At 33.3% G+C, this 144,179-nt stretch overlaps 6 protein-coding genes and 1 long non-coding RNA gene across 8 annotated transcripts; 5 read left to right on the forward strand and 2 right to left on the reverse strand.

Annotated features, from left to right (window-relative positions):
* Positions 1 to 4,319: 4,319 nt before the first annotated feature.
* LOC127719640 (uncharacterized) lies at positions 4,320 to 9,496 on the forward strand. Its single transcript, XM_052225864.1, has 5 exons — positions 4,320 to 4,497; positions 5,845 to 5,958; positions 6,429 to 6,519; positions 7,871 to 8,124; positions 9,408 to 9,496. The coding sequence occupies exons 1-5, from the start codon at positions 4,360 to 4,362 to the stop codon at positions 9,438 to 9,440; spliced, it is 630 nt and encodes a 209-aa protein (XP_052081824.1). The 5' UTR covers positions 4,320 to 4,359; the 3' UTR covers positions 9,441 to 9,496.
* Positions 9,497 to 12,603: 3,107 nt separating this feature from the next.
* On the forward strand, positions 12,604 to 20,390 carry LOC127719639 (uncharacterized). The gene is made up of 5 exons (XM_052225863.1): positions 12,604 to 12,838; positions 16,330 to 16,443; positions 18,180 to 18,270; positions 18,978 to 19,231; positions 20,207 to 20,390. Exons 1-5 carry the CDS (start codon positions 12,701 to 12,703, stop codon positions 20,237 to 20,239), a joined length of 630 nt encoding a protein of 209 aa, XP_052081823.1. The 5' UTR covers positions 12,604 to 12,700; the 3' UTR covers positions 20,240 to 20,390.
* A 4,836-nt stretch (positions 20,391 to 25,226) lies between these two features.
* On the forward strand, positions 25,227 to 34,843 carry LOC127719638 (uncharacterized). Its single transcript, XM_052225862.1, has 5 exons — positions 25,227 to 25,452; positions 30,848 to 30,958; positions 31,705 to 31,780; positions 32,416 to 32,687; positions 34,378 to 34,843. The coding sequence occupies exons 1-5, from the start codon at positions 25,303 to 25,305 to the stop codon at positions 34,423 to 34,425; spliced, it is 657 nt and encodes a 218-aa protein (XP_052081822.1). The 5' UTR covers positions 25,227 to 25,302; the 3' UTR covers positions 34,426 to 34,843.
* A 7,510-nt stretch (positions 34,844 to 42,353) lies between these two features.
* LOC127719636 (glyceraldehyde-3-phosphate dehydrogenase-like) lies at positions 42,354 to 65,924 on the reverse strand. 2 transcript variants are annotated; one of them, XM_052225861.1, is made up of 11 exons: positions 65,868 to 65,884; positions 65,128 to 65,251; positions 64,368 to 64,408; positions 63,275 to 63,371; positions 60,407 to 60,513; positions 59,558 to 59,648; positions 58,855 to 58,970; positions 51,250 to 51,483; positions 50,967 to 51,045; positions 47,906 to 48,087; positions 42,354 to 42,608 (listed from the first exon to the last, which is right to left on the reverse strand). In XM_052225861.1, the coding sequence occupies exons 3-11, from the start codon at positions 64,391 to 64,393 to the stop codon at positions 42,533 to 42,535; spliced, it is 1,008 nt and encodes a 335-aa protein (XP_052081821.1). In that variant the 5' UTR covers positions 64,394 to 64,408; positions 65,128 to 65,251; positions 65,868 to 65,884; the 3' UTR covers positions 42,354 to 42,532. The 2 variants fall into 2 exon arrangements, with proteins under 2 accessions (XP_052081821.1, XP_052081820.1); XM_052225860.1 differs by lacking the exon at positions 65,128 to 65,251 and having other exon boundaries at positions 65,868 to 65,924.
* Positions 65,925 to 120,782: 54,858 nt separating this feature from the next.
* On the forward strand, positions 120,783 to 123,881 carry LOC127719634 (uncharacterized). Its single transcript, XM_052225857.1, has 2 exons — positions 120,783 to 121,104; positions 121,245 to 123,881. Exon 2 carries the CDS (start codon positions 121,894 to 121,896, stop codon positions 123,361 to 123,363), a length of 1,470 nt encoding a protein of 489 aa, XP_052081817.1. The 5' UTR covers positions 120,783 to 121,104; positions 121,245 to 121,893; the 3' UTR covers positions 123,364 to 123,881.
* Positions 123,882 to 123,890: 9 nt separating this feature from the next.
* On the forward strand, positions 123,891 to 128,780 carry LOC127719633 (uncharacterized). Its single transcript, XM_052225856.1, has 2 exons — positions 123,891 to 127,183; positions 127,324 to 128,780. The coding sequence occupies exon 1, from the start codon at positions 125,107 to 125,109 to the stop codon at positions 126,820 to 126,822; it is 1,716 nt and encodes a 571-aa protein (XP_052081816.1). The 5' UTR covers positions 123,891 to 125,106; the 3' UTR covers positions 126,823 to 127,183; positions 127,324 to 128,780.
* A 10,858-nt stretch (positions 128,781 to 139,638) lies between these two features.
* LOC127719641 (uncharacterized) lies at positions 139,639 to 142,215 on the reverse strand. The gene is made up of 3 exons (XR_007990439.1): positions 142,085 to 142,215; positions 141,683 to 141,746; positions 139,639 to 139,921 (listed from the first exon to the last, which is right to left on the reverse strand). It is a non-coding gene; the product is annotated as an uncharacterized LOC127719641 (long non-coding RNA).
* Positions 142,216 to 144,179: the final 1,964 nt, after the last annotated feature.

The raw sequence follows: 144,179 nt of genomic DNA on the forward strand, positions 1-144,179 counted from the left end.
TCAAATAATCAAAACAATATAGGAGATTTTACCAAAATATAGTACGTCAACATCAGAAGAAAAGCTCTCTTTTTCCTATTAGTATAAATATTTGATGCTTTAAAAATAAGTATCAGAATTCGCCAAACAAAACTAAAGTTTTGAGATAAGATGAAATGACAATATTTCAATTAACTGAACTGAATGTGACTGGTATATTGTATGACATAGTTTGTGCATTAAAAAGACACATATACAAGTACAATTAAGTGGATTCATGACCTTTGAAATCGTTACAGTTTGTGCTCTATGACATAACGTAATATACTTATTTTTCTGTTTTTTTTATCATTACAATATATAATTGAAATAATATCATGTCAGGTTAACACTGTAACATTGTCGGTTAAATGTTTCCTATTTTGTATAATTACAATTATTTCAAAATATACTGTTTAATAGCTTACACAATTATGTCTGTTTGGTGAATTTCATTCTCACAAGAGTGAAATGTACTGCTTTTAGTTTTTTGCCTTTAACCTTTTCCCGCTTCCATAGCTTTGTTACTAATGCCGCTATCACTGCGTCGTCGTCGAACAGCTGTTGTTCGAATACCCTTTGATACTTTGGTGTAGGCAAGATTTAAAACATCCTCATTTCTCTTTTTTTCTGTTCATAACCTATGCATTCTGCCAAAGAAAGGTTCATGATGTTCTGGTTAGTCTTTCTGGTGTGATATATTTGGCTTAAGAAACTTTGGTCTCAAATGCACCTGAAAAAGTGTTTTTTTTTTTTTACAGTTTCACGTGTCATCCTACTAGTAACTAATAAACATATAGAACGTTTACATTTTCCCTTTTTTTTCTAGATGCAAAATCATCCTGGTTAATCAAATATATATAAATGAGATTCTTGTTACCGTGAACTCCTTCCTACAGCACACCATGCAAACTAGAGTCAGGAGCCTGTAATTCAGTGGTTGTCGTTTGTTTCTGTGTATCATATTTGTTTTTCGTTCATTATTTTGTACATAAATGAGGCCGTTAGTTTACTCGTTTGAATTGTTTTACATTTGTCATTTCGGGGCCTTTTATAGCTGACTATGCGGTATGGGTTTTCCTCATTGTTGAAGGTCGTACGGTGACCTATAGTTGTTAATTTCTGTGTCATTTGGTCTCTTGTGGAGAGTTGTCTCTTTGGCAATTATACCACATCTTGTTATTTTTATAGATGTTGTTTGCCATGTTAAACCCCCCGTTACATTTTTGATTTTTTTTAAAAACTCAAATTTAGAAATGCACTTGTCTATTTTCGATCGGCATCAAAGTAATACCATTTGTTAATGATTGAAAATATAAAAATAAGGCGATGTGTTATGATTGCCAATGAGGCAACTGTCCGACAAAGACCACATTACGCAGATGTAAGGTACGGCTTTTGACATGAAGCATAGCAAGCTATAAAAGGCCAACATGATAAATGTTTAAAATTCAAACGAGTAACTAACAAGAAACTAACGGCCTGAATTATGTACAAAATAACAAACGAAATTCTAAAACGATAAACAGTATGTATGGTTTTAATTGGTTCATTTGGTACTTATAAAAAAAGCAGATGATAATAAAAAACAGACAGACAGCCTTTAAGTCCCAAAATATTTCCCCCTTGATATAAGAATAAGGAGACATGGCATGGTTGCCAATGAGACAACTATTTACCAGAGTTCAAAGAACGAAGACATAAGCAATTAAAGGTCAATGTACGATCTTCAAGAATGAGAAAAACCCAAATTGCATAAAAAAACGCCCCGACATAAAAAAAATGTGAAACTATTCAAACGAAAAAACTAACGAACCTAATACATAACAATACAATTTACTAAATAAAAAAAAACAAATTTGACAGACATGAATCTACAACCACCACTAAATAACAGGCTCCAGACTTACGGACAGGCACATAAAGATTGTCGCGGGATTAAAATTATTTATGAGCGCTCAATTCTCCACTAAACTGGGACAGTAGTGTAACAGCATAACATAAAAACAAACTAAAAACATTCCTTTCCAGTCGGTCTGAACAACTTTCTAATTCGACATGAAAGTGAAACAAACACAGGGAAAGTTTGTCATACCACTTTATTCTGAAACTTATCTACGTCAATCTCAAAACACATATGTTTCCGTTATTACAATGTCAAATTAAAATGCGAGTGTGACAGTCCTACGAGGTCATCGAACTTCCTAAATGGTCGTTACAAATTTCAACATTTTTGCTTTTTTATTTTGGATTGAACCAATAAAATTTCCGTTAGTGACCACTGAGAAATTCTTGTTCATTTGAATGCCCTTAAATCATTTAAAGAAGTCGCAATTGCAATAGCGCTAATTCTTGTATTAATGTTTGTAGGCCTTTTCCAGTAGATTGAAATATAATGTATAAAAATAAGGAGATGTGGTATGAATGCCAATGAGACAACTATTCACAAATTAGTGGATATAAGCAATGATAGGTCACCGTATGGCCTTCAACAATGAGTAAACCCATTATCGTATAGCTGGCTATAAATTAAAAGACCACGACACGAAAAAATGTGAAACAATTCACACGAGAAAGCAAACGGCCTAATTTAAAACAATTTACGAAAAACAAATATGACAGACATGATCCAACGAATACCAATTACAGGCTTCTGACTTGGGTCAGGCACATAAATAATGTGGCCAGGTTAAATATGCTTATGAGCGTTCAATCCTCCCACTAATATGGGACAGTGGTGTAACAGTACAACCTAAAAATAACTGTAAAAATCAAAAGATCCATACGACGAACAAAAACAACTAACATAAAAAAAATAGACACAAAGCAACGATGAACGAATTATCGCAGTCACTGAAATTAGTTCAAAGCCATTTACAACTCATAAATAAATCAAGTTCTCCAAGACTTTTAAAGTATCAATCAGTACACATCCAACGAATTTAGTTTTAAAACGTCACAAACAACATAAGAAACGAATGACCTTCTGCAAAGCGAAACTATAAGTAAACAGTATCGACAGGGTGTAGGATCATGAGTTCCCATAACTGTATATACATATATATATATATATATAGATATATATATATATATACTTAGTTATGTTTAAATTATTAAAAACTCAATGTAAGTACCGATAAAAACAATATTTAAAGATCTTTCTACTGTTTTAAATCGATAACCTTTAAGAATAAGATTATTCAAAAGATCAATGAGTTTACATGGATCGTATCTAAATTTACGGGCTCTATAAGCAATATCATCGTATTTGATATTTCGTTTTTGATAAGAATTCTACAGACACAGCCAAACTATATGTGTCAATGAAAGAGATAACGAATGATACCGACTAAAATGTTACCATGTTAACATAATATGCTTTTTTGGTGTGGTGTCTTAATAATAATCAATCAATGATATTTTGTTTGCTGACAAATCACTATATTTAGGTGTGAAGCAAATAGAAGACCTTCTACATATTTAAGACATGCGCAAATCGCGGTCATGTGGATTTGATTAGTAAAGTTTATTTTCCAAATTTCCAAAGTCAAGTGCATTATAGTAATTACTAATGTTGCAAGAAGTAGGTGAACTACTTTTCTATTGCCTTATTCCGTTTTCATGCATCAAATTTTGTAAGTCTTAGACGTGTTTTCTTTCCGTTTAAGGTAGGTATGATGCGTTGTTGTTTGAAATTTTAGGTACGTTAATTCATTGTTTTGCATTTTTGTTTGGATATGTTGTTGGGTATTGTCTACACAGACATCTTGCTTACCCTTGAATTGAATCCAAATCGGGGCTAGGACACGGCATTGTTTTGTCATAAATCATGCCGTTTGATTATCTTTCGTTTCACATTTTTGCGATGTCGAGGCCTTTTATAGTTGACTATACGGTATAAGGGTTGTTCATTGTTGAAGGCCGTACGATAATCTATCGTTTCTTTCATGGACGTCCTATGTATCTGATGGATAGCTTCATCATTGTGGCTCATACCGCATCTTATTTTTATATTATTTCAAGTTTGACAACTGTTAGCCGTTAAATGAAGGCCGTACTGTGTACTATAAACATCAACTCACAATAGATACAAGAGAAAAAAATAAAACTGTTTCGGTAGTTTACAAGTTATTACTAGTGAATGAACTATTTGTTGTTTTGAGAGATTGTTCGTATAGTTAAATAAAATTACCCGAACTATAAACTAAATAATTTGAAATAATTTGAAATATCCGTTTTAATGTTGACCAATAGAAGTTAGAGAATTTATAACTACATTTTATTTTTAGTATAAAAACGGTTATCGTATTTGGTCTAACTACAGTATACTCTACAGTTATTATGGAGATATATGTTCTTGTATTGAGTCTGGCTACACTTGGTGGCCAAGCGTATTCGTGCTGTCTGCCACAACAGTTAGAGGGAACGGTTGGGATGTCAATCGGTCTGAAAAATAATGGTAATCCGCTGGCAATTACGGTAAGTGCGAATTTCAAAATGTATAAATCAGACCGTTAATTTTCCTGTTTGAATTGTTTTACACTAGTCATTTTGGGGCCCTTTATAGCTTGTTGTTCGGTGTGAGCCAAGGCTCCGTGTTGAAAGGCGTACTTTGACCTATAATTGTTTGCTTTTTATACATTGTGACTTGGATGAAGAGTTGTCACATTGGCACTTATACCATATCTTCTTATTTATATTTGGAACTTACATATTTCATGTTAGAAGTCTTGATTCTAAAAACAGGTCAACTTAATAAGTATTTACACCAAGATGTCGTTAAATGAAATTGGATACCCTGCACTTATCATGCTTTTCAATAACATATTCGATCAAATCGGTGAAAACCACCTATTATCGTTAAATATCATTCTGCATTGACAATAATATATTGGTGTTAATTAGATACACCCATTGGGGCTAATGTCCTAAAGGTGTATCTAATACTTATAGTTGGTTTTGTCAAACCTGAATATAGTATACTCTACTATTACAATTTAAAGGATGATTACATTATTTCTGTAAAGTGGAACGTCAATCATAACGTGTCGTATAAACAATATTGACGTTTTAATCGATTGTTTGTGAAGTCGATGCCACTGTAAAAAACCGACGAGAACTAGAGTCTGGGGCCATTTTATTAATCTTAAAAAATAGTAATAATGATATTAAAGCTTTGTTTTCGTACGATGTTAATTCTAAATAACACAACAAGATGCATGTCTCATTCCTTCACGTTCGTTGCTGGAGAAAGATGATTGTATCTCTTGAAGATAAAGATTTTATTCTTATCCATTTTATATAAAAAAAAATATTATAATATCATAAAGATTGATAGTGTGGCCCATTATGGACCTTACAATCAGAAGAGGCAAACGATTTTTCGTTTCTCTACTAGTTTGCCTTGGTAGTAGATATGTCTATTCAAAGTACGGAGACATACTATTGGCCAAAAAAAAATGAAATATACCAGAGGAACAGTAGCAACATAATCATATTTCTGCAATATGAAGTTCTCGACATTTTTATATCGGAGTCTATATATGTGTCTTTAAGAACATAACAACAACGATACCAATTTTACTGCATCAGGTGCTCATTTCGAGAATATCTCTTCAAAATATTAAAAAAAAAAACAAAGCCTAGTACAGATGTTGTAGAGCTGATATTAACATAATATATCCTCGTAATATGGGTTTTCGTGCTATTAAGATGGCATTGTGACGTTATAATTTCCATTGAAAAAGCATGCATAGTACGAATTCATATGACGTACGAAAACATATGATCTGACCATAAATAAATCATTATCCTTTGTATTTTTAGGCTGTGTATGACAAGTGGGCAATGGATACTGCTAAAGGAAAAGGTTACCTTTCTGGAACAGTCTTCGTTGGGGGTCATGCAATTCACCAAGAAATTGTTCAGGATTTCAATAATGTAAGTCTAGGAGAACCTCATATTTTTGTATGCAGTTTTTTTTTTTTTTTAACATTTTGGTTCATTTAAAACACCTGTTGCGAATTTTGCAATTAAGAAGTGGATTACAAGATAAATGGTCTTTTTATTTCAATTTTATTTATGAATTCAACAAATCAGTAAACCATCATACATCATACATGTATAGAAGGTTATAAAATGAAAAAAAAAGCACATCATGAATTCCGCGCGTCCAAAGTGTTTTTTCAGGATTTACCTTATCAGGAACCCTCAAACCTAAGCATTTGGAAGCCTACGACTCATTTCACAAAACAAATTGATGAAAAATACTCGTAAGTCATGACCATTTCAGTATAACTTAAGATCTATTTTAGTCGTAAGATCTTTTGTTGTTTCCAAGAATACGTAGCGATTTTGTGTTATAAACAGTTACTGGTACACCTAACAGTATCCTTTCTCTTCCTTTTCAGCAAATACAGTATGAAGCTGCTTTGGGAAACTGTACAGTAAAACCTTTACCATTTGAGTTTCGGACCGAAGGAGGAATGATTTGTTTGCCACGTAAGTGCTATAGATGATAATGATGACACTTTAACAAAATACATACGAATTTGATCGATAATGCATCAATGTCACTCCAATGAATAACCATTAACGAATCACTACGTGTATAACCAATCACATCTACTTATAACGATTTTGTAGTTTTTTTCTACCGTCGATGAATTAAATGAATTTGAAGGATGGTACATGAATGCATAAATAGAAAGAAATGAGGAATACCACAGGGTAAACTGAAAATATAAGTCGAAGAATCAAGAATAAAAAATACCATGCTGGACGACAACAAAGAAAGAAAAAAAAATTAACGATGAGCATGTGACACATAAATTTACTATCAACCAGGGTTAGATGGCTCCGGATTAGTAAAAATTTCCGGTTCTACATTTGGCACCTGTAGATGTTTTTCTGTGTACGTACTTTGTATACTTTTTATTCCTGCAATACTTGTTTATACTCAATAACCCACACTCAGTAATATATCCCAGTGAACTTGAGATTAAGGATACATTTACTACAGAAACTAGAAGGTCTGCTTCATATCTTGATCTTATTGTTCGATATCGACACGGACTTCAAACTAGAGTCTATGTACAATGTGATTATTTCAACTTAACAATTGTCAACTTTCCATTTCTCAGCAATATCAAACAAACCGTCTATTCCATCGTATGGTGGTGTTAACATATCTCAGTTGATACGTTACTATCGTGTTCACACTATATGAACTTCATTTGTATGAGTTGCTCCTTACATAATAACTTAGTTAGGAGGAAGAATGACTGAAATCGACACTACATAAATATTTTGTTCGGTCACCATCACGAATGGCGGGTGAAGCACGCACAGCAGGATACACTCACCCTGTCGATGCACCCGGTACCGTTTCTTTTATAGTTCCTAAGTCTTTGTTTGTTACATTGATTTGTCTTCTCAAATCGATGCATGAGATTTGAACATCAGTAAACTACTGGTCTCTTCTTATATATCATTACTTTATCATGGTTTCTTTGTATTTTAATGGTATATACAAGGGTCTGGATAGGGGGTCCTTCAATTCTTAACTCTTTAATTGTTTATAGCTCTATTGCTCTATTCTTCATAAATTTTGTCCATTATCATCTATTCTTTATATTTTAGCGCTCAATTATTCCCTATTCCTTATATTATTGGCCTTTTTTCTCTATTCTTTATTTTTTAGCCATTTATTTTGCACTTTTCCCCATTATTCTCTATTCTGGAAACCCTATCTAGACCCTCATATACATCATGTCTTTTCCTATATATAAATACTTAATCATGGTTTCTTTGTATATTAAAGGTATATACATTATTTCTCTTCATTTTACAGCTAGCTCAAAGGTAATGTCGAGCTATCATGGTTTAGGAGAGGACACGCTCAATGTTGACACGTACTATATTCCATTTGATGCAGGACATTTGACCATGTCATTGACTACGAAAGGATGCGCACCAGTATCCGAAGGTTTCCAAACAAACGATGGCATCTTCAATATTGGTTTCATGGGACTAACTAGTGGCATAACAGACCAATCTGTGTTCGAATTGCCTTCCCCTTGTAAGGAGGAGTCGATGAAAAAGAGAGTATGTATTAACATCAGCATCCTTCAAAGGATCGAATTTTATTTAATCAATCCCTCCTAAAGTTCAACATATGCCAGATCATTACACTGTCCCATTTCTCAATAATATATAACACAACATTTAAATTAAGTGGAAAATATAGATATCGTTTAGAGAGCCATTTTGTACAGAATTATAAGAGACTGTAACATTGAAACATTATAGAAAATTTGTTTATTATAAAACAAATATATAAGTACATTATTTACAGTATAAAACACTTCTACGTCTTTTTGAAATTAGATAACAAAATGTCATGCTTTGACACAGCTACCAATCATATTTACTAAACATTCTTGACATAGTAATATTAACAACTGAAGTACTAACAATATATTCTGTAATGTTAAACAAATATTCTACGTTGCACGCAGAAAATGTTTTCCTTACATGATAATTTCATATTTATTTTATACTTGTGTTTTCTACTCATTTTATCTGCCCATATGAAAACCTTTCTGTTTAACCGATTATAACTCATATTAAAACGGAACCAAAGTCGAATTAAACATTGTCATTGTTTTTTAAAATAAATATCCACCCAATACCCCCAGCAACTGCAGTATTTGGAGTATATTAACCGACACTGGAAAAAATCTGCTAGCTCTATAATTATGTATAGCATTAATAAAAGAAAGATTTTATAACCCCAATACCAGTACCATATTCAGCATGTGGGAACACCAAACTTTCAGATAGTTTTGAAAAGACTGTATGAGGAACATAATAATAACATGAAAAAACCCACAGATACAAATGTAATACGATAAACCTAACAAGTAAATATTTGGAGATAGCTGATTTCTGTTAGATTTATACAATATAATGGAACAAGAAGAACCAATTACACATGCGCAACATGGAAAGCAGGATATTTTTACCCTTCCGGAGCACCTTGTGTTGGTCAGGTCTTGTCTTGTAGTGTTTTGTGGTCTGTTTATCTTTTGGTCGTTGTTCGTGTTTGGCTTTGACGTTGTCAGTTCATTTTCGACTTGTTTGATTATCCGCCTTTCTTGTAATCTTGTGCTGTCCTTATGTAACATATAATGTGTTTCTTTAGACTTACGCACCCAAAGCGATTGGCAGCCATTGCAAATAAAAGCTGAATGCTGATACTATAAGTTTTTCTTCTTTTTGAAAGTTATATCAAATGCATACTATTTAAAATCCAAAGGCATATGTATGTGTGTTGTATATACGTTGATAATGATTCACCAGAACTGTCAGTTTATTTTCTTTTTCAGGAAATACGACAGTCGCCATTCGTTCCCATCTGATGTCAAAGTAGTTTCATTTTCATTTGTATAGAACAATAATAAATAAATCAAATATGTTTTTCTCTCAATAATTTACTATCAATTTAATCGATTCATTTATTATACATGTACAACGAATGACAACACAATGACATTCATTTATAAAAGTGTCTTAAAAATTCATTAGTTTCGGAATTTATTTTTATGATATAAATACACAAATACAAGTTTTCTTTTAATGCAAACCTATTTTATATAATATATGAATCAAGTTTATATATACAAGGAAAAAAATAAAGCACAATGGTAAAATAATTAATATGGATCACCATATGTAAAAGATGGGAATACAATCTTTTGAAAAACTTTTAGGAATTTTTCGTCCTCAATGATCCTAAACTTCGTACTTCATTTGGCATTTTTAACATTTTTTTATTCGAGCGTCACTGATGAGTCTTTTGTAGACGAAACGCGCGTCTGGTGCAAATACAAAATTTTAATCCTGGTATCTATGATAAGTTTATTATATATATTTCAAAAGTCACAAAACGTTATATTCACAAAGTCACAAATAACAATATTTTACTAAGTTGTTCAGTTCAAATGGAAATGATGGGATGCTGCGTCAGAGTAGTCTATTACGCTGATGAGTCCTAGTTGGTATGTGCCTTTCAATAGTTGGAGTCTGTAGTCTATTACTCAGTATCGTCGTCCTTTTTGGTTGGCGGGCTCCTCCTGCTGCATACTGGATAATATTACAATCTGTTAGTGCCTGGTTGATGTCTCTTCTTTATTTTCTTGTGCCATCCTTCCTGGTGATTGGTGGCACGAGGTCCTTCTGTGTAGAGGTGGTTCGGCCTAGAAAGCGGTATCCTTCAACCCAGAACTCTTGTCACGTAATCGATAAATGACGTTGTAGCGGCCGGGTATCATGTGTTGTCAGCTTTGCCAATGTTTTCTAAAGTTGTAACCCAAACATCAACAACAAGGTGGGGTGGAAAAAGAGTAATACCGCGGCTCGTCATATAAGTCAAGTGATGTCTTCATTTTCTTCATACTACTACTGTAGTCATCATGTCTGTGCCATTCGCTAAATACACTGGGTAAAGTGGAAGAAGCGGCCACTCACGGTTACCACTGGGAACACTGTCCGTGCTGCGTTATTGGTTGCTGTCTCGTAATCAATAAATACTGTTTCATGTTGAAGTTGTATCTGATGTAGTTGAGCGATGTAACATATGTGGCTGAAGAAGCGTGAATAGATGACCTGGTCTTTTCCCTGTAGTAGAGCTAGTGGGAACATCTACATGAACTGTGTACATCCGATGGAAGAGAGTTGAACATGAGTAGAATGTGCCGTCGTAGAAGATCGTGTTGGCAGCAGCAAGGTGTGTCAATTTGTTTGTTGTTGAGAAGATCAGCATAGGTGGGTAGATGTTGTCCGACGTGAAAAGGAACTGTTGTCTTGTAGCAGTAAGGCACCATTCATCCTGCAGGTCAATGTCACTAGTTGTCTTGTGTAGGAGGGGTCTGTTGAGTGACCTTTGGTGGTAGAGTGATGTCTTGCAGGAGTAATATGTTGGTAGTTGCGTCATTTGTAAAGCTTAGCTACTAAACAGTTGCATTTATATTCGTTAGAATTAATTGGGTATTTTTTTATATTAATTTTCAGAACAGTGTATTTATTACAATAAAAAAAAATGATGAATTATAAATAAAAAGTAATTTAAATGGCATTTATTCTAATCTTTAGTTTCATTATTTTATTTTTTACTTTTTTTTCAGAACAATTAAAACTATTTGTTGATAATTTTTAAAATAATAAACATTTGTGTACACATTTTTGTCTATTTTTTATACTTTGTCAAAATCAATATATCTTCCGGCTAAAAATATATCAAATATAAAATATTTTTGCACATTTGTCTTGTTTTAAATAGCAGAATGTAGTACTTTTTTTATAAGTTTTACAGGTAGAATAAAAGGTAAAAAATATGACTCTAATTCAGAAATAAACTATAATTGTTAAAATAACATTTCCCCCTATGTTTACATATGCATGGAAGTAAAAGTGGGCAAGCCAGGATGAGACCAGATAACCACATAAGTATGCTAATTTATGCACATCCATATACGGTAGTGTTCCCGACCTGTTTAAAACATGCGCAAATCGCGGTCATGTGGATTTGATTAGTAATGTTTATTTTCCAAATGTCCAAAGTCAAGTGCATTATAGTAATTACTAATGTTGCAAGAAGTAGGTGAACTACTTTTCTATTGCCTTATTCCGTTTTCATGCATCAAATTTTGTAAGTCTTACACGTATTTTTTTTCTGTTTAAGGTAGGTATGATGCGTTGTTGTTTGAAATTTTAGGTACGTTTAAGGCTCAATTATGAATTAAATTCATTGTTTTGCATTTTTGTTTGGATATGTTGTTGGGTATTATCTACACAGACAGGGCTTACCCTTAAATTGAATCAGAATCGGGGCTAGGACACGGCATTGTTTTGTCATAAATCATGCCGTTTTATTTTTCTTTTATTTCACATTTTGCGATGTCGGGGCCTTTTATAGCTGACTATACGGTATAGGGCTTGTTCATTGTTGAAGGCCGTACGATAATCTATCGTTTCTTTCATGGACGTCCTAGGTATCGGGTGGATAGCTTCATCATTGTGGATCATACCGCATCTTATTTCTGTATTATTTCAAGTTTGACAATTGTTAATCGTTAAATGTAGGCCTTACGGTGTACTTTAAATACCAATACACATAAGATACAAGAGAAAACAACTACTGCATACTTAGTAAAAGTGAGAATGGAAACGGGGAATGTGTCAAAGAGACAACAACCCAAACAAAGAGCACAGCAAGAAAATTCCGCATCCGGAGGCGGTCTTCATGTGGCCTCTAAACAAAAGGGGGAACTAGTTCACAGAAAATGGACGTCACACTAAAATCCAAAACTCATGAATGAACCACAATTTGAAAAAATAACACATAGGTAGTTTACAAGATATTACTAGCAACTGAACTACATGTATTTGTTGTTTTGAGAGATCGTTGCTCCACTCATATATTGAAGTTCGTAATTACTATAATTCTATAATTAAATAAAATTACCCAACTTAAAAGTAAATACTTGTAAATAATTTGAAATGTCCGTTATTCGTTAAAATGTTTAACCACTAGAATTAAGAGAATTTATAACTACATTTTAGTTTTGATATAAAAACGGTTATCGTTTTTGGTCTAACTACAGTATACTCTACAGTCATTATGGAGATATACGTTCTTGTATTGAGTCTTGCTACACTTGTTGGCCAAGCGTATTCGTGCTGTGTGCCACAACAGTTAGAGGGAACGGTTGGGATGTCAATTGGTCTGAACAATAATGGCAATCCTCTGGCTATTACGGTAAGTGTTTATTTCAAAATTTGAACTTTGGAACTTACATATTTTATGTTAGAAGTCTGGATTTTTAAAAACGGGTCAACTTTATAAATATTTACACCAAGATGTCGTTCACTGAAATTGGATACCGTGCACTTATCATGTTTTTAAATAACATATTGATCAAATCGCTGAAATAAAGACTTATTTGTAGATCTTTCTTTGCTGAACAATTTTGCTGTTTACAGTTTATCTCTATCTTTTTTAATATTTAAGATAATAACCAAAAAGTGCAAAATTCCTTAAAATTACCAATTCAGGGGCAGCAACCCAACAACAGGTTGTCTGATGCGTCTGAAAATTTCAGGGCAGATAGATCTTGACCTGATGAACATTTTAACCCATGTCAGATTTGCTCTAAATGCTTTAGTTTATGAGATACAAGTCAAAAACTGCATTTGACCCCTATGTTCTATTTGTTAGCCATGGCGGCCATGTTTGTTGACGGATCAAAAATTCGGATATAAGTCATAAACTAGATTCCTAAAGGAACATTCATTTAAACTTTAGAAGTATTAGGCACAGTAGTTTCAAAGTAGAAGATTTTCAAATGTTAGCAAACATGAAGAACAAATTGTGTAAAATTGTCTTTAAAAGGCAATAACTCCTTAAGGGGTCAATTGACAATTAAGGTCATGTTAACTTTTTTGTAGATTTTACTTTGCTGAACATTATTGTTGTTTACAGTTTATCTATATCTATAATAATATTCAAGATAATAACAAAAAAACTGCATAGTTTCCTTAAAATTACTAATTTAGTGGCAGCAACCCACAAGAGGTTGTCTGATGCGTCTGAAAATTTCAGGGCAGATAGATCTTGACCTGATGAATATGGTCAGATTTGCTCTAAATGCTTTAGTTTATGAGATATAAGCCAAAAACTGCATTTGACCCCTATGTTCTATTTTCATCCATGGCGGCCATGTTTGTTGATGGATCAAAAATTCGGATATAATTCATAAATTAAGATTCCTAAAGGAACATTCATTTAAAGTTTAGAAGTATTAGGCACAGTAGTTTCAGAGAAGAAGATTTTTAAATGTTAGCAAACATGAAGAACAAATTGTGTAAAATTGTCTTTAAAGGGCAATAACTTCATAAGGGGTCAATTGACAATTTTGGTCATGTTAACTTTTTTGTAGATCTTACTTTGCTTAACATTATTGCTGTTTACAGTTTATCTATATCTATAATAATATTCAAGATAATAACAAAAAACTGCAGAATTTCCTTAAAATTACCAATTTAGTAGCAGCAACCCAAAAAGGGGTTGTCTGATGCCTCTGAAAATTTCAGGGCAGATAGATCTGACCTGATGAAATTTTTTTACCCATGTCAGATTTGCTCTAAAAGCTTAAGTTTTTGAGATATAAGCCAAAAACTGCATTTGACCCCTATGTTCTATTTTTAGCCATGGCGGCCATGTTTGTTGATCGATCAAAACTTCGGATAACTTTTAAAAACTAGATACCATAAGGAACATTCAGTTAACGTTTGAAGGTATTTGGCCCATTAGTTTCAGAGGAGAAGATTTTTGAAATAGTTTACGACGACAGAGACGACGACAGACGACGACGACAACGGACGACGGACGACGACGGAAGCCAAGTGATGGCATAATCTCACATGGGGCCCTTCGGGCCTCGGTTAGCTAAATAAAGGGTTGAGATGAAAAACAATATCAGAAAGATAACCATAACCTTGGACAAAATGCCGCCAAATAAAATAATATACACAGGTAAATAAAAATAATTTTGTTGTAAGATATACATGAAGTACGGAAATATTTTTTGTTTCTATTTGAAATTTAAAAAAATGCCGAATACAGATGTTGTAGATCTGATATTAACATATATTGTTAATTGCATATTTTTAAAGATTTGTGATTCGTTAAAACTTTATCACATGTGCATTTGTGTTTACTCAGTTTGCACGCCAATACTGTTATGTTTAGCTTTTCGTTGGTCAAAAACAGCATATTGCACAAGGCATACTGCATGTTAAAGTCATATGAAACTTCAAATTAAAACAAAATGATGCATATAAATGTTGTTTTTTTTGGACTAAATGGCTAGTTTTTATTATAAAACTTTTGTACATATACTTTTTCTGAACAAAATTCTTTAATTTGTCCAAATTTAGAAGAAATTTACTTTTTTTAATTACTGGCTTCCCACACAATAATTCGCCGACATGTTTCCCGTATGCAGTTTCCTCAGCGTGACCTTTCTCGTAAAAATCCGGTGATAGCAACACGAAAGGGGAAAACCAAATTAGCAGAGAGAGAGTCAGCAAGCGTAAACATCGCTCCCTCATCGAAATAAACTATTATATCTTATTGTACATGTTATACACGTGCTCACTTCAATATCCATGCTTGTATTAGTTATCCCATAAGGACGCGGTGTGTTAGTGTAAGATCATCCCGATGGCCGGAGGCCAGAGGGTGATCTAACACTGACACACCAAGTCCGAATGGGATAACTATTTTACATCCCAGCTGTTCTAGATTAGATAAAAAAACCATTTACGCTCCATAAAATCTAGTTTAGAACGCCACACAATCATTACTATATACTTTATATATTACTATATTGTATATACCTTTATGAGCCCCGGACACAATGTTTAAATATGTTAAATTAACATTGATTTGCATCCACACGTGCTGGTGTAGGGGTATAACTTGTGTGTCTATATGCTAAAGGTCTTGAGTTCGATTCCCAGCATAGACACTGAAATTTTCAACATAAATTTTGATATTTAGTCTCTTCCGTATAAATATTTCTAAGTTTTAGTATAAATTTGACATTCCCGCCAAAATGTTACAGAACAAAGGAAAGCATGCAGAACAAAGAAACTCAAGCTAGGGTGATCACCACTGGTAGCACAAAGGAGCTGGGATGTAACTTTGTTGATTGTTTACAAAGGTGACAATCGGTAAACTTCGGCTTCAAAACACGACCATTAATTAGCTAACATATTTTCACAACACTGACCGAGTGAAATATTTTTTTGACGATTATACGGTGTGGATGCGTAAAAAAATATAAATAAACAAAATCGTGCACAGAAGACTAAGTTTATGATATATGCATGCATTGGTTCAAGAATTGGATTAACATTATTTTTCACCAGTCACTCGTTTCATATGACTTTAATTAATAAAATACATTCTAGAAATCCCCAATTTTACATTGTTCTTGGAATAGTTGTTGATTAATAATATAACAATCATTGTAGCCTTTGGTTGAGGTCAATACGATGTTATATCGACCTCATACAAAGGCTATAATTGTATAATTTCCTCGTATTATGGGTTTTCGTGCTATTACGATGGCTTTGTGACGTCATAATTTCCATTGAAAAAGCATGCATAGTACGAATTCATATGACGTACGAAAAAATATGTTCTGACTATATATAAATTATTTATATCCTTTGTATTTTTAGGCTGTGTATGACAAATGGGCAATGGATACTGCTAGAGGAAAAGGTTACTTTTCTGGAACAGTCTACGTTGGGGGTCATGCAATTCACCAAGAAATTGTTCAGGATTTCAATATTGTAAGTCTAGGAGAACCTGATATTTTTGTATGCAGTTTTTTGCTTTTTTTAACATTTGGGTTCATTTAAAACACTTGTTGCGAATTTTGCAATTTACGAGTGGATTATCGGAGTAGTGGTCTTTTTATTTAAATATTAAATTTATGGAAAATTTCAATTATAAATTCAACAAATCAGTGAACCATCGATCGATCACATATCAATTGTAAGATAATGAATCAATCATGAACAGAAGGTTATGAAAGGAAACAGCTATTCATAAATTTCGCGCGTTCGAAGTGCTTTTTTCTGGATTTTCCTTCTTAAGGAACCCTCAATCCTAAGCATTTGGAAGCCTTGGTTGTACAAATATGTAGAAAAGTTCTGTGATGTATGTCCAAAGGGAACTTAAAAATGGAGTTGAATCTTAATTTATAAACTAAATACATGGTCATTGCACTATCTCGGATAAGTTCTATAATGGTGGCCGATCGACTCTTTTTAAAAGAGAAATGCCCCTTGGAAATATTAAATTTATGGAAAATGGCCTCGTTAGCGCTCTCACTGGTACAATTCTTTCCAGGTTTTTATAAAACTTTTACTATAGGATAATATCAGCAATATTTCGGACAAGTTCTATAATGGTGGCCGATCGACTTTTTTAAAAAGAGTTATGCCCCTTGGAAATATTAAATTTATGGAAAATGGCCTCGTTAGAGCTCTCACGTGTACAATTCTTGCCAGATTTTTATGAAACTTATACTGTAGGTTAATATCAGCAATATCTCAAACAAGTTTTATCATGGTGGCCGATCGACTTTTTTAAAAGAGTTATGCCCTTGGAAATATTAAAATTATGGAAAATGACCTCGTTAGCGCTCTCACGGGTACAATTCTTGCCAGATTTTTATAAAACTTATACTATAGGTTAATATCACCAATATCTCGGACACGTTCTCAAATGGTGACCGATTGACTTTTTTAAAAGAGATATGCCCCTTGGAAATATTAAATTTATGAAAAATGGCCTCGTTAGCGCTCTCACGGGTACAATTCTTGCCAGATTTTTATCAAACTTATACTATAGTTTAATATAAGCAATATCTCGGAAGAGTTTTTAATGGTGGACGATCGACTTTTTTTTAGTTATGCCCCTTAAAAATATTAAATTTATGGAAAAATGGCCTAGTGAGCGCTACAAAACAGTGTTTTATTTAGTTATTGCTCTTGTACCTTGGATAGATAAAATATGTGCAACGCGGGGGACATTGGAACTCTGTTCTTTTATCCATACATCTTGCCATGCCGATGTATCTGAGAGATATAATGATATGCCCAGTGATTGTCATGCCGATGTATCTAAGAGATATAATGATATGCCCAGTGATTGTCAAAATGTTTAACTTATTAATTATGTTATGGACTCCGAACATGTAGCAAATAGTTCTCTGAAAAAGGTGCTTATATAAAAATAAGTAGATGTGGTATGAATGCAAATGAGACAACTATCCACCAAAGTTCAGATGAAGTGGAAGAAAGCAAATATAGGAAACCGTACAGTTTCCCAAAATGTCTTCTTTAACTCACAGTGATGTGTTAGTCCTTGTTTTGATTGAAAGGTCTCAACGTTTCTTCGAACTGAGAAACAGAAATTTGAGCTTTGTCTCGTTGTTTTTGGAATTGTTTACCAAAGAATAAGTAGAGAATTTGTGCTATAAACTGGTTCACCTAACAACATCCTTTCTCTTCCGTTTCAGCAAGTACAGTATGAAGCTGCTATGGGAAACTGCACCATAAAACCCTTCCCATTTGATTTTTCGACCGAAGGAGGAATGATTTGTTTGCCATGTAAGTTCTTCATAACATGATTAACGAATCACTACATTTAGTAGTCACATCTACACTGTAACGATTTTGTTGATTTTCTTACCGTCGAAGAATTAAAGCAGTGTTACATGTAGGACTTTAGATAGAGTCGTCAAATCTGAAAACATATTGTGTCCGATTCTCGATTGGGACATTTTGACTAAGTGTGGATTCGCATGGAGGGTGAAGCATGCATAGCAGGATACACTTACCATGTCGATGCACCTGGTAACGTTTATTTTATAGATCATCAGTCTTTGTTTGTTACTTTGATTTGTCTTCTTTGAACATCGGTAAACTACTGGTGTCTTCTTATACATAATTAATTAATCATGGTATCTTTATATTTTAATGGTATATAAACAAGGGTCATAAATTGAATTAAGCGGGTCCTTCAATTCTGAATTCTTTACTTTTTAGCTATTTTCCTCTATTCTACACAAATTTTGTGCGTTATTCTCTATTCTATATATGTTAGCACCGAAGTATTTCCTATTCCTTATATTATTGGCATGTTTTCTCTATTCTTTATATTCTACCCATTTATTTTGCACTTTTCCCCTTTATTCTGTATCAGGAAACCCCATCTAGACCCGCATATACATCATGTCTCTTTCTATATATAAATACTTAATCATGATTTCTTTGTACATTAATGGTAACATACATTATATCTCTTCATTTTACAGCTAGCTCAAAGGTAATGTCGAGCTATCATGGTTTAGGAGATGACACGCTCAAAGTTGACACGTACTATATTCCATTTGATGCAGGACATTTTACCATGTCATTGACTACGAAAGGATGCGCACCAGTATCAGAAAGTTTCCAAATAAACGATGGCGTCTTCAATATTGGTTTCATGGGACTTACAAGTGGCATAACAGACCCCTCCGTGTTCGAGTTGCCTTCCCCTTGTAAGGAGGGGTCGATGAGAAAGAGAGTATGTATAACACCAGCATCCTTCTAAGCATCCAATCTTATTTAATAAATCCCTCATAAAGTTCAACATATACCAGATCATTAAACTTCATGTTAACAATTCAATTCAACTCAATACTTCATCTAAGTCTCATTTCTCAATAATATATAATACAACATTACATCAAGTGGAACATATGGGTATCGTTCAGAGAACCATTTTGTACAGAATTATAAGAGACTGTAGCTCTATAATTATGTATGGCATTAATAAAAGAAAGATTTTATAACCCGATACCAGTACCATATTCAACCAGTGAGAACACCAAACTTTTCAGATAGTTTTGAAAAGACTGTATGAGGAACATAATAATAACATGAAAAAAAAAACCCACAGATACAAATATAATACGATAAATCTATCAAGTAAATATTTGGAGATAGCTGATTTCTGTTAGATTTATACAATATAATGGAACAAGTAGAACCAATTACACATGTGCAACATGGAAAGCAGGATATGTTTACCCTTCCGGAGCACCTTGTGTTGGTCAGGTCTTGTCTTGTTGTGTTTTGTGGTCTGTTTATCTTTTGATCGTTTTTCGTGTTTGGCTTTGACGTTGTCAGTTCATTTTCGACTTGTAAGTTTGATTATCCGCCTTTCTTTTACAAAGGCAATATAAAAAAAAAATGCATTAAAACCATGTTCTTACTAGTATTTGTCATTTACTCGCAGGTAGATGTTAAACAAAAGTACAAGTTTAAATGTAATCTTGTGCTGTCCTTATGTAACATATAATGTGTTTCTTTAGACTTACGCACCCAAAGCGATTGGCAGCCATTGCAAATAAAAGCTGAATGCTGATACTATAAGTTTTCTTCTTTTTGAAAGTTATATCAAATGCATACTATTTAAAAATCAAAGGCATACATATATGTGTGTTGTATATACGTTGATAATGATTCACCAGAACTGTCAGTTTATTTTCTTTTTCAGGAAATACGACAGTCGCCATTCGTTCCCATCTGATGGCAAAGAACGACGAAGCTTGCTTATTCAACATTGTATATAACTTCTCTGAAATCAAATGGACCAATTCAATACTTTTTTCCTTTTCAAGTCTACAAATTATGAACACTTTAACCATGTACAATTAAAATAAACAATCATTTACGTTTTATCTGCACACTACTTTAGTGTATTTCAATGAGTTATTTTTAATGTAATAAAACAATAGTATTTAAAACTTGATGTAAACGCAATTACGTCCAATTGTCATTTAGCAGTTATCCTAGAAAAATAAAAAGCTGTATTAAACAGGAAATTGGTTCAGGAACATAGTTATTTATTAACTACGTCAATGTTATATAAATGTATCTCTATCTGTTCGGTTCGGAGACTTGTAGGCGTTAAACAACAACCAAAAAATAAGATTCACCTAAGTGTACACAATGTACGCAATTAATATTCAGAGGTAACGAAGTGAGATACAAGTCAAATTGATTAACTTTTTAGAGGAATTTAAACCAATAGAAATAAGAAGATGTGGTATGAGTGCCAAAGAGACAACTCTCCATCCAAGTCACAATGTGTAAAAAGTAAACCATTATAGGTCAAAGTATGGTCTTCAACACGGAGCCTTGGCTCTCACCGAACAGCCAGCTATAAAAGGCCCCAAATAACTAGTGTAAAACAATTTAAACAGGAAAAATAGCAGTCTAATCTATATAAAAAACGAGAAACGAGAAACACTTATAAACCACATCAATTAACAAACGACAACCACTTAACATCAGATTCCTGACTTAGGACAGATGAAACGAATGCAGCGGATTTAGGTTTACTTTTTTTAACAGGCGCTAATATCTTCACCCTAACCTGAAGTAGTAGTGTAACATTGCAACATAGAAAGACACACTATAAAACATCAATTGAAATGGCTTAACTCAATCAAATAAAAATATATAATCAGCGCCATGCACTTTCTACATCTTTACAAAACAGAAATTCCATACAGGACCACTAACACAGTATGTGACCTCTCTAACAGCTGAGTTAAAGAAGATCTTCATATGAACAGCTATCGTATGGCTATTTAGAATCTACAAGGTATGAGGATGCACCACGACGCTGCCTCGCCTCAATAGACATTTGATATTATAATTACTATTTCCACCATTTTAATATATAGCACAACTCCTTTATTCAATGTTAGTTTTTCAGTCGGGCGCCCAACGTAACAGTAGTAGGGCATGTTCGCCTGCTATCATTAAGACGATTGAACTCAAGACCGCCAGAATAGTAAGCTAGCGTTCTCACGACTTGGGTAAACATGTTAAAGGAGCTAGCACTTTAAGTGCATGATTGAGGGCTGTTATACAATTACTTGGTCGAAGAAAGAGTGCGTACATTATGTTTAAATAGTGCAATTAAAGCTTTTTATCGTTTCAACACTATGAATTACGTTATATTAACATTGAATTCAAAATGTCAAATATTTGGTTAATGATCAAATCACTAAATGTCAAAACCTGTAACGATATACGTAAATATGTGTTATGACATTCACTTGACAGTATAGTTTCATTATGATTATTTTTATCATCATCATCATACCGTAAAATTTTGGTTCAACTAAAAATTATTAAAGGTACAAATAAAACAGATATATCCAAAATGCTACAACGATTTTTATGCTGAATAAATCAATTAACCTAACCCGAATAATTTAGGCCCTCCCCTTTATCGTGGGTTTATGAAGTAATTGTAGATTAGCGGCTGAATATAAGGACTGAATTATTCGGGTTACAATTATATATATATAAAAGTCTAAATTGAAAACAACGTTCAAACCTATGATTGCGTTGGATAAAAACCGCAATTTTTATACGTGTGCATGTAAAACAAATTTCTTGGTAGAGGGGTCTAAATACAGCACAAACAACAATTTCCAAAAGACCAAAAAAAGTGAAAAAGTCTATTTTAACAAAACGCATTTGACTAACAGGTCGAACAACTGATGTTCTTAAACCCTGCTGACTGCCATTGGCGATTGCCAAATAAATTGATCACCAGATCTAACAAAATGGATCTTAATATTAATTTAATACCAAACAGAAAACAATAAACTTGTGGAAAAGATGGTATACCACAAACATGAGGTGCAAAAATTTGTACACCATATCCGGATTTCGACACTTAATGTCTCTTCAGTGATGTTAGTGATCGAAACGGTATTTTATATATACTAAAGCAACAGTTGTTTAACAACGCTATTTAAATCTCTAAATTGATTAAAAAGACAAACCAATGTATAATTAATAAAAAAAAATGAAAGAATCCAAAACGAGCGAGATCGGAAACGTCGGGAGTGTAAAATAGGAAAGAATCCAAAACGAGCGAGATCGGGAACGTCGGAAGTGTACAAAAGGAAAGAAACCAAAACGAGCGAGATCGGGAACGTCGGAAGTGTAAAAAAGGAAAGAATCCAAAAACGAGCGAGATCGGAAAAGTCGGAAGTGTAAAAATGAAAGAAACCAAAACGAGCGAGATCGGGAACGTCGGAAGTGTAAAAAAGGAAAGAATCCAAAACGAACGAGGTCGGGAACGTCGGAAGTGTAAATAAGGAAAGAATCCAAAAACGAGTGTGATCGGGAACGTCGGAAGTGTAAAAAAGGAAAGAATCCAAAACGAGCGAGATCGGGAACGTCGGAAGTGTAAAAAAGGAAAGAATCCAAAAACGAGCGAGATCGGGAACGTCGGAAGTGTAAAAAAAGGAAAGAAAAAGAAGATACCAGAGGGGAATCACAAGTCTAATTAATAACATGACCAGAAATTAAAGGGGCATTAGCTGTCAAATTCATGTTCACCGATGTGACTCAAATTTTCATATTTGATTTATAATAACTTACTAAAATTATATCCAAATTACTTGCAAGTGAATAATTCATCACCGATGTTTCTTTGCTTAATTTGACAAAATTGAACCAAATTGGCTGCTAAAAGCGAATTATTATTTACATTATTTTACTTTTATTAATGATTGAAACAAACAAAATCATATTCTATTTTTTTTTCATATCTCGTAGCTAATGCCCCTTTAAGGACGAAAAAACAATCAACAATAACAAAATATTAAATACAAAAGAAAACTACAGACAGTTCGCGAGCAACACGAGCATGCAAGTAAAAAATATCATGAGATGCTTTGACATTCCCAAGAAAAAAACGTTTCAGTAATATAACGCTACATTGGTGAACAGAAAAAAATTAAATATATTACAGTGATTTAATTATTTTTTTCGTGGGTTGTTACCCTATGTATATTCTATGTATAATCTATGTATAAATAAAAACTGAGATAATCGAATGATCTCCAAAAAAGAGCAGGGAACGTCGAGAGTGTAAAAGAAAAAAGAACGGGATCTGGAACGTCGAGAGTGTAAAAAAGGAACGGAATCGGGAACGTCGAGAGTGTAAAAAAAAAGAACGGGATCAGGAACGTCGCAAGTGTTAAAAAAGAACCGGATCGGGAACGTCGAGAGTATAAAAAAAGAAAAAGAAGATACCATGGGGGAATTAGAAAATCACACGTCTGTACAAATCTCCTCTGAGGCACTTTCACCACTACTGCGCTATTTCGTGGCGGTAACTTTGTATCAGTGGAGGAAGCCGGGATGCTCTCAGAGAATCACCGACCTCAGGGGCGGATCCAGCCATTTTTAAAGGGGGTTCCAACCCAGGATTAAGAGGGGGTCCAACCATATGTCCCCAATCAAAAGCATTTATCGTCAAAAAAGGGGGTTCCGGTGGTCTGTGGATCCGCCACTGGACCTTCAGTAGGAAAACTGACAATTATAGTCAATTAAGGCTGGAATCGAACGTACCTGCTACATGACGGATTCCCACTCACAACGTCAGTGTTGACAGGCTAGTGATACAATGGTTCGCCTACTTAGACCAACCTTCACCGAGGCCCCGATTGTGACTTTGACTACCCTTATTATAGGTCTTCAGAGAAAATGGTGTCCGAAGCACTTTGGAATCGATATCAGACATTTATATTCTACATAAGTCAAATGAATTTGCTTGAAATTAAATTGCTTCACTATTTAAATACAATAATGAAAATTCACTCGAATATAATGATTAGGTAGCAAGATATATTTTTCTCTTCGTTTGCAGAGATAATGAAAACCATAAAATAGTTTTTTTTAATCATTTTACTACTGTAAACCTAAAGTTTAACAAAAAGCACAAAAAATTAGTAAAACATTCAGACTCTTTGTCTTTCCAACAAACATCGCATTAAATACCCAAAACTGACAAAAAATGGAATTGGGAATTTTCAACCCAGTCAGCCTCAACATAGCGGTTACAAATATCAAATCACTATACAATAACACAAGACATTTATTCTGAATAATACTTCTTTTTACGAGGATCATAAGAAAACACAAAGATGAACATAAGTGAAAAAGTCAAATATAATGTTATTGGGAATATCCGTATAGGAGGGTCTTCATTTAATTTGTTGGAGATATTTTCGCATTTACAAACAGTATCTGCGAAAATAACGCATATTCTGTAAAATTCTCAGATAAATAATTTTTTGCTTTTAAATTTATCCTTAATTATGGAATTACTTTATTTTGTACACCGTTCATTTCTTTAACAGTACTGTATAATCAATTCTTTTATTATCCAGTTATTGTTTATGCTGTTCCACCCAATTATTCTCTATACTTTATTTTTGTATTCTCAGTTTTCTCTATTCATTGTTTTTTTTTTTTTTTTTTTTTTTGTGGGGGGGGGGGGGGGGGGGGGGGGGCAGTTATGTTCTATTTTGTAACCTCCATCCAATTCCTCATAAAGTTAATATAATTTCAATTTACAAAAGAAGTAGCATTAGTATGCAGTACAAAATGCTAACGGTTGAAAAAATAGGATGATCATGCATATATGTATTGAATATTATTACTCACCTGGAACTTACACCATGTGACTAATCATAAGACATTTACCGGTATTTCTAAATATAGAGCGAGGAAGAAAATATACCGGGTCGATTCGTAAATCTGGCAATACACAAGATGGAAGTTAACATGTGGAGTGTACTCCTAGGTTTGCTTGTTTTCACAACAACTCCAGCAGAGACATCAACATGTTGTTTACCGCAAATGGAAGGGACATTAGGCTTCTCAAGCGGATACCAAGTAAAAGACAAGGGTTTCCTAACAGAGGTACGTTCCTTAAACACAGGTAGTTAAGGCATAGCCCCCCTTTTTTTGGCATTTAAAATTCTTCTATAAAATAAAATTTCTTTAGCAACTTTGTATTTATACAATTATCAGTAAAGATATAACAGTTTCTTTAGAAAATCCCAGGCTCTCGCGCATAAAATTAAAACAATAAGGGCAATTAGAGACCAAATTTAATCTTGAACGCATTGGTATGAACAAAATGTAGATGATCGAAGATTATGGAACGCCACAGCTGTCTTATGTGGAACTCTGATATTACGTTATGTTAATTTGTTCTGTTATTACTTGATGATAGTTTGTCTTTACATAATATGATTTTGACATTACGCAATGATGTTTTTATCGATATTACATGATATGGATTCGTATTGACTTGATATAGTTTTGTCATTACTTAGTATGGTTTTGTCTGTAACCGGAGAGCATGATTCTACTTGCAAAATCGCATGTCTCCACCGGGACTCGAACCCGGGACCTCTGTGTTACAAGGCATCGCGTTAACCGACTGAGCTAAAGAAGTACTTCCTTAGCTCAGTCGGTATACGCGCTGCCTTGTAACACAGAGGTCCCGGGTTCGAGTCCCGGCGGAGACCTACGATTTTGCAAGTAGAATCATGCTCTCCGGTTACATTGTCGCCCAACAATAAAAACCCATGGTAGTTAGAGAGGATTTCTAGCTAGGGTATGTGTGTGAGAGTCATAATGGTAACTATGATGACTCTTGAGGTGGGGGAAGTGTGACGGGATTGCTTCCCTTCATTACTCGATGTAGTTTCACCATTATTTAATGTGGTTGTGTCATTAGGCAATGTGGTTTTAACATTAAATGATGTGTATGTGACTTGACGTGATGTAGTTGTTTCATTACATGATGTGGTTTTGTTATTTCGTAATGATGATTTGCCGATTATTTATATGGCTTTAACATTACGTAATGATGTTTCAAAATTTGACGATTTTACACTACATGATGTGTTTGTTTCAGTATTTGATGTGGTCATGTCATTCTTTGATGTGGTTATGTAACAAAAAATTTGTTCATGCAATAATCATAAATAGTTTCTGACATACGGTTCGACATGCGACCCCCCCCCCCCCCCCCCCAACCCCCTTTTTAAAAAAAAATCAATATCTCTACAATTTTGAATCAAAACCAAAAAGTATACAGATCTTTAGATTAATATAACTAAGAAGTGTATAAAATTTTAAGCAATAATCATAAATCGTATTTGACTCCCCCTTTTTTTACAAAATACTCAATAACTCAAAAATAAAATTTTGAATCATCACCAAAAAGTATACAGATCTTAAGATTAATATAACTAAGAAGTGTGTAAAGTTTTAAGCAATAATCATAAATTGTTTTTGAGATACCGCACGACATGTGAAAAAAATACACACACCTGTTTTAGTTACTAAGTCCCATAACTCAAAAATTTTTAATCTTATTTTCACCAAAAAGTATACAGATCGTTTGACCATCATTAGAAAGTGTTACAACTATGTTAAGTTTCATGAAATTTGGATAAGTCGTTCTCAAGTTACGGTGCGACATGTTTACATCGGACAGACAGACGGACAGACGACATTTGTATACCATAATACGTCCCGTCAAAATTTTGACGGGCGTATAAAAACAAATATGACACACATGAAACAACGACAACCATTGAACTACAGGTTCCTAACTTGGGGCAGGCATTTAAAGAAAGTGCACGCGGCGGAGTTTAACATGTATGTAAGCGCTAATCCCTATCATAACCGAGTGTATCATAGCACAGCATAAGAAGAAAATGTAAAGACAGTTTTGATTGGCTCAACTAAATAGATCAGTATGACTTGATAACATAAATCTATCAGTTGGATCTCGGATGCTTTGGAAGGGTAAGCGGATTCTGCTTAACTTGTGGCACCCGTCGAGTTATTCGTGAAAGTACAAACCCAGTGATTTTTTTTTTGGTAGTTTACATTCGAGTAAAAGATGACGGGATTGTGGTTACGACAACTGGAACCTATTCGTCGTCACCTTTGAAACAGATATTTCAAAAAGTTTTTTTTTTCAATTAGTGCGTGGTAAATCAGAAACTGCAATTAATAAAAAAAAAGTTTAATATTCATATGTTCAAATGAACATACACGCTAAAAAAAGCTGGAGAGTTCTTATTTTATAGAATTGATGCTTTGTTGCTTAGCACCCCCCCCCCCCCCCCCCCCCCCCCCCCCCCCACACACACACACACACACACATTTCCCTTTAACTTTATGTTCCAAATGTGCATAACAAGAGGTTTAAAAAAAATCTGCAAAATATGAATGATTCGATAGTCCAGGCTGAACACCTGAATTTTTTTTATGTCCAGCTATTATGTAACAATTTAAAGAAATGACGTTTTAACGCTATTTTCTGAATAGGGTCCACGACATAGTCGCTTATTATTTCCATTACACTGCTCTTAGCATATATTTATTTATATTTCCAGAATGTGCATATGCTGCACTTTGATGTTAAAAAATAAGAAATATGTTGAACGTTTATGTTTAAAGCTTTGTGATAAACTAAGTGTCCAGTGTTTTTGTTACGCGTTTGTTTTCTGGGGAAAAATGCCGACGTCGTAAATGATTGAAGTAATTTGAAGACGTTACGTTTGTGGACTCAGCTTTATGCACACATCAAGTAATGTTAAAACCACATTGCCTAATGACATAACCACATAAAAAATCGTGGAACCACATCGAGTAATGACAGAACCATATTAAGTAATGACAAAACTATATCAAGTTAATACGAAATCATCTCATTAAGTAATGACTATTCCATATTGAGTTATATCAAAACATCATTACGTAATGTCAAAACTATATTATGTAAAGACAAACTATCATTAAGTAATAATAGAACAACATAACGTAATATCAGAGTTCCACATAAGACAGCTGTGGCGTTCCATAGTAGATGGTTACTATTTCGCTGTTGTGTGACGATAAATACAAGGCAGCCCAAGTCTACATTTTAGATTAGCTATATGGGTCATTTTCAAAAAATGTCGAATTTTAAAATGATTTAAAGTTACTTATTCATACAACCCTCGCTATAAGCAAATCAAAACAAACAGTACTTATAGAACAACATATAAAAAGATGCAATCTTGATAATGTCATACAAGAATATATTGAAACATTTTTTGATAGGTGGTGCAATATTTTGTCTCTCCTGTTACCATGTTCAAAAGAAAATTCGGGTTATTTAGAAAAGGTTCCGATAAAATTTTAAGCTGGTTTTTCGTAGCCAATTAGATGGTTTTCAAGAGTAAAAACTTCTCTATATATTCATTCTGTGAAATAATAGATTATTTGCAAAATCTCCATGTTGTACTGAAAAACGCCTCTAAACATTGGTTTTAAAAGGTTATAAAAATAACCACCAGTAATGCAAGTCTAAGATAGCAATTCATAATATTCAGCTTTTTTCCTCTCTTTCAAGTAAACCCAACATCAAGTATATCCCTCACATGTTGGTTCACTTTTATTTTATTGGTAACAGGAACGTACGTTAATGATATATCACTGTATTAAGTTCTCTCCTGTTACCTTTTTGTCTATCCTTTTACCGATAGCAGTATTGCGTCTGCAAATGCTAAATTGCGAAGATTAAGAGTTAACACGTTATAAACTTTAGATGAGTTCAAACATATGTTATTATAAACTTTGTAAAGACGTTTCTGTCTACTGTTGTCTATCATGTTACTGTAACCATAGCAACCATAGTAACAGGATACAAATTTCTTCATTTTTGAATGCTGTTGTGAAATAACTACTCTTCCTTTTGACAAAGTGATAATGTTTTTCTGTTGTGATTTTGGTTTCGAACACGTTATTGCACTTTTTACAAGTATATTATTGGTGTAATTAATCAATATGTTGGTAACAGCATAGACATGAAAAAATTAAAAGTACGCGTACCCATTTTTTTTCACTAAATGTCTTAAAATTTCTTTTCTCTACACTGATATACAAGAAACGTGCTGTGTTAAATGTTTAGGTTACTTTGCGCTTTAGAAATCAACACTGATTAGTTCAATATTCACTGATAGGGAGAACAATTTAACGGTTGATTTAAATAGCGGTAACAGGATGGACATGAACTTCTTGTACGCTGATTGAATTTAGTTTGTAGAAAAAAATGTTACATATAATAATAAAGAAGCTGCGATTTCTAGTTAGAGTTATTAACGTTCTAAAAAAGTCTTTTTTTGCAGATATCAAGTCGATCAGAAAAAATAAAAAAAACATTTGAAATGTGTTACTATGACACTGTACGCAAATAAATTACGCAAAAATCGGACTTAAATATATATATTATAATCTAATCAAAATAGATCTAAATCGTGTTTATTATTAATGTTCTGACTCATAAATCCCACAAACTTTCATTTAAACACTTACAACTGCATTTTCCATTAGAAATAAAAAAAATTAGCATGGGTGTACCGAAAATTCGACATTTTTTTAAAATGACCCATATGATCTGCATCATGGATCATCATGGGAAGTCGTCAACATTTTATTTATATTTATCAATCGGCAATCCTGGGCGAATCCGCTACTCTCGGCCGAGTTGTGACGAATGTCTATTAATAACTCTTGGGGTGTACAGGTTTACCTAAATTAACTCTTATAGAATTCTGATATACAGTTACTAGATTATAAGGTATTTTTGTCAATAAAAATGAGATACGCAAAATTTAATCGACCAAATATTGAATTGGTTACTAGTACAGTACTGACACATATGTTTAACTATTATACATAATTATCATAAATAAATGACTTAAAATACATCTTGGGGTAAACGTCTCTATTGTTTTACCCAAACTTGATTACTATGGTTTCTACTTAAGCTTTCTAATCCACTAACCTGCAATTAAAACGGAAAACAATTTATTGCTGTAGTTTTGAAAAGTTTGCACAAAGGATTAGATAAGACAACAGCATCAAGGACTATACAAAGTTTGACAGAGATTGAGGAAAGCCGAACATGTGTGTTGTGGCGGATCCAGGAATTTTCATAAGTGGGGGCCCACTGTGACTGACTGCCTATGAGGGGACCCGCTCCAGTCATGCTTGAGTGATTCCCTATATAATCAACTAAATTTTCCCCACAAAGCCCCCCCCCCCTAAATCCGTCTGTATATGTGTGACCTACGGTTGCTAACTGTAACGTCATTTCGAATCTGGTGGAAAGTTGTCTCATTGGCAATCACACCACACCTTCATATTTTTATATGTGTCTAGTTTTAGTTTACTTGCTATGTTGTTTGACGTTCACTTAACGTGCGTCTGGTCATTATAATATTCACTTGCTAGTAATTTGCAGGCCATATTTCGACTTGCATATGATGTGAAAGGAAAAAGACAGTCCACTCTAGGGGAGGGACAAACTAATGGAATACCATTTAAAACTCATCAAATTGACGATTATGCGGCGGTGAGTAACAAATACTATAGTAAAAAATATATCGTAGCTTTGTAATAAAATTTGTCATTTTGATTCTTCTGTAGTGGTCGTTTTTATTCTTATGTTTCAAAGAACACATGTGCAGTTTGAACGGTTTTCTAGAAAACGTGTGGGCTAAGGAACTAGTATTAATTTAGTTAATCTAAAATTTTGCTGGTACAGACAAACATATTAAATGTTGATTAAATGAGCTTTTAAAAAATTTAAAAACATGGACATAAGAATCCTTAGAGGTAGCCAAATACATGTAACACATTGAAAAAAAATCGCGAAGTTATTGTTATGAGAACATTAAAATGTGGGTTTGGCTCTAGTGCATGGCCAATCATTGTCAATCCACACCATCTTTTTATTTTTATGCCCTGACCGTTAGTCTGTATTAGTTAATGTTATAACACAATAATAACAGTTATAATATGTATGAAACGGGTGCTTTATGGTCCTTTCACACAAAGTATAGATTTCGAATAACTAAGATCCATGTTAAGTTACGTCTATTCGGTTATCTTATTAAAGTAAGAATATTTCATAAACTAATGCCAAGTAATTTGGCGTATTAAGCGACGTAAACAACATATCATGATATGTTTTAGTTGGATTTATGAAAATTAGTAGAAATACGGGATGATTTCATGATGAATGATATATAATCGGAAAACATTAATGTTTTAAACCATATTATTTTGAGATATATCTTAATTTATATTTTACAACAGGGCAAGAAGTACACAGTGACAAATGGAAAGTGCGTTATTGTACCTTTAAAAACTGAGATGCTATACTGTATTCCATGTAAGTGTTTTGAATCTTTATATATGAAACACGCTTTCACCGTGGTACCATATCACTTGTGCAATCAATGACAAACCATCCAGGGTTTAAAATGTTTGAAGAGTAAGCTACTCCGAGTCTCCATATTTATGTCCTACTTAAATTCATTTAACTTGTTGCGGCTGCACCTTATCTTCAACAAATAAATTTGAGAATGGAAATGGGGAATGTGTCAAAAAGACAACAAACGGACCAAAGCGCAGAAAACAGACCACATTACCCATGATTCTTGACAGTTGTTACATGTGTACCCTTTGAAAATCCTTGAATGCTATGGCTTTGATATATTTCTACATCCCTATTTCAGATCTGAAACAGTAGATCTATAACTAGAATCTCAAAGGACTAAATCTAGCCTCAGTGGAACATAGCAGAATCTAAAGCACCCACAAAAAAAATAATACATGTAGTCGCTATATTCCATACTTTATTTTGATTATTCGAAGTAGTTAGCTCCTATAGTTTGGTACACATAGATTGAAAGATGTTTATATTGCATTTGTCATAGTAAGACCTACAGGCCTACTACATAAATACATTACTACAAAGTACACCATTTTTGTATGTGCTATTATACTTAAATCATTTTTCCACAGCTGATGCGAAACTGGTGATGTCAACCTTTATTGGATTTGATGACAAGAAAATTGATGTGGACATGTACTCATTCTCATTTCAAGGAGCCACTGTTACTATGTCCGTCACAAAAGACACCTGTGTACCGGTATCGGAACACGTCACATATCCAAATGTGTTGGTTGATGTTGGTTACATGGGAATGACCAGTGGTATTCAAAACACTACTGTCTTTGATATTCCAAAGCCTTGTCAAAAGGTTGGACTTATGGGAGTTCCTCATGAACAAAATGTAAGTATGATGACCACGAAGGTGATTTTTAACTACCTTGACTAGTCTACCCATGAGGCCAGGTCTTGCCTTGGTCGGTAAATTTAAGAATCATTGAAATGATAGGCATACACAAAAAATAAACAAGTCGTAAACATGGGTTATTATATATCAACGATATAAGTAAGATACAATACATCACCAAATAATGAAATAATGTGTTTTAAAAAATCACATCTTAAATCATCTGGTCTCAGTTAAGAAACTGTTAAATGACAAGTAAGGGAACCTAGCTTGTAACAGACCATCAGAATACAATTGGAAATGTTCTGATTATACAGGTATAATTCTGCGAGTATTCAATTTGCTTGGCAATACATAATCCCCTCCCGGTTAAACATTCATTGTACTGGAACAAAATGCTAACTTGATCTATAACTTGTCATGGTGTAAACTATATAACAAATATCAAGTCAATATCTTCCTTCAAGCATGACGAAAAAAAATGTGAAAATTGATTATTTGAGTGAATTTTCTAAGTCCAAGGATCATAACTCGGCACAAAATCATTAGACCGGAAAAAATTCGAATTTGATCTGTAACTCTTCAAGATAAAACTAACGAAAAAAGTGTGGAAAACTGATTATTTGAGTGAAATTTCTATGTTCAAGGACCATAACTCTGCACAAAATCGTCAACCAGGAACAAAATTCGAACTTGATCTATAACTTGTCATTATAAAACAATACACCAAATATCAAATCAATATCTTCAAGCACGAAGGAGAAAGTGTGGAAAACTGATTTGCCGGACTGACAGATGGACAGACAGACAGACAGACAGGCAGACGGATGGAGTGCAAACCTAAAGTCCCCTTCGTCGGTAGGGGACTAATAATGAGATGTGGTATTATTGTCAATGAGACAACTATCCACAAGATATATTAGTGATCAACTACAGGTCACCGTACAGCCTTCAACAATAATCAAAACCCATACCAAATCCTACGAAAATTATAAAGGGCCTTAGAGGTGTAATACCACCATTGATTTTCCCCTATTAGTCTTTGTTAAATTTGTACTTTTCAAAAAATTGTGCAGAATTTATCTTTGTTTCAACAAGAAATACTTGGCATGAGTAAAGTTTTATCCTGTCCAGTACTATAGACAAAATTTTACATAACATTTCATTGCATATAAGAAAATAACCTTCACTGAAAGTTAACCAATCAAATTTCACCTCATTTTTATCCGTGTACAAGCTTTAGTAACCATGTAACCTCAAGTTTCCAAAATATTCTATAGAAACACCAAATAAGAAAATAATGGTGCTTTGAAACACCCCTTAGATATATGTTTCTGACCCATATTTTTTTTACTGCAATGAAATGTAGGATTAATTACCTACAACTGTCAAATTCAAGGGAATATTTTTTTTCGACCCTTTTTCGTATGCAACCATGCAACCGGATGTGAAGTGCTGTGATTTGGTGGTATTACACCTTGATTAAAAAACGTATAATTCAAACGAGAAAACTAATGGCCAGTTTTATTTAGAAGAGAACCTTAATTGTAACACACCCAATAGAAAGAAAATTGGAATGTTCTAACCAGTTAATATTATTACATTTATTTTACTTTTTTTCAAGACCATAAATTAATATGCTTATTGTTGAGAAGATTTAATTCGTGCTTAATATTTTTTTTTACAGGATATTGAGCACTTGAGACACAGAAGACATTCTCCTTTGTTCCTTTAACCATCTTTTTTTCTGTGTGATGAATCTCCGTGTGGTTTTCGTGTCGAAGTCAACTTTAATTCAACAAATGAATTTATCACTATGCTATTTTTTAATGAGTTACTCAGTTTTGTTTGTAATTTAAAGAAAAGTCTAAACGACTTTTCCAGATCAATAATAAGCTCAAATAAGAGAGGAAAAATTAAAGTGTTTTTTATGGTATACCAAATTATTGTTTGTAATCTAGATCTGTATCCATGATATAGACATATCGTACATGTTGATGGCAAAATGTTCAAATAGTTTATAGAATCTATAAAGTTTTACTCTTGTTTTAGTTTGCAACTTTTAATGCGAAATTAAGATTGACATTTTCTTTTATTTAGTTTGGAACTTTTTGTAGAAAGTATATCAAAATAATTAAAATATCTGTCTTCAGTTTGTTATTTGTTTCTATAGTTTCAAATTTTTCAGTGGATTTACAGCTACAAGAATTTTAACAATGTACGTAATTTCTCGAGCATGCAATATACTTCAGATGTGAAGACAAAATGAATATAAGGAAATGGTATACATCAATAGACAGCAACTAGTCAATGCAATATAGTATACAGGTCAACATAAAATTTTTATCACTAAACAGATGTCTATACTATGTCTAGCTCTAAACTGCCCCTTATCTTATAGATGTTAAGATCTGTAAAAATTATATGAAATCCCCTAAATATCAATCATTTAGATCCAAGAAATGACAACCTCTTACAAGACTGACTTTAGACCATGCAGGGAGTAAACTTGTTTTTGAGATGTAAACCTTTTAGCCTTGATCAGTGGGGAAGAAAAGGTACATTGAAGAATGAACCAGACAAAAAAAGTATACATAGGATAGCAATTAAGCTTGATTACAATATAATAGATCTCAAACAATAATAACCTATCACATTAAAGGAACCTCATATTTACTGAATGAAAGCTCAGGGTCAGCTGATAAGAAATCACTGAAATAAGTTATCAGTGGCAGATTCAAAAGGGGGTGGTGTAGATGGTTATATATGTACCCCACATTTTATCTGAAAAAAAAAATTTTTGGTTTAAAATCATCAACTGTTTTTTTTTTCTTCATTTTTGTTGAGCCTGCGACTTCTGTCGCAGAAAGCTCGACATAGGGATAGTAATAATAATAATAATAATGATTTATTTTATTATAGTGTCACATATTTGATCAGACATATATATATATATACACAATTACATAAACAACACAAAATAAAATGACCAAATATCCAGCCTTATGTAGACTTATGAGACACTTATGTACAAACATTTCTAAAATCTAAAAGTTAAAAGACTTCACTAAACAAGTCATTTTACTCTATATGTGTAAAAATTCAAATTCTAAAAATCTAAAAAAAGATTTAAAAAGATTTACTTATCATCACACTGAGCTTTAAAAATAAGAAATAAAAATAGAAATATTAATTATCACAGTCAAACTTACAAAAAAGTAAAAGGTTTTCCAAAATGACTAAAGTATTTGAGTTAAAATCACTGTTCATAAATATAAATAGAAAAAACATTAAATATTATTGCTTGATAAATTCTCATGTGCTAAATAGTTTTCGTCTCTGAAAAGATTTAAAAATTGCATATGACAAAGAAGTTTGTATATCTTCACAAGACATTATTTCGATAAATTTACTGTCCATATCAAGAGTATCAAAACCATCAATTAAAGTTCTAGCTTTAGCAAACAATTCAAATCTAATATCGTCATATAATGGGCAAAACAACAAAAAATGTTTTTCACTTTCAACACCGTTCCTATTACATAGTCGGCATAGTCTTTCATCTACTGGTGTTCGCGGTCGGGCATATCGACCTGTCTCGATCGCCAGCGGCAGAGACCCGCTACGGAACAGGGAAACAGTTCGACGCACATTTTTTGGGAGTTGTAGCTTAAGATATCGTTCAGTTTTAACGTTTGTTTTGTATAAACGGTATGTCCTTAATTTATTTCCGTTTACATTGTTCGAATCATCAAACAACTCTTGTTTGAATTCATCGTTATCAACGACATCAAAGCGTTCCTTTATTGTTCGCATAACAGTTTTTGTAGAAATTAATGTAGCATTAAGAATAGCAGTGGCATCAACGGTTTCCGCAAAACTTTTCACTTTAACGTACCATCCTTTACGTCGATTTTTAGTCCACTCGGTAATCTTTCGAGTTAAACGCGTATCATCAGATCGCAATATCCGACTTAATAATCGTATACATGCAGTTCTTTGTTTCGTAAAACACGAGGTCCAACCCATATCTCCTCGAATCGCAGTATTTGCAGTGTATCTTCCAACAGACATGAAAAATTTTGATGCTTTGTTCTGAATAGAGTTTATTACTGAATGCACTTTTGTGCCCCATATTCCCGAACTATAAAATAACACTGGTTCAACCATAGTAGAATACAACTTGGAGTATACGGAGTGTGTCATTCCACCTGCGCTTATAAATTTGCCATACAACGCACCGAGTGCTCTGCTCGCTGATTTTGATAGTTCGCGTACGGCTTTGTCGAACGTTAAATGTTCATCTAACCACATGCCTAAATATTTATATGATGTAGCATAGGTAATGTTTTGTCTGGAACAAGTAAAGTTAAAATTACTACGATCGATAGATGGATTTCGGAAATGCACTACGTTACTCTTGGACGGATTAACATCAAGCTTCCACTGAATACACCAATCTGAGACAACATCCAACATTTTTTGCAGACTATCTTCATCGGGTGCAATAAGCGCTATATCATCGGCGTAAAGAAGGATACTTAAAAGATCATCTCCTATTCGAATGCCGCACTGTAGATTGTTAATGCGTTCGGCCAAATCATTAATATAGATCGCAAACATTGCCGGTGATAACAAACACCCTTGTTTCACACCACAGTCAACATCAAACCATGGAGTGTATCTATCATTCACGCGGACTGTACATTTGACATTCTCGTAAAGTGACTGTATGGCGGACAGGAATTTTCCGTGAATACCTGCACGTCGGAGTTTATACCACAATAGGCTTCTAGATACTGAATCAAACGCCTTCCTCATATCTATAAAACTGACGAATGTAGACTGTTTTGATATTTTTCTGTTTGATATAACTGAAGTAAGGCTATATATATGCTCTTCACAACTACGTTTCGGACGAAAGCCATTTTGTTCCTCACACAGAATATCGTTGTCCTCTAACTGCTTACATAAACGCGAATTCAAGACACTACAGTAGATTTTGCTTGGTACGGATGTAATCGTAATTCCCCTGTAGTTTGTTGGGAGGCGTTTATCGTTTGTTCCCGGTTTTAATATGGGATTTACAATTCCAGATGTCCACTGTTCAGGCACTTTACCCAGTTCAAAACAACCGTTGCATATAACATGCAGTAAGACGATCGCACTTTCATTCTTTAGCACCTCTGGTGGAATTTCATCATATCCAGCTGCTTTGCGTAATTTCGTATGTTCAACGGCCTTGACTATTTCATCACGGGTTATGTTATTGTTCAGATCAGGTAAATCAGTTATGTTTTCCTCATTGACTAAATTATCGAGATCGTCAATGTTATCATTTCTTGCGTACAATGTTTCAAAATCGGACTTCCAAGTATTGAGAAATGCATCTCTGTCTGTATTTACCGTACCATCCGGGTTCACGATTTCCCATGGTATATTTTCCGTTCTTTCGTTTGCAACACCCAGTTTTCCTATACTTCTTCAGAAATCACGCTTGCAATTCGAATTCAGCTGCTCTTGTAAATCTCTTTCTTTCTGAATGTTGAATTTTCTTTTAAATTTCCGGTTAAGTTTGTCGAAAGTTTTCCTTTCGTTGCAATATCTATCTTTCATGAGTTTTTTACGTTGTGGAGATCCATGAAATTTCAGCCATTGTTTTTCATATTATCAAGCAATATTCCACTGATTCTGTAGTGTTTCGTTCCAATACGGTTTATAAAAGGATTTCGACCTTTTGCTTTGTATTTGTTTCACCACTGGTAATCTATTGCTCATTTCACGTTGGACAAGCTCTTGAAATTCGTTGTAAGCACTTTGAATATCCTGGTCGACGTGAATAAAATTTTCTATTTTCGTAATTGTGTCTCGAACCATTTGTTGCACACTTTCGTCTGAAAGAAAATCATTTGGAACGTTTTTGGTATTGCGCTTGATCCTTTTACTGACTTTACAATCGTAATTTTTACTATTTTGTTTCATAACACATTTAAGATCACATAATAGGATGGAATGATCTGGGATACTTTCGGGGTGATAATTCACAGAATCAATTACATCTGACATTCGTAATACTTTAAAATCTAAAATACGGTTTAATTGCTCATACGGCACACAAATATAATCCACAACAGACTTTCCGGCTGGTGATATATAAGTATAATCGTTAACGCCTAATCGACCATTTAGCATAGCAAAATTGACATCTGATAAAAAATCGCTAAATAGATCTCCGTTATGGTTTTCGATAGAATCAATAACCGATCTAGGTATAACATCGTCAATACCTTCAATATAATCCGTGTTAAAGCCACATCTAGCATTAAAATCACCACAAATAATCGTATTTCCTTTCAATTGATTACAGTAAACTTGGTGTAAAAGATTTTCAAAGAATTTTTCTTGATCATTCAGCCGTGTCGATACACTTGGTGGCAAATAACATATTCCAAGAGAAAAAATAAGATCACTATATTTACAATTAAAATATATCCACAATATTCCTTCAACACTTTTATCTATTATTTCAATATCAAATGAGTTAAACAACTCTGAACGAATAAAAGCACCCACTCCACCAGATCCTCGTACTTCGTTTCTATGCAGATTCGTACGGTTATGACCTATCCATTTATATCCTGGGACACAAAGTTGCTCTTCCTCTCGTAGAAACGATTCACAAATCGCAAGAATATCACAATTAGAGTGTTCGAGAACTAACTTTCTGAACGTCGAATTGTCGTTTCTGCGCGTTGACCATCCTCGACAGTTCCACACACCTAACCGCAATCTATCCTAGTGACGTTTATGTACCAATCTGTTACCGACAAATACCATGTCTTGTTCCTTTCCCATTTCTTTGATGATTATTCTCATGTTGTTTTGGACAATTCTTGTTTCTAGAGGCAAGTCATTGTCAATATAAACTTTCTTATAGGCGGCATTGTTCTTTAGTTTACGTTTCTGGCTAAATATTGTTTTCTTCTGAGCTGCATCATCTAATTCAACAATGATTATGCCATTGTGATTTTCCCTAATCTAATTAAAATATAGATCTCGGATTTCGTTATACTACGTTAATCCGAGATCTATATTTTAATTAGATTGTGATTTTCCCTTCCCTGCTTTCTAGAGGCGGACTTTATCTTAACGTCGGGAATTGTCATACCATCTCTAAATAGGGCTTGCACTGTGTGTACAGTTATTTGATTGTCATCTTTCTCGCGGGCATCATATTCTAAATTCTTAATCACAAGATTTGCTGCTCTTGCAGAGTTTATGGTTCCATTGTCTTTATTCTTGGCAAGATCGTCGTATGATTTCTGTACATTGTCGATTTTATCATAAATACGATCAAAATCTTGTTGTATGTCTTTTTTTCATTTTCCCAACTTCTTCCTTGACCTTAGTTTCCAATGCAGACTCGATTTTTGCAGATATTTTCGCTTCAATACTCGATTCCATTTGGATCATCCTATCATTCAGCATGTTAAAACTAACAGTTATATTGGTTGCCAAATTCTGGATTGCAGAAAAAAGAAACTTCTCGGACTCTCCCATTACAGGGATTTGTAGTTGTTCAGTTACTTTCAGCTTTTTATTTTCGATATCGTCCTTTTCCGAACTTTGCCTTTTTCTAGACGTACCTGGTTGTGTATTGCCGTCACTGTTTGAAGTATTATAATCCAGCTGAGTAGGATTTACTTGGCTGATCATGTTTATTTTATTGACGTCGCTCACCTGCATTGTGTATTTTCAACTCACTTTATATCGCACAAAGACAAAATATTTCTATAAACTTCTTTTGCTTAATTGTCTCCAAAACTAAAATAATCCTTCAGAGCAAAAAATAATCCACAGAAATAGCACGAAATTACTTTAAAACTAAGTCTTTTTTAAGACTAATATTTCTATGACTTTCACTTCTTGCACATGCGCACAGTCTTTAATCATAGTGATACAGCAGCAGCGGCGTAAACTAACTTCTTCAAAGCTTTATATTTTAGAAGGTGGAAGACATGGATGCTTCATACTTTGTATAATGTATATAGATGCCTTATGTTATGAAGTTTCCGTCTATCATGTCTATTGTCCTTGACCTCATTTTCATGGTTCAGTGACTACTTGAAACAAAAATTAAGATTTTTTGTAATGTTAATTTCCCTCTTACTATGAGTAGTAGGATAACTATATTTAGTATGTGCGTACCTTGCAAGGTCCTTGTGCCTGTCATATAGTTTTCATATGACCTCGACCTCATTTCATGGATCAGTGAACAAGGTTAAGTTTTCATGGTCAAGTCCATATCTCAGATACTATGAGCAATAGGTCTACTATATTTGGTGTATGGAATGATTGTAAGGTGTCATCTCATTTTCATGGTTCAGTGGTTAAAGTTAAGTTTCTGTGTTTTGGTCTTTTATTCGCATACTATATGCAATAGGTCAACTATATTTGGAGAATGATGATGTTTATGTCAGTCTGGCAGGTTTTATTTGAACTTGACCTCATATTCACAGTTCATTGCTCAGTGTTAAGTTTTTATTTTTTGGTGTTTTTTTTTAAACTGTAAGCAGGTCAACTATATTTTGTGTATGGAATGATTGTAAGTTGTATATGTCTGCCTGACATGGTTCATCTGACCTTGACCTCATTTTCATGGTTCATTGGTCAATGTTAAGTTTTCATGCTTAAATTTTGCTTCTTAGATACTATAAGCAATAGGTCAACTATATTTGGTGTATGTAATGATTGTAAGGTGAACATGTAATTCCGATTTGGTTTTTCTGACCTTGACCTCATTTTCTTGGATCATGTTACTATTATGTGATACTTGGACTCTGGTTGTGGTTTTTCAGATTTTATACAGCAATGTATTTCAAGTATTGACTCAAACTAGAAATCAACAAATTTACCCCTTATACCAGATGCAAATATTGAACAACAGCTTATTCATAACCTTCATCAAAGTGTAAATATCATAATCCATAATCACATACTTATACCATATACTGGTGTCTGTCTGAATTTATTTCCACAAAGGAAGATGCTTTCTAATAATTTGATTTCAGATAAGCAGCAATACAGGTAGGTGGCCATTTAGACAATAATCCTATTTTGACATAAATGTTTATGGAAGTCAGTTTGGAAAAGATTTAGGCGTAGACTGCAATTCGATTCAAATACAGATCCTCTAGCCACGCTTACAAGAATCTGACACAACTCTGTTATACTTCTGTTTTATCAAACGTTCAGAATCCTCAGATTTTGTTATAATGACACACACCTTCAAAAATTTAAAGGCAGACATTTCATTGGTTGATTGAAAACTTAAAGTACAATGGAGTAGTGCGAGATCCTTGAAAGCGTAGCATGGACAGAGGATATGTATTTTAATCCGATTGATCAGTCGCAACAAAATGTATTAAGGGCTGTTCCATAAAAACATACATGGGACCCAGGGAAGGCACTTTGAAATCGCAACTATGGGTGGGTGTTAAAATTATTTTGAACAATGAAAATGTAAAGAAAAGTTTTAAATTGCCTCTATAGTTGGTTACTTCATTTTTAAAGTGCCTTCCCTGGGTACCATGCATGTTTTAAAGGAACAGCCCTAAAACTCAATTCATGCTGGCATAAATGAAATAACAGTTAACTACGATAAATAATTTATACTTTTATTATGTCAGTAGTATTAGGAGTAAAAAGACCTAAGGTCTGTAAACAAAAACAAATTTCCAAAACTGGAACTTAAACACCCAACAATTAGCACTAAAACATGTCCATCCAAGGAATTCAGTTTGTTCATATTAAAAGCAAAGGGATTTATAAATGTTGCATGTTTATGCACTGTCTACTTTATTCATGTGTAGTAATAGATCAATCACTCTACAGCTGTATCCATACTCATTGTCGTACCTGGAAATATAAATAATTACATTAAAGGTATCAAACATTATAATGCCTAACTTTGATTGGCTGACAACAATTGCAAGACACTCCCATATCAAATTTTATTTCTGTATAACAACACCAGCTGTAACTGCAGGTGCTATCCATGACAATGTTAAAATAATGTATTGAAAAACAAACCCAAAGCTTGATATAACTCTTAATCTCATGGTTGTACAGTACGCACAGAGAGTTTGTAATCGCGAACTCTTATCACGGATTTCGGAGTGTAGCGGTGTCACACCGCGAATCATGGATTATACTCCCAATTTCCTCCAAAGATTCTCTCCCAACACCGCGTGGCTGTTAATTGGTTTATTGCCCATCGGGTGTACTGAAAATTAATGACGTGTGACAACATAATCGGATTAGCCAGATTTATTACCTTTGTACATTTAATCGATCTTGATTGCACCTGTGTGCTTTAAAACACGGTATTAAAATTTCCTTTCTTTGACAGATAAAAATGTGACATTTTCATTCAAAATAAGATAATTATTCTTGTATGTATTTGCCCCATGTCATTGTCATTTGAAATAAAACGTACAAACGTATAAAAATACGAATAAAACACTTATTTTGTATTATTATTATAGTCCGGTCAGGTCATAATTTTTGTTTTTTCAACAAAGACGATTTTACTACAATTAGAATCTTTTATGACCTACTCAGTGAGCAATATCTGGTTCATTAATTTTCAATATATAAATAACAACTGGCTTAAAACAAAATGATGTTTTTACGGTAATTTGTCCAATCTAAACCCAAGAGTTAATTTATCGGATCAACAAGTGAACTCTGTTACTTTCAATTTATTTTGCAATGTAAAAATTTAATTTCACTACCTCGGTAGATTACCGACTTGAAATATTTGAACTCAGAAAAGAAACTGTAAAGTGACAACTCTGTTGAACGAAGGGAAAACGTTTTGTATGCAATGTGCCCTATATTCATAAAAACACAACACTGAGAGAAATTCCCCGTCCAGACACAACACAATAATCACAACCTTATTTAATTATATGAAGAAAAAAAATCATGTGTTGTTTATCTCTGTTATGATCTGTTATTGATCCTTTATTATTTAAAATAAAATTGGATGGGCGCAATCCGTATTTTACTGCTCGTTAAAAGTCCTTGGCGAAATTTAAAAAAGAAGTATTTCAACAATTAATACTATAGAATATTTAAATGAAATTATATCGTGTTCCACAAGAAAGAAATATGTGAAAAAAATGTGGATCGGATTTTTACGATCTACACATTTTCACAGAGGATCTCTACCAACGCCCAACAGGAACTGAACGACATGCATCCTGTTTTCATCTACCATTTATGTATATTGTTGACCATGAACGTATAAATAATGTCCAGGTTTATGTCCTGTGTTGACTGAGAAACGTAAAATTAAAAGGCTGGTGTTCGTTTATTCAGAAAAGGATTATATTTTAGATTCCGGTTAATCAATTGTAAAAGGACCTTCTAGAGCCTCAATCTTAAGGCATACAAATGTTACTCATTCAACAGCAAATTTAAACCCCGAATGAATTTTCCCAGGGTCATCCAGAAAGGTCACCTGAGTTTACTGTTACGTGATAATATTTCCCGCCAAATAAAAATCTCGTGGACAAAATTGATGTCACTATTTTTAGCATTCAATATTGTGAGCGAAGTCAAGTTCAAAGTTCAACCACGGACTGTTGATCACTGAGATGTGTATCGTCTTCCCACGGCAATTAATTTATTTTAAAAAATTTAAAAATCACTGTCCTTTATACAACACACAAGTTTACATTTATTGTGCGTAAATGAATATTATGCAACGACGAGTTGATGCAGCTATAGAAGTATTCCTGTAAATAAAATAATTTACCGATGAACTTAAACAAGGTCAAAATCAAGTATAGTTTTTGTTATAAAACTTTAATGCAATTGAAAGAATTAACAACAACATTCTGCTTTTAAATCTTTAATTTGTTTCAAGCAATTATGTAATAGGAAAATGAAAATGGCGTGGACTTATTAGCATAACGAATAGTGAATAATATTTTCTTTTTTACTTGTAAACAAAACTTTGAGACATGTAATTTTCCTTTAAACTGCCCACATTTATTCAGCCCAAGTCTCCGTTTATTTTTACACAAGTATATCTCTTTTGTAAATTAAATATTAATTTACTGACCAGAAAAAAACGAGGTAAAAATCAAATATAGTTTTTTTTTAGTAAAACTATTTTTAAATGTACAGTGAAATTGAAAGAATTAACAACAACGTTTTGCTTTTAAATCTTTTATTTGTTTCAAGCAATCAGAAATATAACCTGATTATCAATAGACAGGAAATACAATTGTTTAATTACATAAGTAATCTCACATACCTTGACTGTCGTGTGCCGGTATAGATCAGAAGGATTAGGGCAATTAATTACCTGGTGTGACACCGCGTCACACCGGACTGGGAGAGATGTTGCTAATACAACAAGAAATGATTGTAACAGGATGCTGTTATGAAGTCTCCCAAACGAAGCTCCCATAATTCGTAATTCCCAGGGTCGCCTGACATTGGGCAACGTCCAATGAAAATTGGTTTGGTCCAGTAAAGTTATATGCATTAGTGATGCCTGGGGACTAACCTTGTATATCATTCAAATCATCTTGGCATGACAAACCAGAATATATATGGTTTAGGGGTGGGGATCTCGACCATTTACAAGATATTAGTACTTTCTCAAATGGCAGGGGGTCCGGATGACCCCTGGGGACTAACCCTGTATATCATTCAAACCATCTTAGTATGACAAACCAGAATATATATGGTTTAGGGGTGGGAATCTTGACCACTTACAAGATATTAGAACTTTCTTAAATGGCAGGGGGTGGGGTGACCCCTGGGGACTAACCCTGTATAACATTTGATGTGCTTTATCATGACAAACCAGAATATATATGGTTTAGGGGTGGGGATCTCTACCATTTACAAGATATTAGAACTTTCTCAAATGGCAGGGGGTCGGGATGACCCCCGGGGACTAACCCTGTATAGCATTCAAACCATCTTAGCATGACAAACCAGAATATATATGGTTTAGGGGTGGGGATCTTGACCACTTAGATATTAGAACTTTCTTAAATGGCAGGGGGTGGGGGTGACCCCTGGGGACTAACCCTGTATTTCATTAGATGTGCTTTATCATGACAAACCAGAATATATATGGTTTAGGGGTGGGGATCTCGACCACTTAGATATTAGAACTTTCTTAAATGGCAGGGGGTGGGGTGACCCCTGGGGACTTACCCTGTATTTCATTTAATGGGCTTTATCATTTAGAACATTTTCAATTAAAAAGATTGTGTCTATCACAAACGGTTTTCAATTTATAATCATTTGAAAATTTAAAAAAATAAAATCCCATAGGGTTCTATAGTAAAACCCTCTTTTCTTTCTGCCCCTCAAAGTACCCCTTTATAAACCCCATTGCACAAACAAAACCCTGATTGCACCACTAGACATGTTAGTCTAACATATTGTGAAACCCTAAGTTAATCTGACAAGCGGTTTTGGAGAACAGGTGCGGACAAGTTCAAATTTAAAAGCGGCGGAGGAAGAAGAAGAAGAAGAAGAAGAAGAAGAAGAAGAAGAAGAAGAAGAAGAAGAAGAAGAATAAGAATAATAATAATAATAATAATAATAAGAACTGAGCAAAAACAATAAGTCTTCCCAAACTTCGTTTGGGAGACTTAATAAACAAAAGGTAGCGAATTTACGCGGAAGTCGGAGGGAATACTCCCAAATTTCTCCGAGAATTTAGGGAGGGATGTCGGAGTTTCCTTGCGTCACACCAAGAAAAAACTTGTTCGGAGTTTGGGAAGGCTTTCACGAAATTTGTACTGTAGCATTAAAATGTAATTATAAGAATGGAATGCTTTCTTTTATAATTTTATAGTGTTGTAAAAGCGTTGATCGTGCTTCATACAAAGTATGCTTCTGTAAATGCTTTTACACCCCAATAAAATTATAAAAAGAAGTAAACTTGGGTGGATAGTTTGTCTCATTAGCAATCATACCACATCTCCTTATCTTAAATAAGCTTTCTTTAATCATTTGGACATTCAGTAGCTGTAATTGATTTAAATGTCCAGAGAGTAAATTGGAAGAGAACACTTTAATAGTAAACATAGCTTGATTAAGACCTATATGTAATTTTGATATCAATTTGAGTCTATTAGAGCATATTTAGCAGCATGTACTTGACTAATATGGTTCTGATTTATTGAAATCTGTCTACTTTATGTAACTGCAGCCATCTATCAGTCTATGCCGCTTGATTAGCAAATAAATGGGGAATGTGTCCATGGGACACAGAATATGCCCCTGCTTGCAAAGAACGTTATAAAGGGACATAACTCAATGGTTAAAGTGACGCTAAATTCATACTTGATCTGAGTTTTGTGGTAATAAGCATTGTGTATGAATTTCACAACATTTAGTTGAGGCAAACTTAAGTTTGAGAATGGACATGAAAAATTCAGCAATTTTTTCCATTTGTAAAGGGGTATAACTCTAGAACGGTTAAAGTGACGCCACCAAAATTCAAACATTATCCATTTTTTGTGGTAATAAGCATTGTGTATAAGTTTCATAACATCTGGTTGAGGCAAACTTAAGTTATAGAATGGAAATGAAAAATTCAGCAATTTTTTCATTTGTAAAGGGACATAACTCTAGAAAGGTAAAAATTCACAAAAAAACAACAACATAAAAAAAGTTAACAGGAGTAGCAAATAAATCCTTAGTCAGGAAATTATAAAATTGTGTTACCAAATGTATATCAAGACTTGACAATGTTGGCTGGATGGCTGTTTAACATTCAGTGGTAAACTGAATGCATATTCAGGACAAGAACATGATGTGATATGAATATAGACCATGCTTTGTACTAGACCTACACATGGAGCCAGAATAACAATGTGGTAGTTCACAAAGCAACAGTCAGTATGACTATGTCTCAACCTACCAAGAGACATTATTCCAACCCTGAGCAGACCAGTCTTTGCTCTTATTCTTAAATGTCATGTGATTGGCAGAGAAGCAAGAAATACAACTATTCAAGTCCTTGGTTTGCCTCGACCAGTGATTGAAACCCACAACCTCCTGCACTAGCTACAATGCCACAAACCAGACCACCAAGGAAGTTATGTCAAGACATGTGAACTCAATTTCAGCTCTTACAATGTATAAGAAATAAATGGATTCTTTCTACATACCATGAAACAAGTTTTACAAAGTTATCATTAAGAGCGATGCCAGCTTTGGCATCAAAAATGCTGCTCCTGTTGTCACCACGGAAATCTTCAGAGACAACATCATCTTCTGTGTATCCCATAACACCCTTCATTGGACCCTCAGATGCTGCTTTGATGGCTGCCTTAATGTTATCATAAGATGCCTGAAATAAAATGTGAAATTTTGTCAATATGTCAATCTTGGATCTTCTACAAGAATACTTCAACAAAGTAAGAAAAGTGGTTCTCATAAGCTACTGTCAAATCCACTGTTGACTTGCTGAAATCAGTAAATGTGCGAATAATGCAATAGAAAAGTAAATAATAAAATGCTCCGCTGGGGCGCAGCTTCATACGACCGCAGAGGTCGAACCCTGAACAGTTGGGGCAAGTATGGACACAACATTCAAGCTTGATTCAGCACTGAATTTGGATTGTAATTAAATATTTGACACAGCATAGGTTTCTGACACAGAATGAAAGTGGTCTAAGAACTTAAAATTTTTTAATTTACCTATTCAAACCATATCATTATTATTTGCTTTTATATATAAATCAGAAATAACCAATCTAAAATGGAAAATTTTAAAGAAAAAAAAAATCCCCCCCCAAAAAATTTTTTTGAACCCCCTTATGATTCATCACCCCCAAACTCAATCTCAGCCTTCCCTTTGTGGTATGGTACCTTGCAGTACAATTTCATAGAGATCCATACACTTGAACACAAGTTATTGTCTGGAAACTAGAAAAATGCTTGTTTTTTGGCCCCTTTTTGGTTCCAAATTCCTAAACGTCTAGGGCAATTACCCCCAAACTCAAAATCAACTTTCCCTTTGTGATATGGAACCTTGCAGTACAATTTCATAAAGATCCATACACTTACACACAAGTTATTGTCCTGGAACTAGATAAATGCTTGTTTTTTTGCCCTTTTATGGCCCCTAATTACTAAAATTTTGAGGGAATTACCCCAAAAATCAATCCCAGCCTTCCCTTTGTGGTATGGTACCTTGCAGTACAATTTCAGAGAGATCCATACACTTGAACACAAGTTATTGTCTGGAAACTAGAAAAATGCTTATTTTTGGCCCCTTATTCCTAAACTTTTTGTGCAATTACCCCCAAACTCAATTCCAGCTTTCCCTTTATGATATGGAACCTTGTAGTACAATTTCATAAAGATCCATACACTTACACACAAGTTATTGTCATGAAACTAGAAAAATGCTTGTTTTTCACCCTTTTTGGCCCCTAATTCCTAAAAGTTAGAGGCAATTACCCCCAAAATCAATCCCAGTATTCCCTTTGTGATATGGAACCTTGTGATACAATGTCAGAGAGATCCATAGACTTACACACAAGTTATTGTCATGAAACTAGAAAAATGCTTGTTTTTTGCCCCTTTTTGGCCCCTAATTCCTAAAATTTGGAGGCAATTACCCCCAAAATCAATCCCAGCATTCCCTTTGTGATATGGAACCTTGTGGTACAATGTCAGAGAGATCCATACACTTACACACAAGTTATGTCTGGAAGTTACAAAAATGCTTATTTTTGGCCCCTAATTCCTTAACTGTTGGTACCATAACCCCCAAAATCAATCCCCACCTTCCTTTTGTGGTATTGAACCTTATGGTAAAATTTCATTGAGATCCATTCACTTAAACTAAAGTTAGAGTGCGAAAACTATTGTGTCTTCGGATAACGACAACGACGATGTCAACGCCAACGTCATACCAATATACGACAACAAAAAATTTTTTGTGGTCGTATAAAAAAATACCTACCTCAAAACTCCATTTTAATGCAATATTATCCGATTTAGGGGAAAAACCTTCAGCTTTTGTGTTTTCATTCGTATGACGTCGTGTTTTGAAATGACTTTAATGTGCCAAAAACATTAATGGAATTTTGCGGAATTTTATTTTATTTTGATTTTGTACATTTTTCTAGCTCTAACAGAGTTCGCGAAAACTTATTTTGACCCGTCGGTCATGGGACCGACAAAGCATGATTATTTGTCAGTCCTACAAAATTTTAGCCAGTCCTACAAAATCTCTCAATTTTATCCTGAAAAAAAATTAATAACATATTTTATCGAAAAATAACTTTATTAATATTAGTTTTATTCTTCGCACCCACAGGCAAATTAACAATGGAAGACCTGTTCAGGTCTTCTGATTGTTCTTATTTAAAGTCATCTTCACTATCCATTTCATCATCTGAATCACTTTCTCTGCTGTTACAGTATTTGTTTGCTCCATTGTAGGGTTCAATCGCTGATTGTTTGCCAGGGATGGCTCTATGGACAAATTAAGTAGGCCACGTGTAAGTCGCCGCTTTGGTTTGTTTATAATAAATCCGTAAACCAGTACCGGAAATTGGCAGCGGATACATCTGATAACCAATGTAAACACTTATTGGAAACAGTTGCGGTACATCTAATAACCGATGTAAAAAAGTGCCGAAATATGCACTACAACGGCCGTTTTTACATCGGTCATTGGGACCGGCACTAGCCTTCAAAATACTGGTCCGAGCCTCATTTTGACCGACAGGACCGACCATTTTCGTGAACTCTGCTCTAATGCATTAATACTTTTTTTTATGCCTCAGAATAAGAATAAAGGTTCTGTAGTTTTTTTCAATTGCAATTTTTAACACATCGAAATCAGCATAGCGTTTGCACACAGATTAAGATACATGTGGATTTACGTGGGAGGTACATTGTAACAGCTATAATGTACATCTTTGAGTCTGCGCTAAGTATAGATATATCGAGAATTTTATCACAGTGTTGATTACAAACGAAAGAGGCACGTCATATTAGAATATGAACTAACTAACCCCTGTAACCCTTCTAAATTATTCCAGATATATGCATAACAAAATTTCATTGGCCATCTACCCATATAAAAATAAGTTGAATACAGTATATATATTCAGACCGACTTCAGTAGCTTGAAGGTTATTCCTGTTAATTTATTCCTATAAAGACTTGATATAGAAAGGGAGATAACTACTATTTTTAGCTATAACTTACACCATTCTTTATTCTAACTGTTAGATCTACTACTGACACATCTGGTACTGGTACCCTGAAGGCCATTCCTGTCAATTTACTGTAAATATACACAAAAAATAGGTTGTCAATTTACTTGAATAAATGCCAATATGATCATTGCAAGAGAAAAAAGATAATGTTTCATGGGTTAAATTGAAAAAAACTGCTTATGCAATTATTTTGGAAAACCTAGAAAATCAAATCTATGGATTTGATGGATATACAGTATAAACATGATAAAACTTAACCATAAAATATTTACCCATTGAGTTCTGGAATGACTTTACCGACAGCTTTAGCTGCTCCTGTTGAGGATGGGATGATATTTTGTGATGCACCTCTGCCTCCTCTCCAGTCCTTCATGCTTGGACCATCAACAGTCTTTTGTGTAGCTGTCATTGCGTGAACTGTGGTCATTAATCCTTCTACGATACCAAATTTATCATTGATAATTTTGGCGAGAGGAGCCAAGCAGTTGGTGGTACAAGAAGCATTGCTGCAATAAATATGTTGTATTTAAACAAACTCTTCAAATTCTCTAATTTTCCTATACCAACTTAATAATCAGTATTATAATAAAATGCTTCGCTGGGGCGCAGCTTGATACGACCGCAGAGGTCAAATCCTGAACAGTTGGGGCAAATATGGACACAACATTCAAGCTTGATACAGCTCTGAATTTGGATTGTTATTAAATATTTGACACAGCATAGGTTTCTGACACAGAAAGAATGTGGTCTAAGAACTTGAATTTTTTTAATTTACCTATTATGGTCCAATGTCCATAATCAAAATACATGGTTAGATTCTGCATATCAAAGAACCCCATATATTCAATTTTTGTTAAAATCAAACAAAGTTTAATTTTGGACCCCAACTTGGACAAACTTGAAAACTGGGCCCATAATCAAAAATCTAAACACATGTTTAGATTCAGCATATCAAAGAACCCCAAGAATTCAATTTTTGCTAAAATCAAACTAAGTTTAATTTTGGACCCTTTGGACCTTAATGTAGACCAATTTAAAAAAACGGGACTTAAAATTAAAAATCTAAATACACGGTTAGATTTGGAATATCAAAGAACCCCAATTATTCAATTTTTGATGAAATCAAACAAAGTTAAATTTTGGACCCTTTTGACCTCAATATGAACCAATTTGATAGCGGGGCCCACAAATAAAAAATCTAAATTCATGGTTAGATTCAGCATATCAAAGAACCCCATATATTCAATTTTTGTTGAAATCAAAAAAAGTTTAATTTTGGACCCCAACTTGGACCAACTTGAAAACTGGGCCCATAATCAAAAATCTAAACACATGTTTAGATTCAGCATATCAAAGAACCCCAAGAATTCAATTTTTGTTAAAATCAAACTAAGTTTAATTTTGGACCCTTTGGACCTCAGTGAAGACCAATTTAAAAAACGGGACCCAAAATTAAAAATCTAAAAACACGGTTAGATTCGGCATATCAAAGAACCCCAATAATTCAATTTTTGATGAAATCAAACAAAGTTTAATTTTGGACCCTTTTGACCTCAATATGAACCAATTTGAAAGCGGGGCCAACAAATAGAAAATCTAAATACATGGTTAGATTCAGCATATCAAAGAACCTCATATATTCAATTTTTGTTGAAATCAAACTAAGTTTCATTTTGGACCCTTTGGACCTTAATGTAGACCAATTTAAAAAACAGGACCCAAAATTAAAAATCTAAATACACGGTTAGATTTGGAATATCAAAGAACCCCAATAATTCAATTTTTGATGAAATCAAACAAAGTTTAATTTTGGATCCTTTTGACCTCAATATGAACCAATTTGATAACGGGGTCCACAAATAAAAAATCTAAATACATGGTTAGATTCAGCATATCAAAGAACCCCATATATTCAATTTTTGTTGAAATCAAACAAAGTTTAATTTTGGACCCCAATTTGGACCAACTTGAAAACTGGGCCAAAAATCAAAAATCTAAATACATGTTTAGATTCAGCATATCAAAGAACCTCATATATTCAATTTTTGCTAAAGTCAAACAAAGTTTAATTTTGGACCCTTTGGACCTTAATGTAGACCAATTTGAAAACTGGACCCAAAATTAAAAATCTAAATACACTGTTAGATTTGGCATAACAAATAAATAAATGTGATCAAAGATTTTACAAGTCTAATGTGCCATACTGTGCAATTAAAGACTTCTTGAATTTTTCAATATTTGAAATTTGAAAAAAAAAAAAAATTTGAAGAATAATTCTTTTTAATTTCTGAAATCTGAAATGAGAAAAAATTGACCCCCCACAATTTCTTTTTATCCCCCCCCCCCCTTTTTTCCCCCAAAAAATTCTTTCCCTCAAGATATGGTCATAATCTCAATTCAAATTTCCAATGGAGTTGGCAACCATAATTACCCATTTAAATTTACCATAGTGCTAACTTAATCTATTTTATAATATGCCAGCTTTAGCTGGCACTTATGGTAGAAGCATCGAATTGGAATAAAGAACGATAACTCTCTCTACATGATCAATCTAAAAAGTTTCGTCACTCTCGTAAAATCTCGTACAATTTTTTTTTTTAATTTTCGAAGTTGATCAAGTCAAGTTATCTAACTCTTAACAATATTTTTTTTCTTTTTTTTTCTTATATTTATTAAATAAACATTGTATTCTTGCTTGGCTCCAAATATAAGGTCAATTCTTCAAATAATGAAAACGAAATTAGCATTGGAATATCCGTAAGGACAATTTCTGGACATTAGTTTAACCCTTATATTCTTAATGGCTGCCAGATTCTCGTTTAATCGCGATCTTGAAAAAACGGGACAAAACGGAATAATTCGATGTTAAATACGACATGAATTTTTATTTGTTTACAAAAACAAGAATTTAGAAATTTTAGTAACTTGTGTAGTTTATTTAAATTTTATTGTACCACGGAAATAACCGAAGTTTGGACAACATCTTACGTCATGTGTCATCGTCTGCTTCATCTTTCCATTATCAGTGACAAATTTCCTAAATATCCACAGGTACTTCATTTAAAAGTTACAACATCATAATTTATGATAACATTTGTAGTGTAAAAGTTCCGTCCAGCCATGGGAACACAGAAAAACCCTCTGCAAGCAATAAATTTTGGGAGAAACGTAGCCGGAGGCGGAGGTGAAGGTAGTAAAATCTGCTACAGAATTTCCCATATCAAGTTACAGTGATAATGAAGTTGTTTATACTGTGGAATGTGGTCACTGTTATTCCTAGCTAACAGACAAATGCAGGTGAAATTCAAAACTTAACAAAAGTTTAAACAAAAAATATATATTCAAATTCACAATCTTCTAATTTTGTAGACTGTACTTCCTTTGACAAACTCTCAACAAATATTGTCATTAATTATGACACATATCTACCTTAAACAGTCCCAGGAGATGGAGACTGTTTTTTTTTCACTCTTTAAGTTTAATCATAGTAAAAGGAGACTTGAGTCTGAGTGATACATTTAGCTTTAGGTATATATTGTACGCTCCCATATTGTCCAAAATTGGATTTTATGGGAATTACAATGGAGTTATGATAACCCATGATAATACCATGAATTTTGATAGGTATAGAGCATGTTACTTGGAAGTATGTGGGCTACATACATCCTTTGAAATTCAAGCTGCAGACACATTATTTGGAGGCAATATAAATATTTGCCTCCCGCAGTCACCAGTATATTTTATGCGTCAGTTTAAACCTGATCAAAACATTTTCACTTTACCGAATATTTTTATCAGGTGCACATTTTAACCTATTAAAGCATGAACAATTATGGCTATAACGTCACAGTACCCAAATTGCACCAAGTACCCAATTTTCACCCTATGTGTATGTATGTATTCAACAAAAATAACTGCAGAACTCTTACAAGTTTTTTTTTGAGACACAAATCGTTCACAGTGAGAATATACATGTATCAACAGATGAAGCATTCCTGGGAAAAAGTAAATCTACGAAAACATCAGTGTCGTCACCATGCGAAGTTATCTAATTATCATCTTTTAAAAATGTTAGCAACTTCACAACTACAAGTTAATTTTCATGACCACAATAAAATAAAGTACAAACAAAACAGCAATAAAATGCTTCGCCAAGCACAGCCTGATACAACCACAGATGTAGATTTAGCATATAAAAAACACCAAAAATTTTATGTCAGTTGAAATCAAACATATTTTAATTTTGGACCCTTCAAACTTTAATATGGACTAATTTGAAAACAGGTATCAGGTGAGCCCAAACATTTCTATTCAGCAGCAGTCTCCAACTACATATCTCCTTAATTTTATATGATAGTCCCACAAAAATGTTGAAAATGTGTACATTTAATTTTTTTTCTAGATTCTCTCATGTCATGCATGTGAAAGCGGTACCTTTTTGGTCACTATTTATGTGTTGCGTCTAAATATGAATTGTAACACTTTATAGTGACTGACCAGGTCAAACAAATACTTCTCAAGAAACATGCAGAGAAAGAAGACAACTTGGAACAGCACCAGCCATGCCAGACTATGTAGGAATAAAAACTCAAATCGGAATAGCATGGACGATATGTTAGTGATATGTCCTTGTGAATAGTAAGGAAAGCTATCAATAATTCCGCAATTTTATCAGGTTTATCGTACATTTTCTGTTCAAATTTTCACACAATCAGTGAATCGTTCAAAAAGGCTAAACTAACGTTTTATTACCAGCTGATTCCTGAAAGTTTCAAACAATGACAAGTGTTTCATTCATGAAATAACGTGTGCGTTTCTGTGAAAAAAATCATGTGCAATTTTGTGAATTAAAGGGAAAGAAGATCCTTTTGCGGTGCACTTGTGCATTTCAATTGCGAACTAACCCAATATATTTTCTTTATCATGACCAGTCAACTGATAATGACGTCGACATTATCAAGGACAAGGAGTACATTTAATTACACATCAAAGGAAAAATGCACAAATTACTGATAAAATAATTTACACACACTGTTTCGTGTGTATCACCTGCCATATCAGTATTTGTTGCATTTATATATGATCATATATAAATGCGAAATAATCCATGTAAAAATGGTAAAGTTTTGGAGTAAAAACCTAAAAATTATGGAAAAAAACAACCCAAAAATGATGTTTTTGACCACTGACTCCTAAACTGTTGGTAACATAACCCCCAAAATCAATGCTAACCTTCCTTTTGTGTATTGAACCTTCTGGTACAATTTCATACATTGTCATAGAGATCCATTTACTTAAACTAAAGTTATTGTCCGGAAGCAAATGTGTCTTTGGACAGCAACAGCGACATGATAGCATTACTCGAAAGCAAATTTTTGACATATTCCCCATTTCGATTCTCAATTTTATTTTGCCGTTGTATAAAAACTTGAAAAGTAAGCTAATAAAACAAATTATGCAAGAAATGACATAAAACTGACTCTGAATTAGTACATGAAATTGATGTAGAAACCCACAAAAAGAAGATGATCAGGAATACATTTATACTGCTGAGCAGTGTTCTCCCCTCAAATTTTAAATAGCATCCTAGAAAATAGCAAAATCTTTAGATTATCAACTTAACAATCCTATTTATGATTCCTTATATGCTTAGATGAAAATGAAAAAAACTGATCAAAACATTATTCTAAGCAGGCTCACTGTAAATTCAAACTCTTCTTTTAACAATCAGAATGATCCTCTTGCTGATCACATATATATGAGATGCAGGAAACTTGGAATACAATATGAACAACCAGCTAATTTAGAAAGTAAAAATAATTCAACAAACAGAAAGCGTTGTTTGCAATACTAAATAAAAAAAACAGCTACAACTTGTAGATATTGATGAAAAAGATATTCCAAATCCTCCACCTTTTCATGAAAATCAACAAAAAATTAATTTAATAAAGTTATGGATTGTATAACAGTATTCATAGTTTTGATATTAAACAAATGTCTTATTGTTTTAAATTTTGTAAAATTTGCAAAGAAAGAAAAATGGATATGAAAATGCACAAGATAATGCATGTAAGCATTGTCATTTATATAAATCACCAATAAATTCATTTTCAGCAGAAAACAATAAGGGAGCAACCATTTAGCTTCAAAGGGGGGAGGTATGGTTTTTTGTTTGAGTCAGATTTTTTACACGTGAAGCACTTCAATGCTATCAATCAAAATTATTTAGTCAAAATATAACACTAGAAGGTATGGGGAACATCTGGATTCAGAATATTTTTTTTTGTCCTCTGCTTGAACAGAGTATTTTTTGTCATCAATTTTTAAAGAAAAATACTAGTCCAAATAATTATGACGTCCAGGAAGGCTATTTTAAATTTTTGCTTTGATGCTTCCTGCGACACACCAAAGCAAAAAAAAATACCATACCCCCTTCTGCCTTTTGAAGTTCAATGATCTTTCCCTAAACTTATTATTTTATTTTAGACAAAAACTATATGTAGGACATTCGTCCTGAACATGCATGAAATATTTGCCAATGGGCGTTAAGCAAACCAACAATCAATCAATATGTAGGACATAGTTTTGGTAAGCTGGCATTCAAGGTAGCGCCTTCCTCATATTAGAATTAAAAATATAGTGTCAAATCTTTCATATGGATTTTTTTGTAAAAAAAAAAGATGCAACATTTGCAGATATTTTTACTGGTCTTCCTTTATAAATATGCATTTCTTTAAACATAATTTAAAAGCAGTGTAAGGGAAGTAACCAAAACGTTGTATTTGGATTACCTCCCTTACACTGTTTTAAATTATCTTTATTGTTCATTAACCATTACTTTATACATAATTTAAAAGCAGTGTAAGGGAGATAATTTCAATGATGTATTTGATTTATCTCCCTTACACTGCTTTAAATTATGTTTTGTACTAAAGTATTTGTCCGTTAACCAGGACAACCCTGTTTTTCCCCCTTTTTTGCCCCTAATTCCTAAAGGGTTTGAGCCATAACCCCCCAAAGCAAATCCTAACCATCCCTTTGTGGTATGGAAACTTGTAGTATAATTTCAGAGAGATCCATACACCGTTCCACAGTTATTGTCTGGAAACTAGAAAATGCTTATTTTTGGCCCCTTTTTGGCCCCTAATTCCTTAACTGTTGGTACCATAACCCCCAAAATCAATCCCAACCTTCCTTTTGTGGTATTTAACCTTATGGTCAAATTTCAAAAAGATCCATTCACTTAAACTAAAGTTAGAGTGCGAAAACCAATGTGTCTTCGGAGGACGACGACGACGCCAACATCATACCAATATACGACCACAAAATTTTTTTGCGGTCGTATAATAATAATGAATTAACAGTATTAAAATCAAATATAGTTCATTCAAACAATTATAATAATCTTTCTAAATACATTTTTTTAGATTGGACAATAAAATCAAACAATATGTTTAGGATTGCTTGCCAAAGTATTATTTGACAACATGTCAAGTTTTTCTTGGTCAAAAGACAAAGTATCATGTCTTCAATGTGTGTTTCTAGTATTATACATATCAATTCACTAATGTTCTTCAATTGTAATCTCACAATGAAACAAACACAATCTGATCAAAATACAGTTCGTGTGTCCATCCCCCCCCCCCCCCCCTTTTTTTTACAAGTCAGTAAAACCATACCATAAAGACATTAATAAATTTTGTCAAGCAGATACTGAGATAGATTAAATCAGCAGTTACATCTGATATGTTGGTGAAAACATAAATTTGAGTGAGCTTAAAAACTAAGCCTAAACACTCATACCTAATTTAGCTTATCTAAAATCTTTTTTTAAATAACTGATTTACATAATGAACAGCACATCAATATAATCATACCTGACAACAGTAAGATCTTTTGTGTACTTTTCCTCATTGACACCCATTACAAACATTGGACTGTCACTTGATGGTGCTGAGATAACAACTTTCTTGGCACCTCCTTTAAAATGGGCCTACAAAATAAATTGTAATATTAGATTATAACTGATCTAATGCAAAGAAGCTTCTAAAATCAGTTTAACCTTACCACCTTTATATACGCCAGTCCAAAGCCTTGTCAGTTGTCTTTACGTAATATCTCTATATTTGCGGTTAGTTTGAAAATTTGATGTTGATACCTAGATCTTTCTTTGAAAGTTGACAATGTTACATTTATTCACAACTCATTTGTCTCAGGCGGTAGAGAGTTCGACATATTGTTACTTTTGGAAATCATATGTTATCTATGTTATTTGTGTTGTAGGGTTGCCGTCTCATTAACTTATACCCCAACTCATTATATTCAATATACATATATATTGACAAATTATGTATTGTTTTTTACCAATTAAGTTAAAAGGGCTATTCTAGGAAAAAATGTATGTATAAAAACATAGGATGTTGTATGGACAACACTTTATTCATATCCCACCACCCATAGTTTTATTCTTATTTATAATAGAATTGTGTTTGCTTCTACACAGAAAAGTTATATGATGTAGTGTCCAACCTTCCCATACATTTTATGGGACTAGCCCTAATTGTATCTGGAATAACTTACAGATGCTTTATCTTTGGTTGTAAAGACACCAGTAGACTCGACAACATACTCTGCACCAGCGTCTCCCCATTTGATAGCTGTTGGATCTCTCCTGCAAAAAACAAACATTGTGTTACTACACACACCTACAAACTATGTCTTTGAACTTCCGACAGCTTAGAGTATATCTTACTGTAAGTTAAGTACTAAAAATTCAATGTACTGATGACAAAAAGTATATTAAATAAAGTCTTTTAAGATCCTTTTACTTACTAAAAATCTCTAAAAATGTTTTCCAAAAGTTTTCTACAATAACAAGTGACTAATTTTGAGTGCCTATTGTGTAGATTTTTTTCTCTTATTGACAGCTTTGATGACCTTGAAATGTTTTTGGGTTTGTGTATACTCCATGTTTCTTTCAATCATGTTCAATCAAAAATTTTCAAACGTTAATCTTAAAAAAAAATATCGATATCTGTACACAAACTAATCTACATATCTTTGTATCTAAACATTCTTTTAAAAAAAAATGACAGTTCTATTTTCTCCTTCCCTGCCAAACCACAATACATTCATTACACTACATGCCAATTTGCACTTCATCAGACTGACAAAAAATAACCATTTATGAGAACTCATCAACTTTACATACTTTTTTTTTCAGTAATGGTCTTGGTAGTCTTTAAAATTTTTTCTTAAAGACAACAGCACGAGTTTAAAGCTACAATCACATCTAAAGTTGGCCAGCATCATACAAGAGTGTCCTTAACTTTGCTAGTTTACCCTGGACCCTTCATTTTTGGTCTACTTATTAACCTATTAAACAGGTCTCTATAATGCTACATGTAAATAACAACAATACAAACATACTCTCCAAAAACAGTTATAGCATTTCCATTTATCACAAGTTTTCCATCCTTTGATTCAACTGTTCCTTTAAAAGGTCCATGTGTGGAATCATATTTAAACATATATACCTGAAAAAGAGATAAAACTATCAAGTATAATATACCTGGTGTTATGTTTACATCTAACACAAATCATATCAAATTTTTTTAATAGATTTTTTCCTGCTATAACATCATTTTCTTGTCTAAAACATAATAAAATGCTCCGCTGGGGCAAAGCTTGATACGACCTCAGAGGTCGAACCCTGAACAGTTGGGGCAAGTATGGACACAACATTCAAGCTTGATACAGCACTGAATTTGGATTGTAATTAAATATTTGACACAGCATAGGTTTCTGACACAGAATGAATGTGGTCTAAGAACTTAAAAATTTTTAATTTACCTATCAGAGTTCGCGAAAACTTATTTTGACCCGTCGGTCATGGGACCGACAAAGCATGATTATTTGTCAGTCCTACATAATTTTAGCCAGTCCTACAAAATCTCTCAATTTTATCCTGAAATAAAATTAATAAAATATTTTATCGAAAAATAACTTTATTAATATTAGTTTTATTCTTCGCACCCACAGGCAAATTTACAAAGAAGGACCAGTTCAGGTCTTCTGATTGTTCTTATTTAAAGTCATCTTCACTATCCATTTCATCATCTGATGCTTTTTCTCGGCTGTTACAGTATTTGTTTGCTCCATTGTAGGGTTCAATCGCCGATTGTTTGCCAGGGATGGCTCTATGAACAAATCTAGTAGGCCACGTGTAGATCGCCGCTTTGGTTTGTTTTATAATAAATCCGTAAACCAGTACCAGAAATTGGCAGCGGGTACATCTGATAACCGATGTAAACACTTATTAGAAACAATTGCGGTACATCTAATAACCGATGTAAAAAAGTGCCGAAATATGAACTACAACGGCCATTTTTACATGGGTCATCGGGACCGGCACTAGCCTTCAAAATACTGGTCCGTGCCTCATTTTGACCGACAGGACTGACCATTTTCGCGAACTCTGACCTATTCAAACCATATCATTATTATTTGCTTTTATATATAAATCAGAAATAACCAATTTAAAATGGAAAATTTTGAAGAAAAAAAAAGAAACAAAAAATCCCCCCCCCCCCCAATATTTTTAACCCCCTTATGATTCATCACCCCCAAACTCAATCCCAGCCTTCCCTTTGTGGTAAGGTACCTTGCAGTACATTTTCAGAGAGATCCATACACTTGAACACAAGTTATTGTCTGGAAACAAATGCTCGTTTTTTTGCCCCTTTTTGGCCCCAAATTCCTAAACGTTTAGGGCAATTACCCCCAAACTCAAACCCAGCTTTCCCTTTGTGATATGGAACCTTGCAGTACAATTTCATAAAGATCCATACACTTACAAGTTATTGTCCTGAAACTAGAAAAATGCTGGTTTTTTTGCCCCTTTATGGCCCCTAATTCCTAAAATTTTGAGGGAATTACCCCCAAAATCAATCCCAGCCTTCCCTTTGTGGTATGGTACCTTGCAGTACAATTTCAGAGAGATCCATACCCTTGAACAAAAGTTATTGTCTGGAAACTAGAAAAATGCTTAATTTTTGGCCCCTTATTCCTAAACGTTTTGGGCAATTACCCCCAAACTCAATTCCAGCTTTCCCTTTGTGATATGGAACCTTGTAGTACAATTTCATAAAGATCCATACACTTACACACAAGTTATTGTCATGCAACTTGAAAAATGCTTGTTTTTTGCCCCTTTTTGGCCCCTAATTCCTAAAATTTGGAGGCAATTACCCCCAAAATCAATCCCAGCATTCCCTTTGTGATATGAAACCTTGTGGTATAATGTCCGAGAGATCCATACACTTACACACAAGTTATTGTCATGAAACTAGAAAAATGCTTGTTTTTTGCCCCTTTTTGGCCCCTAATTCCTAAAATTTGGAGGCAATTACCCCCAAAATCAATCCCAGCATTCCCTTTGTGATATGGAACCTTGTATTCAATGTCAGAGAGATCCATAGACTAACACACAAGTTATTTCTGGAAGTTACAAAAATGCTTATTTTTGGCCCCTAATTCCTTAACTGTTGGTACCATAACCCCCAAAATCAATCCCCACCTTCCTTTTGTGGTATTGAACCTTATGGTAAAATTTCATAGAGATCCATTCACTTAAACTAAAGTTAGAATGCGAAAACCAATGTGTCTTCGGACGACGACGACGACGTCATACCAATATGCGACCGCAAAAATTTTGCGGTCGTATAAAAATCATGTTGTTGGCTAAAAAAGAATAAAATTAGTGCCTACCTACATTGTACCTACATTTTTTGTAACCCTACAAAGCATGGGCAACATCAAACAAGGAATTTTTTAAGGGTGGCCCTACTGCTAGTTTTTATCTTAGGCCAAATAAAAATATATGCGTGGTTCCAGTTACATCCTGAAAAAAAAAAGGGTCAGTAGGTCATCAATTTTTTTTTATTGTCAAAATCCAGAAATAAATTGTGTGTTCCTACTGGAAGTTCGTCAATTTCTTTTTGTTTGGTTGTAGAATAAACAGACATGTTATGTTTTTAGTTAATTTGGTTGCATTTTGATTCGTCGGGGATACTTCTAATGGAAATTCAGATGACAGAAGTCTGTGAATTTAATTATTGAAATTCACATCCCACAAAATTGGACCGTTAAAAAATTATTTTTCAGAAATGGAAAAAAAAGTTCTAGGGTCATGGGGTTTCAACTAGGGTCGGTTGGGTAACTGGAACCCAACATATATTTTTATTTTAGCCTAAGAACAGAAAACACACATTTTTGTTTTTGCTTAATGAAACTTACCATGTATTCAAGGTCAATAAAAGGATCGTTAACAGCTACAACTGATACCCCTTTGTCTAGGGCGGCTCTCATTACCAGACGCCCAATACGTCCAAATCTACAAAATACAAATTGGTGATTTTACTAATTTTAGAAAAAATGAATGTATCAGCTTTTAGAGATTTAATGACTTTAAGACAGTTTGATAAATGCTTTTCATTGATTTTACCTGCCATATATACCAATGTACATCTATTTCTAAGAATTTATTCAAAAATATTTTAGAAAATAAAAGACAAAGGCATGTACAATTCTTATTAATTAAATAGTAATTTCTCAATATCTTAGGACAATTGGTCAAACTCTTAAGATTATATAGAAACCAAGGTTCCAACACTCTCAGGAAAAGTTGACCTTAGCCAAAATTGTGATCAAAAACTGTGTATGTGTCATTGTAGTACCTTTTAATAGTCCATGCATACATGTACAATGACTTTCTTGTCAAATTTGTATGTACAGGAAATTAATATCTTCCTCAATGAACCTCTTAGTGTTAAAAATATGTTGGTTTTTTTTTTTATCTGAACAGGAAACAACATCAAAACTTTGATTTATAATAAAATATATTGACTAGCAGCTTGTATAAAGGTTTATTTTGTCTGTGTTAACTATGTATAAAAATAGGAAGATGTGGTATGATTGCCAATGAGACAACTCTCCACCAGAGATCAAATGACATACAATGCAGAATGTAAACAACTTAAATAATTAACTAATTTAAGGATGAAGACACTTTCAAAATGATTTTGATTAGCCTTGAGGTATTCACATATCACATTAAAAATGATGACTTGGCTCAGGATTGAAACCCTTACCTCCGGCACTCTAGGCAAGCAGTTTATGTCTAAATATTTATTAATTTAATACCCTGATATCATAACAAAGCCATAATCAGATTTATTTGAGAATCTGTGTCACATCATGTTCATGATATTTAAATTATGTCAGACAACAATCTGAACCATGTGAGCCTGGTGTTATTAAATCCACCATGGTAATAGCTGTCCTGTCTGTAATAGTGACAAATAGTAGAAAGTTTGATTTAGTTACTTACCCATTGATTCCTACTTTGAGAGTCATACTGTGTTAGAGGTGCTGTAAAAACATAAAATAAAGATAATTCAAACATTTTCTCTCAAATACAATATATCATGCAAATCTTATTTTTTTTCCTTTTTCAAAAACATGTTCTTCAACTAGAAGCTGACCTAAGATGTAAAAAAATGCAATACATTGTAAGAGCCAAATTGGATTTGCTTTTAGCCTAAGTAATGTCAATTAAGTGGGAATCCGGCAGAAAATTATAATTTATAATGATTAATCATAATAATCGGACAGCAATTATTCTTTAAAATCTGTTTTTAAGTTATAATATAGGAATTTAGAACTTGGCATTTGTCATTAATATAACTATCTTAAGTAACAACAAATATATCAAATCAAAAAAGATAAAATCTAGAGCACCAAATTTGATCATTCTGTTTCTGATACATGTTACAATTTTACAATGTGGTAAATACTAGGAAAACTGTATAAATTAACCCATGAAAAGATCAGCTGGCAGCAGAAATAGGGCTTAGTACTGAATTCAAATTCAATAATTTGTTATTCATGTGGACCCTTTAGCTAAAATGACTGTGTTAACACCACAATATTTACTCCGAATGCAGAAAATTAAAAACCTAACTGAATTTTGCTTTCCACTTAGTCCTCCAGGAAATTATGAAATAAATAAACACCTGAGGTTCACTCTGTTACACAGTTTAAATCTATCTATTGTCACTCTCTTGTCCATGCCAATCAATACAGTTTACCTTTATTATTACACAAGGGGAAGTTCTCAAAAATCTTTCTTAACTTTGTTAATTTTGGCACCGTCTGCCCAGTTCTTCAGGAATGTAAAAAGTGAACAGTAAAATCTGATTAGGATTTTAATTTCTGAAACATAAAATGCATTTGAATGTTATTTAATTGGGGCATATGCATTAAATATTTTCCAGATTCTCAAGTTTGTCTGAACTCAGGGTAAATTTTGTGGTTTAAGCAAAGCAATTTTTTAAAGGGGTCCATATAAACCTAAAATAAACAAATGTAGCAGTCATGCTGATAATGCTGACTGTAGCATTCGTGCTATATATATCATATATTCATCATGTAAGCTACCAGATTTACGTATTTATAAATTTATACGACCTTGACACTATCCTACCGGCGAACATATGAAGGTCATTCCAATGAAAGAAATGTGAATTACATGCCGTTCAACTTGCCCTTCAAGTTTTTCAATTAATTAATGAATGAACATAATTTTGAAAAACCTTATCGATTATACAGAAAACATGCGCGATACTTTTAAAGATTCAGGAAGAATGAACATCCGACACTGAAGGACGTGCCGATGAATGCCAACTGTAGACAAGTCCCACTTAACTAACATAATCATTATAATAAACATTTTTTTTTAAAGTTTGCAATGACTGTCACTGATTCAAAACGTCTAAAAGTCAATGAATTCTTTACTTATAAATATTTAAAGACACGAATCAAAACTTACCGTGCGACGCCGGTAGCAGAAAGGTCCAGAAGGTACGGAGCATGCGCAACATTCCAAATTTGGACATCCGGGAGTTCTCTTGAATTATCGTGCACATTGGCATTTTGAATTATATATAATTATATATAGTGTGTAATGACAATTTGTGAGGGAATTCGATGTTTGCTATACTACGGTTCATTTCAACGCTTTTTTATGACAATACCACTATACCAATCAGAATAAAATTTCCCGTGTTTCAAGAAATAATTTTACTTTGTTTCCAAGTATTATTTGTGAAACAATAAATGATAATAAATGTTTTAAAAAGGCGAATTTTCTGTATAAACTTAGTCAATAATTATATGTATACTTTTGGAGCCCAAACTTTCTATTGCCTTAAATACGCAAATGAAAGATCCGACAACTATACCAATACAGAACGACATGTTTTTGAAATTATAGCAAAACTTTTGGTTGACAAATCTTATTCGTTGTTACAAAAAATGAACTTAGAATATCTGTCATTTTCTCCCTACCCAGTTTATTCCTATTTCTTATTATGACGTGAAGCGGTCATTATTATTGAATTTTACGCAACTTTTTTTATTGGATTAAGTTATTATAATTTTACCTTTAAACTGTTGAATTTTTTTCAAACATGGATTAGATCAGAACGATCATACTGTCCTTCTGAAACTTCCTAGAAGCAGATCTCACAGAAGATTTATTATAACTAAACTCTGAGCGTTTGTTATCAGCTGAACCAGCATTGTTATTATTAGAGCTATTATATCTAGGAGCTTTATTTTGCCAATCTTGACGTACACGACTAGAATCAAACTTTCTCTTATTATTGTTTTTATATTCTGGTAATAGGTCGTCCAGTTGCTCACGTTGCTCTTTACGCTTCTCAGGTTTGTCTTCCAAACCTTTACCAAATACACCCTCATTAGAAAGAGGTAAATACAAAACCTTGGCCTGTATATCTTTCAAATTATTCAAACCAGACTCAGTCGCTGCAGCTTTCCTGCATATCATATGGTTAGACGTACCTGTGCGTCCTACCTGATCAAGAGACTTTGGTGAGATGGCAAATAGTAAGTCTTTAACCATTTGACAAATTTCATCGCTAACACATTCATTTTCAACCTTCTTTAATAAAGTTGCTAACGCTTGTTGCATATACAACACTGATATAATACCCATACGTGAAGCCACCTGCCCTTAATAAGCTAACCTTTCTATCTACTTTAATGGTTGTGTAAACAATTGCTTGTGTTTATCCCATGACTTAACGCTATTTGTACCATGAATAGTTCTTATCATTGGTCCTAATAAGTCATCCAAACTAGGAACTTGTAAAAAGCTTTTGGATTTATCATTTACTCGAAAACAACTACAGTATTCATTTTTAAATGCAGTAAGTTTCTCTGGAGTTTTAGTTCTCCATGAATGTTCTAAAGTTCTAACTTGTGCTTCGTCAATAATCAAGCAAACAAAATTATCAGACGATTCTGAAGGAATATCTTCCTTAAACAGTTTGGACGATACATCTACATTATTTGACTGTTTGTCTACAGTTTTGTTGTTATTGTTATCAATGTTACATGTTTGTCTATGACTTGACTGACTGTCAACATTGTTACTAATAGGTTGAACATGTAAATATTGGCTAAATCTATCAACATTTTTAGATTGGTTACCAGCCTGAGAATAAGCAGGACTACCTTCTCCACGGGAGTTTTCATCCTCTGATGAACACAAACCAAGTAAATCAACCTTTTTTCTGACCTATTGTCTGCATTTCTAATTCTAGGACTTCCCAAATCCTTATACAGATTTGCATTCAAAGATTATTACCGGTCTAACTCCCCTGCACTTGGGACGTTATCCGAACTTTGTTCTCTCTGCGTGGCTAAACCGCCAGATTGAAAAACATCTGTAACAGTCGAACTACCTGTAGTAGCACATGACTCAAGCATGAATATAACAAAGAAGATGAACAGTCTGTGCCTTATATATATTTTTTTTATTCTTAAGCTGAAAATGTACAACAAAATGTATTTGAAATTTTTTTTTCTTAAAACTGAATTATAATTGCTTTTCATTTTATATGTACACACACGTGTGTACAGTAACTTAAATGACATTCATTGGACACTGGACCGTAATCCATATTATTTTTTTATCAATGAAACTAAAGGTATGAAAAGGTAAGAATTGCGACTTCTTATATTTTCACAAAATTTTCCACATATTGAGTCGATAAATTATTTTTTTATAGCCTATATTCGAGAAAAAAGAGAAATATAACAAATCAGACGTTTTATTTCATTTAACAAGTAATTTTTCGAAGAGAAATGCCGAAATACACTTTACTCACAGCTATACGCCAGATAAAATTATTGTTTATCTGAACATAAGCTCTGATGAACTTTCACCTAATGTAACAACATATACCATAACAAATAAAACAATATCATGCAGCATGTAAATAAATAGTTATAAAAACAGCCGTGACAGCGTAAACCGCTAGCATATTATATAAAAGCGGTCTAAAGCACTAAGACTCACTATAAAACGATGATAATTTGTAGAAAAAGATGCGAATAGGCCTAAATTTGGGCAGTTACAATATAAGCAAAAGAACCGACATAAATTGATAAAATGCATGAATACGTATCAATTACATGCAAGCATAGCAAAAATATATAGTATAAGAACACATCAATTCATGACAATGCTGAATCTAGAAAAATAAATGTTTTATCGATATGATTGCATGTAAAAGAACTAATTTCATGAACATTTTGTTTACCGTTGATATATTAGGCGAGTGACTTTAACCATAAAATTAAATTTTTAATGCACCCACCTAACACACGGCTAAATTATATATCGTTTGAAAGCTACACATGTGTACTATCTGTTTTGCCCGGTCGTAAAAAAATCGTACGGTGCAATTTCCGTCAAATCAAGATCAAAGGCCAAGGACGAATAAGTGCATATTTTCTAAGATTTCAGCTTGATTGCATAATATGACTTTTTTATACTAAGTTCACATATGCAAACCATTTAAACTTTTAGCAGAGAGATTAACGGTCATTAATCAAATGCATTTTAAAATATTTAAAACGTGTTTTTGATAGACAGCACATGTTTCCTGAAATTCGAGTAAAAGTTAACAAAATGTGTGAAAACCCAAATGTTTCTTTCTGATGCAACTGCTAATCACTTAAAACTAAGTAAAACCTGGTAATAACTATCAAAGAAGTTTTTGACATCATAAATTTCCTAAAATTATGCTTACTTCTAATCATACAGCAAATCATAACAACTCATGCAGTTGCCCAAAATACCGCCATCTGCGAAAAAACAGCTTTTAAGCATTTCTTCCTATTTAAACATTGTATGTGGTCAATATAAGATTTAATAAACAAATTCTTAAGAATCTGAAAAATTTAAAGTAAACAAATATGTGTGCGAATCATACTATTGCTTGAAATAAAGGGGGCGAAACTAAAGAGTTTGCAATCTGCATTGTAACTACCAGACTGAAATAAACATCTTTTGACTTTTCTAATTGTTTGATTTGTAGCTTCATTATAAATATTGATGTAGTGAAAAGACCTTTTATTTATTTAATGTGAACCATGCATAAAAAATGAATTGAAAGTTTAGACAAAAATAAATAAAAAATAAATTGATGAAAATTGAAATTTAAAAGAATTTAAAAACCAGTAAACACATTATAAAACTTGACTACTTGATTGCTTAAATTGCGTTGTTCATTGTTTAAATGCATTAATTCATCAAATAAGAATAATTTTGAAGAAAAAAATCCATTAATACGCAACGATTCTAGTTACAACTAGACTTTCTGAATAGCTTGAATGACTAGTTCATTTTTCATACGAGGATGACTTCATGCAAGAGCTTCTGATGACGACTGAAAAGAAGCTACCATTATCTTGAAACTTCACTTTCCACTATATAGATGATGTCATCTCGCTGAATAGTGCCAAATTTGTCACAATGTTGGACTCGTATTTTCCATTGAAATTAAAAAAAAATATATAATTTACTCTACCACTTATCTTGAAATCGACGATGAGGGTTGGTTGAGAACAAGTTTTACGACAAAAGAGATGAGTATAAATCAACCCATAAAAACACTCCTTACTAACCAATTATAAATTTTTCATTTCTATGTAGCAACATTATAGCAACACCTGCATATCTATACTATTAAAGGAGGAGACCGATTTCATTGAGCCTCAACTCCTCTGAAACAATAACAAGTCGGAATATTTATGATATGACGTATAAATGTAGGGTTTTGCATCTCCTAAATTTGTCTTTGCATGCTCAGTCGACGTACTGCCCGCAAAATTAAATAAAACTCTTTATTTAAACACTTGCCAAATTGTAACGCGATTTCGCAGCATCTTCTTGTGGAGTATATATCTCCAAGTTGATACAATATTCCAGAGCTTGCATTTACTTTCACGATTGTCGTGATAGTGCGTAACTGCTCCGATGAAGATATTAAATAAAGGCAACTATAGTATACCGCTATTCAATAGTCATCAATCGATTTACTAGTAACTGAAACAAATCCCGGTCACAAACAAAACCGTGGGAAACGCATCAACTATAAGAGGAACACAACGGAATAACAGAAACACTGAACTGCTACAAAAACAAACATTAACATACAAAGAAACAGATTATTCGATACCAACTGCCATATGCCTGACTTGGTACAGGACATTTGAAGAAAAATGGTGGTTTGAACATAGTTTTAAACCAGAGCTCAAATGCAAAGTTGAAATCATTCCTTTGAAAATTTTATGGACGCCACTACGAGTTGGTTGACAATTATGAAATATCTGTTTTGCCAGATGACGACTGATAAGTTCCAATCGACGTAATCAAAATACCGTCATTTCTGCCTTGAATGTCATCTACCGAATAAGGCTTGGCACCGAGGTAGGAATTACACGCGCCACAAGACGGGTGTCACATGTGGAACATGATCTGCTCACCCTTTTGAAGCCCCTGAGTTCACCCCAAATATTTTTGGGGGGTTTGTGTTACTCAATCTGTAGTTTTATATGTTGTGTTTTGTATACTGTTGCTTGTCTTGTTCGTTTTTTTGCCCGGCTTTGTCAGTTCGTTTTCAATTATGAGTTTGATGTCCCTTTGATATATTTCGTCACTCTTCAAGCAGTAAAAGTTTTAAAAATTGTAGATAATTGTTGTTAAATGTATCATGATAACGATTTGGTTCTATATATATATCACCGTGAGCAAATTAAGTTATTTTCGCGGATATTTGTCTTATTGCGTTAATCTTCTTCACTTTACTTTGAGGCAATTTTTTTGCCGATTTTCATTACTGCAAGTTAATATCTTTAAAGTGAAATAATACCAAAGGGACAATCAACATCTCAAACCATGAATCAAATAAACTTGATTAAAACCATGAACAAAATAAAATTAAAGTCCAAGAGACGAACAACAGTCCAGAAAACACAGCACAGCATGAAAACGATCGCTGCCTAAAACAGCGAATGATTTTATGAGGTCAGGAAGGTATTCAACTTTTTCATTTTTTTTTCACAACTGCTTATAGTGTTTACATACACAATTACCTGCATTTGTATTTTAAAAGCTTATGTTGAAAATACTCAATCCTATCTCTATACCTTTGAAATTTGGTTTGTGAGAATAAAGATATATAGAAGCATCGTTTATTCAAATAATTAAAGAGATTAAACTTCTAAACACATTTAATATGTCTAACACGATTTTAAACTAAATAAGAAGCAGCAGCATTATATGTAGTTCGTTTACATCCCGCTTTAGACAACCAAGTGTTTCTAGACAAGGTTACTTATTTCAATGTTGTCTACGATTAAGTCGCAAAGTCATGTATGCATTTAAACATGATTTAAAAAAGTAAATAAGTTTGACTTCGTAAAAAACATATTTTTATCTGAATTAGCTCGTATTTATTCTTTTCGAACTTTAAATACCCCTTCTTTTATTATGGAAAATCATTCTCCTCCCTGATATTGACAATTAGCGATGTGCTATCTTAACATAGAATAACAACATGGTCGCTATTTGCAGATGGCAGATTTTTGGGAAACTGCAAACACTTCAATAGAAGGCTGTTGTATGAACAATAATTAATAATTGCATCTTAAAATTACAAAACAAATATTCCTTGACCTAAAACATATTATTTATCTATTTTTTTAGTATACAAATATCGATCCCCCAAGATATATTTTGCTTTTGGAACAATTTTTCATTTTTTTAGGATTTGTGATGAATTTTAATTTTCGGGAAATATTGCGCATATAACCTCTTATTTTTTGTTTGATTTGGAAATAATGTATTATGTTATATAAAGTTCATATGATCTTTTGAAAAATGTTATGGTACAAGAATTAGAAAATGGCTTTTTGTTTAGTAATCGCAAAAATTGGAATGTTTTTTTCATGACCTTTGACCTTGATTTAACAGAAAATGCACCGTACGATTTTTTTACGACCGGACAAAACAGAAAGTACAGATTATTAGCTTTCGAATGATATATAATACAGCCGTGTGTTAGGTGGGTGCATTAAAGTCGTTAACTAAGCGTCTTTTTGAAATAAGTCACTCGCCTATATAACAATTGGTATATACAACGATAACTTGGATGTAGCTTAACAAGAGTATGTTAACGCTATACCATACTACTATCACTGCAGGTGGGTTTAATGACATTTACTAACCATGAGGGTCTCGCACGGTCGGTATGGTAACTTTTTCGCTAAAATATTTTGTAAGTCTAGAAAAAAAAAATCGGTAATTACTAACTTTATTAGAAATGTAACTGCTATTAAATGTTCAAAACAAATTTAATTAGAGAAATGTTACTCTAACGGTAGTTTATGTGAATATACAACGCTATAAGAAATCGGTAACTCTAGTTTTGATTTTAAATGATGTTAGCAAGAAATGTGGCTTTATGGCAAAGCATACGTAGTTAAGCCTTATTTTAGATATAGTATGCACTACGAACTTGTTGAACTGCATCTGAATATAACATAAATGTTTATAAAACTATTTTTCGAAAACTTGTCCACAGAATTAGGCATAAAGACGACGTTACTGCTATATAAACATAAAACATTGTGACTTGGATGGAGAGTTGTCTCATTGGCACCCATACCACACCTTACTGCTATATAAACATAAAACATTGTAACTTGGATGGAGAGTTGTCTCATTGGCACCCATACCACACCTTACTGCTATATAAACATAAAACATTGTGACTTGGATGGAGAGTTGTCTCATTGGCACCCATACCACACCTTACTGCTATATAAACATAAAACATTGTGACTTGGATGGAGAGTTGTCTCATTGGCACCCATACCACACCTTACTGCTATATAAACATAAAACATTGTGACTTGGATGGAGAGTTGTCTCATTGGCACCCATACCACACCTTACTGCTATATAAACATAGAACATCGTGACTTGGAAGGAGAGTTGTCTCATTGGCACCCATACCACACCTTACTGCTATATAAACATAAAACATTGTAACTTGGATGGAGAGTTGTCTCATTGGCACCCATACCACACCTTACTGCTATATAAACATAGAACATCGTGACTTGGAAGGAGAGTTGTCTCATTGGCACCCATACCACACCTTACTGCTATATAAACATAAAACATTGTGACTTGGATGGAGAGTTGTCTCATTGGCACCCATACCACACCTTACTGCTATATAAACATAAAACATTGTAACTTGGATGGAGAGTTGTTTCATTGGCACCCATACCACACCTTACTGCTATATAAACATAAAACATTGTGACTTGGATGGAGAGTTGTCTCATTGGCACCCATACCACACCTTACTGCTATATAAACATAAAACATTGTGACTTGGATGGAGAGTTGTCTCATTGGCACCCATACCACACCTTACTGCTATATAAACATAAAACATTGTAACTTGGATGGAGAGTTGTTTCATTGGCACCCATACCACACCTTACTGCTATATAAACATAAAACATTGTGACTTGGATGGATAGTTGTCTCATTGGCACCCATACCACACCTTACTGCTATATAAACATAAAACATTGTGACTTGGATGGAGAGTTGTCTCATTGGCACCCATACCACACCTTACTGCTATATAAACATAAAACATTGTGACTTGGATGGATAGTTGTCTCATTGGCACCCATACCACACCTTACTGCTATATAAACATAAAACATTGTAACTTGGATGGAGAGTTGTCTCATTGGCACCCATACCACACCTTACTGCTATATAAACATAGAATATCGTGACTTGGATGGAGAGTTGTCTCATTGGCACCCATACCACACCTTACTGCTATATAAACATAAAACATTGTGACTTGGATGGAGAGTTGTCTCATTGGCACCCATACCACACCTTACTGCTATATAAACATAAAACATTGTAACTTGGATGGAGAGTTGTTTCATTGGCACCCATACCACACCTTACTGCTATATAAACATAAAACATTGTGACTTGGATGGAGAGTTGTCTCATTGGCACCAATACCACACCTTACTGCTATATAAACATAAAACATTGTAACTTGGATGGAGAGTTGTCTCATTGGCACCCATACTACATCTTCTTATTTATATAGAACATAGAAAGGAGGGAAACGTGTCGAATTAACAGAATCGAAAGCTTTATCGTAATCCGTAATCCAGAATAATGCTTTCTTATTTTTTTTCTAAACGTTGAATCAAAGTACGTTGGTGTTTTATATACTCTCATGTAAATCTTTCTTGTGTAGGTACACTTAGTGTCACTAATGATAGCAAATACCACTCGTTTTAATCATCTATAACTAAAAGAAACTTATCGTTTTATTCTGCAATAACGATCAACCACTAGTCTTGCTCTGCTACAAAAAAGTGCGAAAAACTACTTTTTTGACTCTTCTATGACGAAAAACTACTCGTTTATCTCTACTATGACGAAAAACTACTCGTTTACCTCTGCTATAACAAAATGTAAGTCGTCTATCTCTGCTATAACGAACAACTACTCGTTTATCTCTGCTATGACGAAAAACTACTCGTTTATCTCTGCTTTGACGAAAAACTTCTCGTTTATCTCTATTATGATGAAAAACTACTCGTTTATCTCTGCTATAACGAAAAACTACTCGTTTGTCTCTGCTATGGCGAAAAACTACTCGTTTATCTCTGCTATGACGAAAAACTACTCGTTTATCTCTGCTTTGACGAAAAACTACTCGTTTATCTCTACTATGACGAAAAACTACTCGTTTACCTCTGCTATGACAAAACATAAGTCGTCTATCTCTGCTATAACGAAAAACTACTCGTTTATCTCTGCTATGACGAAAAACTACTCGTTTATCTCTGCTATGACGAAAAACTACTCGCTTATCTTTACTATGACGAAAAACTACTCGTTTACCTCTACTATGACGAAAAACTACTCGTTTATCTCTGCTATGTCAAAACATTAGTTTTCTATCTCTGTTATAACGAAAAACTACTCGTTTATCTCTGTTATGACGAAAAACTACTCGTTTATCTCTGTTATGACGAAAAACTACTCGTTTATCTCTGCTATGACGAAAAACTACTCGTTTATCTTTACTATGACGAAAAACTACTCGTTTACCTCTACTATGACGAAAAACTACTCGTTTATCTCTGCTATGTCAAAACATTAGTCGTCTATTTCTGCTATGACGAAAAACTACTCGTTTATCTCTGCTATGACGAAAAACTACTCGTTTATCTCTGCTATGGCGAAAAACTACTCGTTTATCTCTGCTATGGCGAAAAACTACTCGTTTATCTCTGCTATGGCGAAAAACTACTCGTTTATCTCTGTTATGACGAAAAACTACTTGTTTATCTCTGCTATGACGAAATGTAAATTATTTTTTTCATATCTGTGTTTATGTGGCTGAAAAGTCACCCCTTGTACAAGTTTCGTCTGTCTTTTCATTTCTTGTTAACCCATGCATGCAATAATGATGTATTACTCGACAACTTAGTCACAACTCAACTAATATCTAGCTCAGAGATTTTAAAAAATGTAATACGGCTTTCACTTTTCACTGGTGTTTTTGTTTTTTCAATGTCTCTGCTATGACGAAAAACTACTCGTCTCACTCGTTAATAAGCAAATGCAAACTTAAAAAAAAAATCTCTATACACATGCACGATATTTTGTCTCTGGTGGAAGGTTGTCTCATTGACATTTATACCACATCTTCTTATTTTCATATAAGTTCTTTTGTTTTTCAATAATTTCAACTCTGTAGTTGATTTGGCCTTCCAACTGTTTCCTTCTCCACTGATGAGTCTTAAGTAGACAAGACGTGCGTTTTGCGCACTAAATTATATATCTGTATCTTTGAAGATTTTAGACCAGAAATAATTTGTTTTGATACTACAAATGACAAAAAGTCTGCAGATGCATCCTTTCTCGAAATAATTTTACAGAATTCATCTTTCGTGTTTTATTGAAGTCTCGAAAATTGGTACTGTCAGCCTACCAGAGATTAAGTTAAAATGAATAATCAAAACATGAAAATATCATATGATAGTATCAGGGTAAAGACAAATGTTATCTTTCAAAGTTTTTAATTAAGAATAACACATGTTGAAATAAATAACGATTTTCTGTATATACCAGGGCAACGAATCTTCTTTATAATGATTACCCTTCTCCTGTTACATAGAAATCGATAATTTTGGACGAGGACAAATCTAGCGTAAAACAAACATCTACTTGTATGTGGTTACAAAAAGTCATGTACAGTATGAAATCTAAATGAAAGAGCAGAAACCGATATTATAATGCACGAATGCATGATTCTGATATTAGCAGATTCAATTCCTTTAATTTGCTTTCTGTAACGCTGGTGTATTATTATACCCTAAGCTCTGAAGTGGGAGGTATATATAGTGATGGGACCTTGTCGACGCACCCCGGTCTCGCTCCTTGCGATACCCCCAGTTTCTATAAGTAACCTTGATTTATATCTCCTAAATCGGTATTTGAAAACTAAACATCGATATACTACTGTTGCCTTATTCTAGGACCCTGTATGTATGTATATATGAATAGACGGTTCATGTCACCTTTTGTTGCAGCGCAAACGCGTCCCTCTTTGTTATTCGTATTATTTGTGTGAATATGACAGGGTATACCTGATCACACAGGAAGTCACTTACAAAGAAGAACTACTACCGTTAAATATCGGTAACCTGTGCATCTTTGTCCGTTAGTTTTTATAAATAGTTATCTCATTGGCAATATCATACCACATCTGCTTAATTTTTCAAATTTTTCTCATTATAAATGCCTTGAAATTCAGTGAAACAATTACGATTTCTTGTCCTGTGTATTATTACTATACATACATTTTGTATTTCACATTATTATTTCGGTCATTTATGTAGTTGTCATCACGAATTGAGTAACGGAAGCGATAGATTATTCCGTATCATGGCGTATATTGCTCGTTATTGACCATATGGTGTTTATTATACGTTCTTAAATTTTCGTGATATTGAGCTTTATTGTTTCTTTCCAAGAATTTAGAATTGCATGACGGGTGATAAAAACATAGGCAATTTTAAGCTGGTCCTCGACTGACTTCTACACTTTGTTCATAAACAAAGTGTAGTAGTCAGTCGAGGACCAGCTTAATGCAATTTAAAACCCTCATACTATTAAAATTCCTGTGGGCATATATGTCGCTGTTTTGATAGATAGAAACACTATCTACGCACATAAGATTGCAAAACTGAAACCGAGACAGATTTTTAAGTGACACCAGTAAATTAAACTACCATCGTTTTTACCCTGTCGATATATATCTGAGTTAATAGTATAATAAGTATAGCTGCCTATAGCCAATGTTATTTCCGTCTTTAACCGGTCAAGATTATGTTAAAAAAAAATAGCGAATTAGTCCAGCTACATTGTATCAAACTAGATACGATATCATTAAAATTTTATGGCCTAAATGAAATCTTCTGATAAATGTTTACATTTCTATATAAATGAAAAGTACTACACTGCTACTTTTGCATAGATACTATTTCTGTACTAAAAATCTGTAGTACTGGAAATTTACTTTTAATATTTAGTACTATTTCTTTACTTTAAAATTATTGTAATATTTAGGTACCTGTATTTTACAGTGCTTGATTTGTACTAAAAATTTTGGTACTTAAATAATACCAACAGTGATCGCAAATTTCCATGTTTGAAAATCATAACTTTAAGAGATTTGAAATAGGCAAACTTTCAAAATGCTGAAAATGTAGCGGTATAACCAAAAATCTGTAGTACTTAAATTTCAAGTACAAATCAAGTACTGTAAAATACAGGTACCTAAATATTACAATAATTTTAAAGTAACAAAATAGTACTGAATATTAACAGTAGATTTCCAGTACTACAAATTTTTTTGTACAGAAATAGTACCTTTGCAAAAGTAGCTGTGTAGTATAACATTATTGATGATCATAATGAACATTGACATAATTGGCAGGAAAACAGCAAACGCGTACACCATGCATGTATATATTGTGTGTTCTCTGTTACTATCTGAATACAATGTAGACAATTAGAATTCCCATTAATGACAAGATAGTCTGAATAAATCCTATTAATGACAAGAAAGTTGCAATGGGAGTTTAAATCTTTCCCGTCAATGAAAAGGAAGTCTGATTCATTCCCATCAAAGAACATGGAGTCTTAATCATTCCTATTATGACAGAAAAGTTTACAGTTCAGTTCAGTTTCTTGTATATTCCTCCATTAATTGTGGAGCACTACCCATATGTATAATTGTAGCAACTATATACACCTTAAAACATAAGGAAACATTTAATTATGTACAGATGACTGAATTTAGGCAATAATAATTACTAAATAATTAATATTATAATTAATTCATAGGATTGTCATCATAAAATTTTAAAATATTATTCATAATATGCTGAGGTGTAAGAACAAGTTAAGTAAGAACTGGATATATTAACAAATAAGAATTTAGAATTTAAGTGGTCTTAAATTAAACTTTCTTATAATTGTTAGTTAAAGGTGCTATACGTACATCAGAGTTTATAATGAGAAGGTTATTTTATAGGACTTATGTAAAAGGGTTGGGGTTTACAACAATTTAACATATATACATAAGTTTTCCTTCACAGTTTAAAATTACCGTATTTCGGATCTTATCATTATTCTTTAAAGGTACTTGATATCTTAAAACTTTGCAAAAAAAAATTTAATTTAGGTCCTAATAAGTCATAAAATAGTAAGATGGTAAAGTAGGGAACTATTTTATTTTAAAAAAGTTTATTTATACTTATACTGTACTTGTGTTCAAGTTTTTTTTTATCCTTTTTGTGCGCAGCATGTGCATCTCGTAGCACATATTTCTAGCCAGAGTTTCAATGTTATCTATGTATCATGACTCAGATGTAGTTATTTTTTTTAGAATATGGGTTCCCATTGAGTTGCGAAGGTTCTTGTTCAGGTTTGTCTGTTTGTCTGTAGAAAAAAATCATGCTGGAGCAAGAAGTCATCCAGTTGATATGAGGAAATATTTGAAAAAAGAGTGCACTTACGGTAGCATTATTGGGCCCTTTTTAGCTCACCTGGCCCACAGGGCCAAGTGAGCTTTTCTCATCACCTGGCGTCCGTCGTCCTGCGTCCTGCGTCCTGCGTCCGTCGTCCGTAAACTTTTACAAAAATCTTCTCCCCTGAAACTACTCTGCCAAATTTAACCAAACTTGGCCACAATCATCGTTGGGGTATCTAGTTGAAAAATGTGTCCGGTGACCCGGCCAACCAACCAAGATGGCCGCCGTGGCTAAGAATAAAACATAGGGGTAAAATGTAGATTTTGGCTTATATCTCTAAAACCAAAGCATTTAGAGCAAATCTGACATAGATAAAATTGTTCATTAGGTCAAGATCTATCTGCCCTGAAATTTTCAGATGAATTTGACAACCCGTTGTTAGGTTGCTGCCCCTGAATTGGTAATTTTAAGGAAATTTTGCTGTTTTTGGTTATTATCTTGAATATTATTATAGATAGAGATAAATTGTAAACAGCAATAATGTTCAGCAAAGTAAGATCTACAAATAAGTCAACTTGACCAAAATGGTCAGTTGACCCCTAAAGGAGTTATTGCCCTTTATAGTCAATTTTTAACCATTTTTCGTAAATTTTTGTAATCTTTTACAAAAATCTTCTCCTCTGAAACTACTAAGACAAATTTAACCAAACTTGTCCACAATCATCATTAGGGTTTCTAGTTTAAAAAATGTGTCCGATGACCCGGCCCGCGAACCAAGATGGCCGACATGGCTAAAAAATAGTACATAGGGTAAAATGCAGTTTTTGGCTCATATCTCTGAAACCAAAGCATTTAGAGCAAATCCGACGAGGATAAAATTGTTCATTAGGTCAAGATCTATCTGCCCTGAAGTTTTCAGACCAATCAGGCAACACGTTGTTGGGTTGCTGCCCCTGAATTGGTCATTTTAAGAAAATTTTGCAGCTTTTGGTTATTATCTTGAATATTATTATAGATAGAGATAAACTGTAAACCTCAATAATGTACAGCAAAATAAGATCTACAAATAAGTCAACATGACCAAAATTGTCAATTGACCCCTTATGGAGTTATTGCCCTTTATAGTCAATTTTTTACAATTTTCATAAATTTTGTAAATTTTTGTAAATTTTTACAAAATATTTTCCATTGTAACTACTGGGCCAAGTTCATTATAGATAGAGATAATTGTAAGCAGCAAGAGTGTTCAGTAAAGTAAGATCTACAAACACATCACCATCACCAAAACACAATTTTGTCATGAATCCATCTGTGTCCTTTGTTTAATATGCACATAGACCAAGGTGAGCGACACAGGCTCTTTAGAGCCTCTAGTTTTCTATACATATAGATTTAACATATTGTTATATAACGTTAAGGATAAGAGATGGTAAATCAAATTTTCATTTAAAAAGTAACCATATTATATTGATTCAACATCAGTCGAACTAGATCATTTAAAAGAATTTTACTTTAGAGCCTCTAGTTTAGTAATCTCTTTGAGACTGACATGGTTATTTCTCCATTAAATTCTGTGCCGAAGAAGGATACTTTAGATCGTAGGGTGATTTTAGATTTGAGTTTTGGTGTTGATGGTGAGGACTCGGTAAACAGTCATTTTTGTAAGGATTTGTATTTGGGAAATCCTTTCAAGGTTTCTTATCCTTCAGTTGACTCTTTGGTGGAGTTGATAAGGAGAAAAGTTTCTGGTTCGTTGTGCTTTAAGCGGGCTTATAGACAGATTCCAATCTGTCCTGGTGATTGGCATTTGGTTGGATTTTCATGGGTAAATCATATTTTTTTTGATCGGGTATTGTCCATGGGCTTAAGGTCAGCTGCGTATATTTGTCAAAGGGTGACTAACGCGGTAAGTTTTATATTGGACGCTCACTATGATTTACAAATTGTTAACTATCTTGATGATCTAGCGGGCTGTGACGTACAAGAAAAAGCTTTTGACGCTTATGCTATTTTGGGTGAAGTATTGGACAACTGTGGTTTGGAGGAGTCTGTAGAGAAGGCCATTCCTCCTTCTACTTCTATGGTTTTTCTTGGTATACTCTTTGATACAGTAAGTTGTACTCTATCTATTACTAAGGATAGGTTAGAGGAAATACTTGGTTTGGTTAAAAGTTGGTTGCAAAAGGATAAATGTTCTTTAAGACATTTACAATCTTTGCTCGGTAAACTTCATTTCGTGAGTTCATGTGTTCGCCCAGGGCGACTTTTTGTTTCGAGGTTGTTGGTTTGGTTGCGGACTTTCGGTGGTCAAAACATTACAAAACGTGTACCCAAGTATATTAAGTTGGATTTAGTTTGGTGGAGTAAGCTTCTAGATATATACAATGGGGTTTCTATGATGTTTCTTATTGACTGGTCTAGTCCAGATTGTGTGCTTTCTTGCGATTCAACTTTGGTTGGTTGTGGAGGTATTTGTAATGGGAGGTATTTTCATACTGTCTTCCCAGCATTTATTTGCAGGAAACAGTTGCATATTAATGCTCTGGAACTTCTTTGTGTCATGGTGTGTCTGAATGTATGGGCGAGTGTAACCCTTGTTCTAAGATTGTTATTTATTGTGATAATTCTTCATCTGTCACTGTACTAAATTCTGGTGCTTACAGAAATGCTTTCATGCAATCTTGTCTCAGAAAAATCTGTTTTCTGACAGCTAGTCACGAGTTTCAAGTCACAGGACGGCATTTGAGTGGTGAAGCAAACAGAGTTGCTGACATGCTTTCAAGGTGGGATTAGCACAGAGTGTTTAAAGCAGGCTCGTATCAATTCTTGGACAGAAATTGAATTAGATGATGATCTCTTTCATTTTACTTCACCTTGGTGATTTTCTTTTTATATTGTTTATTGTAGATACTCAACTACGTAAGTTACAGAAAGACACAGAGTTGTGTAAGAAATCTGCCTTTGCAAATATTTGAAAGTGCAATTTGTTTCTTACTTTTTATTTTGCACATATTTCAATATGTCACCTTTACCTACTTCTGTAAATACTCTTTGTCTATATGGAAATTTTTTGAGTAGAAGTTTTAAGAGTGAAGCTTCTATTCAGAATTATATTAGTGGTGTCAAGACTTTACATTTGCTATTAGGATTTGAGTTTTCCACGGAAGATTGGTTTTCCATCAAATTATTGTTTAGAGGTTTGGCTCGTCAAAATCTTCATATGCCTCACAGAGCTTTGCCTATTACTCCACATATTCTTTTGAAAATGTATGATTTTTTTTATATGTATAAACCGTCAGATGTAACTTTCTGGTGCTGTTTTTTGTTTGCCTTTTTTCTCATGGTTAGAAAGTCGATCTAATCTAGTTCCAACTTCGGCAAAAAATTTTGATCCACGCAAAACAATTATGCAGAAATAACGTCATTGTTTATCGTGATTACTTGTTGGTTAAAATGGAATGGTCAAAAACCATTCAATTTGGTAATAGGAAACTTGAGTTACCATTGGTTAAGATAAAGGATTCCCCGCTATGTCCGTATAAGCTTACAATCGTATGTGCACTCTAGTACCAGCCGATGTTGATGACCCCGCCTTTTTAAGTCCACAAGCTAAAGGCAATAAAATTTTATGTTATTAAATTTTTCAGAAAAAAACTCAGGGACATTTTAGAAATGTGTGGGTTAGATTCTTCTAAATTTTCCTCTCATTCTTTTCGCAGAGGAGGGGCTACATGGGCTTTTCACAGTAAAGTTCTTTCTGAGTTAATACAATTTCACGGGGATTGGCGTAGTGATGCTTATAACGTTTATTTAGAATTTGATTTACATGACAAATTGTCTATTTCACGAGCTATGACTGAGGAAATTCCCATTTAATTGTTTGTTTGTTTTTTGTTTTTTTTTGTAGACAATGTGTCAAAAAATAAGGTTTTGTTGTTGTCAGATTCTACTTGCAAATATGTAGATGACGTTAACTGGCTGGAATGCAATGCTATATCTGGTGCTAATATATACACACTTCATCAATTTGTGAAAGACAATAAAGCACTGTTGAGAAGATACACACATTTGTTATTGCATGTAGGCACAAACGATGTTGGGAATGGTTTATCTAGTAAATTAATTATTCAATATTACAATAACTTAATTGATTTTATTTGCAACACTTTACCGTCTTTAAAGATAATAGTTTCAGCAATTTTGCCAAGACCCATAGATTTTGATGACACAAAACAAACTGTTATAGATTGTAATAAAGAATTGGCGAAGTTAACGTTGAAGAGAAATATTTTATTTGTTAAAACGTACAAGCAATTTGTTCAGCAACCAGGATCTATTTATAAAAGAAAATATTTGTAAAGATAGATTACATTTAAGTTATTTTGGCGTTTCTGTTATACGAAACTTTTTTATAGGTGTAGTTAATCATTTGTAATTACAATATTGTATTTATATGTACTTTTTTGGTCAAGATGCTTTGTGGTTTTTAACTTTATTTTTCAGATGATGATGGTCAAGAAAGCTGGGCTAGACCATTACTTCTACATCTGGTTTACCTGTGAACCTCTATTAGTTTGCAGGATTCCAGTGTTTGTTGTTTGTATTATGAGGTATGTTTATAGTATTTCTATATGACAATATAGTCTTAATCATTCCTATCAATGACAAGAGAGTCTTTATCATTCCTATCAATGGAAAGAGAGTCTTAATCATTCCTATCAATGGCAAGAGAGTCTAAATCATTCCTATCAATGACAAGAGAGTCTTAATCATTCCTATCAATGGCAAGATAGTCTATCAATGGCAAGATATAGTATGAATCGTTCCTTTCAATGGCAAGAGAGTCTGAATCATTCCTAGCAATGACAAGATACTCTTAATCATTCCTATCAATGGCAAGGTAGTCTTAATCATTCCTATCAATGACAAGAGAGTCTTTATCATTCCTATAGATGCCATGAGATTCTTAATCCTTCTTATCAATGAAATCAGAGTTTGCATCATTGTTATCAATGACAAGAGAATCTGAATAATTCTTACCAGTAGCTGAGTCAGAATCACTCAGGTTCAGATCATCCGATTCCAGTTTCACACATTATAGAAAGCCACACAATGTTAAGATTTTCTACAAATAAATATATTCACTACTGTATTGGAAATGGAAAACAAAGGCGATTTCTATGACAAAATTCACTTCTAGGATATGACCAGCTGTTGTAGGTGTTGTTTGTATACATGTATTAATTGTACAAATGTAATAGAAATCAGGTTGTTTAAATGTGCTATTTGTTGAATGTACGATACCTGAAAATGGCTTCTAATGCTACATAAAATAAGCTGTATTTGGCAAACCTTTCGGAATTTTTGGGCTATTTCTAACATTTTTTATTCAAGCGTCCATCATTGTAAGTCTGGTATCTATGATGAGATTATTTATGCGTATCAAACTTACCAATAATAAGAAAGTGAACAACTCTATACTCTGACCAATTTCACAAGTATATCTTTTTATTTTTGTCTTATAAATATATAATTACGAGATGTGGTATGATTGCAAATGAAAAAAATTATCTACCAGAGACCAAATGACGTAGACGTTAGCAACTATAGGTTACCGTACGGACGTTACGCACGGTATTCGGTCTATTTTTCACTTGACCATTTCTTGTGGCCATCAACAATAAGCAAAACCCATACTGCATAGCGAGCTCTAAAATGCCCCGACATGACAAAATGTAAAACAATTCAAATACTGCAAACGAGAAAACCAAATGCCTGATATATGTACAAAACAACAATCGATAAACAAATATGATATGCCGCAACTAACAACGACCAATGGATTAAAAGCACCTGACTTAATCAGGACAGGCACATATATGAAGTGCCGAGTTTAAACATGTTTTCGGACGCAAAAAACTCCCCCTAACCTGGGACAGTGGTGTACTAGCACACATAAGACCAAACTATAAACATCATGTGGATAAGCCTTGACTCATCAGATCGATACAAATATAAAAATAAGAAGATGTGATATGATTGCCAATGAGACAACTCTCCACAAGAGATCAAATGACACAGACATTAACAAATATAGGTCACCGTACGGCATTCAACAATGAGTAAAAACCATACCGCATAGTCAGCTATGAAAGGCCCCGAAATAGCAAATGTAAAACAATTCAAACGAGAAAACTAACGGCCTGATTTATGTACAAAATAATGAACGAAAAACAAATATGATATGCAGCAACAAACGACAACCACTGAATTACAGGCTCCTATATTTCATTTTCTCGTTTTGTCGTCATGACTGAAATCGTCTCTCTTTGTTGTCACCTTTTTATCTTTGATAATTTCTGACTAATGTTGACACAGTCGAGAGATATTATCAACCCTACAACGACCGCAATGCACAGAGTCCCAACTATACCCATAGTCTTGGATGAAAATCTGTCGTCAGGGGCACTGGTTAATGATCTTTTGTATTCTGAAAAATACAAAGACATATAGATAATAATCCACTGAGCAGATAGGTTTATCCATGATTAACAAATAGCGGATTGTTAACTTATAAATAAATGTAATCAAATTGTAGCGCCTTATTGTCTTTTTTGTAGTTCATTACGGTAAAAATTAAAAAAACACGTACAAAAATGTATCGCATAGTAACGATGTAATGGTCTCCGGAGTGGGTTTGATAAGGAACGGATTTACTTTAATCAGCAACAATGTTAAAATTTGTCCAGTTCCAATTACTTCTTTTTTTCTTATTTTTTCTCGCAATTTGTTTCTATACCTGTTTTGTCTGTTAATTTAGAATAAATGTATTCTGAGTTAAGTTTACGAAAAACAAATACAAATTTTTATGAATAAAAAAAATTGTCTTAAAAAAAAATGAAATGACTATGAAAATAATTCCAACAAAAGCTTACTACTAGTATCTTTCTTTATGACAGACAGATCCTTCTCCAGTTTTTGAATCTTTTCTTGAAGACTCGTTCCTGATACTGAATTATTACATAATTTGTAGCAATATGTATTAAATGCTAACTGTACAGGAGTAGAACAAATATCAGCTGGACTTGCTAACGCCTGGCATGTAGATGCTTTGACTTAACACACACAAAAAGAGAACAGATAGGGCGATTAAAGACATATAATGTAGTTGAAATATTTTTCTCTCTTTTAGATATTTTTCACATTTTGTCACACCGGAGCACTTTATAGCTTTCTATACGGTTTGGACTTAGCCAATTGTTGAAGGTAGTGCTGTTGTTACCTGTTCTTGTTCACATATTTGTCGTCTGGTCTATTAAAACTTGTCTCATTTACAATCATATACCCAATATAGTGAACTTATGTTTTATATCATAAAATTCATTTGGTTATTTTGTCGTTCGGTTGCTGGATGGTAGACGTTAAATAAGATTAATTCTATTTCTTTAATAAACAAACTTTTACATCGATTTATACTGAATTAATCAGCGAATAATAGTCATTAATGCTATAGATCGTAACTGCCTTTCAACAAGGACTATCATACTATCGTTAGTATAATAGTCCCAGCTTTTAATTTACAATTGTATTCAAATTCTATGCCTTCAAAGCATACATTTAAATCGGATACTATTTAAAAAGAAGAAAAGGTTAAAAAAAATCACCGTTATAAGGCTATAAATTATGCAGAGATGTATTTAAAGAAATGTTTTCAAATGAATATTTAGATGCTGGCTAATATTGGACTGCTACACTTGATTTGTCGTTTGCCGTTTAGAATTAGTGACTTAACATTAAGGTTCTTTTACTCACAGACATATATCGCCTTAGTTTGTTTTCAAGGCTCTTCATCTACGTATTTGATTTTGCCTTCCAATTGAACTGTTTTTATTCGAGCGCCACTGACGAGTCGTATGTAGAAGAAACACAAATCTGGCGTACCAAATAGTAAGATATTTTGAACAAAAGTTAATATCATTATCAAGTTGTATATGGATGCACAAGAGAACAAATATAACTTGTTTTGTCGAGAGAATTACGAATGATTAATAGAATAATTTTTTGTAATCTATTTAACATATTAATCATAACAAATGCCTTTCCAATTCATCTCATGTTTACAGATAAAAAAGCACAACATGCCCGATTTTATCTCAATGACACTGGTACTTACACTTTACAAAAATCGCCAAAGCATTTGCTCTGTTCCCTTTTCCGAACACTGAAAATACATGTAGACTAAAGTAAAATTCTTTTAAATGATCTAGTTCGACTGATGTTGAATCAATATAATATGGTTACTTTTTAAATGTGAATTTGATTTACCATCTCTTATCCTTAACGTTATATAACAATATGTTAAATCTATATGTATAGAAAACTAGAGGCTCTAAAGAGCCTGTGTCGCTCACCTTGGTCTATGTGCATATTAAACAAAGGACACAGATGGATTCATGACAAAATTGTGTTTTGGTGATGGTGATGTGTTTGTAGATCTTACTTTACTGAACATTCTTGCTGCTCACAATTATCTCTATCTATAATGAACTTGGCCCAGTAGTTACAGTGGAAAATATTTTGTAAAAATTTACCAAAATTTACAAAATTTATGAAAATTGTAAAAAATTGACTATAAAGGGCAATAACTCCTTAAGGGGTCAATTGACAATTTTGGTCAAGTTGACTTATTTGTAGATCTTACTTTGCTGTACATTATTGCTGTTTACAGTTTATCTCTCTTTTTAAATAATATTCAAGAAAATAACCAAAAGCTGCAAAATTTTCTTAAAATTACAAATTCAGGGACAGCAACCCAACAACGTGTTGCCTGATTGGTCTGAAAATTTCAGGGCAGATAAATCTTGACCTGATGAACAATTTTATCTCGTCAGATTTGCTCTAAATGCTTTGGTTTCAGAGATATGAGCCAAAAACTGCATTTTACCCTATGTACTATTTTTTAGCCATGTCGGCCATCTTGGTCCGCGGGCCGGGTCATCGGACAAATTTTTTAAACTAGATACCCTAATGATGATTGTGGACAAGTTTGGTTAAATTTGTCTTAGTAGTTTCAGAGGAGAAGATTTTTGTAAAAGATTACAAAAATTTACAAAAAATGGTTAAAATTGACTATAAAGGGCAATAACTCCTTAACGGTTAAATGATCATTTTGGTCAAGTTGACTTATTTGTAGATCTTACTTTGCTGAACATTATTGCTGTTTACAGTTTATCTCTATCTATAATAATATTCAAGATAATAACCAAAATACAGCAAAATTTTCTTAAAATTACCAATTCAGGGACAGCAACCCAACAACGTGTTGCCTGATTGGTCTGAAAATTTCAGGGCAGATAGATCTTGACCTGATGAACAATTTTATCTATGTCAGATTTGCTCTAAATGCTTTGGTTTCAGAGATATGAGCCAAAAACTGCATTTTACCCTATGTACTATTTTTTAGCCATGTCGGCCATCTTGGTTCGCGGGCCGGGTCATCGGACAAATTTTTTAAATTAGATACCCTAATGATGATTGTGGACAAGTTTGGTTAAATTTGTCTTAGTAGTTTCAGAGGAGAAGATTTTTGTAAAAGATTACAAAAATTTACAAAAAATGGTTAAAATTGACTATAAAGGGCAATAACTCCTTAACGGTTAAATGATCATTTTGGTCAAGTTGACTTATCTGTAGATCTTACTTTGCTGAACATTATTGCTGTTTACAGTTTATCTCTATCTATAATAATATTCAAGATAATAACCAAAAAACAGCAAAATTTCCTTAAAATTACCAATTCAGGGGCAGCAACCCAACAACGGGTTGTCCGATTCATCTGAAAATTTCAGGGCAGATAGATCTTGACCTGATAAACATTTTAATACCATGTCAGATTTGCTCTAAATGCTTTGGTTTCAGAGATATAAGCCAAAATCTACATTTTACCCCTATGTTCTATTTTTAGCCATGGCGGCCATCTTGGTTGGTTGGCCAGGTCACCGGACACAGTTTTAAAACTAGATACCTTAATAATGATTGTGGACAAGTTTGGTTTAATTTGGCCTAGTAGTTTCAGAGGAGAAGATTTTTGTAAAAGTTAACGACGACGGACGACGAAGACGACGGACGACGACGACGACGACGACGACGACGACGGACGACGACGACGGACGACGGAGACGACGACGGACGACGGACGCCAAGTGATGAGAAAAGCTCACTTGGCCCTATGGGCCAGGTGAGCTAAAAATACAATTAACAAACGCGACCAACAGGTTTGTATAAGAGACAAAGATTAAAAATTTTTTTTTTATAAACATGAACTTTCATAAAAAAAAAAATTACAGCGCCTTAAACAAAAACCTGTTTAACAATAGCGATGAAAACTCACTGTAGCTAACTTTGTTAACGTGACTCATATGCTTTAGGGGTGCGTTCAATGGTATAGTATTGAGGAAACTATTCTCAAAGCAATGACGCGTCTCATTTTAATAACGATTTTTAACTGAAAATTTCTGTTCAACAATTGTTTTAATCATTAATACTACATCTTTAAAACATCTACATCGATACAAAACTGAAATTGGATTAAAAGCGTTAACATGAAATTAAATTTAAATTGAACAGTTACGTACTATCTAAACCTTTCATACATGTACTGTTTGAACTATATAGTATCAACAATTCATCTTTTGGTTCAAAAGCGCATGTGCCATCCTTGCCTTCGGAAACAAGCAACCATCCAGTATCATTTGGACAACCATCCCAAAGGTTGTTCGCGTAAAAGCGTCTGTGGCCAGGAGCATATCTTAAATAACAAACGATGAAATAGATATAGCGTAGGTTTTACAGTATTTGTGGTATATTGCTAAAACACATGAAATATATAAAGTGTGGGATTTACAGTATCCGTGTAATATTGTTAAGATATAGTGCAGGTTTTACAGTATCCGTGTAATATTGTCAAGATATAGTGCAGATTTTACAGTATCCGTGTAATATTGTTTAAGAAATAATTCATGGCAGCCGTAGATTTGTTTTCATTTAACCATGGGTTGGGCATTTATATTCGACTATTTTACCCTGAGCGTTAGGGTAAAATAATCGAATATAAATGCCCAACCCATGGTTAAATGAAAACAAATCTACGGCTGCCATGAATTATTTCGATTCTAATAGGACAAATTCTGTAATTTTGTTAACCGTGAAAGCCCTATACATACGATATTGTTTTGGCTGTTCCGTTTTACCCAATTTTGATAATATTAGTAATATTATATAATTCAATGATTATTTTTTTTAATCGCATTTTTCACTTATATATTTTCTTCCAATGTAATTTTATTCGTTCTGAGGCGTACAATAAGCTTAAAACGCCCGGTATTTACATTTGATTTTTTGTTTACGAAAACATACTTGTGACGTCACCTTGTTTCGTTGCCATGCCAAGACAATAACATCATTTCGCGGAATTTTCGTTTTATGAATTTTTACCATGAAAAATAAATTGAAATTGACTGATTTGTTTATTTTGCTGTAGAATAGAGATAAATATATTGTATGTGAATCTTGGCCTACGTAAACTTTGGGTTTTGATGTAGAAAATTGAGAATATCTGGTAGTATAAATAAGTTGGTCGTAACGCGGAACAGCCGTTTTTGTGTATTACTGCGTTTGCGCTAAAGGTAGATATATTGTGATTATACTGGTTGACGATAATAGGACGTCATATTAGAATAAGATATAGTGCAGGTTTTACAGTATCCGTGTTATATTGTTTAGATATAGTGCAGGTTTTACAGTATCCGTGTAATATTGTTCAAACATCTACATGGACATGTCAATGAATTTCGATTTCCCTAAAATTAAAGTTGTGATCTAAACATTATTATTAAATGCTAACATTTTGGCATTGCACATGGTCATACTTTTCTCAAACTGTTTATGAAGTCCTTGCAAGAAATCCGTTGGGTATGTACTGATTGATACTTTTGTCTTGGATAATATGATTTGTTTATTAGTTGCTCATGCTGTTTTTGGCTTTTAAAAAGCTAGTTACTGTCGGTACTTTGTCTTTATGTTTGTTGCTTTTTGTTTCTGTTTCATTTTCAACTGCCTTTTCCAGTTCATCATTAAGTTGTGTTGTTGTACCACTGTCCCAGGCTAGTAATTCAGAAGTTGTCTTTGGTTGCTGTATGTCATATTTGTTTTTCTTTTATTGTTTTGTCATAAATCAGGCCGTTTTTTTTCTCTCGTTTGAATTGTTTCACATCTGGTCATGTCGGGCCTTTTATAGCTGACTATACGTTATACATTTTACATTTGGACTCGGTTGGATAGTTGTGTTATTGGCAATCAAACCAGATCTTATTTGATGTTGAAAGTTTTTTTTTATTGTATATGAAGAACTAACATTTTCTGAATCGAATCAATATGAATGGAATAAGTAGTCCCTGTATAAAATGCATTGATTTTCTGACATCTAGATGGTTTAAGATATATATGAGTTACAGAACTGTATATTGTATATTCAACATGATATTGACAAAATAACAGTGCTTCCCATTAATTTAACCAAACATGCTTATAGCAATCAATATTATACCCGGCGTAGTTTTGGTGTTACATTTATTCATTTCTTGTTTGTTTTGTTTGTGCTTTCTACTTTATTTGACATTTTAAATCTTTTTATATTCGAGCGTCACTGATGAGTCTTTTGAAGACGAAACACGTGTCTGGCGTACAAAATTTTGATCCTGGTATCTTTGATGAGTTTATGATTGATTGATTTATTCATTGATTGGCGTTTAACGCCACTTTTAGCAGTATTGTGTTATTTTGTGGCGGTCAGTTTTTATTGGTGGAGGAAGCCGGAGTGCCCGGAGTGAACTGACCTTTTAGAAGGAAAACTGATAATCCTAGTCAATTAATATTGGAGTCGAACGCAACCTCAGTGTTGACAGACCAGTGATACAGTAGTTTGACTGCCACCGAGGCCCCTGATGAGTTTATGTTTTCTAGTATTTTGTTTTTGTTCACATGTATACGAAGAAGCTTTAATATAATGACGGTGTAGAATACCTTTACGCATCAAGAGGAATATAAAAGTCCGAGTCATCTCTATAGCGAGAAAGTCTGTTTAAATTACAGGCATTTATTCCTTTTCATATAATTAACGAATTTTTGTTCTCATTGATATCTTTTTAAGGGAGCTACATTTTTTAAAGTATTTTTTTCTCCTCTAATTGTGTGTTTTACCTCACTGACAATATTTCATGCGTCAGTGGTATATCTGACAATTGACATTATTATACTTCACGTAAAAATGCAATATTTTGATTAGCTTATACGAAGGTGTTAATTTACTCTATTCTATGGTAAATACTCTATTACCCTTCACGGAGACGCTTGATCAAGTGTGCGCTTTATTAAATACGACTCTATCCTATGGCAAATACTCTATTACCCTTCACGGAGACGCTTGATCAAGTGTGCGCTTTATTAAATACGGATGGTTGTTATGTACAAGACGTCATAGTTTATTACTTTGAATTTGAAATTTAATCGACAGTAATAACAGAACATTCAGTATAATAAATTAAATAACACATATCTGAGAGGGTGATAGAGCAGATTGTTACCCCTCGAAAAGACATTGTCAACCTTGGCTTCGCCTCAGTTGACAATGTTTTTCTCGGGGTAACAATCTGCTCTATCACCCTCTCAGCTATGTGTTATTTATATATTGACATATCATAAGGAAATCAAACCTCTTTATTGTGGAAGACAGTTTTGACATAGTTATATATGTCTATTTGTTGAGTTTTTAAGTGCCTCCCTTATGGATACTCGAAATTAACAGTCTTCATTCACACCTCACAACTCATTTCATTTTTATTCTGCATCTTTATCCTTTTCAAATATTTCAGAATAAGAACATTATCATACAAGTTTATTAAATGTAATTTGGTTTTAAATTTTATTTTGGTAGTTGTGTATGATATTTAGATACATTTTATGTAATTATTTTTTTTACATCTATCCTTTCAAAAAGTAAAATAACAAAAATACTGAACCCCAAGGAAAATTCAAAACGGAAAGTCCATAATCAAATGGCTAAATCAAAAGCTCAAACACGTCAAACGAATGGAAAACACATGTCATATTCCTGACTAGCTACAGGCATTTCCTTATTCAGGAAATGGTGGATTAAACTTTTATAGCTAGCTAAACCTCTCACTTGTTTGACAGTCGCATAGAATTCAAATTACAACACTGCATATGCTCCATATTTTGAAACTCTTCTTACCCGTCAATAGAAAAATAAAAACCAGGTTGATGAGGATCGGCAGTTTTTATATCAGAATAGGTACTGTTCTGCAGCCTTTCTTGACTGAACCAGTTTGTCTTGTCTGTTCCAGTACCATCAAAGTTAAGAAAAGCTTGCTCCAGACCATTTTGGTAAACAACTACCTTCACCTGTCAATGTTGGTTTCGTAAATAAGGTTTGGATTCTAATCAATCTAGGTTTCAAGCTGATTTATAATTTATTCTAAAAGGTTACCAGTTCAACACTGTAATAAGATCTATGTATCTTGCTTTTATCAGTATATAAAATGTAAGTTTTTCAGAGATCAACTTGCATTGGTGTATGGAATGATTATAAGGCATAGATGTCCGTTTGGTAATGTTCGTTTGACCTTGATTTTCATGTAGATTGGTCAACATTAAGTCTTTGTGATTCATTAATTTCCCAGATACTATAAGCAGTACTAGGTCAACTATATTTTGTTTTTATTCAAATACCCACTGTTCGACTATATGATAATATAGTGTTATTAACTGGCTGTTTCTGTATTGGCACTGGTATAAATTCAAGGTTTGCTGTATTGGCCTCGAGACCCGTAGGGTCGAGGCCAATACAGCTGAACGAGAATCTATACCAGTGCCAATACAGAAACAGCCAGTTCATAACACTTTTATTAAATGATTATAAGAAAATTTAAAACCGGAAGTGAACGTCCCGTATTAGCCCATGGGCCAATACGGTTTTTCCCCGCTTTTTTCTGTATTGGCCCTGTTTTTTTTCGTTTCAAAACTTTAAGACGTTACAAAACATTGCACATCATTTAACCTGTTTATTTTATGATTTTAATTTAAAAAATATTATACAAATGTTTTTATGCATAACGATACTTCCAAAGTTAAGTAATGGCGTAAGAAAATTGAAAACCGGAAGTGAACGTCCTGTATTAGCCCTTTTTCCCGCTTTTTTCTGTATTGGCCCTGTTTTTTTCCGTATTGGCCCTGTTCGAAGAGCAATATCAAATCTTGATTTATATCGACAGTGGAACGTCTTTAGTATTGCACATGCTGATTTATCCGTATTAGGGCTTATTTGCTCATATCATTTAATAAAACGATATTGTATATGCTCTTATGTGCAGTAATATAATTGCTTATTTCTATTTATAATACCAGATGAATATTTTGGAATCTACATGGTTTGAAACATACTATGCATTATAAAAAAGAATATATTCTATGAGTATTTTGTTTAAAATTGGAGTTCTGAAACTATCCAAAACAGCCATTATATAATGGATATTGTTCCTTTAAGTTTGTATTGTATATTAACCATTACATGTATTTGTACTGAAATTATGGTATTTATTACAAAACAAAACGTTAAAGTAGTACGTAAAGCTCACACGTATATCATCATCCCTCCTACTTTGAATACCAGATTACTGTTATGTTTACATAGTAAAAAAAAACATTCACATTATTGTTTTTTTTATGTCAAATCTACAAAGTATTTTTTAAGAAAAGTTAACTTTGTTTGCTTTTTTATTGGGGTTAGAATGCATTTTTGTAGTTATATGAATTAAAACATAGCATTTTAGAGATAATATCATAAAAATGGAACTATAAGAAAGTAATCTGTGTATTACACGTTTACACTGTTACGTCAACTATTCAGTATGGAGAAGACTTTAAAAGTTGAAAAAAAACTTGTGTCTAATCCTTTTTTCATTGTTTTTGGACAATACAACATGTTTAAACTAAAGTAAACTATTCAGTCAACCTAATATCAATAATAAGATTTGTTTGTTCTGAGGAAACACATGTTTACTTAAAATTAAATAGAGGTTGCATTCTAACTAAGCATTCTAAGCGTGATTTGTAAACAAAATATTGACCACAGTCTTTTTAAAACACCATATATGTTTACACCAAAAGTTCTATTTAAAAGGTCTTCAATTTTAACAATTGTCATAGTTTGCCGATGTTCAAATCTCCTAAGGCGATCAGGAAGACACAAATTAAGGTATCAAAAGCAAATAATTTGTATATGAGAGAATCGCACCACCTTAAAAAGGAGCGAGACCGTGCGCGTCGACAGGGTAAGTTCGTGCGTCTCCTGCTAAATATGCATTTACCACCCTGTGAAGCTACACTCAGTCTAAATGACATCATCGGGAATAGGACACAATTGTCCAAATAGGTCTAGACATGGAAAGAAGATATTATAAATCAATTCTGAAAGAAAAAAATATCGATTGTTATGATAAAGGTTGATTAACTAATTGGACAATATACACCAAAACTTGCAAACATCGCTCTATTCTCTCACTTATCTTTCACGTGCTCCATTATTCAATATTAATGTTTTTATCAAGGTCATTATCACAAAACTTCGGCACAAAAGCCGAAAGTAATTAGCAGCCAAACTTGATCAACAATCAATAAATGAAATTGGTTTTTTCGATAATACGTTATGGCTTCGTAATAATATGGATTATAATTACGATATCTTAATTTAAATGGACTAAAGATCCTTACTTGTTCAACGTCAATATCCTTCCAATAGTTAATTATATCTGACTTGAAGTGCTTTCCATGTCCGTGCGTGGCATTCTGAGCATCATTGTCATTAATATTGTAGGTTATCTCACTGTCCATATATAAATCATATATATTGGTGTTTTGCCCTAAAAACACAAAACAATCTATCATATTTCCAGACAGTAATGGCTGACGGAAGGGTTAGTTTGGTTAAATATTATCAAGAGTATAAGGATTCGAATCTAGTCCTTAGTATAGTTAGATGTACACACACAAGAGCGCACACGCTGGAATGGCTCGCCTGTTGTACTTATGATTTAATTTATGATGTCTAACCACAGAAAAGGTAACCTGTCGAAAAATTGTATAATCCGGAGTCAAAAGTCGGTAATATGAAAATAGTCTGATTATAATTACGGGTAGTAGGTAGTGCAATCGAAGAATTCTAATAAAAACTGTAGTTAACTGGCTCGAGAACAGTTATTTCGTTGTGCATTTCTTTAAGATCATTAATTCAAATTTAAAAAATCGCTCATGCTCTATCTCAAAAAGATTTTTACTAGCTCTAACTAAATTTTTACTAGTCTATTCAAAGCTTTGACTTTGGCCTCTTTTACTTTTATACTATATAATATCATGGTTTTAAGAACCGGTAAAATAACATTCAAAATATAATTCCACTGCCGCTAATTGAAATTCACCTTCTAAATTAAGCACATTTCACAATTGTGTTAAAGGAGGCAATGTCTCTGCAGCTAGCTTGTTCAACAAAAACGCACGTTGATATCCACAAATATTCCCGTGTAATGCCAGAAAATGACAAACCTGCTCCAGATTATCTTCAGATATAACTGTTCGGTCATCAGTGATCGGAAGAACTTTTTCTCTCTCATTTTCACGTGACATTACTTGAAAAACCCAAAGCCTCATATATCTTGTAACATGAACAAAACCGAAATGTAGTACCGGTATTCAATATGTAGGGCAAACTAGACGTGAATTTTTCAAACGAACACAAGAACATCTATCTATACCGCTTCCGCAGACCTTAGAAATTCAAAAGCGTAATTTAAAAAAACACAAACACAATATTAAATTTATAAAATTCTAACTACTTCAAACCGTTCAGAAACAAGCAGGACAAGCACATAAACAGTTTGAAGATTTCCGTAAACTTTGCGAACTGTCTTGGATTAAACGACTACTGACAACGTATTCCCTAGGTCTAAATAACAATACCATGGGCCAAGGGTTCCTCTATTGATATCATGAATAGTGTTGATAAAAGACAACACTATCATAAGTCTCATAGCAATAGCAATAACCAAAATCAACAAAATAAACATCGTTCTAATTTTACACTTGATGATTTTTTATTTATATTCATGGTACGTAGTCATCAATTATTATGCAAACTGGGCCAAATGCCAATTAGTAAATTACATAACATTTATAACGAGTGTGATACAATATCGTTTTTAGTCCAAAATATGAGTGTACACGTATTATTTCAGCTTTATGTCACCATAGACTGTTCCCTCAATTGACCTACCTGAAGATCATAAAAAGTATTTTATAAAAATAAAATACATTAATAAAGGTATTGATTTCATTAATTTGTCAAGTATTTTCCATGGCTCAACCGTTCAAAATTTATACCTCCATATTTTGATAACATACAACAACCTATAATTTCTTATTCGTATGAAAACCCAGTAGAAGTTTAATTTTTAAATATGCGTCAGTTACATCATACAATAGTATAGAAAATAATGCTCCTTCGACGTGAGACTGTGAAACATCGAAGTTTAGATATGATCCCTATGGCCATGTAATGACAGGGGACCTCTACATTCAAGATGTACTTCAAGACCTATAGGTTATAAACTTTCTGAAAAAAGGACCAATATATCGTCCACCGTCGAAAATGAATAGGAAAGAGTGTCGTTAGGTAATTAAAGATGCTTTTTCATCTTATTGTAAAACATTGTGTAAACGGGAGAAATCTGACAAAAAGTCACTCAATTCCTGTTCGAATAAATGTATACATATTGTTGATATTCGCATATCACATTTCGAAAATAATTTATGAATAAATAAAAGAATAAGTAATTATACGCCCATTTCTAGGATTGAAAACAAATTTCAGTTACTTGTAAAGCGTTTTGTGTTCGTACCGGCCGACAAAGCAGCTAACAATGTTCTGGTGGTATGACATAAATACTTCACGGAAGTCCTTAAGAATGAATTTATACATTCATCTACATTCAAGGCCGTACGCTCTACAGATAGTCATATAGTAAATAATCATGTCACTACCAAAGCTCAGCTCAATGCCTCCTCTGAACATTTGAAGGTCCCTACTATGTATTGGTTATCTAAACTACACACAAAACCATTAAAATATCGTTTAATCTATGCCTCTAGTAAGTGTTCTACTACTAACCTTTCAGTGCTTTTATCGAATTCTTTTACAACTATCAAATAACTTATCATTAATTTTTGTAATAAAACATGAACATAGTGGAATTAACCATATTTGGAGTGTAAACAATTCTTTGGATGTTTTTGATAAATTACGTGCTTTTGATTGTCCTTTTGATTCGACACATGTTCGATTGACAGTTTTGACTTTTCCATTCTTTATGCTACACTTCCACACAATCTTATCAAACAAAAGTTTCACTATTTAATTAAATGGTCGTTTAATAAATCTGAATGCAGTTTTATTTACTGCAACTCATATAAAGCCTTTTTCTCAAATTTGAAAGGTAAATATTCTAGATATGCTTACTGGAGGTGTGATGAGACGATTAAAGCCGTTAACTTTCTCCTTGACAACATTTATGTACGTTTCGGCAATAAAGCTTATAGACAGGTTGTAGGTATTCCTATTGCACCAATTGTGTCCCTTTAATAGCAGACTTGTTCTCATATTGTTATGAATCACAGTTTATGGCCAAACTAAAAAAGAACCGTCTAAATTCCTTTTAATTGACAAATTGAACAACACTAACCGTTATCTTGATGATATTTTTTTCGTTAAATAATCAAGAATTCTCTAAATATACTGCTGAAATTTACCAAAAGGAACTTACTTTGAATGAATCAAATTCATTGTCTAGATTCAGATATTTCAGTGTTACACCAGAAACTCTTACTATACAAAAATTTACGACACAAAGGATAATTTTTCTTTCCCTACTGTTAATTTTCTTTTTTTGGACGGTGATGTCCCTTTGGCACCATCTTCCGGTGTTTATATATCCCAAATCGTTCGCTATGCCCGTCTTTGTAGTGACATTTTGGACATTGAGCGTAATCTATTTATTACTAGTAAATTATTAAGTCAGGGATTTCGTTACCACAAATTTCTTAAAACATTTACTAAATTCTTCCAAAGATACAAAGATTTGATTTCCAAGTTTTGCTGTACCTGTAGAAAACTTATTTTCAACGGAAAAGCACATCCTGAATTTTACGGCGATGCTGTTAACCGAGCCCGGAAATTTAGATACGATCCGGGTAAACTTATCAATCCTTTAAATAAAATTATTCTATAAGCTTACCAATTCAACACTGTAATTAGATCTTTGAATATTGTTTTTATTGGTATAAATATTGATTTTTTTATCAGTAAATTAAACCATACTAAATATTATTGTTTTACACATATGTACTTTCACGGTACTACAATCTGTCGATACCTTTATTTTGGAATTGCACAAGGTCATGTTTTTCTCTGATTTTTAATGACATCTTTACACTAAATCCATTGGATGTTGGATGTGTACTGACTGATATTTTAGTCTTAGATACATGATTTTTTTATTAGTTGTTATTGGTTCTGAACTAGGTGCCAATAACTGCGTGTACTCTAAGATCTGTAATTAGTGTCATTTTTGTTGTTAGGGATGAAAGGGGGGGGGGGATAAATACCCTACCACGTCTGGTCTGTGTTTTTGTTTGAAGTTTTTCTGCTTTGTATCGATCTGATGAGTTAAGCCTTTTTCAACTGATTTTTATAGTTTGTTCTTATGTTGTGCTGTTACACCACTGTCCCAGGTTAAGGGGGGGGGGGGGGGGGGGGGTTGAGCGCTAACAAACATGTTTAACCACGTCACATTCTTTATGTGCCTGTCCCAAGTCAGGAGTCTGTATTTCAGTGGTTGACATTGGTTCATGTCTGTCATATTTGTTTTTCGTAAATTGTTTTGTTATAGATTAGGTCGTTAGTTTCCTCAATAATAATATTTCATATTTTTCGTGTCGGGACTTTTAATAGCCAACTATACGGTATGAGTGTTTTCTCATTGTTGAAGGCCTTACGGTTGCGTTTGATTAATTACATCTACTTCATTGGAACAGACAGATATGTACATCTTACAATCAGTCCATACACAAATTATAGTGGCCCTATTGTTTATAGTATAAGAGATATTGACTTGAACACGTAAACTTAACCATGATCACTGATCCATAGAATGAGGCCGAGGTCAAGTTCATCCTGTCTGACAGACATGGACACCTTGCACGAAGTCATATACCATATATAGTTATCCTATTACTCATAATAAGTGAGTATTTAACATAACAAAAACAATTTTTTCAGGCAGTCACCAAATCATAATATGAGGTCAAACAGAAACGTCGTAACATAAGGGATCTGCATACAATGTATGAAGTATTTAGGTCTTCTACCTCATGCAATAAAAAGCTTTATACAAATAGTTAAGCCTTGCGACGCCGCCGGATCGTAATCCTTATGTCTCACATTCTGCGACGAAAATAGAAGCCGTGGCAAAAACGATGACTTAATATTTGATATTTATTATTTTATTTTATAAAGTTTAAAATAGTATTGAAAATGTAATAATCAATGCTTAATTTTTGGTTTTTAAACGAGAGAAAGAAAGAAGGCCTTTTCAATCGTATCTCAAACAATGGTAACTTGAAATATTTTGTGCTAACACTGTCTATCATTTTGTATTTTCATCCTTTCTAACTTTTTATATCAGGCGCACATGATGAAAGAAAAAAGCGTACAGTTATAATACTAAGTTTGTTTCATTTTCATTTATGTTTAAAAAAAACTGTAGAATAAGGATTCAAACTTACCGTCTGCAGCAATTTTGAACACAAGTTTCCAATCTTTGGCTGATATTTTTATAAGACTGTCAGTTAGAAACCACAAGAGTCCTGTGAATTAATTTGTGCTATATTTTGGAAAAGCAAATTATATTTATTTACAAACTGTATACATTAAAAATGAGACTTTATATTGTAAACCATACGGGATCCTTTGTACAAAATGTGTGTATACATTGGCGTATGTAAGGTTGGTAATTCGTGTATGCAATATATACTCTCCTAGTACACTTTATAAATGGATTATGATAACTAACTAGTTATTTTGAATTCGTTATCCATACGGGATCCTTTGTACAAAATGTGTGTATACATTGGCGTATGTAAGGTTGGTAATTCGTGTATGCAATATATACTCTCCTAGTACACTTTATAAATGGATTATGATAACTAACTAGTTATTTTGAATTCGTTATCTAATCTATCCTAGCTAAATGGTTGCTGCTTACAAGGAAGTTATTGAACCAACGGTTCCAAGTGATAAAGTTAAAATCAACCCTTTGACAGTTTTACGGACGACATCACAAATTGCTTGACCCTTATGGAATTTTTGTTTCCGAGATGACGATGGATACGTTCCAATTGTCTTTACCACACTCTTGTTCCTTTTTCCGGCGAATGTGACCTACCGAATTAGACTTATCACCGGGTTTGTACTAACATGAGCAACTAGACGGGTGCAACATGTGGAGCAGGACCTGCTTACCCTTTCTGAGAACCTAAGGTCATCACCGGGTTTTAATGGGTTTGTGTTGCTCAGTTTTTTGTTTTCTATGTTGTGTTTTGTATACTGTTGTTTGTCTTTTCGTCGTTTTTTTGCCATGGCATTGTCAGTTTGTTTTCGATTCATGACTTTGAATATCCCTTTGGTATCTTTCTTCCCCTTTTGTTTTATTAGAAAATGTGATCTTTTCAAACATTCCCTGTGATTTTCACACATAAACACAAAAGAAAGAAGAAAGATATACATTTTACATAAGCATAATTCAGAATTGAAAGCATCAAACCTACCGTGAAACATAAACCACACAACAATACAGCTCGCAAATTGATATGCCTGATAAATACTTTCATTATAAACAAAAGCAATGCAAACTATAGTCTGGTAAGAGAACTGCTAATTGAAATCAATATATTTATAGTGTGTTTATAACAAGGGTATACCTATAGACAGCAGCTTAACATAGGTTTTATATTGATATTGATCGAAACTTAGATACGATCCATAAAATGTATTGCTTCTCTGATAAAAGTCATCCCTAAGGTTAAAAAAATTAACGTTAAAGTAAGATCTCTGAATATTGTCTTGGAAGCTAAAAGATAATTCTTGTCTCAGATTGCTCATGACGTCCTTGTACTAAACCCGACGGAGGTTTACTGATCAATATTTAAGTCTGAGAGAATATGGTTAATTAACTATCTGATATTGGACATTCTAATATGACGATCTATATATCTTCAATCAGTATAATCACAGTATATATACTTTAAGCGCAAAGGCAGTAAAACACAAAATTTGCTGTTCCGCGTTACGCCCACCCTATTTATATTACCAGCTAGTAAACTAAATTTGCGGAAGTACAAACCCGCGTTTAAGGTAGACCACGCTTCAAATATAACACGGTTATTTCTATTCTAATTCAGAAATAATTCATGGAAGCCATAGATTTGTTAGACATTTACACATGGCCTGGGCCGTGATATTCGAATTTTATCCTGGGCGTTGGCTCATTTGGAGTTATTTGATGTATATATTTGATGTATAATTCTGATACGAAATCATTTGGATAATTTCTATTGATATATATTTCTTATCAATCATGGTTATGTTTTAATCAGAGGTACACTGAGAGATGATCAAAACTATATAAACATCAGTTGATGTAGTAACTAAAGTTATGGATTATTCGTAACTTCATATATATATTTAAATACTATTGCAAATGAAAAGTTATTAGGTTTTCACAGTGAAACCTTCAGAAAATTGTTATTGGTTGAAAGACAGAATTTAACTTTTCATTAAAAAACCAAATAGTCGACAAATCATTTTTTATTTTCTCGCCCCTGCGACGCCAGCCGCGGAGGCAATATATAAATAAGAGTTTATAGTTGACAGGATTAGCATTTACATTTTGTGTTTTAATCTAGTTAATATTTAGTGTGCTTTCAATTCTAATAGAAAGGAAATACAATTGAAATTGTTTTAAATGTATAACTTCTTAATATATGTAATATACATTGTATGTATTTATATGTAGAAACGCTAATTTCTATTCAAAACATAAAATGTACATTTTTATATAAATAGATATAGATAGAAATAAATATCTGCCGATGTAGAATTTTACTAGAATGCTTTAAGAAAGTTAACAGACATTTCTACAACAATCTACATTTGTTTATTTATATTCATATTTTCATATTACAGGTTCACAAAACATAATCATTGGAATGATAAAAAACACACGCGAAATATAGAAAAAACGAAGAATATGTTTATTTCTTCTAAATAAGGTTGGAGGAATGACTGTTTCTAAAACAAAACATTTACTATGCAAGGCGTCAAAAGAGCAGACGTTCATGAGGTGAGGACATTACATATTTCCACATGAGTGTGCTCTCTCCATTCATACTCCGGACTTTGTTATACTTTAGGTCCTTTTGTTTTGATCAGCTCTGACATGTTTTTATTAGATTTTTACATAGACAAAGGCGAGCAATGAACTCATCATCCAGATATACAATAGCTAGGTCAAATTAAAGACTGGCAACACATTGACAAAAGGAACAATAACGAACACAGATAGGTAATTCACTACACAGGACACAACTAACTATGGATAATTAAAGACAACAGTAGTATACCGCTGTTCGAAACTCATAAATCGATAGAGATGAAAACTAAAACTGAGGAAAACGCATCAAATATAAGAGGAGAACAACGACACAACTAAAACACAACATTAAAATGTAACACACACAGAAACGAACTATAATATAACAATGGCCATTTTCCTGACTTGGTACAGGACATTTTAAGAAAAAAAATGGTGGGTTGAACCTGGTTTTGTGGCATGCCAAACCTCCCGCTTTTATGGCAACGTCAAACACAACACCAAAACGACAACATCACATGACAGGACCACAATACAAATAAATGGGAGAACATATAGGACAAAGAAACACACGAATAATAGCTAACAAAAGGCACTAGGCTTAAAATTCAATACGCCAGACGTGCGTCTCGTCCACACAAGACCAACCAGTGACGCTCAAATGAAAAAAGTTTGAAAGCCAAAACAAGTACAAAGCTGAAGAGCACCGAGGACCAAAACTTCTAAAAAGTTGCGCTTAACACGGCCAGGGTTTTCTGTCTTGGACAAGAACATCCTTATTTTTTAGAATAATTTATAATTTTGCAAACAGTAAATTTTATAAAATGTCTATATAATAGATATACATGATAAAACCGACGTTGGGACTAACTACAGAATAAAAACGGATACATTACATAAAATAACTTAATCAAACACATAAAAATACACAGCCGGGTTAGCCAAAGCCTCAACGCACAAAGTGACGTCACATTTGAAATTTAAAAAAAAACAAAGTGACGTCACATTTGAATTTGTAAAAATATTTCCCAAAAAAAAAGATAGGATTAGGATTGATTCAAGATTAGATTTGTAATACTGACATTACATTTATTAATAACAATGAAAATTACAATACTTATTAATATCAAATCGTGGTAGTAATTAGATAATTAATTGTATTATCTAGCTATATCGGTGTTTCTTCTGAATCAAACTGTAAACCAAATATATCGTATAAATTTCGTTGAACCAAACTAAAATCTAATAAATGAAGGGGGTGATTAATTATCTTTACCATAACACACGAATATAACAGAAAAGACGTTAAGACATTTGACAAAATCCGACGAGAATAACAAATATAACATAAAAATTAAATACATGAATTTGGGATAGAAAAGTACCGTGACACGTCTTATAGCAATGCGGTTTCACACTCAGCAAAACAGTCACAATCGGGAATAAGTCACGTTCGGTAATTAAAAGATCAGACGACGTAATGACAAACCACAATCTAACACGTCCTTAGTTAGTTTGGAGAAAGACACATCGTATGGATCAACCAATTCGTGATGGTGTCCGTAAAATTTACGGAGTGTTATTTTTAATCTGTCCTCCTCATAACTTTGTTGGAGCAGTTTCTGCGTAAGGAGCACACTCCTATATATTAAGTCCGTATAGTGTGAACAAGCACGAGAATAACGTATCAATTGAGATATGTAAACACCATACGAAGGGGCAGAGGGTATGTTACTGCTGAGAAATGGGAAATTGATAATTGGGAAGTTGAAATCGTCCCGTTTATCATAGATTTTCGTGTGAAGTCGTCCATCTGTGTCAATATTGAGGAAAAGATCAAGGTATGAAACAGTCCTTCTAGAATCAGTAGTATCCTTAATTTCAAGTTCACTGGGATATATGAGATGTAAGTATTGGCTGAAATATGGGTTATTCAATGATAGAACATCATCAATATATCGGAAAGTAAAATTAAAGAATTTCGCAAGGTGCTTTTTCTTTTTGTCTTTTAGAAGGTTCTGAATGAATTCTGCTTCATACGAGTACAAAAACAAATCGGCCAGTAGGGGTGCATAATTAGTTCCCATTGGAATACCGACTGTCTGTTGAAATATAAATCCTCCAAACTCAACGTAAACTCTAGCAAATACTGTGGTGAGAAAAAGGTCTCCTTGATGATAACAAGTGTCACCTGCCGATTATAAGCACTTCATAAATAAAAGGGTCAAAGATTGCTGTACATATTTACATGTACAACGAAAAGAAACCACAAAATCGATCAAAAAAAGCATCAGATCAATATCGTCAAAAGGGTCAAGATAATTTTAAGAAGGCAATAACAACTGTAAGTCAGAGAAAACAGATAATTGAAATAAGAAGATGTGGTATGATTGCCAATTAGACAACTCTCATTCCAAGTCACAATGTGTACAAAGTAAGGGAGCAACCATTTAACTTCAAGGGGGGGGGGGGGGGGGGGGGGGGGAGGAGGGATGTATGTTTTTTGTCTGAGTCAGAATTTTTCTTTAGTTTTTCGACGCTATCAATCAAATTATTTTTTTTTTAAATTTAACACTATAAGGTATGCGGAACATCTGGATTCAGGATATTTTTTTTGTCATCTGCTTTACCACAATATTTTTTTGGCTCAAACCGAAAAGCAAGATATAAAAGGCCCCAAAATGACTAGTGTAAAACAATTCAAACAGGAAAACCAACGGACTAATCTATATAAAAAACGAGAAACGAGAAACACTTAAGAACCACAACAACAAACGACAACCACTGAACAACAGGTTCCTGATTTAAGACATGTGCAAACAAACGCAGCGGGTTTAACGTTTTAACAGGCGCCAACCTTCACCCTAACCTGAAATAGTAGTGTAACATTACAACACTATAAAATATCAAATGGCCTATGTCTTATTGGCAATAATACCACATCACCTTATTTTTATAACTCAATCAAAAAGACATATTAACAAAAACAAGTAAGCATACACTGAACGAATATACATGACCTATGACACAATATAAATACAATATTTAAAAAAATTGGGGATGTAAAACAATGTCAAAACGACAACTTTAACCTTGGACAAAATGGCATTAAATAAAATAACGTACACAAGTAAATTTTAATATAATAGTTTTGTTGTTAGGAGTACGGAAATATTTTTTACAAAATAAATAAATTTATTATTCATAGTACGAGAACAGAAGTGAAAATTTATTGTCATACTAAATACTTATCAAAGGTGTTACATATTAAAAATAGTGAGACGAGATATAACACAAAATAAGTAAACATTGCATTACAAATTGTGTCAACAGGTCAAATTAACACGAAAGTACAATTTGAGAGTACTCGCGGTTACTGAAAGCTAGTTGAAAGCCAAAAACAATTAATAATAAAAATCATGCATCAGAGACTAAAATCAACTAAAACACATCCCAGGGATTTAGTGTTTTAACGCTAAGATAAAGCAATCTCTGTATAGAAAATGAACGCGGATGTGTATCTATACATCCCAAAAAACCATTCGAAAAAAATACAAATTTAAATATGTTTCAATTTGTTGATGACAAAATCGATATTTGTGTCAATGTAAACAATATTCAAAGATCTTATTACAACATTAATAAGATAACCTTTACTAATAAGTTTGTAAAACACCACTTACGAAAGAAAAAAAAAATAACAGTTGTGGCGTATGAATAGATGCATAACTTGGTTCGAACCGTCTAAAATCTATCTTTGGACATAGGACATTTAGATGTGACAAATATTCTATGACATTTGTTGACTTACGAAAGGAACGGTTTCTCTGATTTATTTTGTGTAATGCAAACAAGTCGATAACGTATATAAATAAGCATACCCAAGAGAAATGTAGTCAGTTTTGTCTTGATTGATATTGCAATTTTCCTGTTTTTTTTATTACTGATATTGTTATGAGTATTATCTTAATTAGCTCGATCTTGTTTATTTCTATATTTTTTTTCATCTTGGTAGCTATTTCGTTTTGAACTGTTTTGAATACAAATTAAATTCGTGTTAATCCACCTTTATAGATATAACACAGTATGTATGAGATTTAAGTGAAATATCAATCAAATTTCAAGATATGTATGAAATAAGACATTTCCGCAAGGTTTGCATAAAACATACAGTTAACATTGTAATTAAATATAGTTTTTGAGAGAGAAAAATCACAACTCACCTTTCAGAAGCATATTAAACGGATCGTTGTGTTTCCTGAAATGTCTATTCCATGTAAACAAAAACATGTTATTTTTGTTAACTATAAATATTTTATCTGTTATGAATTTATTGGTAAAATGATATACAAAGATTTTGAAATACAGCCAAAGGAAATCGAGCTTTTATGTCATAGGAAACTTCGGAATGTTCATGTCTAATTCATGGAATATAAAATGATAAAATCTATCAAACGCTAGGAATTATTAAAGCAAGTGGTGTGGAGACAAGCATGTCGCGAAAAGAAATATATTGTGAAATGTTTAGTGTCGACAAAATGAACGCCAATTAACGTAAACAAATGGAAATCAAAGCTGCATTTATAATAAGAAATCTTTTAAACGGGAAACACATTAAAGTGATGTTAGTACCTACAAAATGTGTACCGATGAATAAAAAGATCTTACTTCACTGGTTAATTGACAACTTTTATAAAAATGAAAAAAAAAACAAAAAAAAAAACAACAACATTGACATCCCTAGTTTCACGCAGCAACGCATAAAAGTGAGACAAATCATTTGCTTTGTCAACGGAAATGCTGTAGAATAAACAAGATATATAAATATTGTTCGGATAAAATCAAACAAAACAGCTAAGTAGACGTAGGATAGACATTCGTAGCGAGGTTAACTAGTTTTTTTTTTATTATTCTGGCTATCGTTTGTTTTGGAATTATTGTGTTTGTTCTATTATTTTCTTCTTCCTTCCAGTTATTTCTACACATGTTCTTGCAGTTACACGACATGGTATATTTGTATCATCTTCTTATACAGGTTATTTGAATCTAATTTAGTTTATAATGAGATAACTATAACTCAACTTTTAAAGTTGGAAGCCTGTTAAGGAATCGGTGGTTAGAACTATGTAGGTGTTCCTGATTATTTTCACTTACATAATATATCAATCATTGTTCATAAAATCATTTAATATGAAAAAATCAATAAAACATATTACACATTTATTACCTTGCCTGAACATACAGGTATGGAATAATCCTGAAATAAACTAAACTTGCTGTCAGTAACTGCAAATACTCTCACATCTGTACTTAGTGTCTTTTTGTTGTGGGATGTATAAGTACCCGTCCACGTCCACACTGTGTTTTTGTTTTGTTAGATGTATTTCTATTTGTATCCACCTGATGAGTTAAGCCTTTTTCAACTGATTTTTATAGTTTGATCTTCTGTTGTACTTTTACACCACTGTCCCAGGTTAGGGGGAGGGTTGAGCGCTGACAAACATGTTCATTCCCGTCACATTCTTTATGTTCCTGTCCAAAGTCAGGAGCCTGTGATTTAGTGGTTGTCGTTGGTTCATGTCTGTCATATTTGTTTTTTGTAAATTGTTTTGTTATAAATTAGGCCGTTAGTTTTCTCAATGGAATTGTTTCACATTTTTCATGTTGGGACTTTTTTTAGCCGACCATACGGTATGGGTTTTTCTCAATTGAATTGTTTCATATTTGTCATGTTGGGGCCTTTTATAGCCGATAATACGGTATCGGTTTTTCTCGTTCTTGAAGTCCGTACGGTTGCCTATAGTTGCTTAGATCCACTTCATTTGAACTTTGGTGGATATTTGTCTCATTGACAATCATACCACATCATCTTATTTTTTATATGGAAGATCATGTGAAGTAGTATTGATATCATGATTACCTTAACAGAAAATACAGTTTCTAAGCTTTTTCAAAATGATATTTGCCCGCAAGTGATACTGCATTTTTGAATGAACACAATAATTCATTTTCAAAAATATGTTATAACCTAAGTGTTATGTTTAGATGAATGTCATAATGAATTTGAAAATCTTTGAAATCAGATTTCTACCTGTTCTTAGGGGTTTTGTTTATTTCAGAGGTTGGTAAAATTGAGAATGGAAATGGGGAATGTGTCAAAGAGACAACAACCCGACCATAGAGCAGACAACAGCCGAAGGCCACCAATGGGTCTTCAATGCATATTAGTCCTACAGCTCATTAGACTGTTTAACTTACTTTATTTTCAACTTGATAAAGGTTTTACGTTTATGAAAACTGCTTTTTTATTTATACAATGAACAAAAGTCTTTAGATTAGTTTTAGATTTTTTGAAAGTTACTGTATCAAATATATTTGATGTATTTTTAAAAAAGATCATATGTTATTTGCACTAAAACATAGCTTAATAAAACAATAAAATCATTTATACCAATAATATCAAATCATCAGTAAAGACTAATTTTAATTAAATATAAACAAGGTATACAACTCGAAGAAAATCCTTTTGTAAAGCTACTTTTATACGTGAATACGACATAAATGTATCAATATCAATAAAAATAAAAATCATGATTTGTTCAAAATGTTCTAGGAATTAATTATTTAAAAAATTATGCTGATGCAGAAAAAAAAGATCGATAACATATCAAATTTGGATATTGATATCCATTGCATCCATTTTCGGAAAAAAAAGTCCAACAAAATACCGAACTCCATGACAAATTCAAAAAGTGGAATTCCATAAAAACTGAGAAAATCAAATGCTATCAATTAATGGAACAAGTGAAAAACAACTGCCATATTCCTGACTTAGTACAGACATTTTCAGAAAAAAATTGTGATTTAAACCTGGTTTTATAGCTAGCCTAACCTCTCACTTGTATGGTGGTTGTTTATAGTTCCGTCATATTGACAAAATTTAGTGAGCAATCCAATCAGACATAATAGGTTAATGTGACAATAACTTGGATCCAGCATTCAATCATTCACAGACATACAACATAACTTACTAAAAGATTCAAACAAACATACAAATTAGACAAAGACGCCATCACAAAAGTTGTAGTTGATAGTAAATTTGACAATGACGTCAACAAACACGTTTGTAAACAGTTCTAAACACTTTAGTGTTGCTTTGCATCCTGTCGATAGTAATTTCATTGCTTGCACATGGTAACACTTTTCTAAGACTGATTTTGACATCTTTTCACAACAATCATTTGATGTGTACTAAAAGATATTTGAGTCTGTGAACAAGCAATCTGTAACACTACTGTAAGATAGCTTTTTGTGTCTTTTGGGTGTTTTCTTAGTTGTTTGTGTGCTTCTTGATGAGTTTTACATTTTTGTTTCATGTTTCACCAATGTCCTAGGTTGATGGAAGATTAACGCCTATGTTGCTGACTGCCATATTTGTTTTCGTTAATTGTTTTATATAGAACAAGTCGTTGGTTTACTCGCTTGAATTGATTTGCATTTCGTCATGCCTTTTATATGGAACTATTCGTCGGTTGTATACGTATTGTTAAATGATGTTCGGTGATCAATATTTACTTACACCCATGTCCTTTGCTTCATTGTGAATGATTCTATCATGGTCAATCAAACTACATCTCTTTATTTTTATTTTTATTTTGATTAACTTTATTTATGTACGATACGGGTTGGGTTCATTGTGAAAGTCTATGCGATGACTTGTCATTATTTTCTGATTTTTATATCTATATTTAAAATTTAAAAAAAAATTATATCAAATCACCTTTTGGGAAATAATAAAAGCTCATTGTAAACAATGGTTTCTAGAATAAGTTTATCGATAAACTATAATACAAAAGGAAGCCAATTCATTTGTATTTTTCAATATTAACTATGCATTTTTAAGTCATCTGTGTCTTCCCTCAGCAGTGTTGCATGTATACACACCGGGATGGATACAATTACTAAAACACAAAGATACGCAAAAGGTGACCAAGAAATCAATGCGAACAACACGATCATATGTTTTAATAATTTATAGTAGTTAGTAAGGAATGTGATAAATTTATCATTAAAAGCTTAGTAGTTTCAACGCCGAGTAAATACATATCAAATAAATAGCAAAAGTATCTAAAAATCGAAATAGCAATAATGAAAAACAAGAAAATATGCATATACATGTATATTTGAAATGACAAAGTTAATTAAATGTACGATTTCAGTTTTGACATTACATGTGAATGGCAACTTGCATACACAAACTATTCATTTTGTTATCTTAAAAAAAGCTATAATTCTTATTGTTCCTTCATCACATATTCTTTTAAAGTTGTAAACGTGTAAACATACAACAAGTCAAATACAACTTTAAATAAATGCACGATATTAAACCACATCTAAATTTACATACTTATTATTTTATCAAACTGTTTTAAAGACCATAAATTAAACATGAAGTAATATAATATATAAAGTCAGAAACGTTTTTGATATAAAAAATGTATATAGTATATAAAACTAAACTAGTTGATTGTAAAAAGTTCCTGAATACTAATAGGGTGTTAACAGTGAACTTTGGAACATGTGTAATTTGCATTCGTGTTGTGTGTGAGTATTTTTCTAAGACTTATGATGTTGTGCCAAGTTCCTTTTGGTATCTTCTGTATCTTTTTAAATACATTTTCCCACTTTTACTTACAGTGGATGATTAACAGATATCTGCCTAGCAATGAATTCACAATTGTACACATTTTCTGTCATCCAATCGAATATTATAGCTTTTAACTGTAAGGACAAATTATTGATAAAAAGGATAACAGGAAATACAAAGACAAAATATAAAACAGTTTATATATGTAAGGTCACCCTATCCGCCAACAACAAACTTGTCTGAGAAATGAACAAATACAAAAGGACGAAAAACAACGAACAATAAACAGCTCCGCCATGAGCGCATGATAGGCCCGTCGCTTTTTCAAAGAATAAAGTTCAATAACTTCTCAATGTCATATCAGAAATTTATGAAAAACTAAAGGAAGTTTATCTTAATAGATATAAACCAGTCACCAAAGTTTCATGAAAACTGCTCAAAGCACTTTAAAGATATGTCCGAAAACTGGAAAATCACCCCCTTTTTATGAATAAAATCGCATAACTCGAAAACATTAAGTCTAAAATTTATAAAATTCAAAAGGGAGCTTACGTCAATAGATATAAACAATTCACCAAAGTTTAATTAAACTACTGAAAGCTTTTTTGAGTTATTGTCCGAAAACTGGAAAACCCCCCTTTTTTAATGAATAAAACCCCATAATTTGGAAACGTAAAATCTAAAATTTATAAAAATTTAAAGGGACCTCACGTCAATAGATATAAACAATTCATCAAAGTTTCCTGCAAATTGGTGAAAGTGTTTTTGAGTTATTGTCCGAAAACTGGAAAATCCCCCTTTTTTAAAGAATAAAACCCCATAACTCGGAAACGTAAAATCTAAAATTTATAAAAAACGAAAGGGAGCTCACATCAATAGATATAACTAATTCAACAAAGTTTTATGCAAATTGGTAAAAGCTTTTTTGAGTTATTGTCATGTTGACGACGGACGGACAGACAGACGGACGGACGGATGGACGGACTGACGGACTGACGGACGGATGGACGGACTGACGGACGGATGGACGGACTGACGGACTGACGGACGGACAACGGTATACCATAATACGTTCCGTAATCGGGCGTATAAAAATGGTCAAGGTAGCCTGAAATGGTATAGGTACAACATTGGTGTAAATCAAGTTTAACATAAACACAAACCTCTTTCTTTACACATCGAGATCATGTATCATATAAATACCTCACCAGAAAAAAAGAAGAAAAACAACAGCAACAACATAAAAACCCCACAAAAAACAGCAAAAAAAAACAGTACATTTACATAAGGGTCATGTAAAAAATATATTCTATCGACATATTTTCAACTGTTTCATATACCCATTCATGACACTCTGTGTAAAAACAGATCAAGATACCAGGCTTATAATTTGGTACGTCACACGCGCGTTTCGTCTACGTAAGACTCAATGGCGCTTAAAGCAAAACAATTGAAAAGACAAATAAAAAACGAAGTTGCAGAGCAATTTATACCGAAAATTCCAAATAGTTGTGCCAAATACGGCTAAAGCAATCTATTCCTATGTTTATTTTGAATTATTTAACATTTTATAAACAGTAAATTTACAGAAAATGAACATATCAGTGGTAGGTAAGCTCTTTTTGGGCTTGTCGTTGATTCATTTAACTATTACTAGTAAATATGTAAGCCTCTTGCAACGGAGTGTTTTAGATTGCCTGCTAATCTAGTAATCTCTGACGTCTCAAATGTTCGCAATCGTGCTTAAGAAATCATGCATTTTGTTTATTTCTGGCAGGAAAGCAAAATCTTAAAATTGAACCTGATCTTTATGAAATATATACGGGAGAATGTTAGAACACTCATACATTTTTTGTTCAAAAAGTGTGAATCATTCCTAAAGTTGTTCTTACCAATCAAAGTCCTCAGATTCCTGTTACTAAACATGTTGGATAGCCATATAATGCTATGATTTTCTACAAACAAACATATGCAAGAGTGCATTTGAAAACAACGAAAATATGAACCATGCACAAAATGCACTAATCTAATGTATATACATGTGAATACGAATACAAAACAAATACGATATTAAATTTGATTAAAGGGCAAACTGATTACGATCATATATATATATACATATATCATTAATTATACAGTAATGAAGATATGTATTCCATTAGAAATTAATGAACAAATAACTATTCTCCATACAAGAAGGTTTATAAAAATAATAAAACAGAATATTAACCCTTTTTGATACAAAGTACATAAACTACATGTATCTCTACTCATTGGAATATACGTTTCTGCTTATTTAAAAAAAAAGTACTGATAAATCTTCACACCACTGATGTACTAACATTTACAGACTCACTAGACATGTGTGTTTTCCTTTATTGTTTTCAGTTTTGAATTTCAGCCCACTGTCCGAAAAAAAGCGTTGTTATTTAAATTGTGTATAACTAAATGACTCATTTAAACTTTAACCACCCATATTTCAGTCAGTACTTGCATCTCATATATCCATGTGAACTCGAAATTAAGGATAGTATTGATACTAGAAGGAATGCTTCATACCTTGATCTTTTCCTCAATATTGACACAGATGGACGACTTCACACTAAAATCTATGACAAACGTGATGATTTCAACTTCCCAATTATCAATTTTCCATTTCGCAGCAGTAACATACCCTCTGCTCCGTCGTATGGTATTTACATATCTCAATTGATACGTTATGCCCGTGCATGTTCACACTATACAGACTTCATATACAGGAGTGTGCTCCTTACGCAGAAACTGCTCCAACAGAGTTATGAGGAGGAAAGATTAAAAATGACACTCCGTAAATTTTATGGACACCATCACGAATTGGTTGATCTATACGATGTGTCTGTGTCAAAACTAACTAACGACATTTTACCACGTCTTAGATTGTGGTTTACCATCTACGTCGTCTGTCTGCTAAGTACCGAACGTGACCTATTCCGAATATGACTGTTCTGCCGAGTGTGAATTCGCGTTGCAATACGACGTGTCTCGGTATTTATACATCCAACATTCATGTATTTAGTTATGATGTAAGTACGGTTAGATATTGTGTTATGTCTTATTGTTTGTGGTTTGAATGCTGTATTTTCGGTACATTTCACATATGTCTTATTTGTCAGTATAGTCGAGTTAATTTCCATTTTGCATGGATAAAGTATTATGTTAGTCCAAATAATTATGACGTCGTCACAGCATTTATTTAAAATAGCCTCATAATCATAATTATTTGGACAAGTATTGTGAAAATTAAATGTGAATTTTTTCATCTCGTTCCAAATAATTGTATGAATTTCAAGATTATAAATACGTCACTTTTTGTGACGTTGATCTATTCATGTGACGCGCAGTTTGTGGTGTCATGTGCAGTTGTTAATTGGAGATGTCCGTTGTTATTCTGTGGTTTACATGTTGTTATGTACTGTTATATTATTTATTTATGGATTTCTTTGTGTTCTTGCGTTTGTACTGTATTCCTGTCACGTAGTGTTGTAATTTTAGCGATAGTTTTTAACATTGCCATATAAGCGGGAGGTTTGGCTAGCCCTAGAACCAGGTTCAACCGACCATTTTTTCTTAAAATGTCCTGTACGAAGTCAGGAATATGGCAGTTGTTATCAAATAGTCTGTTTTTATGTATGCTGGCGTTTGTTTTTGTTGCAGTTCAGTGTTTCTGTTGTTCCGTTGTTTTCCTCTTATAGTTGATGTGTTTCCCTCAGTTTTAGTTTGTAATCCGGATTTGTTTTCTCTTAATCGATTGATGACTTTTGAACAGCGGTATACTACTGTTGCCCTTATACTGAATTTAATATAAAAATGTCATGATACCTAGAATTGTGATCAGACTTAACAAAACTGTTATCTTATAGGAGTTTTGCAACTAATACCTGTTATTTTGATATTAAATAAAACCTAGCTAATTGTTTTAGCAGAATGTTTACAACTTGATTCATTTGGACTCCTCAACCATATCAGCCTGACTTTTCACGTTTACTGATAGAAGAGTAACCGAAAAATGTAGCCTGTCTGACGTTAATTAATCTAAATCAGATTCATGTAGAAAATATTAGCAATAGCAAGGGAATAAACAACTCTACACTCTGTCCAATATAATGAATCTAAGTTCATGATTTTTGTTCTAGTTCATTTTCTTCTTTGATTTTTTCGTAAGTGCAATTCTATTTCTCTGTGGTCACTTTATTTGTCTTTGAACATTTTTGACAAATGTTTACACAGTCGAATGCAACAAGAAATCCAACAACGACTGCAATACACACTGTTCCAACTAAACCCATAGTTTTTGTTGAATATCTGTTGTCAGGGGCACTTGTTAAAGACCTCATGTGTTCTGTAAATAAAAGGTCATATATATTTTGTATTGAGCAAACAATAATGTTAGACATTATATAGTCTTTGTGATTAAAAGCCGGCAATGCTGTTGCGTGGCATTTTTTTTTTATACAAAATTAAAATATTTAAAATTACGATTATAGTTTTATCTTGTAAAAGTTGTCATGCGTATGTTCTCGAGTTACACAAAGATGGCCAAATTTATATTTAAAGGTGGCTGCAATTTTCCATGGAATTCTCAATATTACAAACAATTGAATTTGTGATCAACAGAGTATAGCCAACATATTAAATCAAAACGGAGAAGTTTATCGATACCAACACGTACACATATGTTCTGAGTTAAGTCCCCGTAAAGCAGAAACAATCCATTATCGCTAAGTATAGACGTAATTGAGCGATATTTCGTATCTTAATTAAATTTTGTATGCATTTAGCTCTCGTTTAACTATAGCCGAATAACGGCAAATGATATATGTAGCAAATTTTACGTCGAGAGATACAACCAATCAAAAATCTGTAAAATAGTTTTCTAAATTATATAACGTAGAAAAAAGCGTTAACATTTCACTTTTAATGACATCAAAATTAAATTTATAAGAAAACATCAATTTATTCTCGATTATTCGGGGAAAATAACAATGACGAGCAAATATGCATAACGCAGTGGCGGTATCACGATATAGTATCGTGTTTGTTTGTTATCATATATCACCCATACTTAAATTATTTGAACAGCAATAACGAACAAGGTGTTCAAGATGGATGTTTGAGAAATAGCAAAAAACATTGCTACTTATATCATTTAGATATTCAGATGCAGTTTAACTAGTTTTACTTGCATACACATTTCTTTAAATTACTTTTACCTAAACAACCTATAAGACAAGTATAACTGATTATATATACCAGGATTAAAAGTTTGTACACCAGACGCGCGTTTCGTCTACAAAAGTATCACCAGTGACGCTCGAATTAAACCTACACAAATAACAACATTCAATTAAAATATCCAAACAGAAGCTTACTATTAGTATCTTTCTTACTGACAACCAGCTCCTTCTCCAGTTTCTGGATTTTTTCTTGCAGGTTGGTCTCTGATTTCGTCTTGTTACATAACTTGTAGCAATAAGTGTTATAGGCTAACTGGACAGGGGTGGAACAAATATCAGTTTGGTGTGTTATCGGCTGGCATGTCGATGATTGAACTGATAACAATTTCAATAAAGTGAACTAATGTCAGATATTTAAAATTATTGGCACCATAATATACTACTTGATTCTTAAAAACAATAAGATATAAGTATAAAATCCCTAAAAATGACTTCGGATTCCCTCGGCAAGCTTCAAAAAGGGTAAAAAAAAATTTTGTATTGAAAGAATACCAGGGTATCCTTTTTTTAGGAATAAAAGAAAAAATGTGGCGATTAAAAATCATGTCTTGGACCTTTTCCCTAATCAGACTATACTCGGATTTGACCTTGAACTCGTCACGCGTATCCATTTTGACAGAAAATAATTAACCGATTGCATTTGATAGCAATAGGCAACAAAAGACTAATTACTAAAGGTGTTAATTTTATTGTTAAATTAGAATGTGTGGTAAAATAGCGTCAGTTACCAACTAAATGATTGTTTTTACAACTTTGATTACATAATCGTTTTGAAGTTTGCACTTCACAATCGTTTTAGCGGCGTACCTGTATCAAGGATTTTTATTCTATGCATTGCCTGTATTAAGCATACAGTTTTTTATGCCCCAACGTTTACTTTTAACGATGGCCCGGAAAAGAAAACTGTTGTTTTGAAGAAAGGGTTCAAAAGTAAGAAAATTGCTGACTCTTTCGTTGTCCTTTAACAGGTAGAATTTAAAACATTGATTGAAGCTGAATTCCGTATTCTGAGAAGTCAAAATTAAAAGGTACTGTAACATTTGACTTATCGGAATACGAAAAAAATGATTGTTTTGTTAGCAAGAAGGGAAACAAGTTTTTAACAAAAATATGTTTATGTAAGTTGGCGAAAAAAAAAACCAACTCACGTTGTAAGTTTTTTATTCTATTAACTTTATACAATTCGTTGCCATGTTATTTATTTTGTTTCGTGACATTTCTTTCGCTAAAAGGCACATTTTTCAATTTAACTATTTAAAGTGAACTTAATCAGAAAACTTTAAATCTAATACTTTTTCCGATGTTTTTATTTTTTCTATCCTAATCCGTCGCAATTTTCACAAAAATGAAAACATTCAGTGATAATACATTGAATGTTGATCAAAATGTAATTTACATAAGACACCTGTAGCTTTGTTCATATAAATGCACATTCGTTGATAAATCTCATTCGAGGAAAAAAGGACGGACTTTTGGTTACGAGAATTAAAACATGTTCATCGTCATATTTGAAACAGATATTTCTTAACAGTCTTCCATCTCATGATGGCGTTGGTAAAATTTATTGGAGGGATGACTCTAACTTTACCACTTTGAATACTTGGTCTAAAAGATACTTTCACAATTCAAACCAGATCTTTAAAATTTCATATCGATGACATTTTTCGATGTTGTTTTGTTAAATGATTTACTCACTTATTTACAAACAATACAACCATGATTTGTCAAACTGAGTCCATGGTTGCGCCTTATTCAGTAAGTCGGAATTATGGGTGAAATCAACAGTTTTTTTCTATGACGTCATTTTTTAAGAGACCATGCCTAAGTGACCCTTAGTGGTGGAATGGTTAATAAAGATACTTGTATAAAACTAGATATTACTGGAATCAGAATTTTCTCTAGTTTATATTGAAATAAAAATATACTGTACTTTTAATATTGTAAAAAAGTTCTATCCAGAGAAAATGGGGAAAAAGTTGCCTAATCTGAACATAAAAAAACTGAAATCAGGTCATGTGCATACCCATGTAAACATGATGCAGGCACATTTCCCATAATCAAAACTGTATGAAATTCATAGGTTTTTACCTGGCCTTTAATAAAAATCTTGTTTCAGGGTACGGTTTCCTGCTTCGAAAAGAGCTACAGTGGCTGCAAATAAGTTTTCAATTTTCACTGCCAAAAACACAGGATGTTTACAGTGTTGTCTCCCCTCAAAACATGTATATTTAATCTAATTTTTAAAATTATTTTCATCATTTAACCTGTTTAAATTGAAAGCTAATTAACTAATTTTTACAATCAAATACAAAAAACATGATACTTTTTCACCAATGATATGAATAAAAAGGGATTTCCCTCCATGGTTATTTTTAGTCGGGGAATAACCCCTAGTTTTTTTTATACGAAACTGTTTATAGCACCCTAAACGTATATTTTACTACAAATTATATAATTCGCATATATGCGTGGGTACCAGCATGCAAAAAAAAAATTACACATAAAAAATGTAAATCTCCAAATCCCATATTATCAAAATGCAGTGTAGTTAGAATTGCAACTCTATACGAACAACATTACCGTAAACGACAATGGCTGTATTGTTAAGAATGATTTTGGTTTTGATGCCCCGAACATTATGTATATGTGGCTTCCTTGGTCTTATGCACAACCCATTTTAGATTTTTCCTGAAACATGTGTCTCATGCAATGACGTAGTACACTGTATCGGATCGATAAACATTATAACTTTGATTGATAATTAATTTTGGATTGTATGGCGATTATTTTAATCTGAAAACATTTCCGATATTAGTATTGATTTTATGACGGATTTATCCTGAACTGATGATGTGATAAAGTACAGTATACATTAAAGAAGTGGTACTCCAAATAATGGAGGTATTATTATGAGTAGAAAAGTACAGAATACAGACTCGTTTCTTTCCCCTTTCTCGATTAACCCTGGAATGGTTTTTGAACTTGTTTTGTTCTTCCTGGAAAACCAACAAGTTAATAGCAAATGATTGATATGAAATAGGCCGTCAATGCGTAAGTGATATCAACATTATTGTTTATCGAGTGTTTGAACTGATTATTGTGTCTATTAACTGTTATCAATCGCGATGTCAACATATATATAACTTGTGACTTGTGTGTTATTTGAATATTGTCATATTGTGTATTTTTAGGTTGAAACATCATTTACAATAAAAAGTTACAGCCTTTGACGAATTATTTTCGTACATTTCAACGCAAGGCAAGATGTCTGTTGATGCTGATCACAAAAGGTTAACAAAAAAGAAAAGAAGTACGGCCAAAGGGAGATTTTATAGAATAAATGGTCGTTTACTAGAAGGAATACAAGATGAGTTAGGGACAATTGTGGTTGAAAAAATACTTCAAGATTTGGAAACAGCATATACAGAACTAGAAGCAAGACATGAGGTATTTTTAGAAACATTTGATTCTGAAAGTGAAGAAGACAAACCAAAGATAAATGAACTTAATCATGATCTAACTGGTATGTACCGAGAACTTTGTAAATCAAGATCATTGTGTGAGAATCTAAGACAAAAGATAAAACATGAACAGTACAGTAAGTTAAAGGAACAAAACTCAATGAAGCATGCTAAGAAAAATAAAGATACTGAAACGTTTAGGGTAAAAAAATTAGAGGCTCCTATTTTTGCTGGCAGCATTCGTGATTATCCAAGTTTCAAAGTGGATTATGAAAGACACATGCTATCGTCATACGGTAAAGATCCATATGCTCTGAAGCAATGTTAAATTGGTGAAGCATTAACTGTCGTGAAAGGTGTTGACAATGATTTCGAGGAAATGTTTCGGCGTCTTGATATGAAATATGGCAGAGCAGAGAAATTGATCGATCACATATTAAATGAATTGAAAAGATTAAAGAATGTTCAAGAAGGTGACAACATGAAGTTTATTTCGGTAGTAGAAACTGTCGAGAAATATTGGCTTGATTTAAAACGTATGAACCTCGAAGCAGAGATGAACACAGCAACTATGGTGAGTCAGATAGAAAAACTCCTACCGCCTATACAAAAACGTGAATGGGCATTACGAAAGCAGAAGACAGAATCGAAAAGTATTCCACTGAGTTTCAAAGAATTCTTAAACTTTTTATTAGAGGAAAAAAGTGCTCTAGAGTACATGGAGTCTGATTTGCGTGAATATGGAACAGCAAAGGGAAAGATAAATACTTTTGATGCAAATGAATCAGAAAATGACGAGAATAATAATGGTGTAGCTGTAGATCCCTTACAAGTGCAATTACAAGAGAACCAGCAAGTGATGAAACAGGTTGTTGAAGGTCTTGCACAGGTAGCGCAAGAAATGTCAAACAAACCGACAAATCGATACAATTCAGACAAATATACCGGTACAAATAGAAATACAGAAGGGAAGTTTAAGTGTTGGTATCACAAATCAGATAATCATGAAATAGGTGATTGTTCTATATTTGCGAGATTAGATAGTCAGACGAAGGTTGATTTAGTGAGAAAAAATGGTGGATGTTTCAGTTGTCTAAAGATAGGACATTTGTCAAGACATTGTCACAGCCGTAAACCTTGTGACATACAAAATGAGCTTCATCAAACATGTGGGAAAATTCATCACAAAAATTTGCACACTGCACACATGGATGGCATATCCTTTCATAACTCTTCACAAGTGATAAACGATGACAAGAACAAGAATGGAGTACTATTAATGATCAGTTCAGTTCAGTGTAAGGACATGTCGTTGACAACACTTTGGGACCCTGGAGCGAACATGTCACTGATCACACACAAAACTGCTAAACGATTAGGGTTATCTGGACAAGATATAACATTATCTGTGACGAAGGTTGGAAATGTAACCGAGCACGTACAAAGTAAAGAGTATGTAATACCTTTGACTGACCTTAGAGGAAAAATATGGACAATAAAAGCATATGGCATGGAGGAAGTTACAGCCGAGGTTGCAAGAGTTGATATGAGTAGAGTCAACCAACTGTTCAAAGGTATCAACAAGAATGACATTCAAAGGCCAACTGGCCAAGTAGACATATTGATCGGCACAGATTGTTGTATTTTAATGCCCAATAAAGAAGAACAAATTGGAAATCTACAGTTAATGAGAAATCAGTTTGGGTACTGCATTCGTGGCAGCCATCCACTTCTAGAAGTGCCAAAATTGTCAAACCATGGCATAGTCCGTATTTACTGGGCATCCGGGAAAACCATTCCTTTAAATGATATTCATGTATTGGACAAAGACAGTATTAAGGACAAATAAGATTCATTTTTTGACATAGAAGGACCCGGGAAACAAACCACATTAAAATGTTGTTCATGTAAGTGTGTCAAATGTGCTATAGGACAATCACAACACAGTATAAGGGAGGAGAGAGAATTAAATATCATTAAATCAGGCATGACACATGATGAAGAATCAAAAGCAATGGATAGTAAATTACCCCTGGATAAAAAATCAAAACAACCTTCCAAATAACGTGAAGTCAGCCGTATCAAGACTTGGATCTACTGAAAAACGACTACTTCGAAATTCATTAGAATATGCAAGTGCCTACGATGAACAGATTATGGATATGGTGAAACGTGGCATAGCAAGAAAATTGACGAAGGAGGAGATGGAGATTCATAGCGGTCCGGTACATTACATACCACATCACGAGGTGTTAAAACCCGAATCAAAGTCGACACCATTAAGAATTGTGTTTAACTCCTCGTCATCTTATATGGGACACACTCTCAATGACTATTGGACGAAAGGGTCCAATGTGATCAATGATTTGTGAGAAGAATCCATAGCCTTGGCTGGTGACATTTCAAAAATGTACAATGCGATAAGACTTTCGCCGTTAGATCAGCACACACACCGATTTGTGTGGAGAAATTTAGAAACACACAGAGATCCAGATCACTTTGCATTGTTAACAGTTACTTTTGGCGACAGACCGAGTGGAGCGATTTCGACACTTGCATTACATCAAACAGCAAAAATGTATCAACACATCTACCCAGATGCATCAAAAATGGTGATAAGAAACAGTTATGTAGATGATATATTACAGTCAGTTGAAAGTGTAGATAATGCTCGTTTGATAACCCAGCAGACCGAGAAAATGCTGGCATGTGGAGGTTTCCGCATTAAACATTGGATTATATCTGGAAATGAAAAATGCGGCAGTACATTACAATCCCAAGATAGTGGTGAATCCGTGGAGGTTGATTTAGATGAATTTGCACATGAAAAAATTCTCGGAATGAGGTGGGATCCAAAACAAGACTTGTTTGATTTCAAGGTGAAGATTAATTTTTCTCCTAAGTACAAGAATGTTCGGAAAGGAGAAAATATAACGAAATCACAGATTGAAAGTAGCGTACCTACATCATTAACTCCTCGAATGGTACTCAGCCAAGTTGCTAGTGTATATGATCCGTTAGGACTTGCTACTCCGTATACTTTAGCGGCTAAAGTTCTCATGCGAAAGCTATGCATATAAAACAATACGAATGACAAGGTCTAGTCAATTCTCGATGGGATTATGCCATGTCAGCAGAATCACGATTAGAATGGATGGATTTTTTCAAAGAGCTTTTCGACATAGAACAGTTGAAATTTCACAGATGTTTAAAACCCGATAATGCTGTTGGGAATCCCATGCTAGTCATATTTTTGGATGGAAGTAAATTAGCTTATGGAACATGTGCATATGTCAGATGGGAAACAGCACACGGAGGATTTGAATCACGATTAGTGATAGCAAAGAACCGTATAGCACAAACTAAACAGATGTCTGTTCCAAGACTGAAATTATGTGGAGCTGTATTGGCAGCTAGAATTAGACAAAAGTTAGTCGAGGAGATGGATTACAAATTTAGTCGTGTTATACACATAGTCGATTCGATGATTGTTAGGGCACAAATTCAACGAGAGAGTTATGGATTCGGCACATTTGTTGCTACAAGGGTAGCAGAAATTCAAAATAAGACTGAACCATCCGATTGGTAGTGGATGCCAAGTGAATTCAATGCAGCGGACCTCGCGACAAGGATTACATCTAATGATTTGGTTAAGAACTCAATATGGAAAAATGGACCTAAATTTTTGAATGATCCAATAGACAAGTGGCCTTTAAGGCAAGATTGTAATTTAGGTAATGACGAGTTACCCGACACGATAGGTATTGTTATGCCATCTGACATCAAGAAGATGACTAATACAATGTCTGGTTTGGATTTTGAAGATGTTAAACTGGAAAACATTTCTTCATATTCAAAACTTTTGCGAGAAACATGCATACTGATGCGTACCGTCACTACGAAATCATTCAAAGGTGCTTCAATTGGTATAACTGCCGAAAGTCAAAATGCTGCAGCACTTAAATGGATTAGATATTTACAAAGAGACATTTCGGATGATTGGACAAAGACCTTTCGAAGACTATCTCCAGAAAAGAATGAGGCGGGTATAGTTGTTGTTGGTAAAAGATTAGCTGATTGGCTGAAAGCTACTTGGAACAGAACTGATTTAATGCTGTTACCTAATAAAAGGCATTATGTGTGGTTATATTTAAAGTCAGTACATGATCAGGATCACGCAGGAGTAGATGTAACATTAGCTAAAGTGAGAAGCAAATTCTGGATACCAAAGGTGCGCAAATCCATTTCAATGATTAGGAAAAAGTGCGTTATATGTCGAAGGCGAGATAACAAATGTATTGGACAACAAATGGGACCATTACCTTTGGAACGACTTCAACCGTCACCAGCGTTTTCGTACTGTTCAGTTGACCTCTTTGGACCTCTTACAATCAAGGATACCATTAAGGGGCGCACTCATGGAAAAGCATATGGCGTACTGTTCAATTGCATGAACAGTAGAGCTGTGTATGTGGATCTCGCTGATGGATACGATACTAGTAGTTTTATTATGGTTTTACGACGATTCACATCTGTAAGAGGATATCCTAAGAAAATAAGGTCGGATCTTGGATCACAACTAGTATCAGCTAGTAAGGAACTAAAGGAAGTGATACACAATTGGCATTGGGATACGATCAAAATGTTTGGGAACGGTAATGGCATGGAATGGGAATTCACGAAAGCAGCTGACGCTCCTTGGGAAAATGGATGCAGTGAAGCATTGATTAAATCTGTCAAGAAAAGTTTGAGTCTTGCCATTGGACAGTCAATCATGACATTTTCTGAACAACAAACCGTGTTATTTGAAGTAGCCAACATTTTGAATGAGCGACCTATAGGAACTTCAACGTCTGATCCGAACGAGGGAACTTACTTATGTCCGAATGATCTTATTCTTGGAAGAGCATCTTCGAATGTGCCAGTAGGACATTGGGATGAATCAGACAATTTCAAAAAACGTTGGAAATTCGTGCAACAAGTAGTTAATACATTTTGGAGAAAATGGCACAGAGATTATTTTCCATCGCTAATTATTAGGCAAAAATGGCATATCAGTAAGCGGAACCTTCAAGTTTTGGACCTTGTTCTTGTACAGGACAATAATTCATTTCGTAGTAATTGGAAATTAGGACAAATAGTTGAAGCAAAGTCAAGTAGAGATGGTGTGACAAGGGATGTAACCGTTCGATACAAGAACATTGGACCTGGAACTAAATACACCGGAACTCAGGACTTATTGATCCGAAGATCTGCATACAGAATTGTAGTGTTGCTTCCAGTTGAAGAACAAATTAGTAACAAATGAGATGTAACTTCACAGAAACTTTATGGCGGGGAATGTATCGGATCGATACACATTATAACTTTGATTGATAATTAATTTTGGATTGTATGGCGATTATTTTAATCTGATAACATTTCCGATATTAGTATTGATTTTATGACGGATTTATCCTGAACTGATGATGTGATAAAGTACAGTATACGTTAAAGAAGTGGTATTCCAAATAATGGAGGTATTATTATGAGTAGAAAAGTACAGTATACAGACTCGTTACTTTCCCCTTTCTCGATTAACCCTGGAATGGTTTTTGAACTTGTTTTGTTCTTCCTGGAAAACCAACAAGTTAATAGCAAATGATTGATATGAAATAGGCCGTCAATGCGTAAGTGATATCACCATTTTTGTTTATCGAGTGTTTGAACTGATTATTGTGTCTATTAACTGTTATCAATCGCGATGTCAACATATATATAACTTGTGACTTGTGTGTTATTTGAATATTGTCATATTGTGTATTTTTAGGTTGAAACATCATTTACAATAAAAAGTTACAGCCTTTGACGAATTATCTTCATACAGTACACAGTTTGAATTTGACGTCGAACAATTCAAGAACACTGACCATATGTCTGTCAATGGCAGAAAAATAGATTTCAGTGAGTTGAGAGCAATATCGGCCATTTTAACTAGAATTGTGATCTGCAAAGATGTATTTTCTTAATTCAGTGTAGTAAACAGTCACGTATAAAATGTACAGATTACTCGTAATGATGATAAGTTTTTTGCTATATCAATGAAAGATAAAACTACATAAAAAAAAAAATGTAAGTTCTAATTCTAATAACATCTTAATACAGAATCCGTGTAAAATGTTTTGATTGCTATTTTAAGTGACCTAAGATGAATTTGGCTATATACAGTACCCAAACGTTTTTGCGTATTTAAATAATCCAAGGTGGCTTTGAAAATATGGGTTTCAGGGTTCCTTATGAAGTTAAAATTAGAAAAAAAACTTCGGACACGGTCGATATCGTTGCTAGTAAACTTGTTAGACCCAGGGACTATCATCAGATCAATTGTCAGTTCTTCTGTACTGAGATCATTTACACTATATATTGTTGGTTTTATTATCGTTTGAAATTTGTGGCCATGTCGTTATGTGATTTATTTAACTTTTGATTTTCAATTGCCCCATTCATACTCTTGATATCTTCTTTCCCCTGATCCACTACCGTTTAAGGCTTGGAATTATCCGCTTATTCTATATGCCTAACCCAACTAGAGATGCCTATAATCTAGGGGTTGTGGGTTCATGCATGCAATAATTATTTTTCGGTTATTGTTCCACTTGTTGTATTTCTCTTCTAATTATGATTTGTTATAATTGTTTTTATTCTAGGGCCTTTGTTCGCTAACTATACGGTTTACGTTTTGCTCAGTGTTGGAGGTCATATGGTGATTTGTAGTTGTTCACATCTTGGTTTATAAGCTCTAAATGGAAAGTAGTCTCCTACCGTTTTAAGCTTTAAAGGCCTCGGGAAGACAAGTTGTGACTAGTCAAAAATGCAAACAAACGGTCTGGTGTATACTTAAACAATACACGGAAAATATCTACGACATACAGCATTCAACGAAAAACACTGGATAAGCTCGTGTTTATGTTTTATAGAACCCTGGCTTAACAAATCTTTAGGTTTTAGCGTTCTTGATCAAGGTAAATCATGAAAAGATTGAGTGTTAATTTCATTCATAGGTAAATCACCAATATGCTGTATATTAAATTCATGTTATTTACATGCAACAGATACAAGAACTGAAATTGATGAACATTGTGTAATAATAAAGATTGAAAGATTGAATGTAATACGCACATACATTTGTATCTCTGTTACTGTACACATGATGACAACACAAAATTCTAGTTTCTTTTTTTTTTTAATCTTTCGTAGAATAAAAAAGAAAACAATGCATGAAAAAATCACAACGGAAGGTAGGATTGCAATATCTATCCCATTTCTACAATGTAGTTTCTGACGAACATATTTATACCCTTATATATATATATATATATATATATAGAAATTAAGAAATACCGTCCTAAATTGAATATATGAAATGAGAATCCGGAAGGCATTTCTTTTTTTTTATAATTATGTACTTTCACTTTCGTTTTAAATACCTACGTTGTACTATATTATGACGTTCAGGATTAAATAATGGTATCGCTAATAGACGTTACCCCTGACGACGTCGCTGGCAACCATATCCATGAATATCTGTGAAACAGTGAAACCGATAGGAAACTATTGAGAACATTTTTGAACAATTAGATTTCTTAATAAACAAAATGTGAAAATTCATATTGAATATAAATATTTAGCACTTTTTCAGCCTTATTTTTTTCATATCTTATGTACAGCGTGAACAAAATTTATAACTTTTCAATATATATAAAGAAAAGTAGAATCCGTATGCTGGTAACATATAAAAAAATTAATAAAAGGTAATAGCGGTTTCAGTTCATCACATTTTCTAGCGCTTTCGATGCTTTTACAGATCTTTAGGTAATGTGACTTGTATACATAAGTGTTATATGTATTTATTACCTGAAGATCTGTAAAAGCAGTGAAAGCGCTAGTAAATGTGATGAATTGAAACGTTATTATCTTTTATTAATTTGCTTATATATATTATAAATTACCTGAGAATGTAATTTTAACACACTATTTAGTATGTAAGTATTAAATGTTAAAAATATTTACAATACGATGAAAAATAAACGCAAAATTTCGCAAGACAAACTTGTTTCATCGAGCGTGTATCTATCCAGGTGAAATCGGATGCAGTTAAGAAACTATTGCAGCTCATTGTACATGAAGTTTGTTGCCTTTTAAAAAAATCAAAGTTTGGATGAAGTTCTAGATTATTTATTCAATTACGAAATTTTCGGTTGATGTTTGCAACGTCCATTGGTCAATATTACAGAGATATAAAGGACGATGCTGTATAATTAATCATTTGTTATCTTTCCTGTATCTATTCTCTTTATCACTTACATATAATTCATGGGGGATTGAATATATCGTGATTTTACCACGGGTTGGCCCTTGATGACAAATATTTTACCCTGAGCGATAACACGGGTGTGTACTCAAAGCGTTTGAAGAACGTCATGGTAGAATTATATATAGGCACTGATATATAAATATATATTAAACTTCTTTCCTGTCCCATCAGATGTAAAAAACTTTCAGCTAGACGAGGACTTAGACCAATTCGCCAGACGTTTACGTTTGATAGATTTTTTCTACAATAGAGGCAAGAATCTTCTTGAAGAAGCCGGATTAACAGATTCAGAAACTGTAGACAATGAAGAAGTCACGTTCATCACAACATTTAGGAATAAAAGTTCATGGAAACCACCAAAAAGTAAAAACGAAAACTTGGAGTCATTTATTAACTACGTGAGGTCTGACCTATTGTTTCAGCAAACAGTCACTCAAATGAAAAGATATCTGAATTTGTAGACCATCACAAGACCTCATGTTGAAGAACTCCCCTCTTACATTCAGGATTCGACTGATTATTTAAAGAAAATGGAAAGCCTTAATCCTTAACCAAACAATGCTATACTCGCATCTATGGACGTGTCTTCTTTATATACCAATATTCCACAAGACGGAGGAATTGCAACGTGTGCAGAGGTATGGAACAATCGTAGTGACACAAATCCTCCAACTGAGTGCCTGGTTACACTTCTGCTACTACTGCTGGAGAACAACAACTTCTCTTTCAATGACAAACACTATATAAAGATAGACAGCACTAGTATGGTTACAAAAATGGCCCCGTCATATGCCAACATATTTTTGGGCCAACTTGAAAAACGCCTCGTGGCCAGTGCTCCATACCAGCCATTATCATGGTTTCGATTTATTGACGATATTGATTTCAAATGGACAGATTCACAAGACCATCTGAATGAATTTCTAGAACACTGTAACTCTTTCCACCATTCAATTAAATTTACACACGAAACATCAATGGAGAAAATAAACTTCCTTGATACTACGAGTAACATCCAAAATGGAACCATTATAAAAGATCTCCATACGAAGAAAACAGACAAACATCAATTTCTCTCTCCAAACAGTTGCCATCCTAAATACTGCTCCGGTGGTATCCCTTTAAGCCAAGCATTGCAAATCAAGAGAATATGCTGAAAATAAGCAAAATGCTAGACTTGGACAACTACGTAAACATCTAGTTATTCGAGGATACAATAACAACAGCATTGATACAGCTTTCAAAAAAGCAAAAAAATCTAGCCGCCAAGAACTTCTGGTGTACAAGGATAAGAACAAAGGAGACAACTTAACACCTCTTGTACTCACTTACCATCCTGATTTTAAAAATATGTTAACCATTGTTCGAAAGCATTGGAAAATTATAGAGAATGACTCCAATTTGAAAAAAAGTATTTTCCTCACCACCAGTCATGGCATTCAGAAGGACTAGAACATCCGTGACAAATTAGCGACGGCTGTATTAACAAATCCACCTACTCCACCTCCCGGTTAGTAAATTTCTTGTAAACAACACCCTCTATCATACATCAGGATAGATCATGAAATTCTTGCATATATTAAAAAAACTCATCATAGATATACGTACTCAATATGGATGCGCTCCAGGAATGAATACAAAAACAAAAGTTTGTTTCATACATATATTATACTTATTATATGGCATGTTTCTTTTTACTTTTAATTAATATGTTCTGAGTCATAACATAATACGAACTCATTAGTACGATCCGACCTTCAGTAATACAATTAACAAAACTTTGTTTATATTAACTGTTGAGCTAACACGAATGTTAAAAAAACGTATAATGACGTCTTGACACTAAATTTATTGGATGTGGATGTGTATTGTTTGATAATTAAGTCTTAGATGCATTATCTTTTTATTAGTTTTTATTGGTTTTGAACTAACTGTCAGTAACTGCGAGTACGAGTACTCTCAGATCTATACTTAGTGTTTTTTTAAATTTCGTGTTGGGATGTACAAGTACCCGGCCACTTTCACTCTCTGTTTTGTTAAAGAAGAGGGGCGAAAGATACCAGAGGAACAGTCAAACTAATAGATCGAAAATAAATTGACAACGCCATGGCTAAAAAAGGAAAAGACTAACAGACAAATAATAGTACACAAGACACAACATAGAAAACTAAAGACTAAGCAACACGAACCCCACCAAAAACTGGGGGTGATCTCAGGTGCTCCAGAAGGGTAAGCAGATCCTGCTCCACATGTGGCACCCGTTGTGTTGCTCAAACCCAATAAATAGTCTAATTCGGTAGGTCCCATTCGTGAAAAGGGAAGGGGATAGTAGTTACGACAAGAGGAACATATCCGATATCATCTGTGAAACGATTATTCCATAACAGTCAACCAACTCGTGATGGCGTCCGTAAAATTCATGAAGGGATGATTTCAACTTCAACATTTGAAACTCTTGGTTTAATAGCTTCCTTGTGAGCAGCAACCCTCTATCAAGGAAATTGTGATAGGAAATACAATTGGGAGATATATACTCCGTATGCAGGCGCTGCTGGAATGTTGCTACATAGAAATGGAAAATTTACAATTGGGAAGCTAAAATCATCTCTTTTGTCGTAAAGTTTTGTTTTCAACCGACCCCCATTGCCAATTTCTAGATGTCAGTCAAGATAAGAGGCAGACTTAACTGTATCTGTTGTATCCTTTATCTCTAGTTCGATGGAATAGATGCGTTCAACAAAGTCACCAGATTTAGAATTATTTAATGAGAGAACATCATCTCTATAGCGGAAAGTAAAGTTAAAGGATATTGCTAACTTCTTATCTTTCTTCCTAAGAAGTTCATGTATGATTTCAGATATTAGATGTATTTCTATTTGTATCCATCTGATAAGTTCAGGCTTTTTCAACTGATTTTTATAGTTCTTTCTTATGATGTACTCTAATTCCACTGTTCCGGGTTAGGGGAGGGTTGCGATCCCGCTAACATGTTTAACCCCGCCACAATCTTTATGTATGTGCCTGTCCCAAGTCAGGAGGTTGTGGATCCCGCTAACATGTTTAACCCCACCAAAGTCTGTATGTAAGTGCCTGTCCCAAGTCAGGAGACTGTAATTCGGTGGTTGTCTTTTGTTGCTGTGTTACTTATATTTATATGTTTTTCGTTCAGTTTTTTGGTACATTATTTAGGTTGTTAATTTTTTTGTTTAAATTGTTTTACATTTGCCATTTCGGGGCCTGACTATGCAGTATGGGATTTGCTGATTATTGAAGGCCGTAGGGTTACCTATAGTTGTTAATTTATGTGTCATTTTGTCTCTGGTGAAAATATGTTTCATTGGCAATCATACCACATCTTCTTTTTTTATATGTATGATGGTCTGAAATACGCGATGTTGAAATGGCGTAAAAGATAAATTTGACAACAATACATTTGGTTATTTTGAACAACAATGTTCTATTTTTGTTTGTTTTACGATAACATACAGACTGCCGCATTTTTGCGCCTGTCCTAAGTCAGGAGCCGCTTACCTTTTTTTGTACGTTTTTTTAATTTTAGTTCATTTATTTGTTTTGGAGTTTAGTGTGACCTCCATTTTCTCTGAACTAGTACACAGTTTTGTTTAGGGGCCAGCTGGGAACCACCTCCGGGTGCGGGATTTTCTCGCTGGGTTTCCCCATTTCCATTGGCATGACTGTTAATGCCTTCTTTTACTTAATCCATTTGATGTTGAATAAGTACTTATTGATAGTCTTCGACACAGGATTTGTTTGGTTCTCGTGTCTTACCGTTACACCACTATCCGAAGTAAAGGGGCCGGAGGGTTTGGTGCCAGCAATCATTTTTTGTCCTTCCACATTCTCTATGTGCCTGTTCTAGGTCAGGAGCCTGTTATTCAATGGTTGTCGGTTGTTGCTGTATATAAATCAGGCACTTAACTTCTCGGGCGAATTGTTTTACATTTGTTATTTTTAGGGCTTTGTATAGCGTACTTTGCGGTATTGGTTCAGTACTTTTTAACACTCGACTACATAATTTTAAACAACACTATTATATTACCAATACATGCAATAACCTGTTTAACCCCGCCTCATCTCCAAGTCAGGAGCCTGTAATTCAGTGATTGTCGTTTGTTGATGTGTTACATATTTGTTTTTCGTTCATTTGTTGTACATAAATAAGGCCGTTAGTTTTCTCGTTTCAATTAATTTACATTTGTCATTTCGGGGCCTTTGATAGCTGACTATGCGGTATTGGCGTTGCTCATTGTTGAAGGCCGTACGGTGACCTATAGTTGTTAATTTCTGTGTCATTTGGTCTCTTGTGGAGAGTTGTCTCATTAGCAATCATACCACATCTTCTTTTTTATATATATTAGAACGAGTGCCAATGAGACAACTCTCTACCCAAGTCACAATTTATAAAAATAAACCATTATAGTTCAAAGTGCATGGATTCAGTATACAATCCTGTATATTATGTTAGTTTTTAGTCTTTCTCCGTATATAAGAAAATAGGCATCCACTGAAAAAATAGCTCAGTAGAATTTTATATTGAAGTTGTAGGATGTTTACGACACGGGGAATGAAAAGAAAATAACAAACACCTTTCAGATCCCGTTAAAATGTTTTTCAATAACTCTGAATAAAAGTACCGTTAATCTGTATTACTAACGTCAAACGTTTTCTGTCAAATCCTAAGCGTATTGGTCAACTTTCAAGAAATGTATGTTAAAAAACAAGGATAGTGACATATGTGTTTCTATACATGCATGGATTCAGGATACAGTGCTGGATATTATGTTAGTTTTTAGTCTTTCTTCGTATATCAGAAACTAGCCATCCATTGAAAAATCTAAAAAGGTTAAAGAAGGATTTCCCTATATATCTATGTAAATGTGTCGCCAAGATTGATGTTTCATTAATAAATTACAAAATAACAAAAAATGGTGACCTCCCATTTTTATTTCATATACTCGAATAAATGTAAAAGAGTGTCAAACATTTAAATATCGGGAGATATGCGATTCGGTATCGTGTTATCTTAATATTTAATCAATGAATGATTGAACACACCTAACATTCAATGATCAAATGCACAGAATACACATTGAACAACAACAATTATCCGACGTTTCGTATTAACAAAATTAAAGAAACATTGTTTGAAGAATTACCAAGTATTCATTACTTTCACTCATAATTTCTTTTTTGTATGCGTTTAGGTGGTACCCAACACCTTGACTAATATTAATTTGGCTCGTTTAATTTTCATAAAATTTTGACAAAATGTTTACTTTGACCCTTTGACAAAAAAATAAAAATTTCAAAAAATTTGAACCAACACTTTATCAGAAAAATTTCATTGGTTATATAGCAGTTTGACAAACACTAATTTTGATCATTGAGAAGCTTAATATTTCCTACAACAATACAACGTGATTAAAACGTTTAGTTGATTTTTACAGAGTTATCTCCCTGTAGTGTTAGGTACCACCTTAACACATCCTTATGTGAGCTGCATCGATCTGATAGATCATCATACAAAGGGAGATAATTGAATAATACTTTTTGTAATATTTAGTAGGATACACATAATAACCTTTCTATTTACGTTTAACATTTGTATTCCTTTACTTGTTTCTGTGAGGATTATGATATAAATAAAGGGGTTCCAAATCCTACAAACGGACACACTATATTGAAACGTAACAGAAAACTACCAAACAAAAACCAAATAAACAAAAAACCAACATATAGGACTGATAACCTGTCGTTAATCAATTTTTGCTCACCAGAAAGGTTAAGAAACATTTGAAAGGCAGATATACTGCCACGAAGAATCAAGTTGCTTGGGTTCATACATCGTATGTTATTCATAGTGTACTATCCAAGGATGCCATAAATGATCTTTTAAAATGTAATTTAAATTCGAATTTAATTGAAAATCATTATCAAGAATAAAAATCGTAGAAAAATCTAAATTTGTGATAAAACTCAAAAATTGCAATGATTGCGATAAAATTGTCTTAGTAAATCATCAGAATTTAACTGATTGGTTAATATACCTCATAAGCATTTGTTTTAAGCTCATCTTAAACGGTAGAAAAAATTGTAGTAAGAATTTAAGCAAGATTCTTAGTAAAAAATGAAGACAACCAGATAATAAATCCTGTATCCACTTACAGTTATACATGTTATAGTTTAGGTATCTAGTATAAAGACGGGAACATTTCATCGTCCCTTTTCTGTTCATTCAAAGATGAGATAATGTTAGCTGGTCATTTTCAATTGTTTTGCGAAAGATGTCAGGTTGTAAATAGGATTTTAACATTCGATGTTTAGTTTAATAGAGAGGTAGGAGATACCACAGGAATATTAAAAATCATAAGTCAAAGACAATCTAACAACGCCATACCCCAACCTCAATTAAACAAGAGTGCACACGCTGAAATGTCTCGCCTTCTTTACTAATCATTGATATAATGTTGATAGTCCTAAATTTAAAGCTTTACTACAACTATCACATACACTTAACATGATTCAAGAAAATGAGGTCAAGGTCATATAAACAAAACAAGAAATACATGTACACCTTACAATCATTCAATACACTAAATATAGTTGACCTATTGTTTATAGTTTCTAAGATACAGACTTAACCAAGAAAACTATACATTGACCAATGAACCAAGAAAATGAGGTCAAGGTCAGATGAACAATGCCAGGCAGACATGTACTACAGCTTGCAATCCTTCCATACAACAAATATAGTTGACCTATTGCTTATAGTATTAGAAAAACAGACCAAAACACAAAAACTTAACACTGAGCAATGAACCGTGAAAATGAGGTCAAGGTCAAATAAAACCTGCAAGACTGACAGGTACATCATAAAATATTTCCATACACCAAATATAGATGACCTATTGCATAAAGTATTAGAAAAAAAGACCAAAACTCAAAAACTTAACTTTGACCACTGAACCATGAAAATGAGGTCAAGGTCAGATGACACCTGCCAGTTGGACATGTACACCTTACAGTCCTTCCATACACCGAATATACTAGACCTATTGCTTATAGTATCTGAGATATGGACTTGACCACCAAAACTTAACCTTGTTCATTGATCCATGAAATGAGGTCGAGGTCAAGTGAAAACTGTGTGACGGGCATGAGGACCTTGCAAGGTACGCACATACCAAATATAGTTGAACTATTGCATATAGTATTAGAAAAAAAGACCAAAACTCAAAAACTTAACTTTGACCACTGAACCATGAAAATGAGGTCAAGGTCAGATCACACCTGCCCGCTAGACATGTACACCTTACAATCATTCCATACACCAAATATAGTAGACCTATGGCATACAGTATAAGAAAAACAGACCAAAACACAAAAACTTAACTATAACCACTGAACCATGAAAATGAGGTCAAGGTCAGATGACACCTGCCAGTTGGACATGTACACCTTACAGTCCTTCCATACACCGAATATACTAGACCTATTGCTTATAGTATCTGAGAGATGGACTTGACCACCAAAACTTAACCTTGTTCACTGATCCATGAAATGAGGTCGAGGTGAAGTGAAAACTGTCTGACTGGCATGAGGACCTTGCAAGGTACGCACATACCAAATATAGTTATCCTATTACTTATAATAAGAGAGAATCTAACATTACAAAAAATCATAACTTTTTTTTCAAGTAGTCACTGAACCATGAAAATGAGGTCAAGGACATTGGACATGTGACTGACGGAAACTTCGTAACATGAGGCATCCATATACAAAGTATGAAGCATCCAGACCTTCCACCTTCTAAAATATAAAGCTTTTAAGAAGTTAGCTAACGCCGCCGCCGCCGCCGCCGCCGCCGGATCACTATCCCTATGTCGAGCTTTCTGCGACAAAAGTCGCAGGCTCGACAAAAACCAAATAACAAATAATAGGGTGTAAAACACAATAAAGATGCTAAACACTGAGCAAAAAGCCGAGAGTGATATCAGGTGCTCTGAACAGGGATTTTTCTCCACAGAAGGTAGATTGGTTTTGGTTTGTAACCTGGATTTGTTTTCGCTAAATCGATTTATGACTATTGAACAGCGGTAAACTACTGATGCCTCAATTCACGCAAATACCAATTCCAGGAATCTAAGTGATATCACAGGTGAATAAAACAGAACGGGAGTGTGAGTAACATTTAGGACACATCCGACGCTACCGACTCCACCTGTCAAACATATATACCATAACCGTCAACCAACTCGTAATGTTGTCCATACAATATCCGGAGGAATTACTAAAACTTCACCAGTTGGATGGGTCATTTTCATATTTTCCTTATAAGCAGCAACCATCAATCAAAAACAAAATCTTGATGAGGAATGCTCTGAAATAAAATATCAATAGGGATATACATTTGTACTTCTGGCTACTGAAATGGAAAGTTCCAAGTTGGTAATCCAAAATCATATTTTGGTCGTGATGTTTTGTCTCAATCGACCCTCATTCCTATTTTCCAGATATTAGACTTGAGGCAGAACTAAAAATATCTGTTGTATCTATTATTTCATGATGCGATAAACATTGTCACTTAACTTTAAATCAATCAGTAATAGAACACCCTTTACAGAACGGAAAGTGAAGTTCAAGGATACTGCCAGCTTCTTTTTAGGGGCCAGCTGATTTTCTCACTGTGTTGAAGACCTATTTGTGGCCTTAGCCTGTTTTCTGCTCTTTGACCGGATTGTTGTCTCTTTAACATTCCTCATTTCCATTCTCAAGTTTAATGTCGAGTGACAATATGTCATGCCTGTTCAGGACGCAATTGGTTCATTGTGAACATGGAGATCTTACTGATTTAATGTGAACATGACGGACTAATTTGTTCACTGTGATTTATTGTCAATCCAATAAAATCAAGCTCTCAAGGGTTATAGTCAAAATATGTTATCACGATATTGACCGAATTGCATGATCATTAGCTATTAGATAACACATTGGTAAACTTCTGCGTCATTAGGTCTTTAGGGGAGAGTTGTGTAATAGGCAATATTAACACTTCTTCTTATATATACACAATGCATAGAAGATAACCCTGGTACACTTCGAAATTAACGATAAGATTTCAGGCTTTTACCCTACAATGCTAAACAAATCTCCAATTGAAATGTTGTAAAACTTATAATTATTTAAAGTATAAGTTTTTCTTATTGATAGTTCAGGTCAAGATACGTATACATAGTCAACAAAATATACATATATATGTCTAATGATTAAAAATTAAGAGTTATAAAAGTATGAGTTTCGATAACATGTTAAACAGGCACATCTGTATTTGAAAACCACATTTTGTAAGAGATCACAAGCCACAAACAGACCAAAAATAGTATATGATGCCATACTACAGGGATTGCGTAAGAGTCTACAATTTTTGAGTATCTTGAAACAGTCTTTATGTGAATAACCTATATAAAATATACGTGTCACAGATGACCAAACAATGACACACCTATCTTTTAACAACAATCTTAACCATGAGCTCAAATTTGCTTTCAGATATAATACGAGATGGGTTTTTTTATTGCCATTATGGTGTTATTTCTCTTTTTTGTCTAATAATTTAACGAACAGGTCGAGATCTGGAGCAGACCTGATCGTATGTAATATCTTTCATTTCAAGTTTAATTGGATAAATACAATCAACATAATCAATGAACGAACTTAAATACTAGCATCCGTGAAATTATGTTGTAGGCATTATTACAATTGATTTCATTTACTATCTCTCAATATACTGATAAAACCATTTTCAAATTGTATGCTTTATTTTTGGCAGATAAGTTGGTAAATATTCCTCTTGGTCTTTATGTCCCTTCTAATTATCCAAAAATACAACCACCACAGCAGCATTCCATATTTCCGACGCATTCGGCATTACCGACACACAATTTTTCAACACAGTATGGCCTGCAACCACCAGCAAAGATTCCACAGTCAACCATACTAAAACACTTTTTTGCAGCGTCAGTATACTCAAATCCTATAAGACAATTTAAAGTCAATTTTTAAAACAATATTGTATGTATCAAGTAACGAATATAAATTCAGAAATGTTATTTTTAGTTTCAAAGTGTACATACTTACATAAATAGACTTAGTAAAATTAAAATGGTGAATCTTTTACATCCGATTTCATTGACTGTATTTTGCAATCTTAACTCTTTTGTGTTTGTGTTGTGGGGTGTTGATGTATAACATAGCTGTCTCATTGACATATTGATTGTTTACTCTCATGTAGTATTGACAGAAAAGGAGCCAACATGGGATAGTTTAGCAGCATTTCTGAGAAGACACTTCAACATAACAACCTTTGAAAGACATTTTCAAATTAAACATTCTTTATGATACTGCTTTATCGCTACCTGTAGTTGTGAACTGTTAATTTCACAGGGTATCATAAGTAGCTAAATACTGTTTAGTAGTATTTTATGAAATTTCAGTGATTAAATTTTTTGAAATTAAAGAATTTATCTCCCCAGGCATGAATCCTGTTCCATGTTTGACTATATTTTTGTTCCATATCATCTATTGATGGTTATTTTATAATTAAAGATCTCGAGTATCACTGTAAAACTATTGTTTATCGAAACGCACATGGTAAGTTTGTACCTTTCAATGTTATTAACGAGCAAGACTTATCGTTCTAACAATCACTACAATTATAGTTATAAGAGCTAATTGAATGTTTAAATGATAAATGCTTGGTACATCTTCTGCATCGAAAATTTCGTACTATACAGAATGGATTATTTTATTTGCTTATTATTTCAATGTCCTTTTATTAAGGGCGAAAACTTGTTTATGTCAAGTGATTCTATTCGTTACTGTTCTGTTGAAACGTATTTTAGATGAAAACTATCAAGTACACAGTCTCAGGCAAATATCGTTTTCATACCAAAAAAAAAAATAAATATCTGCAATAGAGCTTATATCTAACTTATATGTATCAATTTAAGAGTAGTAATGAAGCTAGAACCAAATGTAAAAAAGTAGACCTGGTAGTAGATTGAACCGGTTCGAAACGTTAAAATTGAGAATGGAAATGGGGAATGTGTCAAAGAGACAACAACACGAACATAGGGCAGAAAACAGCCAATCTACCTATGGCAATGTAAAGGTCTTCAACACAGCGAGAAAATCCCGCACCCGGAGGCGGGCTTCAGCTGGACCCTAAACAAAAATGTGTACTATTTCAGTGAAAATGGACGTAATACTAAACACCGAGCATCCTACTGCTGATTAGATACTTGTGTATAAAAATCCGAAATAAATATCTAAATCTGACAAAACAAAATAATTCTAGACCTTTTACAATGATGTTCTTATATTTAAATAAGTCTTACATATTTCATACCAAACATCGTGGTTCAAATTTCAATTTGTAGCTATTATTTGTCTTAACCTTGTCTTGTTTATATATTTAGCAAAGTACAAATGTTCTAGAGCGCTTACAATACGGACGGAGAAAAATTGGTGTATACAGACTCTCCTGTCGTGTTGTCACGGAGATCATCTTTATTCCCTGAGGCCGAATCAGGACGCGGTTGGTTAGAATAGGCATGGCTTTCGACGAAAACAACAATTAAGATATGAATGATGGCTGCGTATTAAAAACCATGTTAATATGTAGTGAATAAGAATAGTGAATTCCTGATCTATTTTTATTTCAAAGGGAAACAAAATCTCTAATTATTTACAATTATTCATGGTAAATGTTGTCAGTACGGATCGATTTACGTACCTGTCAAACATAATAAGATGAAACAAACACCAATGTAGGCTCTCATATTGCAGCCAAGGTGGTCCTGTAAAAATAAAATCGCAATGAATATTTTTATGTAAACACATTCAACTCACTCTCAACTGTCTGAAATTCAAAGGTAATTTGATCCCAAACAATACCGAGTAGCCAAATAGGTCAGATTTCAGATTGAAGTTTATTATATAAAAATAGCAGTTTGTTCCTTTTTATCGTTCGAATATTCACAAAAATAGTCCTGTTGGTTATTATACCTTGTAAATTATATATTGGTTAAACAATTGCAAGTTCATCAAGAAAAATTGACTCAGATCGACATTAACTAGAAAATTTGACTTGTAATAATAATCATTTTTGCATGAACATGCAGTTCATTTAACATACCTGTATTTATATCACAAAATTCTTAATACAAACGAGTAGCATCTGGTGGTCTATATATAGTAAATAAAGTAAAGCGGAAAAGGATAAAGGATATATGAACTGTTACACGATATCCTTTTGGGATGGGTCGGTTTTCCTGGTAAGTGAACGGTTAGTTCTAAATATTAAAATGATAAACAAAGGTGTGAAAACATTTTGATTTATTTTTATTTGCTGATATTTTGGCATTTCCTGTTGGTTGCTTTTCTCTTTAATATTGTCATTTTCTTTTGCAGGTCTCTTCAATAATGTCATTTCCTTCTGCATGTCTCTTCAATATTGTCATTTTTTTCATGTCTTTTTAACATTGTCATTTCCTTTTTCATGTCTCTTTAAAATTGTCATATCCTTTTGCATGTCTATTTTATATTGTCATTTCCATCTGCATTTCTCTTCAATATTGTCATTTCAATCTGCAGTTCCCCTCTATAGTCATGATAGTGTCATTTTCTTATGCATGTCTCTTCAATTCTGTCATTTCGTTATGCATGTCTCTATAAGATGGCTCGGGTGCCTTTCTCCGTATTGGATTTTGAAATAGCAGATAACAGTTGGTCTAGATCTTTACTGAAATGTACAAATTTAGAGAGTATTATTTGATTCATGTGTAAGTCTTTCAATGTAAATGTAGAAAAATTATGTGTTTTATCATATTCACGACTGTATTTTCTAAAAAAACAAAATATTTGTGTTTCATTCTATTTTTTAACTTTGCCAAATAAGGGGAGATAACTTAGATAGTAGGGGAGATAACTCAGATAAAGTTATTTTATAATAGAAAAAGCTGTGAATTTACATATTCTAATATGTAGCAAGAAAACAAGTTCGGTGAACCCAGTTTTTCTTTTTCTTATCTTAAAGCATGTTTTAAGAGCTCTCTTCTCACATTTTATCTTAAAATTCTTTGGTGAAGTTTTCTTTATATCACACAAAATTGGATTTCCATGCATAAATTATACAAAATCTGACAATATTGCACAACCTCTAGCATGAAACAAAAGTTTGATGACCAATACTTTTTATTATATTTTTGAAAAAAAAGCATGATTTCATTTAGTCTCTTGTGGAGAGTTGTCTCATTGGCAATCATACAAACATCTTCTTTTTTATATGATAAAAACTTCAGTTTGACAAATGGTTAGAAAATTCTATGGATTTTATTTCAGACCCAAAGCCACCTAAATATTGTCATTAACCTTCTGCATACTAGTATCTCTTCAATATTGTCATTACCTTTTGTATGTCTCTTCAATATTTTTTTTGGCGTCTCTTTTTAATAATGTAATTTCTTTCTGCAGGTCTCTTCAATATAAGCATTTTCTTTTGTATATCTCTTCAATATTGTCCTTTCCATCTGCATATCTCTTAAATACTGTCATTTCATTTTGTATGTCTCTTCAACATTATCATTTTTTTGGCGTCTCTTTTTTAATAATGTAATTTCTTTCTGCAGGTCTCTTCAATATAAGCATTTTCTTTTGTATATCTCTTCAATATTGTCATTTCCATCTGCATATCTCTTCAAATTTGTTATTTCCATCTGCATTTACCTTCAATATTGTCATTTCATTTGGCATTTCTCTTCAATATCGTCATATACCCTTTGTATGTTTCTTTAATATTGTCATGTACCTTCTGTGTCATGATTCTGGTTGGTCAATAAGTATCAATCCTAAGTTATGTAAGTATTTGAAGTTACACAAATGATAAGTACAATTAATAGTTTACATCCTTAATAACGTCCTTTGTAAATGCTAAGGTAGCATGTGCTATTAAAATCACTTCCAAGTCTTTGAACCTCTCACAACTTTGTCTCTCAATTTAATATGAATGGGATCACTGTATGACAGCTGAATGATAAGGATGTCACATTTCATTTTCATAGGAAATTTTTGATAGACTCATGATAGAACTCAAAATTGATGGATATTATATAGCTCCAATTTAAAAATATATAATTTGTTTTGATGTTAAACAATATATGTTATTAGATAAAATACATTTCAATAGCCATTTTCGTTTCTTAGAAATCTCGAGGTACTGCGACAAAAAAAAA

This window comes from Mytilus californianus, unplaced genomic scaffold, assembly GCF_021869535.1.
Source record: "Mytilus californianus isolate M0D057914Y unplaced genomic scaffold, xbMytCali1.0.p SCAF_11, whole genome shotgun sequence".
NCBI lineage: Eukaryota > Metazoa > Mollusca > Bivalvia > Mytilida > Mytilidae > Mytilus > Mytilus californianus.

Coding starts and splice junctions, on each gene's coding strand:
- LOC127719640 (XM_052225864.1), top strand. CDS start 4,360: ATGGAGATATATGTTCTTGTATTGAGTCTGGCTACACTTGGTGGCCAA. Junction 4,498..5,844: donor GTAATCCGCTGGCAATTACG/GTAAGTGCGAAT, acceptor TTGTATTTTTAG/GCTGTGTATGACAAGTGGGC. Junction 6,520..7,870: donor AGGAATGATTTGTTTGCCAC/GTAAGTGCTATA, acceptor TTCATTTTACAG/CTAGCTCAAAGGTAATGTCG.
- LOC127719639 (XM_052225863.1), top strand. CDS start 12,701: ATGGAGATATACGTTCTTGTATTGAGTCTTGCTACACTTGTTGGCCAA. Junction 18,271..18,977: donor AGGAATGATTTGTTTGCCAT/GTAAGTTCTTCA, acceptor TTCATTTTACAG/CTAGCTCAAAGGTAATGTCG. Junction 19,232..20,206: donor AGGGGTCGATGAGAAAGAGA/GTATGTATAACA, acceptor TTTCTTTTTCAG/GAAATACGACAGTCGCCATT.
- LOC127719638 (XM_052225862.1), top strand. CDS start 25,303: ATGGAAGTTAACATGTGGAGTGTACTCCTAGGTTTGCTTGTTTTCACA. Junction 25,453..30,847: donor ACAAGGGTTTCCTAACAGAG/GTACGTTCCTTA, acceptor AGTAATTTGCAG/GCCATATTTCGACTTGCATA. Junction 31,781..32,415: donor GATGCTATACTGTATTCCAT/GTAAGTGTTTTG, acceptor ATTTTTCCACAG/CTGATGCGAAACTGGTGATG.
- LOC127719636 (XM_052225860.1), bottom strand. CDS start 64,393: ATGACTCTCAAAGTAGGAATCAATGG. Junction 63,372..64,367: donor CTCAAAGTAGGAATCAATGG/GTAAGTAACTAA, acceptor TGTATTTTGTAG/ATTTGGACGTATTGGGCGTC. Junction 51,484..58,854: donor AAAGATCTTACTGTTGTCAG/GTATGATTATAT, acceptor TATTTATTGCAG/CAATGCTTCTTGTACCACCA.
- LOC127719634 (XM_052225857.1), top strand. CDS start 121,894: ATGTTTCGGCGTCTTGATATGAAATATGGCAGAGCAGAGAAATTGATC.
- LOC127719633 (XM_052225856.1), top strand. CDS start 125,107: ATGCCAAGTGAATTCAATGCAGCGGACCTCGCGACAAGGATTACATCT.